Genomic DNA, 144,179 nt, shown 5'->3' on the forward strand with positions numbered 1-144,179 from the left:
CAAAACTAATTACTTTGAAACTTGCTTTTATTTTTACCTATTGAGAAAAAGGTTTTCTGTGAGCAGGCTGAGGACCAACGTACCCGACGCCGCACGAGGATCCGCGGGTTTCGGACCCCACAGCCACACCGATAGGAGATCCGGAGGATTCTTGATCTACATCGACAGCAGACTGAGATCCGACGACACTCGACACATTGGATCTCAGATCTCCAGTTTGCTCTTTCTCCACTGCCGATGTACCACATCCTGCATCCAGGAGGGATCACCTGCTATTAGCGACTTCGACGACTGCTACTAGGATAGTATATCTCCCTGCATCTGTTACATATACACATCGCACCACTTTATCACAGCCGACAGTTGTTCCCCTATCACAGCCGACATTTGTTCCCCTTTTGTAGCCATTATCTGGAGTACCAGAGCTACATACGCACATACACATACACGACACTTATCACACACAGCACCGTATTTTCAGTTTCCAGTTTTTAGCTTTTCATTCAGCACTTTTATTTTGGATAGCTGGACCTCATCAGTTGTATCACAGTTTGTCTCATAAGCCAGTTTTGGTCTTTAGAAGACGTTAATATAACTTTCTTTCTTTCTCTCTCTTCATGGTACCTAAGGAAGTGGAGGTCCTTCTGTTTAAGAACTTTTAAATGCACCCCAAGAGCTTCTGGCCAATTAAATGATTTGGATTAGCTACTCATCAAACTCTTCTTCCAAGTGCTCAATTTGTGGAATTGAGTATGTGAAGGTTAAGACAACGAGGTGAGCAAAAGGATCAACTAGAAAGTGATTTTAAGAAGCAAAGGGTGTTTTACCCTTCTACACAAGAATTAAAACTATATAACCCTTCAAATGAATGGTAGTAAGTTAACAAATGTAGTTGTATGCCTTCCTCTCTCTTTAAAGATTAAAGTGGAATTATTGTAAGGACTATAACATGTGAAGGGATAGGTGACTCTACTACAATATGTGAAGATGGTAGGTAAGCCTAGTACAGCTCTCATCCTCCATGCATTCTTACTTTCCTTGGCACCCCTTCAAATTCAAGGCCTTACCGTAATGTGTGTGTGTGTGTGTGTGTGTGTGTGTGTGTGTGTGTGTGTGTGTGTGTGTACATATCATCAAAGTAGAGTATGGCACAATACATTGCTTTAATGTCATCATGCCTTGCTTTGATAATATTATCAAAGGTCGCACCCCCCAAAACCATGGCCTATTGATAGTCTTTCAAAATCAAACATCACACCGCCCAAACCCACATATTGTCAAAAGAGCCTTTTGAAAAAAAGAACCTAAACCAAATAGCCAACTAACTTTTGTGATGCTCCCTTTATCTTAGACAAAAGTACTAAGGGCTCATGAATGCAACTGGCAGTTGACTAGACTACCTAGGGGTCAATAAAGACATCTCATGCATTTGAGACTTACCAATTCTCAATGCTCCACATTTAGGGCACATTTAGTAACCTCCAACCAAAAGCGCAACCCCTCCAAAGCAAAAGAGAGTCCCTTCTCTTTGTGCTTTGGAATGAAGACTTTGTCAAGGATTGCAAACACCACTTTGCACTAGTGTTTATTTCGACACGATCATCAAGGAGATGGCTTAAGCGCATGATTATTCAAGCATGTAAGAAGTTGCCAAGGAAAACAAGCCCCAAAACAATTGAGCCATATGATATAGGGCAATGTTCACCCCTACGAGAGAGAGAGAGAGAGAGAGAGAGAGAGAGAGAGAGAGAGAAAAGAAATGATATGATATATTAGCATCTACAAAAGGACAAAATGACCTATGAGACCATGAGTTACAATCATGTGTATGATGGTACAACTGTCTGGGCAAAATATGTAGCACAAAGCAAAATAAGAAAGGAAACTAACTATGGCTATGTGTAAACATAGAGGTCTATCTAGTAACAATGAGCTCAATATGGTACAATCTCATGTGGGTATGGAAGGCCTAGCTCTAGCCCGAGCAATAATCCCCTATATCTACCTATGAAAGTGTCGTCGGTGTCTGTGTCGAGGCCTAGGACATATGGATTGACTAAGTTGAATGGCTCAATCAATCAATACTCCTTGTCTCTGTGTGGACTGTGGCGGTGGGAGAGGCTCTCGTGTAGACTGTGGTTGTAACTATATTGAAGTCTTCTGAGTCTCCTTTACAAAGAAGTCTGTGAGCTGCCTCTGCGAAGGGCCTCGGTGTCCTGGAGCAGCTATACTCTTGAGGCGCATGTCACGAAGAAGAAAGAGGCCAAGGCATCGTTGATCGGTAAAATCCATGACTTTGGATAGTGGTCCAAATCCATCTCTAAAGAGACGATGGAAACAACCATGGACCTCATAATACGTTGGGCAGCAGCATATATAATGCTCCTCTGTCTCTCGCTCTAATTGGCATATCTAGCATATGCGCTCCTTTGGTGGGATGGATGTATATCTACTCATCATAATCTCTAGATGATGTGAGGAGGTGCGCAACTGGCCAATAGTACATCTGATCCCATGGGAAAGGTGGGTGTCCATGTATCTCGAGCGAACAATAAATCCATCCTCAGTAGTGTGAAAGAAATGCTCGCGGTAGAAAGCCATCTTTGTCCCTAGCTCCTACCTTGGCATCAACCATGTTCGCCTGATATCCAACTAGGTAAGATCCACCCTGATGATCTTACGAATCTCTAACCTGCTCAGATCAAGAGATGGTGCATCAAGGCAGTATTGAATATCTATACTTCATAAAGTAGTGTGGATGTGACCAATGTATCGAAGGGCCATAGCTTGGTGTGGAGTTCTTGGAATTGCACATGTGAGCACATCCTCTCCAAACCACCTAGTGCTGTGTATCTGCGAGTCGGTCTAGTGTCTGCTGCCTCTCGCATAGAAAAGGTGGGCCATGTGAATAAGACTCCCATGTATGTGTAAGAATCCACGTAGTCCAGTTCCTCAGATCCATTTGTGAATTTAGGCGCTAATCTCCTAAACCACAGTGGTGTAGTATTAAATACCATCACCTTGGTTTTACCAAGGTTCACTGAAAGCCCACTGTCCCAAGTATAGGAGTGTAATGCATCCAAGTGTCTCTATAGACCCTCTGGAGAGTCAGCTATCAATACAGTGTCATCTGCATACAATAGGAGAGGTATCCAAATGCCAGCTAATGGAGCTCCTCTATCTCCCTCCTGTGAAATGTAATCAACAATCCCATCAAAGTACATGCCAAATAATGTCGGAGAGAGGGGGCATCCCTGCTTCACCCTAATGGTGGAGTAAATAGGTGCCGAAAGGCCCTCAGGTGTCCGAACTTTGCCCACAACTCTCTCATACAGTGGCAAAATACCTCAACTGAGCTCTTTTGGGACTCCCATGGCATGCAGTCTATGTATCAGCATGTCTCTCAGTACTGTGTCAAAGGCTTTGCAGAAGTCCACAAAGCAGCAGTAGGTCCGTCGATCATGGGCCCTTTCCTCCTCAATGATCGCTCTGAGTGTGAGGATGTGATCCAATGTGGAGAAGCCTCTCCTAAAGCCAACCTGTCCCTATGCTCTAAGACCCCACATCTCTACCCACCTGCTTAACTCATGCTCAAGGATGGAAGCATATAACTTAGCCAATGTATGCCCAACCATGATAATCCGATAGTTACCAGGTAGAGTAGGGTCCCCTGACTTGAGGATAGGCACAATAGTGTTCGTGCTCCAGCTTTCTGGTAGGCCTTCACACATGGCTCTGTTAAACATGTAAGCTAGGAATCTTGCCACCAAATCTCTAGCATGGATCAAGTGCTCGGCTACTAATCCATCATGATCTGGTGTCTTTCCTCTGCTAAGTCTGTCAATGGCCTCTCAAACCCTACTTTCTGTAAAGAAAGTGGTGGTCTCTAGGAAAGGCTCAAGTGGGTCAAGAAGAGGTGGCTGACCGTCCACAGTATAAAAACTAGCCGCATACTTCTCCCATACAACGGTGGACGTAATAGGTGTGGTCGGCGGGCAATGCTCTCTGAAAAGCCTCCAAGCCTCTCTAGAGTCTTGGCTCAAGGATAACTGATATAGGTCTCGCTCCAGCTAGGCCAAGAATGTTCTCTTCTTCCATAGTGTGAGGCATCTAAAGAGTATCTGTGCATGTTTGTAGGTAGTGGACCCCATTGCTATCTCTCTCTATAGCTGTGCTCTGGTCTCACGGCACTCATCATCATACCAACTGTTCCGGGGTGTCACCCCGGTGGAGGCTCTCTGTGTGGGTCGTGAGTGGGGGAAGGCTACACCTGCAGTGATGTGTAGGGCCTCACTAAACTACTGAGCCAGCTCCTGTAATGGAACGTCAGGGTCTGCATCATGTAACAATCTAAGGATCTCCGCCTCATAGGTATCCTTTGCCTCTCTGGAAAAGAGGTATCTCGGGTGTCAATGAGTTGTATGATGGGTCTGCGTGTCAATGAATTGGAGGTCGATGGTGAATGATGGGTAGACATGATCCACTGCAACTCCGAGAAGGTGTGGGGATACTAAGAGGTCCTGGATGTGAGATATCAACATCGGTGGGGCAAGAACATAGTCTACTATCCTGGCACCGTGTCGGTGAGGATAACATGTGAAGGTACCAAATAGGGGGTATCTAGCCAAGCCATTGAGAATGGCCAACCTGTGTGATGTGCCCATCTCCACAAGGTATCTTCCATATTCGGTGAGTTCCCCCATATCCTGAGATGTCCTCTCTAGCTGTAGCTCTGACACATCCTGCTCCTGTAGCATCTCCTCAAATGCATCAAAGAAAGACACCTGATGGGAGGTTGTCCTGGCATTAAAGTCTCCTACTAAGATAACCTCTCCCTCCGTCGAGAACTCCCAAATATCCTCATTCAAAGCCACATATGGTGATTGTCCCTTGGGTGGGGCATATCAGAACATCATAGGGGGAAAATAACATATAGCAACATACAAAGTGTGTTCCTCACCACGCACTCTCACCCACATGTATCTGGCCTGCTCATCTCTGTGGACTACCTGGATCATCTGTTGTAGCTCCTCCCTGAATAATACTGCCACTCCTCCCAACCCGCGATTACTGTGGTCTGTGTGTGTCTCCTTGCAAGCTGACTCCCACCTATAGCATGTCACCCGTGAAAGTGTAGTATGTGGTCCCTGACGTGTCTCTGAGTACAACACTATATCTCTCCCTCTGAATGCCTCCTCAAAAGCTCCCACATCCAATCAAAGGGCTCCATTACAATTCCAAACTGCCACTTCAAGGCTCGTCCCATAGGTCTCACGCCATCATTTGTGGCGCCTCTCCATGACTACCACTCTCCCTCCTCTGTAGAAGGCAAGTTTGCCCTCCTCCCTGGCTGCCTTAATTTTTGGCATGCACTCCCTCATGTGGGCTAGTTGGGTTGATGTGAGATCGTCACCCGAAAACACACCGGTCCCCTTCGATGTACAACATTGAGCTAGGAAGTCTCTCCTAGCCTCCATGGTGGGGAAGCGGAGAATGAGTACACGCTCTTTTGAGCTCTCCCTTTCTGCGTTTTTCTTGCCCACTCTCCAAGCGAAGACATGCGTGTCTTTCTTAATATTCATTAACGTGTGTAGCACCTTGGTGTCCTCATCCACTTTTTCATGCATCTTTAGCCCTGTCACTCGAACATGGAGTGCTCTCATTTTCATTTTTTGTTCCTCCTCCAATGTGTCATTGATTATGGTTGTTGTAGGTGCGTGCTAGGTGTTTCCCCTTCTTTGCAATTTGAATCCATTGCTCCGCCTCCTCTACTTGCTATTGGGTTTTCTTGAGAACATCTGCCAAACATTGAGGTGATGGGGCCAATGAGGTTGCACTCTCCGAAAGCGTTCACTTCTACCGCTGATAGAGTTTTATTTATGAAGTAAATCTTGTGGTAGATATTATGCCTTGAAGCTCACAAACAAACCAGATTGATCAATAAGCTCTCTTCGAATTGTTTCTTCACTGGTTCCAAACTCAAACCTAATTCTATTACATAGCAACCCTATAATTCCCTACATTACCTCAAGATAAATTTTTTTCTAAGCACAAGTCAAGCGAGGGGCTTTTCATGTACTCCCAAGTAGAGTGAGAGGCTTTTCATTCACCATCTGTCATTCACCATGAAAGATCCAAGAGCATCCATTTTGATGACACACTATTGGCACCGTTACCCTAGTATGTGTATAGGGACCCAGTCTTGATCACCATAGCCAATCAAGTCACACTTACGATGGGGATGGAGGTCAATAGAGAGACCAATTGTATCCATGATTTCTAGGATGGTCAAATGTAAGGCATTGGTTCCACATGCAATCATCAGAGCTGAGCTAGCAACCACCTTCATTGTAATAGAGGCCCTCAACTGATCAATCACATATGTACACAGCTTATGGGATCTACCTAGTCATAGATATGCATGATTGACTCTTGAGTCCTTTCTAAAGCTTGCTAGAGAGGGGGATCTTTCTGTTGGTAGACATAGATGTCATCCTGGTTTGAGTTACATAACTTAACAATGGACAAGTTACCCCTCTTTCGATACTCCCTTGATGTACCATCTTCCTGATCTGCTCAGAGATAGGTAGGTTTATCAAGATGGATCTCACCCAGCTAGACACTGGGAGAACATGGTTGGCACCACTAGAAGAACTAGGGAGAAAGAAGGCTTTCTATAAAGAGCATCTTCTCCCTACTCAGATTATGGATTTATTGTCCACCCGAAATACATGGACACCCATATCTCACAAGGGATCAGGTGTACTATTGGTCAGCTGTGTACCTCTTCACACCAGTTAGAGATTGAGACTACCACATACAAATGCATACCACCAAAGGAGTGCATATGCCAGATATGTCAGCTAGAGCCAAAGACAATATATATTTGCCACTGCCCAGCATACTACAAGATCTGAGGCTGTTTCCACCGTCTATTTAAATATGGGTTTGGACCACTATCTAGAGTCATGGATTTCACTACTTTCCTCTTACTATTCTGGTTGAACTTTCACCTTGATCGGGGACTTCCCACCAACAATATAAACTATCACCAACAAAAAACCTATGATTTATGAGACATGCTCTTGATAATAGAAATCACTGTTACTGATCTTACTCTGTAGAGCTGCTTATGAAAAGGGGTGATACAATTCTCATACTCCACTTGGGAGAACTTGGCATAGTTTCGTCATTTAGATGCAAAACAGCCCACAACTGCTGTCATACTACATTTTTATGCATTGAGAACATACATATTCCATACACCACAGTTGAGATGTCTCGGCAGATCTTCCAATTCCAAGACAGCTCCCTTCTTGCTGCCACAGTAAGTTACGTGTATTGACCTGAGGGAATGCAGCAGGTTAGGGCTATAAGCTCTGTATAAAGCCTGCAAGGCTCCACAAACTGAACCTAGAAGAAATGAATGAAAGCCCCCAAGATCGGCAGCTTTTCTTTACAGAAGAATACAACAAGATGACATTGGCAAGAACATCCAACAGTGCAAAACTCTAGAACAGTCACTGAAGACATTGCCAAGAGTATCCAACAGTACATAAGTGGCACAGAGTTGCTGAACTTTGAAAGGTCCTTCCAAACTGACACATCATTTGTAGACCATTTTGCTCATTGCTGGATGCCAGACAGTGTCGGTTGCTTGCCCACATTCCTCAATCCACGATTTGCATTCTATGAATTGTAATGAAAGTCAATTGGCAATCGTCAATCATGTCTAAAGCTCCAAAGAGACCTGTTCGAACATCCCAATAAGGAAATCCTACACACCAAAAGTTTTCACAATGAGAGAGGGAGGCTATGGCAAATAAGCTTTCTGAGAACAGCAGAAGCTCTTACTTATCTCTTAACCACTCTTAGCTGGTTCCTTATTATGCTTGAAGGGCCCTTTTCAATCAAACCAAAAGCAGTCACAATTTTCTTACCACTTGTGCTTTTCATCATCTGGATGTGATTGAATAAGCCACCTCGAAAAAAAACATGTGATTTCATGGTCCAGAACTCCCCATTGAAGCAAATAGACCTCCCACTCATTTTTCAGTTGGAGAATGCTTACCAAATTTGGATTTGCCTCTGAATCAAGAAACAACATCCAAAAGCCTCAAGCCGTCAGCTGTAGAAACTTGCCAAACCATTGTGCTTGACATCAGCATCCTAAAAACTACAGCTGACATGCAGTCTTTATTCATATCGACCTTCTTACCAGACAAGTAGCCTGTTTTATAGCATCTGCCACCAGCAAAGGTTGAGGTGCCATGAGAAGGTCATCAGCCAGATAATTCGGTTACAGTGAAGATTACACTCACATAAGAAGCAGTCTTATCAAGCCCTGAGATTGTACCCGTATTCTGGCCAGCAATAGAGCCATATCAAAGGCTTTCACACTTTCCATGTGAAGGAACAATGTGTAACTGGCAGCTCCCACACACTACAGCCTCTCAGATTTGTTTCAAACATCTATCAATTTTGGCAGTCACAAAAAGATGCCTCCCATTTCTTTAAGTTTTTTGTCAATATCTTTTTGCACCATTTCACAGCGGTTCAACAGCTCCGAAAAGCAATCCTCATCATAATGACTCACTTTTGAAGGAGCCGGGAGAAAATTAATACAATTTCTGCTGGGATATCTTGAATGCCAGTCATCATTAGGAAGGCTACCATCATGTGCCATGACCAGAGAATGCTGCTCTACTTTACCTGCTTCAGCTGATTCCTGGTCTACCTTCCTACAGTAATCATCCACCAGGTTTTGAAGAGCAATTTCTTCATCAATAGGGTGCTCAATCATGCTAATAAAACTCCTCACATCTCTGTCAGATGTGACTGATTCTGGCTGTGCTTGAAAGATATCCAGTATAACATCCTCAGAGGTACGAATTTGCTCTAAAAGTGACACTTCAGCATCCTTTTGTACTGCTGAAAGACCATTGTTCTTCATGATATAGCCCAGATCTGCTTCTCTTTCAAGTAGTGCAGCCTCTTGCTGCTCCATTTCGAGAATGTCGTTCAAATTCAGTGTCATGTGATCAGTAAAACCACTCTCCATCCTAATATCTGGCAGTCCATCAGGAACAGATTCTTCTCTTGCAAATACATAAACAACTGTGGGTGGTTCAGCCTTCAAAAGTGCTAGTCTCATAATATAGAAATGTTGAAAAATAAGACTCCAGTTGGGAAGTAATACACAGTTGCCATCTGTCTGCTTCAAAATGCAGCCCTTCTGTAGTATATCATGTACCATTTGTAGAGTCAGTAAGTCTCCTGGCCTACTTCCAAGTAGCTGATTCACATATCTATGCAAAGATTTCTCCAATGCTATCCTTTGGGATTTTAAACTATTGCTTCCTGCATTTGTGCCCCTGGACATCAGCTGGAATTGGGGAAGCTGAGAGATCCCAAGAGCTTCAAGGACAGGCTGCAGACTCGTAGACTCATTCCAACCAGGATTGGGTAACAAGGAACCCCCACTCAATGAATCTTCCTCCAGTATCTCCCAAAGTTCATTAGGAGGCCATTGAAGATTGAAACTGCTAGCTGTATCACTAATTTCTTTAGCCGATTTCATCAAAGCTTCATTGAATATTTGAATACACAGGTCAGGAGTCACTTGTGTTGGTTCCATGCACGACAAGACTTTGATCAGTGGCTTCAAATGCTCCAGCACAAGATCTTGGATATGCAAAGAGCGTAGATTTGGTTGTTTGGGTGCCCTTGAAGAAAGCCAAGAAAGACCCTCTCTCAGAAATTTCTCAGAAAAGAATCGACCCATTCCAGCACTTCCCTCCAAAGATATGCTACAGCTTTGGGAAAATTTGGCTTCATCTTCCTCTGAGATCGGCAGAACAGTCCAAGCACCTATCTTGGTCTTGTCCAGATCATTGATGCCAAGCAGAATCGCAACAGCTTCTATATCATCTGAGAGCACACTAGGATTTTGAAATGCTGTTTTCATAAATACTGAAAGATCTGAGCATAGTACGAGCAGTGGTAATTGAACACCAGACTGCAGCATGTTTACAAATTCATGAAGCCGTGTGCGTTCTTCATTCAAAGGGCTACCTTCACGTAGCATAAATATGAGACCATTTGCACCTTGACCAACTTCATTGACCTCTACACTTTGGCGACTGCATTGAACATCCTTTGCAATGTAGAAAAACAGGCAGTTGCACATTTGACTTTGGTCAGGGACACACACCAATTCTTGACAAATAATTGTAGATGGCAACCCCTCGGCATTTTCCCTATCAAATGGCCTGTGTTGTAAAAGTTTAGCTCGTAACCACTCACTGGCAATGTTCCTTTCACAGTGCTTGCTTTCAATGGCATTTTCAGATTCCTGCAAACCAGAGCACATAAGAATTTTCCAGCAAATAATCTTGCTTGCCATATTCTTCCATTTCAATATTGGTGCCACAATCTGAGAGACATCTAGCCCCACCCACATATTTTCAAGCTTAGATATCCGACTGCTTTCTATCTGTTTGATGTCCAGATTAAAAGTTGACCCAGGAGCGATTGAGGTATCCTCTGCATCAACAGGGCCCTGTGTTGTGAAGACAGACACAATGAAGTTCCTTAAAAAGTGAGATCAAGTATTACAAACAAAAAGGCAAATAAGAAAAATGAAATATATTCCATAAGCAAGGAAGAACATGTCAAGCAACTCACAACTTTGTTTCTTTGCACAGGAAGCCCCAAGTGAAAAGAACCCAGTGCATTGTCCAGCTTCTGCAGCATCCACCGTCTTTCTTCTGCTTTCACAGCAGCCCTTAACTTCCATCTCCTGCAACAACATTCATGCATATTCAAGAAATTTGGTAAAAGAGGAACAAGAATTCCCCGAAATTCCCAAGGAAAAGATCTTCACCTCAAGATAAGACAGAGTTTCCCACGATTGGCTTCTTTTTCAAGAGCAGCCCATTTTTGGGCTGCTTCTTGAGGGTCCACCTCCACTGATTGTTTATGTTCTTTCACTACATTTGCATACTCTGACTTCACATCTTCAAAGCGCAGCCGCTTATCACTTGGTGCCAACATATCTTCATTTGTCCCAATAAAAAGCACATTCTCTTGGTCAAGGAGCTGAATGCTCTGTTTTTTGCGCTTCCCCATCAAGTACGATTCATTTTGCTTATCTTGTTCAACACTTTCAAGAGTCCGGGTTAAAGATGAAGTCTGTTGTTTATCAAAGGATGAACAGCTGTCTTGGTGTTTCCCCTGCAAAAACCACTCCCCTTGCTTGTTGTGGTGAATACCTTGAAACATTAAATGTTCCACTTCATTGTCAGGTTTGATATGATCTGTAGATGCAATATTAGGCATCTGCAACTCTCCTCTTTCATAAACCTCCCCCTTTAGCAGAGAGTGCGGTACAACTACATCACCCTCATTCTGCTGTTCATCCTCTACATAGTCAGGCATTTCTTCATCACCAGGTGTAGCTACTGTGGCATAGGAATTGGCCTCCCTTCTGAATGAAGCAACCCTGTCAAGAGTAGCTACTTTCTTGAATGAAGCAACCCTATCAACCACAGGTATTGTTGACATTTTCTCATGGCCTGATGTAAGGACATCATCTCTTATTATTTGTGACCTTTTCTCTTCCACTATCTTGGACCGTCTAGCCTGGAAATCCTGACCTCTGTTCAAGAAAGGGCCTTCTTTCACTATGTACAGTTCTTCATAATTCTTCAAGGAAAATCCATGATATTCAGCCAGGGCAACAGTGTCTTCACCCTGCAGACAAAAGACAGCATATTAGCATGCATCATTATTTCCATACAAAGGCTAAACCACTATGAGTGCCCTTTCTAATCATATCCTCACCTCTTGCCCCACCACCTCCCTCTGGCGTAAAGAGGAAAAAGAAACAAATAGCAATCTGGAACAACACATTTCCAAGGTTGGCTACTTCACCCAATACATGCCAACAGAAGACTTGAAACTGTAAAAGCCTGTACATTTTACTGTGCAAATTGAAATACTCCAGGTTTTGGATACCCAGATCTATAGCCAACAGCTTAATATGACAAGGGAAGTGTTGATTTTGTTCAGAGATTTAAATAATGGTAACACAGGCAACTTGAACAAAGCAACAACCTAGATATATATGCTGAAGAAGTCTACTGGTGTTACACAACTTAGATACCTTATGCAGTTTTGCATACATCATTGCTTGAAATTTCAAACATCAAAGGCATAGCTCCACATTGTTTGCAGACTAAGAAAACAATTAAGTGTATTGATAATGTTAAAACAGAAAAACCTATTGATTCAGTTACGCCATCTCACACTTGTCATATTGCATTTTATGTCCTGTAGATAGGACACTCCATCAATGGATCTATGATCCGGAGTGATTTGTTGGCCAAGCTAGAAGCAACCGATAGTTTTCGATGTGAGGTTTTTCCCTGAAGCCCTAAACCGGACTACAACACGTGGGTTAGTCACGGTGAGATACAACAAAGATGGTTTTGTGCCTTACAACAGGCAAGATCTAGACATTCTAGCAACCAATTTTCCCGTGTTTTCTAGAAGAGTGTTCCCAGGTTTTCCACAATAGCTAGCAAAGTTTCTCTTGGAACCACAAGTATCTATCTTTGGGTTTTACAGTTGAGTTTGTTGGGATAAAGGGCAACGCCCATGTCCGCCCGTAAGGGCTAGGTTGTACATAGTACATATACCTATCTAAAATCATTATTGAGGTACACACTTCAGTACCACAACCGTCTCTTCTTTCTCTCAACTTGCATCTCTACACAAAAGCTCCATTGCAGCTAACTCAACAAAGTGGTATCAGAGCTTGGTTCAAGCAATCAAGAGCTTGGCATTTCTTCAGGTGCAGGAGCTTGAAGTTGAAGAAGAGTTCACTGTGAAGAGTCTACAGACAGGGCAGCAAGGTTTGAAGCTTCTTCTTGAAGCTTGAAGCTTCCCTCTTCATTTGAGCTTGTCGGTAGCCATTATTGGCCACTTGGGGACCCACCCCATCATCTCCAACACTTGGACCAGCATTCCAACCTCTTCAGGGCTGAAGGCGTCATCAGTGTGGGTATGGAGATCTCCATTTCAGCATGCTCAGTACCTACAACAGCTGCTCCTTTTCATTTGGCATCATGGTTGGGATCCAAACTTTGCATCTAATGCTTAGCATTGAGCATTGAATTGTAGTATTACACTTGGGGCTGATATACATTCAGCTTCAGGTCTAAAATACACAGAATTCAAATCTGTAATAAACAAGGTAGCAACTATTTCTTAAGTGAATAATGCTTATGATTCGCCTATGTGATGACTATCTGATGCCCATTTGGTGCTACATGACTTGTAGATGTTATGTCCATCATTAGAGATCATTTTGGGGCTATTAGAGTCATCATTTTGCTTGGTTTTCACAAATATTTGGATGCTGGAATAAAAGGGCTGAATGACATTTTGACTGTGTATGCATTATGTCTTGCTTCTAGACTTGGTCTCAAACATTCTAAACCAAGTATTCATGCTTACGGTTGATGTTACATGCTTGGATTTTATTCCGGAATGCATTTGAGCAATGAATAATGCTCATTTTTAGATCAGCTTTATCTACATGCCTATTGCTGTACATTCAAGACAGTTTCTTGCATGTTCAGGACAGCATACCTCACTATCAGGAAATTTGATATGTTTCTATGCAACAACATTATGATTATGTTTTGAGCAGCTTTGCATGATCTTTGGAGCTCAATCTCAATCAGTCTAAGAGGTTTTTTCAGTTCTGAATTTTCAGGAAAGATTTTTCCTAAATGTCAAGACTACACTTCTGAATTGCAAGACAGCCACTTGAATTGTCAAGAATTTCAGGACTGCACTCCTGAATTGTAAGACAACCACCTGTATTGTCAAGAATTTCAGAATTGTACTCTCTTTTTGTCAGGATATTGGTATGTTTACTATCATTGAATGCTTTTGAAACATTTTGGGCAATGAATTGATGTATGTTCTTGCTACTACATACTTGGGGATATTCCTAACATACTACTGAGTGGATTTTGAAGTTTCCATTGCTTGGCATTAGCTGCCATTTACTGTCATACAGTTATTTGGCTATGAATCATGGCTAGCAACAGTAACAATCATCTTATCCATATCAAGAAGCTTGAAGGAACACACAACTTTGCAATTTGGCAAAAGTAGTGCTATAATATCCTTTGCAGAAGAAGCAAGCAAAGCCGATTAGAGTAAAGGGAATAAAACCACCTGATGTAGAGCAAGAGGACTGGGATGAGCTGAATGAACTTGCACGCTCGACCATTGAGCTATCGATTTCTGATGCCTTGCTGTTTAATATTAAAGGGTTAGATTCTGCTTATAACATTTGGAAGCAACTTGAAGAATTGTATGCCCAGAAGAGTATTGCAAGAAAAGTCTACTTGCTGAAGAAACTCATGGATTTGCGTATGAAAGAGGGTACTGCAATGTCTACTCACCTTAGTGAGTTTAACTCCATTTTCAGCCAGTTTGCCACTTTGAAGTTCAATATTGATTATGAGTTCAAAGCTATGTTTTTCCTTTGCACTCTGCCAGAGAGCTGGGATACCTTCAAGACTACTATGAGCACTTCTAATGCTATGATTTTGTACGCTGATGTAGAGAGTGCTCTACTCATGGAAGAAATGAATTGGCAAAACAATGCATCCAATAAGTCCTCCAATGCTTTGCTTAGTAGAGGCAAATCACAACAGAAAGGCAAATCTGATAGCAAGGGATCATGTAATAAGGATGTTGAATGCCATCATTGTGGCAAGAAGGGTCAATGTAAATGTGACTAATATAAATGGAAGAAAGAGAAAAGGGAAGGGCAAGAAAACAGATGATAGCAAGGAAGAGAAGAAAGAGAGTCAACCTGCTAAGAAAAGTAGTGTAAAGATCGAAGAGGTGAATGTAGTTAGCCACGAGAGCGACAGTGGGAATGATGTACTCTTTGTCTCTTCATGTTTCAGTGCACATGCTTTGATAGCCGATGCGGATGATGATATGCACACTTGGATTTTGCATTCAGGTGCCTCTTTTCATGTCACCCCTCACCGTGAGTGGTTTACAAACTATACAAAAGGTCAACATGGTGTTGTCCATCTTGGGAACAATTATGCATGTGACATTGCAAGCATTGGCAATATGCAACTACAGTATGCTCAAAAAGAATTTGATTAGTACTAGACAGCTAGATAACAATGGATTTCATACCACCTTTGGTGATGGGAAATGGAAGATCTGCAGAGGATCTAGGGTTATTGCCAGAGGCTCAAAGATCAATACATTGTATCCTCTCCATGTATCTAGTGTGCGTAACCATATTGTTGCCATGACCGAGCAACCAAGTGTTTCCTTGTGGTATGATCGGTTGGGACACATGAGTCAAAGAAAAATGAAAGTACTTTCTCAATTTGGGTTACTTGTCTTGTCTTCATTATGCTAATTTTGAGCATTGTGATCATTGTGTTTATAGTAGCATGCGTAGACATCTCATAAAAAATCTCTTTCACTAAAATCTTTGCTTCTAGAGTTAGTATATTCCGATGTATGTCAGATGCCAAGGTTATCTCTAGGAGGAAAGAAATACTTTGTCACATTTGTTGATGATGCTACTCGAAAGGTATGGGTTTACCCTATTCGTAGCAAGGACGAAATGCTTGACAAGTTTCACAAATTCCTGGCATTGATTGATACCCAGACTGATCAGACACTTCAATGTCTTCGCTCTGACATCGGTGGAGAGTATGTGTCCAAAGCCTTTCAAGCATTTTGTGACAGCAAGCAAATAAAGAGGGAGCTCACTCCCCCTCATAATCCACCCCAAAATGAAGTTCCAAAGCACATGAATCGGACCATACAGGATAAGGTCCGTACGATACTGTCTCATACTGAACTACCCCATGGCTTTTGGATAGAGACTATTATGACAACGGTTCATCTAATTAACAGGTCATCGAACAGGTCTTTGTTAAGATAAAGGTTCGGTTTTAACCCCCTCGTGTATAGTACATGTGAATACACCCTTACATGTCGCAAGTATAAATAAAATTTATTCTTTGTGTACCAACAAATTGTCAGTACACTCTTATCGATTTCGTACTCACTCTGCTCACTGACTCTTAAGCCGTCACATTCTCTCTCGCTCATGCTTGCTCAACCTCCATCTCTCTCAATTGTGCTCTTCACTCTGCTCCCCGCTCAACAACTGGTATCAGAGCTTAAGGTTCTGTGCACACTTCCCAACGTCTTACCAATCAAACACAAACAGCACGCAGGCGACCTTCAACAAGCAAGTGACAGGTAGACTCGATTGGTAACAAACATGCAGACAGGCAAGCAAAAGGAAGGCGACTTTCTGCAGCGCAGACAACCAAAGCGACGGTTCTAGCAGACGAACATCACGGTTCCTGTAGGCGGGTGACTGGGCGACGGCTTCAATGCAACACGGAGGCATCAACTAACCAGGGGATCACGTCAGTCGTCACGCAATGGTCAACAACCTCCCGTCAGTCTTCTAAAATCAAAATTTCTTTTGATTTTTCAATTACTTGCCTTAGCGGTTGTTCACATGCCGAAAACACAAATCTCAGATCTGTGAAGATTCGAGCCAAAAATTTAGAGCTTTTTCTAGATTTGATATCATTCATGCTTGTCAGTGATTTTCGAGTCAGAAATTGCAGATATTGCGCGCGGTGACCTCAATTAAATTCGGGATTTTGCCAAATTTGTCAAAATTTTACACTTTTGAGTAAAATTTCCTAACATTGAATCCCAAAAAATTTGGGACTTTTCATGAATTGGCAAAGTTTTGCTCAGTTGCGTCAGATTGACTGACATTTATGCAATTTTGGACTTGAAATTTTGAGGGTTTGCACAGAATTTGGTAAATTTCAGCATCTTTTGCCCGTGTGGTGACTAGTTCATGTACAAACAACAAAAACTTATTTCTGGTTGAGAAAGAACAGTTGTGTATTTTGCTAATTCAACTCTGCTTCCGCAAATTACTGCATTTACTCATGTGTTTGTGATAAAATGGCTGTAACTTCTTCCAGTTCAGACATTCAGGTTTGATGGTCATGGCTTTGACCATTGGAAAGACCGTATGCAGGGCATTTTGTTCCTAAAGGATTGTGAGGATGCTTTGCAGGAAGATAAACCCGCACTAATGTCTGATTCAGATTGGGCCAGAGTAAATAAAAAGGTTATGGCTTACATAAAGACGGGTGTAACCGATGACATTCTGACAGACATTAAGCGTTTAGATACAGGTTATGCAATATGGGAGAAGCTGAAAACTACTTATGAGATCACCATACCTGTTAATCAGGTGCATTAAATGCGCAAGCTGGTGAATATGCGACTGGATGAGTCAAATCCTGCAACCGAGCACTTGAGTGCATTTACAAGGATTCTCAATCAGCTCAAAGATGCAAATTTGGACTTTGATAATAAGTTAAGGGCGATCTTTTTGATCGTCACATTGCCTGACTCGTGGGAAACCTTGATGGTTTCACTCAACAATAACCCCAATCTCTCATATGATGGGGTGAGGGGTTCTATCTTGAATGAAGAAATTAGACGCATATCTAGTGGAGAAGGCAACAACTCAGCTTATGGTGTAAGAGGCAGGGCTGAAAAGAAAAATGCAAATGTAGGGCACAAAAACAGGAGCAAGAGCAAAGGAAAGGAAAAGAGTGATATTACTTGCTATCATTGTGGTCAGAAGGGCCATAAGAAACCTAATTGCAGGTATTACAAGAAGAAACAAGAGAGAAAGAAAAATGCAAGAGACAAATAGAAGAAGGAAGAAAAGACAGATGCATCAAAGACAACCAGAGGCAAAGAAAAGGCCAATGTGGCCTCTAGTGTGGTCATAGAGGAGCTTTCACATACAGAGGCTGATGTATTATGAGCAGCTGATTATGATGCCCTTGTATGTCACATGCATGATATGCAGATTACCAAGACTAATGTGATTCATGCACTTGTCAGTTGATGATGGTATCACTCACACTTGGATTGTAGACTCTGGTGCCTCTTTCCATGTGACTCCTTGCTTGGAGTGTTTTGCTATGTTCAATGCATGCAGTTATGGAAAGGTGTATCTTGGAAATAACCATGCTTGTAGTATTGATGGGATTGGTACAGTACACTTGTCTTTAGACAATGGTCAAAAGCTTGTGCTAAAAGATGTCAGATATGTGCCTGCCATTAAAAAGAGTTTACTATCTGTTGGTCAGCTTGACTTGCATGGCTAGAGGTTCACATTTGCAACTGCTCTCCAAACAGGTCCTTAAATAATGGCATCCTTGAGGAGGTTTCGTCTGGCAAATCGGCTTCATATGACCATTTACGCATATTTGTCTGTGATGCTTTTGTGCATGTTAGGGATAAGCTGAGGAACAAACTTGACCCAAAATCCACCAAAGGCATCTTCATGGACTATGGTAATGAGGGTGAATTTGGCTACATAGTGTGGTTACCTTAGTCCAAGAAAATTATTCGCAGCCGTAGTGTTGTGTTCAATGAGGCAAAATTGCTGAAAGTCACTTTAGCCTCTAATGAAGATCTGAAAAAGGTGAAGTTTCAGAGTTTGCAGCCACCTATTACTTCAGAATATGAGCCTCAAGGTGTTGTACCACAGGCTGAAACTGATGATCAGCCAGTTATCTTTGAGCCAGATGATGATGGACAGCAAATAGAAGCACAAGGAGGTCATGGACAGCAAGATAGGCTTGCTGATTATAAAAATGCAAGTGCTGGAAATGAAAATGAAGGTGTTGTACAGCATACTGAAAATGGCTTACAGCAGCCAATAAATGCTGAAAATAACATACCTCCAGATATAGACCCAATTCCTGAAAATGTTGATTATTGGGTACGCAGGTCTACACGCGTAAGAAGGCAACCACATAGGTTTGAACCCTCCTTGCATTATGTGATGCTTACAAATGAGGGTGAGCCTCTTACATACAAAGAGGCTAAGTCATGTGAGTTCAGCAGTAAGTGGGAGCTAGCTATGTAGGAAGAGATTAAATCTCTATATGCAAATGATAATGATACTTGGGAACTTGTGTCACTACCCAAGGGAAGGAAGCCACTTCCAAACAAATGGGTGTACAAAGTCAAGACAATTGGATGGGAAACCCAAGTACAAGGCAAGGCTAGTTGGCAAAGGTTATGCACAAAAGGAAGGGATTGACTTCCAAGAGGTCTTCTCACCTGTTGTGAAGATGACCACTTTACGTGTGCTTTTTGCTCTTACTGTTGTTTTGGATTTAGAGCTATATCAAATGGATGTAAAAACAGCTTTCTTGCATGGTGACATTGATGAGGAAATCTACATGAAACAGCCCGAGGGCTTTGTGTTCTTGGAAAAGAGCAGATAGTGTGTAAGCTAAAACACAGCCTGTATGGGCTGAAGCAAGCATCACGACAGTGGTACAAAAATTTTGATACTTTTATGCTATCTCATGAGTTTACACACAGGCATGCAAATCATTGCTTGTACATGAAAAAAGATACAGATGGCAACCCCATCATACTTATTTTGTATGTGGATGATATGTTGCTAGCTAGGAAAAGAAAGACTAGCTTGGATGCTCTCAAAAATCAGCTGAAATCAACTTTCTCCATGAAAGATTTGGGGAATGCAGAGCACATTTTGGGCATAAGGATTCATACAGATAGAATGCAGAAATTGTTGTTTTTATCTTAAGAAAAGTACATTGGAAAAGTACTAGACAGATTTAACATGGCTGAGGGGCTGTTTCTTGGTGTTCCAGGTTGCAAAACATTGTTGCACTAAGTACCATTGAAGCTGAATACATATCAGCTATTGAAGCTTCTAAGGAAGCTATCTAGTTGAGCAGACTTGCAGATGATCTCGGCATGTCCATGGGTACTACAGTTTTGGGATGTGATAGCCAAAGTGCTATGTATCTGGCTAAGAATGCATGTATCATTCACGCACAAAGCATATAGATGTGCCATATCACTTCATCAGACAGATTCTGAAAGATGGTCAAATCACATTGACCAAGATTAAAACACAAGACAACCTTGCAAATTTTCTCACTAAAAGTCTAAGCAAAGCTCAGGACGCGTATTGCATTTGACTAGTGGGGGTTGGTTAGCTAGAGGTTCACATCGAACCTTTAAGTGGGAGGTTGTTGGGATAAAGGCCCAATTTTGAACCCCCCTGTATATAGTACATGTGAATGCACCCTTACATGCCCTAAGTATACATACAATTTATTCTTTGTGTATCACCACATTGTTGGTACACTCTTATCAATTTCGTACTTTCACTCTGCTCACTGACTCTTAAGCCGCCACATTCTCTCTCGCTCACGCTTGCTCAACCTCCATCTCTCCGAATTGTGCCCTTCGCTCTACCCCCCACTTAACAATCTTTGGCAACAAGAGTCTCTCACGAAGAGTGGTCGGGCAAGCCACCTTCTTATGCTCATTTGTGAGTGTTTGGCTGCAAGGCTTTTGTGCATATACGGAAAGAAGAACGTAGCAAACTGGAACCAAAGTCCTATAAAGCATATTCCTAGGATACGGTCACGAGGGTGAGATGGGGTATAGACTTTGGGATCCCGAGAAAAGAAAGATAGTATGCAGCAATGACATCATCTTCTGTGAAGATTGCATGCATAAGCAGCCCGAGAAGACTGAGAAAATCAAGACGGTTGTTTTCAGGGAGGATATACCTTTTAGACAGCCATTTGTGCCCACTGGACAGCAGCGTATACTTGCTATAGATAACCCTTAAAAAGCAGGAAATGGTGCTAAAAATGACCAACAAGGTATTGCCCATGGAACACCACAGTTTCAGCCTAAAATCATGCAGTTAGTACAACCTAAACTCTCAAGACAGCATGCAAGAATTTCAAGACAGCAACTTGTACGTGCAGAATTGCAGGCCCATATTTCAGGATAGCAACATGTAAATGCAGATCTGCATGCCCAGCAGCCAACAAATGCAAAACTTCGCTGCGTAGGTCAACCTGACCTTCAAGACAGCCAAATAGGTTTATTCCTAGTGCGCAATATGCTGCAAATTATGTCATGTTTACGGATTGTGGTGAACCGTCATGCTTCAAAGAGGCAATAACTAGACCGGACAACAAGAAATGATTCAAGGCCATGCTGTCGAAAATGAAATCACTTCATAAGAATGGTACTTGGGACTTGGTGCAGCTACCTAAAGGGTAGAAAACTCTTCCATGCAAGTGGGTTTACAAGATGAAGGTCACTTGTAGTTTTTTGCCAAAGTATAAAGCACAGTTAGTTGCAAATGGATACAAGCAAGAACATGGAATTGACTTTGACGAGATCTTCTCTCCCATAGTCAAGATGACTACTCTAAGAACCATTTTTGGCTTGGTTGCAACTGAAGATATGGAGCTCATACAGATGGATGTAAAGACTACATTCTTACATGGTGACCTGCATGAGGAATATATATGTAGCAACCTGAATATTTTGTTTCTAAAGGCAAAGAGACGATGGTCTGTAAACTAAAACAGAGTTTGTATGGGCTGAAACAAGCATTGAGGGAATGGTATCATAAGTTTGATACTTTGATGCAGTCTCAAGGCTTTCAAAGAAGTCAAGTTGATCACTGCTTGTACATCAAGAAGGCAGCAAATGGCAGCGTGATTATCTTGGTTCTGTATGTTGATGACATGCTAATTGCTGGCAGGGATACTCATGCCTTGGATTCATTGAAGCAAAGTCTTCATGGCAGCTTTGACATGAAGGATCTTAGTGACACCAATCACATTCTTGGGATCCGGATACTCAAAGATAGATCAAAGGGGTTACTCTATCTATCTCAACAAGAGTATATATCTAAGATTTTGCAACGTTTCAATATGGAGGAGGGGAAAGCAATCAGAGTTCCATTGCCTCCATATGTGAAACTTGGTGCAAAGGACAGCCCTACATTTGATGATAAGAAAGTTGAAATGGCCAAGATTCTGTATGCTTCAGTTGTTGGCAATTTGATGTATGCTATGATTGCTACACGTCCTGACATTGCCTTTGCAGTGGGAGTGGTTAGAAGGTACATGGCAAACCCTGGCAAAAAGCATTGAGAAGAAATGAAAGATATTATGAGATACCTCAAGGGCATAAAGGATTTGTGCATCTACTTTGATAAGCAGAAGACATCTGTTGTTGGCTTTACAGATGCAGACTATGCTAGACATGCCGACTGCAAGAAGTTCACTACAGGGTATATATTTAACTTCACAGGGGGATCTGTCTCTTGGATATCCAAGCTGCAAAAGTATATTACACTGTCTACTACGGAGGCAGAGTATATGGTTGCCACTGAGGCATGCAAAGAAGCCTTATGGCTATCACGTTTAGTTGCGGAGCTTGGGATTACTAAGGTTCCTATTCTCCACTGTGATTGTTAGAGTGCTATCATGTTAGCACGGCATCCTGTCTTTCATGCAAAAAAAAAACACATATAGATGAAGTATCATTTCATCAGACAGATACTTGACAACAAGAGCATTGAGCTGGTCAAGGTGTACACTGATGATAACCGTCTCTTCAACTTTGTGCATACTTAGACTTAGTTTACTCTTTTCCTCAACCTTTGAGCACATTATCTTTAGGGGGGAGATTTTTGGGATAAAGGGCAGTGCCCGTGTCTCCCTATCAAGGCCAGGTTGTGCATAGTACATATACCTATCTAAAATCATTATTGATGTACACTCTTCAATACCACAAATCGTGTGTCTTAATCTCTTTTCTCTCTCAACCTTCATCTCTACACAAAAACTTCATTGCAGCTAACTCAACCGAGTTAGTGCTATGGTTGACAGAAGACTTGGTGCTATTGGCATATGAGTTCTTAGGGCCACTTGAGATGAGTAGCAAGAGTATTTAATGACAGGCTATCTACAAGATATTTGGTATAATCATGACGGACACAACATAAGCTATACTCACAACATACAACATAAAGGAAATGCACACCAAATGCAGCTCCCAACCCTTGAGCCAAACAAGCTCTCCTCCGAGCCTAGGAACTAGCAATGTGCTAGGTCACGACCATCTCCCCACAGTTGCTATCCCATACCACTAACCCACATCGTCCCAATGTGCAAATGCATAGGCCAATGGGCTGACTGTCAAAGAGTGGTGATAATACAATCATCTCCACAAATGGGCCTCGAGTCCTATAATAGGACTTGGCTGCCTTAACCATAAAGTTTTCCTAGTACATTTGCACTAGGTCACTTTATGATTATTGTGACCAATGTCCCTAGCACCCATTCAGATATCCGCTTCATCTCAAGGGGCCTTGCAAACACAATCCTCACTTTGATAGGGTCTAGCAATTAGTCCAAAATGGACCTGGTAGCCCAAGAAGCTTTGCCGTTCTAAATTCCCAAACGCAGTCCAAACGCAGTCTACTAAGAGGAAGATGGTAGAGAAGTGTTCCATTAGAAATGAATTGTTATTTAAACAAGGCAAATTGTGTGTGCCCAATGATGAGAATATCCATAAATAAAATTTGTATGAATGTTATGATGTGCCAAACATGGAACACCCTGGTATACATTGAACTTTGGCCTTGATTTTTTTATATTATTAAATAAGTAGAGATGTTACATCCTTCATAAGTTCTCGATAAAAAGTGGATTAGTATCTCCATGGACATTGTGGTAGGATTACCCCTTAGAAATTGAGGTCATGCTACAATTTGGGTGATGACCGACCGATTGACAAAACTAGCTCAATCCATTTCAACGAAGATAATGGTTAAAAGCCATGAATTGCCTAGTCTCTTTATTCAACATTAATGTAGACTATATGACTTAACGGTTTGCTCTAAGAAATTGTCAGTGAGACTATGATTCTTATTTCACTAGCTAATTTTGGAAAACAATCTTCTAGAAATTGGAGACTCAATTGTCCATGATTGTCCTTAGAATATCTTGAGACCATTGGAATTTGATGGACAAAACAAGAGGACAAATCATACCATGGAGGATATGATGCTCTCTGGTAGACAATCTAATTAGGAGCACTGTCTTCCTCAAACTGAGTTTTCTTATAACATCGCTCTTGTTATAGCCCATTTATGCTAATGTATGGTTATGAGCTGAACCCACCAATTGTCATGGAGCTCAAAGAAGTAAAAATGCAAACTTGCACGATATACAAGAGATCTTGATGATTGCAACCAAAAGCATTAGAACAATCCAAGATCGTGCGACATTTTATGCTAGTTTTATGCTAGCCAAAATTATACCCGATGCCACTTTTCCATTGTACTTTTAGATTTTTGTTTATTATTTTTGTATCTCTCTTCATAAACTTTTCCTCTTGTTTGTCCTCTTGTTTGTACATGGATGCCTCACACTTATTGTAAAAGAGCACTTGTTGCATAACTCTCATGTAGGGGCACATTGGAGTGTGTGGAGATACACTAACATAGAAACTCAAACAAAATCATACGACATAGCACAAACTCATAATAGAACACAATTAGGGTTACCGTAACTCAAAGACCATGAACAATGAGAATAAGAAACTAAATGAATCTGAATAGAATACAATGCCCATGCAGCAAACACACTATGCCATGAAGGAATACTAACCTATAAAATTCATTGTCTCGAGGATAGGGGCAGAGAGTATGAGTTGGAGAGTGTCATATTCTTGACCGATCCCAAAACACAGCAAGGCAGCCTCCGTAGGTGTCTGACAACAGAGCAAACACAGATTTCAGCAGCTTGGTCATTGATAGAGCGGCAAAGGAGGGAGAAAATCTGCAAATGCAGCTAGAAAAGATAGTGTGGCAGCTGTACAAGGGCTGATCAGCACAAAACCCAGAACAGGAGAGTGTGCAGCAGACTAAGTGGCAGCAAGCTGGTCAAAATGCAGCCTGCACTGCAGTCACAACAGTTCTTGGCAGGTCTCACAAGCCAAAAGGTGAGAAACAGCAATAAACACAGCCTTCTGCAGAGGCTGAATGCAAGCGACACCAGATAGAGAGTGGAAAGCGGCAGGGCTGACCGAAACAATAGCTGGAAACTAGGAAGATTGCATAGGAATGCTAAGAAACAAGTGCCTGTGGATGGACAGCTCCAACTAGATATCCTCTGCGAACAATGTGTGGACATCAAAGCTTCAGCACCTGCAATTTGCAAAAACAAGATTGATTGAGTGGGAGAGCAACCTATCTATATATAGAAAGTTTGGGTCCTCCCAAATTAGGATTTGCATGTGGGACACTAAAACTCTCCAAAACCACATCTCTTTTAAATAAAAAGGTTAAATTTATTAATTAATTTGAGTTTTCGGTTGGTTAATGAACAACAGAGTGGACCTTGCTGCATGATCATCTATATACTTGCATACTCCCTTTACATACACATTCTATTTATGTTTCTTCTGCACTCGGAAATGCATCCCTTGTATTTATAAGCCCCTTCTCAACTAAAACACCGTGCATTGTATAGCATGCTTTACCCTTTTACACATTGAGCATAGATCCTAGATAGCTGTTAGCACTCATGTTTGTCATGCCTTGTCATCTCTTACCTATGGACCTTAGTCTAAGTCAAACAAGGACTTTAGGAGCTCTAACATGTCTATCACTTGTTTTGATGGAGGAGGTAGCTCCTTCTAGAGCAGCCATTTCATTGCCTTTCAGTTCATTTTCTTCTTCAATCGAGATGTTCTATGCATTTCCCAAGAAGTCTCTACATTCGTTGATCTCAAATTGTCACCACTAGTTTGCCACCACCCTCCCCATCTTATTCCTTTTCTTCAACACCCTTGCAAGTAGTTGGGTTATTTTCTTGTTGGCATGCATGTGAGCCAACCATAGCTTTCTTCATTCGACACTCACAAAACAAAATTTGGGGATACAAAATTACAAGAAAATACAATAGAAGCCTTTTAAAAAAAAACCACTTGGACTCCCCTAGAAAGATAACCATCCCCTCTATAGTCTTGATAGATTCCCATGCAACCAATGTGTACCTATTGACCAATGCCTTAGCTACTTTGGGGTTGGACCTCGTGGGATACAATAGAGATAACTCCTCATCACCTCTGTAAGCTTGGTAGACAATTGGTGGCCAACATGCACCCTTTGTCCAATGCTATGGCTGCTTTGGGGTGAGACACCTTGGGCAAGCTATGCTTTGCGGATCCTCTCAACTCGAGTTTTTAGGTTGAGAAGGGTTGTTAAGAAACTCGCCTTTAACTCATTAAACATCTCCAAAACTCAAGTATTAAATGCACCTAAAATTTAAATGCATCTAGAGTGTCTTTACAGCCATTGCCCATGAACATTATTGTTGTTGTCACAAAGACCTAAAATTTTAATGTTTTTCTTAGCATTTGATTTAGAATTAATCAAATGTGCAAATATGACTTGCACATGTGATGTGCAGGTTAGTTATATCACAATGTGAGACTTCGGACCCCAAGATATTAGCCGGTACCAAAGCCAACAGTTGTAACAAGTTGAATTTGACAAGTACTCGGTAGTACATGGTGTCAAAAATTGGCCTAGATCACTTTATTAGCCATAAGTATCAATGGCAACACTAGGGACTTGGCAACTAATTAATTAATGTCAATCCAAGGGCTAATGAGTGCTCAGGAATACTTGGATGATAAATTGGCCTAGTCAACTTAATTGTAAGCTTATTAGATTATTTCTCTAAGCAAGAAATAATTAATAAATTAATTTTTAGTATTAATGTTCTGAAAATTAATTTAATAATGCTAAAAATGGATTAGAAAAGCTACTACTTGGCAAAACTTGCCCATGCAACTAAAGAGAAGGTTGTTGGAGACTCAAAAGAGCTCATTCCAACTAGATGCAGGTTCAACCAGAGAAAGGGGAGGTCAACATAGCTACAATAGGGTATTCTAGGCCAATTGCAGCTAGGACAAGACCTATAAGGACTAATGAATTGCCCAAGAGGGCCTACAGCTGAGGCCACTGCCGGCAACATATTGGGCAAGCGACGTCCTATTTTTGGCTTCCAAACAGCAAACAATAGTAGCAAATGCAATTGGGATTTAATCAATTTCTTAAAATAAAACTCTGAAATTTCTCTCTACTATATTCTCTCTCATCCTCCAATCATTTCTCATTTCCTCTCAAATTCTAGTCACTGGAGATGGAGATTTTGCAAAAACTATTATGTGAATCCTAATTTGTAGCAAAAATTAGAGCTTGGCATCCACCTTGGGAAGTGTGCTCAGATTTGCAAGCTTGGCACTTGAATTTTAAAATTTAAAATTCAAAAATTTCAAGAGATTCAAGAGGCCAACCTACCAATAGTGATTTGGGGCTAGATTTGTCACCCAAGGAGCATAGTGAAGGCCAATACCCCGAGCAAACACAAGGACAAATTGTTTGGAAAGGCTTGTTGGTAATTTGCGATAGCAAAGAGGCATTTGGAGAGCAAAGAAGGTTCAAGGTATCTTAGTATACTCATCCAATTTGCAATAGAAGATACAAAAAATACCACAAGGGGTGCTAGTAATGTTGCATTTTCATTGTATGTGAATTCCATTATTGTTGTAATTAGTGTAAAATCAGGTCATTGCAACCCTTTCTTTGAAAGGAAGGATAGTCTCATTGTTCCATTGCCAGGATACCATCAACTCCCTTGAATTGGTGGGCTCGAGACATCTTATTGGAGGTCAAAAGTGTTGTCTAGAAGTTTTGACCATGTGTCCCAAACTTATGGAAAATTCCCATATTCTCCAATATGGTGTTGCATGGATTTTTGGATAAATTCTATAAATATTACACCTTAGAATCAAAGCAAAGATTCGTTGACATGTATCAAAGCAAAGACTCTTTGACATAAATGAAGGAATTTAAGCTTAGGAATATATCAAGCCTCTCTATTTGAGATCTCATTGAGGCATAGTAGGTCTATTTATCAAGCTTATATCAAACCTCTCCTTGAGATATCTTTAATGTACAAATTATCCATGTGTTCAAGCTTATATCAACCTCTTCTCTCTAAAATCTATTTAAAATAGAGATTGAACTTTTGGGCTAGATAGTTTTCAACTTGACCTTGTGGGGAAAAGATTTCTTCTGAGTCTCTCTTTGATGAGGCAAAGCTTGGCCATGTGCTCCTTGTGTCAACCCTCTCAATGATGAGGCATAGTATGGCTATTCATCAAGCTTATATCAACCCTCTTCTTGAGATATCTTTAAGTCACAAAATCACCATGTGCTCAAACTTATATCAACCCTCTCTCTTTTATATCTCTTTAAAATAGAGCTTGAACTTTTGGGCTAGATAGTTTTCAACTTGACCTTATGGGAAAGAGAGTTCTTCTCACTCTCTCTTTGATGAGGGATAGCTCAGCCTCTTACTCCACCCTCTCTCAATGAGATCTCTTTGAGGTAGAGCTTGGCCATATGCTCAAGCTTATAGCAATCCTCTTGAAGTTATGCTTGAGATAAACAAGAAATACAAAGGGAGCCAAACCACGAGCATTTATATTATCATCCATGGTCGAATATTTCAATTAAAAATAGTGTTCATTTTGTACATGGATAATGGAAGTCAATCATATAGACCCATAGTGTAGGAATACATTACTTCGCTAATATATGATTCAAGCCAAAAAGCAAATACAAAGGAATTAATATTGTGAGCATTTGTATCTGAAATTGTACTCAATTGAGCAACTACAACAAGGATTTCATCTTATAATGAGATGGAATCAAGCAATGATGATGCATCTAATTCTGAAAATGCATATAATGTAGGGGAAAATGCAATGCCGGATCCTAGAACAAGCTCACAACATGAACAACAAGAACAAAATATGGGTGTTGACCAAGAAGCAACTCCTTCTATGCCACAAGATGTTGGTGACCAACAAGGTAAAGAATATGATCACCAGTTTAAGGCTCGGTTGAGAACAACAAGAAACATCTTTACCTAGATGGCAAAGGATCCACAGTTTGAGAGATTTTTGAATTCTCCCTAGAAGGACAAGGACGAGAAAAAAATGTCATCCTCAAGGGCTTTGGGACAGTTGCCGTCTCAAGATGCACCAAAGGTTGGTAATGAGCAAAAGCAATTAGTGCTAGTTGAGCAAGATACGCAAATGCAAGGCCATCTTGCTAGTGCCAATGCAATGGGTCTTGGATAGCAACGCATACATGCAAGTATGGGGAAGTCAGGATACTTTGGTGGTGGTACTATATTTCATGCTATGGTCGGTCAAGGACCACATACAAGATGTTGAAATATTTGTTTGAGCATATGAAAGGGTGGTGCCTTCTTTTGTATGCAAATGTAATATGAATTTGTCTTTATAGTGTGGAGAGATGAGGATGATGAGTGGAAGGATAAGGATCTATGATAGCAAGTCAAACTTAACCCCATGCAATGTATCCAATGTACACATGAGCCTATTTCAAAAGGCAAGCTAATGCAATGATTGGATGTGATTTTCCTTGCTTCTCAAACTTGTGGCCTACATTATTTAAGAACCTCCATGAAAATTTATATTTTTCAATTGGTATCAAAGCTATATCCTTGAGACTTGTGAGATAGAGAGGCATCCATAGCTACGCGTGCTTGGAGAAGCTCAAGACAAGGGAAAAGATGTTGCCCAAAGAAGCTCAAAGATCGAGGTCTGCAAGAGGTTTTCCTAAGCAAGGTATAGCTCTCCGTTGAGCTTATTTTTCTAGTCCGGGTAAAAGGTTTACATCCTCAAAAGAAGAAAGAAGGGCAACCATCGAAGCATCCTTATCTGGTTATCTAAGTTTTTTAAATTGCCTGCCAAGCAAGGGGTCAACCTAAACCCCCAGCTTAACGGGCTTGCTTAAGGGCCCTGCTTGAGCAACTTGCCTATCAACAAGAAAAGGGCCTACTTATCAATCAAGCAGTGGACCTACTCTCCATACCAAAGACAAAGAGTTGAAGAGAAGAGAGAAGCTTGAAGTTCTAACTTTGTAGCTTACTGCCGAGGATGATCTACACCGAAACAATCAAGTTGCACTACATAAAAGGCTTGACCAATGACTGATACAGCACCCTGCCTGCAACGGTTTTTTTTCTTTTCTTATCCATTTTCTTCTAAACCTTATGAAAACTAAGGTCAAAGGCTTAATACTCTCACTCTTTTCACACTTGTTCTCTCTCTAAACAAGTTAGTTTAAAAGCCCTGTTCACATTGGTTTTTTCAAAGTGATCACTTGCAATGATTGATCACGTAGATTGCTATCTTGCACCATCCTAAATAATGTAAATTGCATTCGTATAAAACCAGTCCATTAAATATTATTCATGCATATCTAGCATTTTGGGAATCTCGTTTTGTAATGAGTCAGACACTGCCAAGCATTGCTATAAACTTGATAAGACCTATCCGTAAAAATAATAGCCTTAAATTCCAATATTTCCTATGGCATTGAAAATTTTGAGTGTGGGAAAAAATATCACACTTAGGCAACTATTGAAAGAAAAGGAACTTATAGAGTAAGTTGATGTATCAACAAGCAAGGACATTGTGTTCTTTACAAAGAAAAAACCCAAAGAATGCTACCACTGCAGAAGAAGAGAACACATCAGCACCGAATGCAAATTGAAGCATCTATCTAAATGCAATCACTGTAAGAAGATTGTGTGGACACCGTGAAGAAGCATGTAAATTTAAAAGACAGTCAAATTTCATGGAAGAAAACAACCGAGACATAAAGGCATAAAGACACAATTTCTAAAGACTGCAGACAAGAAAACAAAGAGTTGAAGAGTAATAACTTGACCACCCACTACCAGTAGCCATAGGATGCACCTAGTAAGGAGGAGCAATCAATCCTTGTAAAATCCATCATGTAACCACCTAACCACCTTGCAATAGCCAAATAAGGCACCAAGGAAGGTGTGGTGCCTTCTTTGTATGCAAATGTAATATGGACTAGTCTTTAGAGTGTGGAGCGATAAGCATGATAAGTTGAAAGAATAAGAATCTGAGATGGAAAGGTAAACTTGACCCAATGCCATGTATCCAATGTATGCATAAGCCTATTTAAAGAGGCAACAACCAATGCATGATATGCAAAACCTAATGTATTCGACTATGGCTGGTGAAATGCACAACCCCATGTATTGTAGCATTGGCATAATGCATGGGGCACAAAGTTGTATGTATGGTGATGCATCTATACCCCTCGGTGCTTATTGCAGCAGCTAATAACTTGACTCCCAAAGGAGCAACAAAGAACTACAATCAAGATTGAAAAGGAGCGAAATTTGAGGCCTTCAGTGGTGCACAAGATAGGCTGAAAGCTTTGGCTTTCATTCAGCAATTTGATGCAGCCTATTTGGGAGGCAACTTCACCAAATCCTCCATGATTTGAAAGGTAGTCACTTTCTTCAAGGAAAATACATTGCAGGAGTGGTCCATACTTTTAATGGAAGGTAGAGCACCAACAACATGGGTAAAATTTAAGCAAAAGTTTGCTTCAAATTGGCTGATAAGTACTTTTTGAGGTAGACATTATGATAGCTTGGAATAAGCTAGATGCAACTCAATGAAAGAATTCGGAGCAATATAATAAGAAGTTATGGGATGCATTGCTGCCAATGACTTCTTACCATCTAATTCCCCTTGATGAGCAAGTTAAGAAGTATATTTGTGGAATGCCAAATGGAATCGAGGATTTTTGTATAAAATCCACCATGTCTAGCATGTCACAGCTTGTAGAAAGAGCTAGTATAGCCAATACTTTGGTATATGGAAAAGATTTGAATTCCCAAGACAGTAATGAGAAGGCAAATAAGAAATTTTCAAAGGCTGAGAAAAGGACAGATCTGAAAATCAAGCTAAAAGGAAGTAAAAACAAGGGCTAGAAAACTGTTGCACAATGTAGGGAATTCAGGGCTGCAAACAAATATTTTGTTTGTGAAGAGGAGGATCACATACCAAAGGACTATCCCAATAGGCAACAAGCTGAAAATTCTGAAAATCAAGGATATCTAAAAGGAAAAAAGCCCAAAACATCCCTTGGTCTGATGCCCGAGGTAGTTACAACATAGAACCGGGAAACACCCGAAATGCCACTTAGGAGGACCCAAAATGCCGAAACATAAGGAGATAGGCCCAAAACGTGTTTCCCTAGCCGAACCACATAGCATTTTGGCTTTGGGAAACATTTCGGATTCACCCATTTTTCCACATCCAAAACAATCTTTTTCTTTTGTTTTTTAAAATGTGGCTAACTTAAGGATTAATGTCTAAGGTGTTTCATTCTTCATTTTTTATGTTTTGTATCAGTTGGTTTTAATGCTATCATTTTTAATATTTCTCTTTTCTTTTAATGTTATCATTTTTTTAATGTTTCACCTTTATTCTTTGAGTCAACAAGGCTTCGAGGCACCAAACAGTCCACATGTGTGTGATTTGTTCTAACTTCAAGAAGATCATGGCTTGTTTCTCTCTCTCTCTCTCTCTCTCTCTCTCTCTCTCTCTCTCTCTCTCTCTCAGACCCCGGCCTCGGCACCCATATCACCCCACCGCCACTAGCCCTGCCCATACCCGACTTTTTCGCCACCTCCCACCACCGCCCATCACGCATCCGCAACCACAATGAGGCCGGATGCCCACATCCCCTGAGCAAGCCCCGGAACCGTGAGGAAGGGATGGGCTCGAACAAGACATCCCCATCACCAAGCAGCCGCACAAGGGGGGAGAAGAATGAGAAATACTCAGCGATTTGGAGCAGCATTGACAAGGTGACAGACTACCACACAAGGAAAGGCATGGAGGCCTACGAGATGTATGCAAGGCGCATGACCAAGACATTAGCAACATCAAGGAAATCATGGCAGCAATGTGCGCAGAAACTACACACCAAATCAAGGAGGAAATAAGCACGAAAGTGCAAGAATGGAAGAACGAAATCTACGCCGAGATCACATCACACTTCACCTCCTAGAAGGTGGACATTGAAACGTCCCTCCAGGAGAGAAACAGGGTGATCGAAGAACTGAGGCACGAGCTCGATGAATATAGAAACCAGCTGGACCTACTCAAGGAGGAAGGAGAAATCACCGAAACAACGCCCACCAAGGTGCAGTCCGAGATCAACGAGTTGAAGACACAAGTAACAAAGGAGCTCAACACGTGGGCGAATATAGTAAAACAAGCACAAGCCGAAGTGGCCGAGAACTCCAAATGGATTGAGGTAGCCAAGAAGTCGCCAACAAAGGAGTAGTTTGTGAACGCAGCACTGGAGGAGGAGAAAAGGAGAAAGCTTAGAGCGCTCCACATCCGGGTGGTCGGATGGAAGGAAGGGGATAGCCCCCTGGCACATGCCCAACAGATATGTGGAAAGCTGGGAGTAGAGGACCCTCAAATAGTGGAGAATGCATGGCGTGTAGGGAAAGACCTCACCAAGGGAAGGCCTCTTATCCTCAAATTTGCCAACTTAGAATCCAGACGAGCCTTCCTCTCTAAAAGGACATCTCTAAAAGGGGAAAAAGTCTACCTGGAGGATGACCTCACACCCGCACAAGTGGCACACCGTAAAGAATGCATGCCACTGATCCTGGAGGCTTGCAGAGCGGGAAAATGGGCAGTATACAGAGATGGTCGGGTCATCATCACAGATAAGCGCCAATGACGGGGCGCGGCCTATGAGACCCACCTGAGTTTTGCAGTGTGAAACTGCAACGGAGCTATGAAGACAGATGCAGGATTATTCCAGGAGACCTTCACCGGCAAGGACATCGTCCTCTACACAGAAACCCACCAAAGCCTAGGCACCTCCTTACCAGAAGTGAGGGGATATAGATGGGAGACGGCATGCCGCCCTAGAGCCCCAACAAAAGGAGGGACCCGAGGGTCCGGAGGGGTGGCTGTGTTGTACAAGGAGGAGCTACAGCCCATGGTGCAAGTCATGCGGAAAGATGAGGAAGCCCGGTTCATGTGGATTCGGATACACACAGATCGCCCCCGAGACATATACATGGCGGTGTGCTATTTCCCACCAGCACACTCCCCATACGCACCACAGAAGGGCGAGTCACCATACCTACCACTGTACGAAGATATCATGCACTACTCCAACTTGGGGGATGTCATGTTGGCTGGAGACTTCAACGCACGCACAGCACAAAGGCAGATCCCCTTCTTCGAGAGCGAAGACCACATGTACAAAGAGATTGCACCGGAGGAGATAGGACTCAACCGGGCGTCACAGGACACAGCTGAGTGCACCGAATATGGCGAACACCTACTGGCGTTAGGGAGGGCACACGGACTGGCCATCCTCAACGGCCTCAACAGATGGCCCGGGTCGGATGCCCTCACATGCTTCCCACACAAGCACGCGGCCAAACTGCATCGGACAGGGGGCACATGGAGCACCCACACAAAAACTGGGAGCAAGCACAGTGGACTATATCCTCGGCCCTCTATCACTTATCCCCGACGTCCAGTCCTTTAAAATATCACCTCGCCCACTCGCAATGGCTGCCGACCATGCATACCTACAATTTGACATAACCTGCAAGTATGACCTAACCCCCCCCAACAAGCAACCCCCCAAGATTCCCCAGGTACCACTTTACCAGGCTAACTGCGAGCGCATACTCCGACCATCTCTATTGGAGCCTGCAAGAAATGAACCCCCACAGCACAGTTGGCAGGCACACTACACACCTCAGCTGCCGAATACTTCCCCCACACATCCCCCTCCCCCCACCCCACCCCTCCGAACAAGAATGTCCCACAGAATAGCTGGTACGACGCAGAGTGCAGGGAAACCCGGCTCCGTCTTCAACCGGACGAAGCACGGGGAGTACACACGCATAAACACGCACGCTTGATCTTCCGTCGCCTAGTGCGACGGAAGAAACGAGCCTACCTCTCCAAAGTGGAACACGAATTCTACCAGCTACTCTTAGGACAGGACAGCAAAGAGGTATGGAAGGCATTTCAAGAACCCCGAGCCCAGACGCCCATCACCTCCCCGGACACTTGGCACGCATATGCAACCTCACTATACCAAGTACCCAAGCAGCCCCAGCTACCTTGGCCCCCAGGGAGCAGACCCGGATCATCCACATTCTTCAGCACGGGGCGGGTTCGGGACGCCATTGACAGACTCCAAAATGGCCGTGCCCAAGACCACGAAGGTTTGATAGCAAAGCATTTGACCCATGCTAGAGACATACTGGCACCTCTCCTAGCACACATGTTCAACAGAACCCTATGCGAAGGCTTCCCAGCCAGTTGGTCAGCCAACACCATAATACCTATCCTGAAGGCCGGAGACCCCATGGTTCCCACGAACTACCGAACATTCATGGTTGGCCATGTACTAGCCAAGCTCTATGGATCCATACTGGACCACGAGCTGAGCAAGTGGGCAGAGCAACACCAACACCAAGCAGCAGGACAAGCAGGGTTTAGGAGGGGGTTCTACACCCTTGACCATATCCTCACACTGAGAGCCATCATAGAGGAGGACAGAGCACATGGAAGACGGGTGTACTGCTGCTTCGTGGACTTCCGCAAGGCCTTTGACACAGTCCCACGAGCGAGGCTCACGCAGAGACTACAGGAACTGGAGATACCAACCGAAATACGATGGGGGATACTGGCACTATACGAATCGGTAACGGGCCGAGTTCGAGCACTGGGAGGGCTGTCAAAGGAGATCACCAACACCATCGGAGTCAAGCAGGGATGCCCACTCTCGCCCACCCTATTTGGCCTCTACATTGATGAGATCTCAGAGTACATAGATAGATTGGGCGAGGAGGGATCGAGCCTGGGAGGGACACTAATACCTATCTTACTATATGCAGACGACATAGTCCTCATCTCGAGCACACCCGAAGGGCTGCAGCGCCAACTGGACGCACTACAGGCCTTCTGCCAAGACAGACCTAACTGTGAACCTGGGGAAAACCAAGGTCATGGTGTTCAACACGTCAACCCAATGGCTTCGACGGTCGGTACCCCCCTTCACATACGGTGGAGAAATCGTGGACGTGGTCCAAAGATACGTCTATCTGGGGATTACATTCTCTGGACCGAGATTTACCCTGAGAAAAGCCGCAGAAGATAGACTAACCCGAGGCTATGCAGCCCTCGAGTCAATGGAGAACCAATGTGCCCGCATACAGTTCCAAGAACCCGGAACAAAGCTCTGGCTTTTTGACACCTTGGTCACACCAGCCCTCCTGTACGGGGCTCCCATATGGGGGTCCAATCTCTACCACACGCGGAGGGCCCCACAGGATCAGCCACTGCCTAAGGAGGAGGCCACCTATGAGGGATGGGACCAGATGGAGAGACCCCTAATACTTATGATCTCACGGATGATCCGAAGCAAGCCCTCCGTACCACACGAGATCATCCGCGCAGAGCTGGGGCACCGCCCCTCATGGCTGAGGCCCTCTTCCAGACCGTGACCTTCTTGCACCGAATATGGGACCTGCCCCGGCACCGGTACCCCAGACTCGCCCTAAAGTCATCCAAACAGCTAGCAACACAAGGGGAAACTGAGTGCTGGTATGCCCGAACAGAGACTTGGCTACGGCTCCATGGCCTGCACATGGACCACCTCCCCCCACTACAATATAGCCTAGACTGCCCACACCTGGAACTCAGCCGAGAGGAGGTAAATCGCATCACCAGAATGGATATCATCCAGACAGACACCGCCAGGACATGGGTGACCCCCACATCGGAACTAGGAACCAAGAAGGCTTTCTACCAAGAACACTTCCTGCATATCTGTTAGCAGCCATGTTTGTCATGCCTTGTCATCTCCTGCCTGTGAGCCTCAGTCTGAGTCAGACGAGGACATTAGGAGCTCTGACATGTCTGTCATGTGTTATGATGGGGGAGGCTAGTCACTCTTGACTGGCTGTCTTAGGTTGTCTATTTCTTTTTGGCCTCTTTTAGTGGGCAGCCACTGGCTGCCCGGCCACTTTTTGGTCACTGTTGTGGGGCGCCCATTTTAGGGGACTTTTAGGGTTTGCGCCCATTTTAGGGTTAGGGTTAGGGTTTGTCCGTTGCCTATATATTGGCAGTCCCCCCTCCCCACTTAGTCAGTTGTCTTCTTGCAGATTCCGACACTCCTTCTCCCCCGTGGTGGTGCTGCCATCGTCATCAGCCTGATCTGGTGCCCTCACTGACGCTGTGGGCTGCGTGCAGGGACTGATCAGTCCATTTCAGTGTATTCAGCATTCATTTCAGTCAGTGCAGATTTCTCTTCCTTATTTTCTGCTTTCTCTCTCTCTCTCCCTCCGTGTTCGTATTTCCTCTTCCGTTGCGCACTCTCACATGGTATCATCGCCAAACTGAGAGTACACGGAGCTGAGTTTTACGCGGGAGAACACCCACAACTCTGCGTTTGCTGGTCAAGACGTCTCCAACAGCTGAGGCGTCATCCTCTGCATCATCTCCTTGATCAGGGCGGCCTGTTTTGGTGTCAACAAATTTGCGTTTGCTGCTGGCGCCTTCTCCAGTGGCTGCCACGTCATCACCACCCTCTTCTTGCCTGCGTTTTCAGCCTGGGCGGCCCTCCTCCAGCTGGGCGACACCTTTCCAGCCTGTGCCTTGCTGTTCTGGCTGTTGTTCCATCGTCCGGCGGCTCTTTTCCTGCTGGCGACTTCTTCCCAGGCTGCGTTTTCAGGCAGGCGGCTGTTTTTCTGTGGTGATTGCATCATCAGCATTTGCGTTTGACATCATCCTTGCGTTCTGTGCAAGGCGGCCAGCTCAGGAGCTTCTGGTGTTTGTGTTTCAACACCGGCAACCTTCCCTTGTTGTGTTTTAGTGTTTGCAGATTGGAAGATGTCTTCTCATCAGTTTACAAGTTTTGATGACTCAGATGATGAGCTTTTGTCTCGACATTCATCTGAACGGAGGCGTGATTTCTATCGCGAGGATCGTCATATGGAGTCTCTTCCTCGTTCCCGTCCCCCTTCTATTCATGTATCTCAGCGATCCCCTTCCAGTGGGCCGAAGATGCAGCCTTTGGTACCCCCTCTACAGGTACTCTTACTTCCTCAGCTGCCCAAAGAGGACCGGTCGGATGGCTCCAACTTTTCTCTATGGTGCTGCAAGGTGGAGTGTCTCTTGGACTCCTTCGATCTTTGGGAGCTTGTTTCTGTTCCTACTCCCCGGCCTATGGTGGATCCCTCAGATGGGACATCTATGGATCGTGCAGCCTTATGGGATCGGCTCAATTCTAGAGCCCGATCTCTCCTCTTTCTGAGTTTGCAAGATTCTGTCCTTGTTCATGTTCACAGGTTGAAGACTGCAGCGGACGTGTGGCAGAAGCTAGCGTCTCTCTATCAGCAGAAGACGTTTGCCCACCGGATATCTCTTGAAAAGAAGTTGCGGATACTCGCTATTGATGATAGTCCTTCCATGAAGGACCACATCCACAGATTACAGGATATGAGGGATGAGCTTGCATCCCTCGGTCGGACGATATCTTCTGAAGACATGGCTATGATTCTTTTGACTCAGCTGCCATCGCCTCGGTTTGATGTCTTCTACACCAGCCTACTTACATCGAGGACCCGTGAGAAGCTTCTATGGGAGGAGCTATCCCCGCTTGTCTTGGAGCATGACGAGCGACTCAGAGAGGTCAGTGCTAGTGGATCCGACTCCACTAGAGCCTTTGTTGCAGGTTCGAGAGGACAGAAGAAGAAGAAGAAGTCAAAGGCTAAGAAGAAGGACAGTTCTTCAGGCTCTGACTCAGATTCAGAGAGACCGAAGTGCCCACACTGTGGGAAAGGGACACATCCCGAGGAGAAATGCTGGAAGAAGTACCCTCACCTTCGTCCGGGAGCAAAGGGTGGATCTACATCGGAGCCTTCTTCTACCTCTACACCCGCTGTTACCCATGAGTCAGTGTTCCTTCATATCCATGCTTTGGAGGAGGATCCTTCTTCCGTGGCTGCAGTGTCTTCTGCGCAGCCTTGGTTAGTGGACAGTGGTGCTTCGAGTCATATGACTCCCCGAGGTGATTTGTTACAGGATCTCCGTCCATCAGAGGGTTCAGTCACTGTTGGTGACCTTTTATCGGTGCCTATTAGTGGTGTTGGCACATTGCCTTTGTTTACAGACCGACCTACGAGCTTCCTTTCACAGGCCCTACATGTTCCGGACTTGGGCCTTCCCCTCCTCTCAGTTTATGGCCTTACGAGGCTTGGCACACGAGTGATCTTCACCGAGCATGCCGTTGTTATTGAGGATTCTTTTACAGGAGCTGTCTTATCTACAGGTTGGCAAGAGAGCGGGCTTTACAGCCTCCATTCCCCTTCTTTGATGCAGGGTCCTCCGAGGCAGTCTATTGCTACACCCGTTCCCGCTTGTGCACTTTCTATTCCACAGGTTCCTTCCCATCCCCCACCTTCTCCTCCGGTGGTTCCCTCGTACCCCCCATCCCTTTCAGAAGGGGATGATCTCGGTGATGCGGCTGTGGATTCCCTGGCCCCTAGTGTTTTAGAGGGGGCTTTCCAGGATCGTGAGGAGCTCCTTCAGCGGCAGTCTACTTCGACGGACTTCATCGACATTGGCATTCCTCTTGCCATCCCCGGATCCATTTCTTCTTCGGCCTTCAGCCACATCCAGGATCTGAGAGGGGGTGTTAGCAGTCATGTTTGTCATGCCTTGTCATCTCCTGCCTGTGAGCCTCAGTCTGAGTCAGACGAGGACATTAGGAGCTCTGACATGTCTGTCATGTGTTATGATGGGGGAGGCTAGTCACTCTTGACTGGTTGTCTTAGGTTGTGTATTTCTTTTTGGCCTCTTTTAGTGGGCAGCCACTGGCTGCCCGGCCACTTTTTGGTCACTGTTGTGGGGCGCCCATTTTAGGGCACTTTTAGGGTTTGCGCCCATTTTAGGGTTAGGGTTAGGGTTTGTCTGTTGCCTATATATTGGCAGCCCCCCTCCCCACTTAGTCAGTTGTCTTCTTGCAGATTCCGGCACTCCTTCTCCCCCGTGGTGGTGCTGCCATCGTCATCAGCCTGATCTGGTGCCCTCACTGACGCTGTGAGCTGCGTGCAGGGACTGATCAGTCCATTTCAGTGTATTCAGCATTCATTTCAGTCAGTGCAGATTTCTCTTCCTTATTTTCTGCTCTCTCTCTCTCTCCCTCCGTGTTCGTATTTCCTCTTCCATTGCGCACTCTCACAATATCTCCCCAGACGGCTTCATCACCCGCCCAAGCTACATGGACACACACCTGTCTCACGGGGTCAGAAGTGCCATCGGACAGATCCGCACGTCCTCACACCAACTACGGGTCGAAACGGGCAGATACGGGGCCAGCCCCCTCCCCCCACAAGACCGAATATGTCAGCTCTGCCATCTCGAGCCAGAGACAGAGGAACACTATATCTGTAGATGCCCAGTGTACTACGAAATCCGCGGACGCTTCCACTGCCTATTCAGCGAAGGATTCGGACCACTCTCCAAGGTGATGGAATTCAAAGACCAGAGATGCCTAGGGCTCTTTCTACTGGAAATACGACGCCACAGAGACCACCTCCTACGAACCACGGAGCAAAGACAAGGAGCCACCAACCAACGCACACTCAACGACTTCTACCAAATACCAGCTACCCTCCCCACCACCGATGCCCCACCAGCCCAACCGGCCTCCCGGCCCCCGGGGACCACCTTAGAAATAGCCACAGCGAGAGGTAAAGCCCGGCGATCACGCCCCGCCGGCCCCCGTCCCCGCAAAAGACACTGGTCGAAGATACAAGGGATACTACGCCGCCATCGGAGGGCCCTGCCCCGCCGCTTTAGCCTCTCCATGCTGGACCGACCCATGCGGGACATCTTAGGATGAACACCTCAAGAGCAGTTCCACACCGCACTGGGAGTATCTCTAGATTGTATCTAGTCCAGATATCATTTTTGTACCTACTCAATTTAGTTCAACATAGCATAAATGTTAGCTTCACTGGGACTTTTGAAATCTCCCAGACATTTGTATGCAACATTTTGGTCTCATAGGCCAACTTGGTCTGTTGTAGACGTTAATATAACTTTCTTTCTTTCTTTCTTTCTCTCTTTGCTTGACAGAGCCATGAGAGATATCTTGAGATAAGAGTGCTTCTTGAGCAGTTCCACACTGTATACAACTTAGACATCATTTCGTACTCATCAACTATGTATTGCTCATTGTTTATTTTCCATTTAGATAGTCGCAGCATTAGATGTCAACTATTTTGGGACATCATAAATTTCCTTGAATTTTCAATTGTAGCATTTTGGTCTCATAGGCTGATTTGGCCTTTTGTAGATGTTAATGTATCTTTCTTTCTTTCTTTCTTTCTCTCATAATGGGTAAGTTATATTATATCAAATCACAAAAGGTGTATGAAAGCCAAATGACACGAAAGATACAAAAAGTCAGCCAAGAAGCAGAAGATATTGTCGTATACCAAGGAACTAAACCATAGTAGCAATGGAACGGGAATGGGAACGGAAATGCGGGGTCCTAAGGGAATGAGAACGAAGCCCCATGGGGGAAACGGGAACGTAAGGGAAACGACTTATACTATATATATGATTTATATATTTTAAACTATTCATTTATATATTTCATAAAATCTCTTTGAAAAACACATGCACAATTTGCAAAACATGATAGTCTTTTTCATAGATGAAAGGATGGTTACATTGAAATGGCACATAACTTATAAGATCCAAAAAAAAATGATAATCTAGGATTATACTACATAAAAGAGACAAGAAGAATCAAGTAACAAGTATAGTTGATAAAATATGGCAACTTGGAATTTGAAAGTATCTCAAAGTAACCATTGGATCATACATGGCTGCCACTAGAAGCAAGACTATCCAAAAGACTATCATCCACATTGTCTAAGAAAGCCATATCATCATCAAAATCAGCATTTGCAAGTTCCAAAGCATCTTGATCATCGGTCATATGTATAGGCATAGGTGTCTCCCCATCCTCATCATCAGAGGACTCTTCTTCATCAAGAGCTATAAACTTTTCTGCCTTGAGGGAAGCCACATCTGCAAGCAAGTGCAAGTTTGCACTGACAAATATCAGGTCATTCACTTGTTTTGTCCGAAACCTATTCCGCTTTTTAGATGCAACATGCCCAAATACACTCCATAGTTGCTCAATGGGAGAGGAGCTTGCGCCTTGAGACAAAATCCACACTACCAATGTTTGAAGATCAAGTGTACGTGCCCCATAATCTTCCCACCACAAGGCAGCCCCAATCTTAAACTGATCTATTTGTGCATCAGCTGACCCAAGCCTTCCTAACTTGTTTCTATAAAAACCAAGCTAATCTTTCACCAATCTTCTCTTAGTATCAATGGGAACCAACCTAGAAAGTACTATGTCCCAACCCTGCATTACCTCTTCATCCTTCTCTTGAGTACACCCTTGGGACTCTAGATCTAACACGTATGTTGTAGCATGCATAGGTGAGTGATAAGCATTCCATCTTGCCTCACATAAATCTCGGACTTCTCGATACTTTGTATCATCCAAACCAAGCTGTCCTAGCTTCTCAATCATTCGATCTACCCCCCCCCCCCCCCATAGACTTTTCCAATGCATGGCTCTCCTCCATTTGCAATTCGCATCAAGCGCATGATTGGCTTCATGACAATATTGATGCTTTTCAATTCATTCTAAAATGCATGATCTTGTATGATGTTCCCCACTACTATACCATCCCTTGATCTAGAAGTAGCTTACCACCAATTGCTTCAAGGGTAAGCTTACCTTCTCAAGTCTCTTTATCATAAGAAAGTTATAGCCAAAGCACATCTCAAAGTACTTTAAGAGATCTTCTTTAGGTCATCTCCTGCGGAACTCACTAAGAATGAATTGATGGCTTTGGATGAAACTGATTATATGCTTGCCCTTTTGGATCAAGGGATCAATCCATGACAAGCTACCAATGTCTTTCAACAAATTGCTCAAACAATGAGCAAAGCATGGGCTGAATGTGATGTGCAGATATCTCTCCTCAAGTCTCATACCTGCTGCCCTATTTGTTGCCTCACCATCAACAATAAACTGGATTACATTTTCAGCCCCAACTTTTTCAACACCTTCCGCCCATTCCTCCACAAGCTAATCTGCACTTTTTCCTGTACTTGAGGCATCATGTGAGAAAATGAATTGCATCTTTCCTTGGGAATAAGCAACCATCCCATGGATGGACCGTTTTCGAGTATTACTCCACCCATCTGCTGTCAAAGAGACATCATTCTTCACTCAACTTTTTTGCACAATTGCCAAAGCACATTCAATTGCATCCTTTTCCTTTTGCAACAAAGTGGTACGCAATGTCTCATATGATGCAGGCTTATAGGTTGGACCATACTTAGCAATCTCTTGGACCATCTCAAGGATGTAGGGAAATCTTATAACATTGAATGCAACCTGATCATGGTAGAAAAACCTTACCACAGTTGCATCCACCCTGTCCTTTTTACGAGGATCCCAAGCTATTCCCAAGGTTTGTTGCTTGCTGCATTTTCCATCATGGGATTGTGAGGATGCAAAAGTTTCAAGTTCCCCATGCATGGCACCATCAACCATGACTATATCATCAGCTTGTCCACGGAAAAAAGATGCATCAACAGCTTGCTTTTTCCTTGCACATGCTTTGTCTACTTCACTTAGGTACTTTGCCAAGAGCTGCCTTTACATTTCGAGTGTGGTATTTGGGCAGAAATTTATTTGGGCTCCAATGTCAACACGACATAAGTATTGCTTCACACGATTGGATCCTCCTGTTTTCAATTGCTCGTACCCTTTGCATTTCCATTTCTTTGCACCTCCCTTTGATGCATAATGGTCCACTTTCTCAACCTCGTCCCACCAACTAGGTTGAGATCGCTTATTGTCCGAACGCTTTGATCTCGAGGAAGCCATGACTTCTACAAATTCAAGAATCAAAAGCATTAGTCGACCCTCCATGAGACTCAACCTGTTTTAAGAGAGAGAAAGAGACTACTGTGAAAACAAAGCTGTTTAAAAGAGTAGAGTAGAGTAGTTTATTATTGTCCACGGAAGGCCAAATTATGACCCATGGGATCTTTCCAAATATACAATGATTCTCCTCCCCCAACATGGTTCTCTCGAAAGCGTAACATGCGGGTCATGAGGGCCCCTAACTTTGATATAGGAGTAGTGGTCAAAAACTGCTGAAGTGGCCCCTGTAAAGGGATATCAAAGTCAGCCCGCCATATGTGTGCATATGTTGGGCATGTCATAATCATGTGCTCCTCTAATTCTACACTCTGTAGTCCACACAGCTTGCATAACCTCATCTCTCTTGTCTATCCACTCCATGCACCTGTCTCAATCAATAAAGTGTATGATCGAGTTCGAAGTCGTGCAATACTCCGTCTAAATACCACTGAGAGCGGATTGGCTATGTATGGTTGCGTGTGTGCCTTTGCCTGCATGTAGGATTCCCAACATGAAGGATAGATATGCATATTATAATAAGCAAGTTTGCCATTTGCTCCCTTGCTTTGATGTTTTGCTTGATACGCTCGTCAGAGGTCTGATTGAAATATGTCCATGCATATATCTTCAAACCCAATATCTAGATATCTATCCCCTCTCCACCCTTTAAACCATTTTTGCATATCCAACACCCATCTTGTTGAAAGCACTTTACTTTTCCACGTTTTCTGTAGGTGTGTGCTAGCATCCCATGCCCGTTTGGGGAGCCTATTGTCGTCCATTTGATGTACTCGGGTGGCATATCTCAATGCTAGGATCATAGCATCTACCTCAATAATACAAAGAGAGAGAGAGAGAGAGACAGAGAGAGAGAGCTGTAATTAGTAAACGAAAAGGCTGATAGCTATAAACAGTAAAATCTGAGACTCTAAGCTTGTTTTGAGAGAGAGAAAAAGTGTGTGTGTTGTAAAAACAAAGCTAAGATATAGAGAGAAAATGAAATGATATGATATGATATATTAACATCTACAAAAGGCCAAAATGACCTATGAGACCATGAGTTACAATCATGTGTATGATGGTACAACTGTCTGGGCAAAATATGAGCACAAAGCAAAATAAGAAAGGAAACTAACTATGCCTATGTGTAAACATAGAGCTCTATCTAGTAACAATGAGCTCAATATGGTACAATCTCATGTGGATATGGAGGGTCTAGCTCTAGCCCGAGCAAATAATCCCCTGCATCTGCCTATGAAGGTGTCGTCAGTGTCTGTGTCGAGGCCTAGAACATCTGGATCGGCTAAGCTAAATGGCTCGATCAATCAATACTCCTTGTCTCTGTGTGGATTGTGGCGGTGGGAGAGGCTCTCGTGTAGACTGTGGCTGTAACTGTATTGAAGTCTTCTGAGTCTCCTTTGCAAAGAAGTATGTGAGCTGCCTCTGCAAAGGGCCTTGGTGTCCTGGAGCAGCTATACTCCTGAGGCACATGTCACGAAGCCATCGTATCTCAAGAAGAAAGAGGCCAAGGCATCGTTGATCGGTAAAATCCATGACTTTGGATAGTGTTCCAAATCCGTCTCTAAAGAGACAGTGGAAACAACCACGTACCTCATAATATGCTGGGCAGCGGCATATATAATGCTCCTCTGTCTCTAGCTCCAATTGGCATATCTAGCATATGCACTCCTCTGGTGGGATGGATCTATATCTGCCGATCTCAATCTCTAGCTAATGTGAGGAGGTGCGCAACTGGCCAATAGTACATCTGATCCCATGGGAAAGGTGGGTGTCCATGTATCTCGGGCGAACAATGAATCCATCGTCAGTAGTGTGAAGGAAATACTCGCACTAGAAAGCCATCTTTGTCACTAGCTCTTGCCCTAGCATCAGCCATATCCAACTAATATCCACTTGGGTAAGATCCATCCTGATGATCTTGCGAATCTCTAACCTGCTCAGATCAAGAGATAGTGCATCAAGGGAGTACTGGAAGGGGGGTAACTTGTCCATGCTAAAGCCATGCAGCTCAAACCAAGCCGACATCTATGCATACCAACATGAAGTATCACCGTCTCTAGCAAGTTGCCTGGAGGACTCAAGGGCCAACCATGCATATCTGTGTCTAGGTATCCCATAGGCTATGTATGTATGTGACCGATCGGGTGAGGGCTTCTACCACAATCGGTGTAGCTGCTAGCTCAGCTCTGATGATCTCATGTGGCACTGAGGCCTTACATCTGATCATCCTGGATATCATAGACACTAAGGGTTTCTCCATCGACCTCCATCCATCATAAGTGCGCCCTGATCTGCTACAATGGTCAAAACTGGGCCCCCATATCTGTACTCCATAAAGTAGTGTGGATGTGACCAGTGTATCGAAGAGCCATAGCTTGGTGCGGGGTTCTTGGAATTGCACCTATGAGCACAAGAGACTGCAGTCCAACGGGCAGTTTTCTCTTACGTAGAGGTTGAAACAAATGCATGCGAGTCACAGCACACAGTGTCCTGCTCCCGACAGTCCGACTGTTTGCATGCCAATCGCCACAATCTGAACACCTCGTGGGTCACTTTCAGCAGTCCCAACAGCACCTGTCACTTTTTCAACCTTCCCCTTTGGGGAATGGCAGCATCCATGTTCCCCTAGCCGTTTCCCTTTCACAAGCATTCCCCGTAGCATTCCCCACGTTCCCCCGACTATTCACCCTTCACATGCGTTCCCTATTCCTTTGGCATTTTTTTGGTGTGGAACCCATTCCCCGTTCCCAAGGGGGTGGAACGGCATTCCCTTGCTACTATGAACTAAACTCTCTCTCTTTTTTTTTTCGTAAAATGAACTAAACTCTCTCTCTCTCTCTCTCAACTTCGACGTTGGAAAAGCTTTGTTTTTTAATATGAACCTTATATTCTCTCTCAGACTTGGATCGGTCTCTTCTCCAAAGGGGACATTCTTCTAACAATCTTTGGCCGTCTCTCTCTAGCGAGAGGACCTCAACCAAGCAACATTCATTGGATGCTCCGGATAAAGGATTAGAGTAGTGGCTCACTTCAAGAGGAAGTGGCATATTAACCCAAAGCTACCTACCTATGTGGTTGATGGATGGAGATATTGAGCTTACTAAAGAAGACCTCTACAAAGATTACAATGGGATCTAGAAGAGTGGGTATGGAGAGATCCATTCCTCGATAGACCTTGTGATGTGTCCTTCTACAGCCTCCCCCCATTGGCACAAAGAGGAAAACACTTTTGGACGAGGCTACATGATAGCTTCGGACATATGAAGATCTCTCTCTTCCTACGGCTTGTAGCTCACAAGAGCCTGGCAGTTGGCACGTAGCTTGGATATGGCAAGGATCTAGTAGAATGTGCAAGATACAGCGATCCAACAGAGAGACAGAGACATTGCCTATGCGACTACCCTAAAGCCCATGAGGTTTGGAGGAGAGCCCTCAAGATAGTATTTCATGGCCCAACAACAGAGACCATGGTGGCTACCTAGGGGGTTGTAGCATGGATCATAGACAAAGGCCTAGCACGAGGCTATGAGCATGTTCAAGGGAGCTAATCTTTTCTCATCATTCGACAGCATCTAAGTAGGATTCTCGCTCCAAATTACTCACAAGCCCAGTGGGCTAAAGGACGCTACCAAAATGGAAGTTGATTGCCAGCTCCTGGTATATTTGGACTGCAAGATGCAAACAAGATATTGACCTTTTGGATGTATCCACAACAAAGACTCTATCAAACTACCCCTCATATGGTTTGGCATTACAGCCCACTAGATTGGTTGTTCACACAACCATTGTATTTGTGATGTACTTAGTTACTCTTCACCAAGTTCCTTGTACTTCGTATTTTACCTCACGTTATTCACTGACGTGTTACTAATAGAAATTTCTTTTTAAACAAAAAAACAAAACTTCTATTCTAAGTTTTAACTTCTAAGCACCTAGGTTTAAGCTTCCTCCCCTCCCCCCCCCCCAATGACATGGTGTTTTCGTTTTTTCCTAAGCTGAAGAGACTATACCTACCCAATACCCATGGGCAAACCTCACTGCTAGAAGACCCTTCGTGAGAAGGTCTGCAAGGTTATCATCAGTGTGCACCTTGACCACCTCAATGCTCTTGTTGTCAAGTACCTCTCTGATGAAATGATACTTCACCTATATGTGTTTTGTTTTTGCATGAAAGACAAGGTTCCGTGCTAGCATGATAGCACTCTAACTATCACAGTGGAGAACAAGACTCTCAGTAATGCCCAAGCTCCGCAACTAAGCGTGACAGCTATAAGGCTTCTTTGCATGCCTCAGTTGCAGCCATATACTCTTCCTCCGTAGTAGACAGTGCAACACACTTTTGCAGCTTGGATATCCAAGAGACAGATCCCCCTGTAAAGTTAAACACATACCCTGTAGTGAACTTCCTACAGTCCGCATATCCAACATAGTTTGCATCCATAAGCCAATGACAAATATCTTCTACTTACCAAAGCAAATGCACAAATCCTTTGTGCCCTTGAGGTATCTCATAATACCTTTTACTACTTTCCAATGCTTTTTGCCAGGGTTTGCCATGTACATGCTAACCATTCCTACTGCAAAAGGCAATGTCAAGACGTACAGCAACCATCAACCTGCCAACGGCTGAAGCATACGGAATCTTGGCCGTTTCAACCTTCTCATCATCAGATGTAGAGCTGCCCTCTGCACCGAGTTTCACATATAGAGGCAATGGAACTCCGATTGCTTTTTCCCCCTCCATACTGAAACGCTACAAAATCTTAGATACATACTCCTGTTGAGATAGATAGAGAAACCCCTTCAATCTATCTTTGAGTATCCGCATCCCAAGAATGTGATTGGCATCACCAAGATCCTTCGTGTCAAAGCTGCCATGAAGACTTTGCTTCAATGAGTCCAAGGCATGAGTATCCCTGCCAGCAATCAGCATGTCATCAACATACAAAACCAAGATAATCAGGCTGCCATCTACCGCCTTCTTAGTATACAAGCAATGATCAACTTGACTTCTCTGAAAGCCCTAAGACTACATGAAAGTACCAAAATTATGATACTATTTCCTCAGTGCTTCTTTCAGCCTATACAAACTCTGTTTCAGTTTAGAGACCATTTTCTCTTTGCCTTTAGCAATAAAACCCTCAGACTGTTGCATATATATGTCCTCATGCAAGTCACCATGTAAGAATGCAATCTTTACATCCATCTGTATAAGCTCCATATCCTCAGCTGCAACCAAGCCCAAAATTGTTCTTAGAGTAGTCATCTTGACTACGGGAGAGAAGATCTCGTCAAAGTCAATTCCATGTTCTTGCTTGTATCTCTTTGCAACTAACCGTACTTTGTACTTTGGCGAAAAACTAGAAGTGATCTTCATCTTGTAAACCCACTTGCATGGAAGAGTTATTTGCCCTTTAGGCAACTGCACCAAGTCCCAAGTACCACTCTTATCAAGTGATTCCATTTTTGACAACATGGCTTTAAACCACTTCTTGCTGTCCGATCTAGTCATTGCTTCCTTGAAGCATGACGGCTCACCACAATCCGTCAACATGACATAATCTGCAACATACTGCGCACTAGAAATAAACCTATTTGGCTGTCTTGAAGGTCGGGTTGACCTATGCAGTGAAAGTTTTGCATTTGTTGGCTGCTAAGCCTGCAAATCCACATTTACAAGTTGATGTCTTGAAATACGGGTCTGTAATTCTACATGCAGATATGATTGTCTTGAAATATGGGCCTACAATTCTGCACGTACAGGTTGCTGTTCTGAAATTCCTACATGTTGTCCTGATAGTTCAGGCTGTCTTAACTGCCAGTTTTTAGACTAAAACTATGGTGTATCATGGGCAATGCCTTGTTTATTTTCAGCACTATTTCCTGCATTTTGAGGGTCATTTACAGAAGGTATATGCTGCCGTCCAGTGGGGACAAATGGCTCTCTAAAATGTATATCTCCCTAAAAACAACCCTTTTGAATTCCTCAGTCTTCTCGGCTTGCTTATGCATGCAATCTCCACGGAAGACGGCATCATTGCTGCATACTATCTTTCTTTTCTCGGGATCCCAAAGTCGATACCCCATCTCACCCTCGTCACCGTATCCCAAGAATATGCATTTACAAGACTTTGGTTCCAGTTTGTTGTATTCTTGTTTCCATATGTGTAGAAAAGCCTCGCAGCCAAACACTCGCAAATGAGCATAAGAAGGTGGCTTGCCCAACCACTCTTCATGAGGGACTCTTCCCCCCAAAGACCTGTTTAGTGACCTGTTAATTAGATGAATAGCTGTCATAATAGCTTGTGTCCAAAGCCATGGGGTAATGCAACATGAGATAGCATCGTATGGACCTTATCCTGTATGGTCCGATTCATATGCTCTGGAACTCCATTTTGGGGTGGATTCTAAGGGGCAATGAGTTCCCTCTTTATCCCTTTGGTGTAACAAAATGCCTGAAAGGCATTGGACACATACTCCCTACTGTTGTCAAAGCGAAGACGCTAAAGTATCTGATCAGTCTAGGTATCAACCAATCCCAAGAATTTTTGAAACTTGTCAAGCACTTCGTCCTTGCTACGAATAGGGTAAACCCATACCTTCCCAGTAGCATCATCGACAAATGTGACAACGTATTTCTTTCCTCCTAGTGATAACCTTGGCATTTGACATACATCAGAATGTACTAACTCTAGAGGCAAAGATTTCAATGAAATAGACTTTTTATGAGATATCTCTACATGCTTACCATAAACACAATGATCACAGTGCTTAAAATTAGCATAATGAAGACAAGACAAGTAGCCCAAATGAAAAGTAATTTCATTTCTGTTTGACTCATGTGTCCCAACCGTCCATGCCACAAGGAAACACTTGGTTTCTCGGTCACCGCAACAACATGGTTACGCACACTAGATACATGGAGAGGATACAAAGTCTCGATCTTTGAGCCTCTGGCAATAACCCTACATCCTCTGCAGATCTTCCATTTCCCATCGCCAAAGATGGTATGAAATGCATCGTAATCTAGCTATCCAATACTAATCAAGTTCCTCTTAAGCTGAGATATATGCCTTACATTCTGAAGAGTGAAAATAGATCCATGCTCAAACTGCAGTTGCCTACTGCTAATGCCAGAAATATCACATGCATGATTGTCCCCAAGATGGACAACACCATCACGACCTCTTGTATAGTCTGTAAACCACTCACGGTGAGGGGTGACATGAAAAGAGACACCTGGATGTAAAATTCAAGTGTGCATGTCATCATCCGTATCCGCTATCAAAGCATGTGCATTGAAACATGAAGAGACAAAGAGTACATCATTCCCACTATCGCTCTCATGGCTAACTACATTCACCTCTTCGATCTTTACACTGCTTTTCTTAGTAGGCTGACTCTCTTTCTTCTCTTCCTTGCTATCATCTGTCTTCTTGCCCTTCCCTTGCTCTTTCTTCCATTTATAGTAGTCACATTTACAATGACCCTTCTTGCCACAATGATAGCACTCAACATCCTTATTACATAATCCCTTACTATCAGATTTGCCTTTCTACTATGATCTGCCTCTAGTAAGCAAAGCATTGGAGGACTTACTGGATGCCTTGTTTTGCCAATTCATTTCTTCCATGAGTAGAGCACTCTCTACATCAGCATACAAAATCAGAGCATTAGAAATGCTCATAGCAGTCTTGAAGGTATCCCAGCTCTCTAGAAGAGTGCAAAGGAAGAACATAGCTTTGAACTCATCATCAATATTGAACTTCAAAGCGGCAAACTGGCTGAAAATGGAGTTAAACTCACTAAGGTGAGTAGACATTGCAGTATCCTCTTTCATACGCAAATCCATGAGTTTCTTCAGCAAGTAGACGTTGCTTGCAGCACTCTTTTGGGCATACAATTCTTCAAGTCACTTCCAAATGTCATAAGCACAATCCAACCCTTCAATGTTAAACAGCAAGGCATTAGAAATCGATAGCGCAATGGTCGAGCGTGCAAGCTCATTCAGCTCATCCCAGTCCTCTTGCTCTACATCAGGTGGTTTTATTCCCTTTACTTTAATCGGCTTTGCTTGCTTATTTTGCAACAAGATATTATAGCACTGCTTTTGCCAAATTGCAAAGTTATGTGTTCCTTCAAGCTTTTTGATATGGATAAGATGATTGTCACTGCTACTAGCCATAATTCACAGCCAAATAGCTATATGACAGTAAATGGCAGCTAATGCCAAGCAATGGAAGCTTCAAAATCCACTCAGTAGTATATTAGGAATATCCCCAAGTATGTAGCAGCAAGAACATACATCCATAGTTGCACTCGTACGTAGTACGAACTGGTTCGTACTATACGGTTCGTACCGTATGAAATCGTACCAAACAACAAGCACTTTTTTACTCTCTCTTTTTTCTTTTTTCTTTTTTCTTTTTTTTCGTGGTTGTTGGTGGTGGTGGTGGTTTGGGTTGTTGACCGTTGTTGTTGTGGTGGTGGTGGTGATTTTTTAGCCTTGATCGATCAACCAAGAAAGGGGGTGGAAGTTTGATTAGACTCCTCATACATGTTTTGTTATGATTTATCCTAGAGCCGAAGGCCATACATAAGGTATTCAAGCAGTTCCAAACATTTCTAATTGATGTCCCATCATTTTTCACAATATGTTAGTGTCATCAATAAATAAATTCAGCACCATTTGAGAATCATCAAGTAGCTTAATCCTATTGATTTTACCGTTGTTCACAACTCATTTTGCACCACCCAACCCAAAGCATTAGTACACATTGCTAATAAAACTAGGCCAAAGGATAGCTTAGCCTAATGTACCTTCTGAGAGTACACGAATTAGTGAATGTACCATCGGTAGCTGCTTTAGCCTTAGCAATGCCAAACAAAACCATAACAAAATTCATAAAAATTTTACCAAAACTTTGGTGGTTTGTTTGGTAACTGTTGGTCTCACATGTCATTTTCGCCTCTTGTAGACGTTAATAAAGCATCTCATGTCATTTCATCTCTCTCTCTCTCTCTCTCTCTCTCTCTCTCTCTCTCTCTCTCTCTCTCTCAAGCATACATGCCTCTTATTTGTATGATCATTCATGTATGATGTATCCACTTCTATGTATGTACTTGTAAGTTGTAGTGCATGTTACGCATGTGGCATATGCCATAGAGGTTTTGGCGTATTACCCTCAAGTATTCATCTTATATACTCCAATAGCATTGCTATTTAGACTCTTAACATCTGTTCTATCATCTATAGTTCAAAATAATGAAGTTATTTTTTTTTTCGTACTAATATCGTATCGTACCTTATAAAATCTTAAGGTACCTTAGTACAGTATTTTATCATACCGTATTTTTCGTACCTGACAACTATGCATACATCAATTCATTGCCCAAAATATCTGAGAAGTATTCAATGACCCTAAACATACCAATTTTCTGACAAAAAGAGAGTGCAGTCCTGAAATTCTTGACAATACAGGTGGTTGTCCTACAATTCAAGAGTGCAGTCTTGTAATTCCTGACAATTCAAATGGTTGTCTTGCAATTCAAGAGTGCAGTCTTGACATTCAAGAAAAATCTGTCCTGAAAATTCAACACTGAAATAAAGTCTCTGACTGACTAAGATTGAGCTCCAAAGATCATGCAAAGCTGCTCAAAATATCATTGTAATGTTCTTGCATAGAAACATATCAAATTTCCTGACAGTGAGGTATGTTGTCCTGAATATGCAATGAAATGTCCTGAATCTACAGCAATAGACCTGTAGGTAAGGCTGATCCAAAAAGAAGCTTTAATCACTGCTCAAATGCACTCGGAATCAAATCCAAGCATGTAACATCAACCATAAGCATGAATACATGGTTTAGAATGCACGAGACCAAGTCTAGAAGTAAGACATAATGCATACGCAATCAAAATGTCATTCAGTCCTATTATTCCAATAGCCAAATATGTCTACAAAACGTGCCAAATCCTTGCCAAGTTTAGCTCAAAATGGCCTCAAGACAATGCCATCTGGTTCCCGAAGCATCCAGCATCAAGATACATCCAAATAGCTATCATATGAGCATGAATATCAAGAGAGCAGGTGTCACCCTGTTTATTACAGATCTGCATACTGTGTATTTCAGACCTGAAGTTGAATGTATATCAGCCCTAAGTGTAATACTACACTTCAATGCTCAATGTTAAGCATTAGATACAAAGTCTGGAGCATAACCATGATGCTAAATGAAGAGGAGCAGCTCCTATAGGTCCTAAGCATGCTGAAACCCAAACCTGCACACCCACGCTGATAACGCCTACAGCTCTAAAGAGATTAGAATGATGTTTCAAGTGTTGGAGATGATGGAGAGGATCTCCAAGTGGCCAATGATGGCTACCAACAAGCTCAAATGAAGAGGGAAGCTTCAAGCTTCAAGAAAAAGCTTCAAACCTTACTACCCTACCTACAAACTCTTCATAGTGAACTCTTCTTCAACTTCAAGCTCCTCCACTTGAAGAAATGCCAAGCTCGTGATTGCCTGAGCCAAGCTCTGATACCACTTTGATGAGTCAGTGTGGCAATGGAGCTTCTGTGTAGAGATGCAAGTTGAGAGAGAAAAGAGATAGAGACACACAATTGTTTGCTGATTGGTTGTGACAGCAACGTGCTTTTGGATTAGTAGAGGAGATTGTGAAATCTTAGTCGTACTCCATCCAATAGCAATACAAGTTAATGAAATACTACAAGGGGGGCTAGTTTTGGGGTCAACATGGTATCCAATATCCAAGACTATTATGGTAATAAGTACATTTGAGTATATCTTCATTTATTAATTGTTGTAATTAAGTGTTTGATCAAGTTGCATCACCCTCTCGAAGAAGGCTAGTTTCATGTCTACATTTATGCCAAAAACTTTGATAATACTTTGGCTACAAGTAGGGGCAACTAGTTGATGGGTGGATCCCATCAAGTTGCCGCCAACTTCAACCCAAAGAAACCTTCTACCCCAGCAGCAACTCATGAGTTGCCTTCAAAGTTGTGCAAAAAGAAGGATGAAAAGTGCAAAGCGACTCAAAGCAAAGATCGCTCTAAAATTCATTGCTTTACTTGCCATCAGATAGGGCACTTCCATGGTGATAGGAGAACGTCCTCAAAATAAGAAAATGAAGTCTACTTCTTGTCTCAACAGCCTGTAGATGCTATCTCATGCTGTTGATTGGTCTTCTCCTACCCTTGGCAGCCTCAGAAGGTCCTCTAGTGGCTGCAAATCAAACCAAATGCCTCTCCTCTCTCTCTCTTTCAGACTGAATTTATAAAAATGCCTCACTCCAACCTCTAAAGACGTTTTTCAGTCTTGCATGGGTATTTTTGACAAGTGGCAGCCTTCCCAAATGATTTTTCCAATATTTTTCATAATTAAATATGAAATTTTAGTCTTTAAATACTAAAAATTAATCTAATAATTATTTTGATGCCCTGAAAAATAATCTGATTGGCTAATAATTAAATTGGATAGGTAACTTCCATTCCCGAGTGTCTATGTGCCATCTTTGACCATCAAATTGGCATTAGGTACCATTAAACGCCACTTCTCTAGTGTCACCAACTGACACTTATGACCAAATGGATAACCTAGGCCAACAACTAGCATCAAATACCACCAAGTACCTGTGCGGCATAACTTATGACAACTTTTGCCTTTGACATCCCGTGATTTTCTCGAGTCTTAGGCTCGTCAATTTACTCTAACCCCAATTACACCTCACATATGCAACATTTACTTGACCATGTGATTAAAAATTAATCCACATATTAAGTGAGGTTTCAAAAATACATGTCCTCATGACAACCCTCCCCCTTGAAATCCTTGCAATTGTTCTCGATTGCACTGCCAAATGCATCAAAAGCAAAGTACTACATTGAAATTTTCCATAGGACATCATAGTCGACACAACACTGCGCACTGTTGTTCAATCATTCCATATGCCCAACATATGCTGAAAATTACCAACCAACATAACATAGCATAAGACTCACAAAGAATCTCAAAAACATTGCCAGATTATCATGTGACATGTCCATTTCTCATTAGCTCAACTCATCTGGCAAAACCAACCCATAGCATAGCATAAACCATGGCTAAAACATCAATGGCATCATAACATATGTTGTTGTCCATGAAACTAGATGTAAACCATTGAAAATTGATCACTTACTTATCTGAGAACTGATCACAAACTGTTACAAAAGTGACCCCCAAACTAATCACAAACTCATTCTAAAAATTGACTAACAATCAATGCAAAAACCGATACACAACTTATCCAAAAAGTGACACGGCTCTCAAGCTGATCAAAAACTAAGCTAAATATCATTGAATATTAATGATCGTATGCTGAAAACCAACATTCGATAATCGGCCCCTGACGATCATTCATTGATGCTACACCAAGCATAACCAATGTCATACCAAGCGTAACTGATTATACACCGAGCATAATAGATGCAAATGTATAATTTCAAAGCTGCAATGAAAAACACGCTGATCTGCATACATCTCACAGTAACAAGTACACTCAGCAATGACCTCATGGCAAACATACTGTCAATGCAGTATCTTGGAGAGATACTAAATATATCGGAGATCCACTACATACGAGAGTTGTCCATAACTGGAGGAGTGGAAGTGCTACCTCCCCCTTGCGTATCAGGTAATACTCCTGACCCTTCCTCTGCTAAACCTGACGGAGCCCGAACTAAAGTCGGCTCTAACTGAAAGGCATCTAGGTAAATCTGTAATAACTAAGGATGGTCTGCCACGTCATCCTCTTTCATCTATTTGGCATCCATTGGTGAATAATTCTGAAATATCACCAAGTATCTCCTGGAAACTTTACCTTTGACCTTTCTTTCCTTATGTGCCAAAAACTTCTCAGGTACCAAAATCTCATCTAGCTCCTCAACCTCAGCTTGAATTTCAACAGACATATCCTCTAGCACATCACCATGAAAAGGTCTAAGCAAGCTCACATGAAAGACATTGTGTATCTGCCAGTGTAGAGGCAATTTCAGCCTATCGCATGCATTACTGATTCTCTCCAACACTTGAAATGGCCCATAGTATCTCATAGACAGCTTTGGATACAATCACTCTTTGCCCTTCATCTTTTTCAACCATGCCTTTTCAAATCGCAACAATACATAATCGCTCTCTTCCAAGTGCAAAGCACACCTATGACAATCAACTGCTCTCTTTTGCTTATCTTGTGATCTTTGAAGAGCATATTTAACCTGTCGCAGGGCGTGCGACAGGTCCACAGACGACAGGCGACTGCAATTGACATGGGCCGGTGGGTGTGACAGACAACAGCTGATGAGGACCAATGGGCAGCGAACAGCGCATAACGGGGCAGCAGTCGCATGACAGTGGTACGTGGCGGGTAGGCGCAGGCGACGTCCCGTCGGCGACTTACATGGAGTCAACGAACCTATCACACGTTTTTTTTTTTCAAAATCGTTTTTATTTTAACAGAAAAAAAATTCAACTTCTACCCCCTTTCCTGACGAGGTTTCGCACGCCAAGCACTAAAGGCCAAATCTGTGCTAACTTGGCCCGAAAATTTGGGGCTTTTCTCGAATTTGGGGATTCTGATGCAAAGCAAGGACATCTGTCTCAAAATTGCATGAATTTTGTGACATTTTGTCCCCGACATTTGGGGCTTTTCATGTACATGCGAAAATTTGGCTGAAATTTACCCATTTTCTCAACATTGATGCACATTGGACCCCGTGCAATTTGCAGCTTTTGCCGTTTGGGTAAAATATGTGCAGCATTTGGTCATTTTATGTACATGCAGGTTGAATTCCACACAATTTTGGACATCAACACTTGGTAAAATTTGGGGGTTTTGATGAAATTTCTCTATTTTGGAAAAATTGGCATGTTCTATACATGACAGAGAAAATGCAAATTTGTGCTTGATCTTTTGATCACAAAATTTTGGGGCTTTTGACCGTTCGTGTCAAATTTTCTGCCCGTGGGTACATGTACAACAGAAATTGCAGCTGAAATTTTGGGATTTCTCATGTAATGTGATGCATATGCGCTTGGAACCGCTGTAATCAGTTGTGCTATGCTGTAGCACATGGTTTGGTGCTTCTGAAAATTTATTTACAGATCTGAAATTTGTGCTTCTATGTGGTCATTTATTGTTGGTTGGTATTTGTTTATACCTTGGTCACTTGGATGACAGTTTTAGGCCTGCATCTGCTAGTTTTTTTGTCACATTTGGGCTGAAAATCATTGCTGGCAGCAATGACAGCAGTAATCTGATGCACATAAAGAAGCTTGAAGGCGCACATAACTTTGCAATTTGGCAAAAGCAGTGCTACAATATACTGTTGCACAAGAAGCAAGCAAAGCCAATCAAAACCAAAGGGGCAAAGCCCGCGGACATGGAATAGGATGATTGGCATGAGTTAAATGAGCTTGCATGCTCAACCATAGAGCTATCGATTTCTGATGCCTTGATGTTTAATATTGAAGGTTTGGATTCTGCATATGCTATATGGACTAGACTGGAAGAACTGTATGCACAAAAGAGTAGTGCAAGCAAAGTGTATTGGCTGAAAAAGCTTATGCATTTTCGTATGAAAGAGGGTACAGCAATGTCTACCCACTTGAGTGAGTTTAACTCCATTTTTAGTCAGCTGGTTGCCTTGAAGTTCATGATTGACGAGGAATTTAAGGCTACTTTCTTGCTTTGCACTCTACCAGAGAGTTGAGATACATTCAGGACTGCTATGAGCAATTCTAATGTGATCCTTTTGAATGCTAATGTAGAGAGTGCTCTACTTATGGAAGAGATGAATCGGCAGAACAATGCATCCAGTAAGTCTTCCAGTGCTTTGCATACTAGGGACAGATCACAACAAAAGGGAAAATATGATAGCAAGGGACGCATTAAATCACGTGGCAAAGATATTGAATGTCATCACTGTGGCAACAAGGGTCACTTTAAATGTGACTGCTACAAATGGAAGAAAGAGAAAGGAAAAGGCAAAAAGACAAATGATAGCAAGGAAGAGAAGAAGGACAGTTAGCCTAAGAAGAGCAGTGTAAAAACTAAAGAGGTGAATGTAGTCACTCATGACAGTGATAGTGGGAGTGATGCACTCTTTGTCTCTTCACACTTTGGTGCACATGCTTTACTTGCAGATACAGATGATGACATGCATACCTGGATTCTCGATCCAGGTGCTTCCTTTCATGTCACCCCTCATAGTGAGTGGTTCTCCGCCTATACAAGGGGTAGACATGGTGTTGTCCATCTTGGAGACAACTATGCATGTGACATTTCAAGTATTGGCAGTGTGCAATTACAGTTTCAACATGGCTTTGTCTTTATACTTCAACATGTACGGCATGTACCTCAACTCAAGAAGAGCTTGATTAGCACAGGGCAGCTAGATGATGATGGTTTTCATGCCACCTTTGGTGATGGAAAATGGAAGATCTATAAGGGATCTAGGGTTATTGCTAGAGGTTGCAAGAGTGATACTTTGTATCCACTTCATGTATCTAGTGTGCGTGACCATGTTGTTGCCGTGACTGAGTGGCCAAGAGTTTCTTTGTGGCATGGCCGGTTGGGACACATGAGTCAAACAGAAATGAAAGTGCTTTCTCGTTTTGATTACTTGCCTTGTCTTTGTTATGCTGATTTTGAGCATTGTGATCGTTGTATTTATGGCAAACATGCACAAACGTCTCACAAAAAGTCTCTTTCTTTGGAATCTCTCCTCTAGAGTTAGTACATTCGGCGGTATGTCAAATGCCAAGATTATCTTTAGGGGAAAATAAATATTTTGTCACCTTTGTCGATGATGCTACACGAAAGGTATGGGTTTACCCTATTTGTAGCAAGGATGAAGTACTTGACAAGTTTTAAATTTTCTTGGCATTGGCTGAAAATCAGAACAGATAAGTATCTTCGCTTTGACAATGGTGGGGAATATGTGTCCAAGGCCTTTCAAGCATTTTGTAACAACAAAGGGATAAAGAGGGAGCTCACTACCCCTCATAATCCGCCCCAAAATCGAGTTGCAGAGCGTATGAATCGAACCATACAAGATAAGATCCATACGATGTTGTCTCATGCTGCATTACCTAACAGTTTTTGGGCAGAGGCTGTTATGACAACTGTTCACTTAATTAATCGGTCACCAAACAAGTCTTTTTGGGGGACGGGGCGCGGGGGGGGGGGGGGGGGGGGGGGGGAGCAGGCGTTCCCCAAGAAGCGTGGTCGGACAAGCCACCTTCATATGCTTATCTGAAAGTGTTTGGTTGCGAGACTTTCGTGCACATTCGTAAAGAAAAACGTAGCAAACTTGAGCCAAAGTCCTGTAAATGCATTTTCCTAGGATATGGTGACGAGGGTGAAATTGGGTATAGACAATGGGATACCGAGAAAAGGAAAGTAATACGCAGCAATAACGTTATCTTCCGGGAAGATCACATGCACAAACAGCTCGAAAAGACTGAGGAGGTCCGTACGGTTGTATTCTTTTGGACAGCAAAATGTGCCCGCTGTACAGAGTAAATATCTGTTGTAAATGAACCTGTAAATGCAAAAAATGATGCTGGAAATGATCAGCCAGCTATTCATGAAAATGAGCCACTACATATACAGGAACAACCAAGACAGCATGCTGAAAATGAAAAGTTGCAAGAACAGCCAGCAAACAATGACCATTGGGTTAGGAGATCGTCTAGGCCTACTAGACAACCTAACAGATTTGTTCCAAGTGCAAATAATGTGGCTGATTATGTTATGTTGACAGACTGTGGTGAACCGTCTTGCTTCAAGGAAGCAATGGACAGACAGGATAGCAAAAAATGGTATAAAGCCATGTTGTCAAAGATGGAATCTCATGAAAAAAATGGCACTTGGAACTTGGTGCAGTTGCCTAAAGGCTAGAAACCCTTCCATGCAAATGGGTTTACAAGATAAAGGTCACTTCTGGTTTCTCACCAAAGTACAAAGCAAGATTGGTTGCAAAGGGATACAAGCAGAAGCATGGAATTGACTTTGATGAGATTTTCTCTCCTATAGTCAAGATGACTACATTGGGAACCATTTTGGGCTTGGTTGCAGTTGAGGATATGAAGCTCATACAGATGCATGTAAAGACTGTGTTTTTACGTGGTGATCTGCATAAAAACATATATATGCAACAGCCTAAAGGGTTTGTTGAACAAGGGAAAGAAAAGATGGTATGTAAACTCAAAAGGAGTTTGTACGGGCTGAAACAAGCACCAAGAGAATGGTATCATAAGTTTGATACATTCATACACTCCCAAGGCTTTCATAGAAGTCAAGTGGATCACTGCTTGTACACCAAGAAGACAGCAGATGGCAGCCTGATTATCTTGGTTTTGTATGTTGATGACATGTTGATTGCTAGCAGGGATACTCATGCCTTGGATTCATTGAAGTAAAGTCTGTTGGGATATAAAGGCCCGGTAACCTCCGTGTATAGCACATGCACATTGTACATGTAAATGCACCTTTTACGTACCCCGAGTATAAATACATTTTATTCTTTGTGTACCAACACATTTTTTGGTTGGTACATTCTCATCGTCTCGTGCTTTCACTCTGCTCACACTCTTTCAAGCCGTCACACTCACTCGTTCACTCCTGCTCGAGCAGCATCCCTATCACTTCCAACAACTGGTGTTAGAGCCAAAGGTCCCACACGCTTCCCAAAATTGACAAGTCTGGTCTGACCTGACAAGAGCTGGGCGCAGCTGTCAAGTTGACGTGAAGGACCAGGCAGAACCAGGATCAATGGAGGTGCTAAGTGTGTAGCTGACGACAGGCAACAAAAACGTGATAGCTGGGCTAACTGCAGACGAGCGTCGAACTGCAAACAAGCGTTGACTGCACGACAGTCAGGTGACTTCTCCGTGCGGTGTGCGACTGGGAACCAGGCGACTGGCAAGCAACCTCTGCGCGCAATAGGCAAGTGACGTGACGTGATGGGGGTCAACGCTGGCAGGCGACCTCTACGGGCGGTTCGCGACTAGACAAGCGGGCAACGTCTGAGGGTAACGTGATGTGACGGGGGTCAAGGAACCACCCCTCCCCAAGTCATTTCCTTTGTTTTTTCTTTAAATCAAATGTTTCTCTAATCCCCTCATTACCACTTGCCAATGACGGGAGTTCACACGCCATAAGCACAGATCACAGATCTACGAGGATTCCAGCCAAAAATTTAGGGCTTTTTCCAAATTTGACATAATTCATACCTCAATGACTTTTGAGTCAAAAATTGCAGACATTGAGAGCGGTGACCTCAATTAATTTGGGGATTTTTCCAAATTAGTCAAAATTTTGCCCCTTTGAGCAAAATTTCTTGACATTAGATCCCAGAAATTTAGGGCTTTTCATGTATTGGCAAAGCTTTACTCAGCCAGGTCAGATTGACTGACATTCATGCAATTTTGGACTTGAAATTTTAGGGATTTGCGCAGAATTGTGGTAAATTTCTGCATCTTTTGCCCGTGCAGTGGCTGGTTAATGTACAAACAGCAGAGATTTATTTCTAGTTGAAGGAAAACAGCAGGGTATTTTGTTTGTTCAGCTTGTGCTTCCGCAGATTAGTGCATTTACTCTTGTATTCGTGATAAAATGGCTGCAACTTCTTCAAGTTTAGACATCAAGAGTTTGATGGAGATTAAACGGTTTGATGGTCATGGATTTGATCTTTGGAAAGACCAAATGCAAGGCATTTTGTTCCAGAAGGATTGTGAGGATGCTTTGCAGGAAGATAAACCCACATTAATGTCTCATGCAGATTGGGCCAAACTGAATAAAAAGGTTGCGGCTTGCATAAAGATGGATGTCACTAATGACATTCTGACAGACATTAAGGGTTTAGACACAAGTTATGCAATATGGGAGAAGCTGAAAACTACTTATGACATCACCACACCTGTTAATCAAGTGCATTTAATGCACAAGTTGGTGAATATGCAACTGGACTCAGCTGAGCACTTGAGTGCATTTATAGGGATTCTAAACCAGCTCAAAGATGCAAACTTGGACTTTGATGATAAGTTGAGGGCGATCTTTTTTATCTTTTTGAGAAAGAAGAATGCAAGAGATAAAAAGGAGGAGGAACAAAAGACAAATGCATTGGAGACAACCAAAGGCAAAGAGAAGGCCAATGTGGCCTCAAGCGTGGTCATAGAAGAGCTTTCAAATACAGAGGCTGATGTATTATGTGCAGTTGATTAAGATGCCCTTGTTTGTCACATGCAAGATATGCAGATTACCAAGGCTGATGTGATTGATGCACTCTTGTCAGTTGATGATGGTATCACTCAGACTTGGATTGTAGACTTTGGTACCTCTTTCCATGTAACTCCTTGCTTGGAGTGTTTTGCTATGTTCAATGCAGGCAGTTATGGAAAGGTGTATCTTGGAAATAACCATGCTTGTAGCATTGATGGGATTGGCACAGTACACTTGTCTTTAGACAATGGTCAAAAGCTTGTGTTGAAAGATGTCAGATATGTGCCTGGCATTAAAAAGAGTTTACTATCTCTTGGTCAGCTTGACTTGCATGGCTACACCACACTGTTTGGTGGTGGTTTGTGGAAAGTGAAAAAGGGTTTCATGCTGATTGCAAAAGGAACCAAGAAGGGCACTTTGTATTGTTTGCACTGTAAAGCCTTCAATGGCAAGTTTCTTGCAGTTGCTGAAATTTACAGCCAGTTGAAGTTATGGCATAAGAGATTAGGCCACATGAGCCAAAAAGAACTTGATGTCCTTACCTCTCTGAAGAGGGTTGATGGAAAAGGCTCTAAACTTGATTTTTGTAATGAGTGTCAGTTTGGAAAGCAAATTAAAAATTTCTTCTACTTTGGTGTCTCACGTAAGTCCAATGTCTTGGACTTCATGCATTCTGATGTATGTAGTATGCCCATGAAATCGATGGGTGGTGCTGCATATTTTGTCTCCTTTATTGATGATTGTTCCAAGAAGATTTGGGTGTATTTGCTGAAAAAGAAAAGTGAAGCGTTTGCTGTTTTTAAAACTTTTCATGCATTTGTGACCATTCAGACAGGTAGAAACCTAAAATTTTTGAGAACTGATAATGGAGGTGAGTTCACATCGAATGAATTCAAGTCCTTTTGTGACTTTCATGGTATTAAGAGGGAGCTTACAGCTCCTTACAGCCCTTCTTCATATGGGGTGGCTGAAAGATATAACAGGACTTTATGTGAAAGAGTGCGGTGCATGCTATCCACTGCTAATCTCCCTCATGCATTTTGGGGAGAGGCACTCAAAACCGCGGTTCACATTTGCAACCGCTCTCCAAACAGGTCCTTAAATAATGGCATCCCTAAGGAGGTTTGGTCTGGCAAATCGGCCTCATATGACCATTTACGCATATTTGGCTGTGATGCTTTTGTGCATGTTAGGGATGAGCTGAGGAACAAACTTGACCCAAAATCCACCAAAGGCATCTTCATGGGCTATGATGATGAGGGTGAATTTGGCTACATAGTGTGGTTACCTCAGTCCAAGAAAATTATTCGCAGCCATAATGTTGTGTTCAATGAGGCAAAATTGCTGAAAGCCACTTTAGCCTCTAATGAAGATCTGAAAAAGGTGAAGTTTCAGAGTTTGCAGCCACCTATTACTTCTGAAAATGAGCCTCAAGGTGCTGTACCACAGGCTGAAACTGATGATCAGCCGGTTATCTTTGAGCCAGATGATGATGGACAGCAAATAGAAGCACAAGGAGGTCATGGACAGCAAGATAGGCTTGCTGATTATGAAAATGCAGGTGCTGGAAATGAAAATGAAGGTGCTGTACAGCATGAACAGCATGCTGAAAATGGCTTACAGCAGCCAATAAATGCTGAAAATAATATACCTCCAAATGTAGACCCAATTCGTGAAAATGTTGATTATTGGGTAAGCAGGTCTACACGCGTAAGAAGGCAACCACATAGGTTTGACCCCTCCTTGCATTATGTGATGCTTACAGATGAGGGTGAGCCTCTTACATACAAAGAGGATAAGTCATGTGAGTTCAGCAGTAAGTGGGAGCTAGCTATGCAGGAAGAGATTAAATCTCTATATGCAAATGATACTTGGGATCTTGTGTCACTACCCAAGGGAAGGAAGCCACTTCCAAACAAATGGGTGTACAACGTCAAGACAATTGATGGGAAACCCAAGTACAAGGCAAGGCTAGTTGCCAAAGATTATGCACAAAAGAAAGGGATTGACTTCCAAGAGGTCTTCTCACCTGTTGTGAAGATAACCACTTTACGTGTGCTTTTTGCTCTTACTGTTGTTTTGGATTTAGAGCTGTATCAAATGAATGTAAAAACAGCTTTCTTGCATGGTGACATTGATGAGGAAATCTACATGAAACAGCCCGAGGGCTTTGTAGTTCCTGGAAAAGAGCAAATGGTGTGTAAACTAAAACGCAGCCTATATGGGCTGAAGCAAGTACCACGGCAGTGGTACAAAAAGTTTGACACTTTTATGCTATCTCATGAGTTTACACGCAGCCATGCAAATCATTGCTTGTACATGAAAAAGGATATAGATGGCAGCCCCATCATACTTGTTTTGTATGTGGATGATATGTTACTAGCTGGAAAAAGAAAGAGTAACTTGGATGCTCTCAAAAATCAGCTGAAATCAGCTTTCTCCATGAAAGATTTGGGACATACAGAGCATATTTTGGGCATGAGGATTCATAGAGATAGAATGCAGAAATTGTTGTTTTTATCTCAAGAAAAGTACATTGGAAAGGTACGGGAGAGGTTTAACATGGCTGAAGCTAAGCCTTTTGGGGTACCCTTACCTCCTTATCTCAAGCTTAGCAAAGCCAACAGCCCGAAAGATGACATGGAAGCAAATGCTATGAAGGGAGTTCCTTATGCATCAGCTTGTGGCTCTCTTATGTATGCTATGGTTGCTATTCGTCCAGACATTGCTCATGCAGTGGGAGTTGTTAGCAGGTTTATGTCAAATCCTGGCAAAGCACATTGGGAGACTATCAAGTGTATTCTTTGATACCTTAAGGGTACACAAAGAAAAAGTATTTGCTATGGGCAGGGTGCACTTAGTTTGCAGGGTTATTGTGATGCAGACATGGCAGGTGACTTAGACACTCGTAGGTCCACCAACGGGTATGTCTTTACAGTTGCTGGTGGGGTTGTTTCTTGGTGTTCTAGGTTGCAGAATATTGTTGCACTCAGTACCACTAAAGCTGAATACATATCAGCTACTGAAGCTTCTAAGGAAGCTATATGGTTGAGCAGACTTGTAGATGATCTCGGCATGTCTATGGGTACTGCAGTTTTGGGATGTGATAGCCAGAGTACTGTGTATCTGGCTAAGAATGCCATGTATCATTCACGCACAAAGCATATAGATGTGCGATATCACTTCATCAAACAGATTCTCGAAGATGGTCAAATCATATTGACCAAATTTAAAACACAAGATAACGCTGCAAATGTTCTCACTAAAGGTCTAAGCAAAGCTCAGCATGAGCATTGCATTCGACTAGTGGGAGTTGGTTAGCTAGAGGTTCATTTCGGACCTTTAAGTGGGAGGTTGTTGGAATATAAAGGCCTGGTAACCTCCGTGTATAGCACACGCACATTGTACATGCGAACGCACCTTTTACATGTCCTAAGTATAAATACATTTTATTCTTTGTGTACCAACAGATTTTTTGGTTGGTACACTCTCATTGTCTCGTGCTTTCACTCTGCTCACACTCTTTCAAGCCATCACATTCACTCGTTCACTCCTGCTCCTCACTGCATCCCTATCGCTTCCAACAAAGTTTTCATGGCAGCTTTGACATAAAGGATCTTGGTGATGCAAATCACATTCTTGGCATGCGAATACTCAGAGATAGATCAAAAGGCTTACTCTATCTATCTCAGCAGGAGTATATCTCCAAAGTTTTGCAGTGTTTCAATATGGAGGGGAGGGGGGGGGGGGGACAATTGGGGTTCCATTGCCTCCATATGTGAAACTTAGTGCAGAGGACAGCCCTACATGTGATGATGAGAAGGCTGAAATGGCCAAGATACCATATGCTTAAACTGTTAGCAGTTTCATGTATGCTATGGTTGCTACACATCCTGACATTGCCTTTGCAGTGGGAGTGGTTAGCAAATACATGGCAAACCCTAGAAGAAGCATTGGGATGTAGTGAAAGATATTATAAGATACCTCAAAGGCACAAAGAAGTTGTGCATCTGCTTTGGAAAGCAGAAAGCATCTGTCATTGGCTTTACGGATGCAAACTATGCTGGTCATGCGGACTGCAAGAAGTCCACTTCTGGATATGTGTTTACTTTCATAGGAGGAGCAGTCTCTTGGATCTCCAGGCTACAAAAGTGTGTTGCATTGTCTACTACAAAGGCAGAGTATGTGGCTGCCACTGAGGCATGCAAGGAGGCTTTATGGCTTTCACGTCTAGTGAAAGAGCTTGGCATCTCAGAGTTACTTGTTCTCCATTGCGATAGTCAGAGTGCTATCATGCGAGCACAAAATCTTGTCTTTCATGCAAAGACAAAACACATAAAAGTGAAGTACCACTTCATTAGAGATATACTTGACAGCAAGAGCATTGAGCTTATCAAAGTGCATACAAATGATAACCCTCCAGACCTTCTCACAAAGGGTCTTCCAACAGAGTGGTTTGCTCATTGTCAAACAAATAATGGAAGTTGGATTCAGGAATATTGCCTTTAGGTGGGAGATTGTTGGGAATAAAGGCCTTGTATCTTTAAATGTGCTCGGGTGTGAACACACCCTTAGCACTTGTACTTACATATATATATCTATATAAAAACCTAAAGAGACACTATCGTCATTGTACTTACAAACGTACTCACTCTCGACTTTGCTCTATCTCACTCTCTCTGTCTCTCACTGTGCGTAACGACTATCTATCCCGATCTCCGTGCCTAACCCGTCACTACATCAAACTCGTAGAAGGTACGAAATCTAGGCTGTGAGATAATGGGTTGGATAAAATCGGAATATTTGACGGGCAACTTGTTCAAAAAGAACATGACCTAATCGTCATCTGACTTCAAAGAGCTAGTAGTGGCAAACTCAGCTAGTAATCGCCGATATTCGGACAACTTGACTTTCAGATTATCCCCTTCCTTAATGGAAAACTCCTAGAGCTCAAAGTCAACGTTTATACGTTGAGTACGATCTCTCGCCGCATAGCAATCAATGAGACGGCTCCAACATTCAGATGCAAGAGGAAAATGTTGTAACTAGGAGTGAAACTCAAGAAGCAAACCCTACATTAGCTTGACAATGGCTGTGGCGTTGCGAGCTCGCCATTGATGGATGTAATCAGAATGGGCAAGGTGAGGATCAAGCATAGGTACAAGACCAACAACAAGGTCCCAAAGACCCTGAGACTCAAGCACTTGCTACATATAGTTCAACCAAGTAGTGAAATTCGACCAATTGAAATGAGAGTCGTCCATGAAGGCATTCTTGGCCAAGGCAACAGGAGTGGTTGTGCTCGGATAAGGTGGATATGTTGGATACTATGGGGAAAAAGAATACACTTGGAAATGGATCCTAGAGTGCCCACCAATATACAAGAAGTGGGCACAGTGGATCTAAATGTGTACATGGGATGACTGGGCATGGGCATTGTCACCGCATGAGGGCCCCATGGTGGAGGGATAGAGACACATTGAGCTTGGTGTGTGTGTAGTTGAGGGTAGTGAGAGGGATGCCCATCACACTTGTCCCAATCAAAAAAGATATGCCTACATGAGGAAAGGAAGAGGGAATTGTGTTAGAGGGTGACATTCCCCATAACGAAGCCCCGTAGTGCAAAATGGCTTGTGGAAAAGGGTAGATTACAGTGTTAAGAGATGAAATGCAAAACACCGTGATATAAAGTGGTAGGAAAGTGTGAATACAAAATAGAAAATGAGAATGCGGAGTGGAGATAAAAGGTCCACCTTTCAATGTGGTAGAAGAGGATGTGGAATATAAGCCGAGGTTTTGAAATGAATGTGATATGGCTTCAAGAGAAGAGAGTGGGATGGAAGGGAGAGAAGAAGAGTAATTGACTTGCTCAAAGGAAACAGAAGATGTAGGTATACCTAATGATGAATGTCTACTTCTTGAGCCCCCTCTATTAAGATTTACATACATTTGACCATCCGGATCCTACACACCAAAGGCAAAATAGGAGAGGGTTTTGATGCGAACGACCCAAAAGGGTTGTATGAACCTGACACGGGACCTAGCCAATATGATGAAGATGGATCGCCAATTGTCCCAAATGTCGTATGTTCTCCATGATCGTAAAGGTGGTCAACCTCACCAATTCGTCCAGAAGGAGTAGCAAAACTAGAAGAAGAGATGTCTTCAGCACTGTATTTGTTGTGTAAGTACTCCTCAAACTCCTCCTCTATGAGGTTGAAATCTGGAATATCTGGCATGGGTGTAAACATAGAGGATAATGGTGAGGGTGAATATGGAGTGTCATCTTCCTCAAGGAGTCCATAATGCCTCCTCAGGGCCTCTAGTGACCAAGAGACCTGATAAGACATCAAGGGGTCATGGGAAGAAGGTGTCTGTGACATTGTGATTCAATTACGCCTCATGCAAAGACTAGCACTCCACAATATCCGCAAGCTACTCTTTATCAAAGCACCAACTCTAATATCATGTAAAGAAGTGCGTGGGAGGCACCGCTAGAGTTTGCACTGAGGAAATACAAAGTGTACGACCACAACAGAAACACAACAAGATAAACACAAACACAGAAAGCAAAACTCAAACCCTAAACACAAAACTCAAAACTCAAATATAGAAACTCAAACACAAACAGAAGAAGGGATAGAAAGAACACAACTCTGAAGTGAATGAATGCTGTAAATGAATGTAAGAGTATACAGTGTGCCCAAGGGCAAAGCTATGTGTCGGAGAGTGACGTCCACCAAAGACAGATCCCCAAGTCTATGACCACTAGTCGAAGAGTAGGACGGAGAGGATGCAGCAAACGCAAGTGTTAGGAGGGCCTTGAGCACCAAATGCAAACAGCACAAGTGTAGAAGAGGGCTGGCAGTTGTCGCCTAGTGTGGAGGAGCTGCCACTTGATGCTGATTGGACACCAAACACAAGCTGAAGAGGGCTGACGTATGTAGTGTATGTTGTCGCCAAGTTGTGACAGCTCCAAATGCAAGCAAAGGAGGGTCAGAAAACTATCGCCAATACTGATGGAGGAGTGGTAGATGCAAAGAACGATGTGGCAGCAGTCGCTAGGGTTGGACAGCCATATGTGTGTGGCCTAATGGCTGAAATCTGCACTCAAGGGTGAGAAACCTACACAGACGAGGTTAAGACTGATGGGGACAGCCTATCTATTTATAGATGAGGATGGTGTTAGAGATTGTCATCCCCTGGATAGGCACTTTTCTCAGTTAGGGTCTGTACATATGCAGTTTTCCAGCTAGGCAGTCACTTGAGAGAGTTCCGGTGTGCGCAGCAGGTTTGCCGCATCAGCAATGCCACGTTAGCAGTGCCACATCATCAGCAGCCACACACGATGCAGTCGTACTACTGTACAATCGGCCAGTCTTTCTGCACAATTAAATGCAGCCGACCTAATTATTTCTTGGCATTTTATTCGGGCTATAAATAGCCTGCCACCAGCACCCTCTCGGTCTTGCAATTGCAGATTTATATACGGACTGCACCCATGTACATATCTACATTCCTTTGTATTCAGCATACTTTATACAACAGATCTTCATGTTCTTCTATCGCTTTCTCTCTCTCTTCTCTCCATGTTCACTCTACTCTCTCAATCTTGGTCCCACACTTCCGCACCACTGCACTCTGACATTGTATCAAAGCAATGAAGACAGCCTGACTAAGTGAAGAACCCATCTGCAGAGGAGATTTCAGTGTGACACAAGGCTGCCTTTCCAGCATTCGAGTGCAAGCGGGAGGGCTGCACATCGGAACAAGGCTGAGGCGAGCGTCAACGTGCGGGAAAGGATCAAAGTTGGTGAAGTTACTGTTGTTTGCTGCTGTTCCGAGAGGAGGAAGGCTGAGTTTTTGGCCTTCAAAAGCTGATTTTTACCTTTTCATTGCCTCCGGCAGGTAAAGAAGGAGCGGGACAAGCGAACCATAGCCCTAGCACGCTATATTTTCACATTCAGAGGGGGCTGTTTTTGTGTTTTGTGTAGGCATTGTAGGTGAAGATGTCTTTTAAGGCCAAGACAGAGTTTCAGGCGATCATGGACCCGAAAGGTGCCCGTCCTACTGGCTCTTCCATCAGATCAAAAGCTTGATGGCGAGAACTACCGCATATGGCAGGTCATGATGGTTACAATATTGGAGTCCTATGATTTGGCGAAGCTTGTTACGGAGGCTATCCATCGTCCTTCTTTGCGTGACAAGTCGAGACTCTCTTCCAGTGAGAAGGTGGAGTTGGCAAAGGCTCAAGCACATTGGGATAAACTCAATGCTCGTATTCACTCATTTTTATTTCTCTCATGTACTACTGCTGTTATCTCTCTTATCGAGCATTTGACGGTGGCTCGAGAGATATGGCTAAAGTTGGATCAGATGTATAATCGGATGACTATCATGAGACAAGTCTCTTTGGAAGTGCGGATGTGGACTATCAGTGTCAAGAAGTCATCATCCATGCTAGAGTATATCAACAAGCTAAGGCATCTTCAAATGCAAGTTCAAAACGCAGAGAAGGTGATCACTTCTCCAGACATAGCTATAACTCTCCTTTCACAGTTACCGCCTAGCTTCAGTGGTTTTTATTCTGCCTTGATTGCTTCAGGGCGGTCTGAGACTCTCCAATGGGGAAGAGTTGGTTCCTATGGTCTTGGACCAAGAAAAGCCACTGAAAGGAACCAATGCTTCGAAATCTAAAGCCTTGGTTGGTCAATCCTCTCAAAAGGAGTCTACTTGTCACATTTGCCGCAAAACAGGTCACTGGAAGAAGGATTGCCATGACAAGGAGAACAAGGTGAAGGAGAAGGAGGAGGAGGAGGAGAAATCTTCAAACGACTCCAGAGCGGTGGCTGCTCCCTCATCAGTTGCTTTCCTCCATTTAGAGGTGATTTAGGATTCAACCCTAACGACTTCTGATATTGCATTGACGGCCCCATTCACTCAAGAGTGGATTGTTGACAGTGGTGCCTCCCGGCACATGACTCCTTCAGCAAGTGTTGCTCATTTGCGGCCTTCCCATGGTCAGATTCTCATTGGTGATAGTTTGTCTATTCCTATTCAAGGATGGGGCAACATGCATCTTATTCTAGATGGACGTGGTGGTGCCCATGCATCAGAGGTATTTTATGTGCCGGCTTTGGGGTATCATCTTCTCTTGGTACACAAGATTTGTGCCCTCGGTCTTTGGTCGAATTTGATGTGGATTCTTTTCAAATTCTTTTCAAGCATCGAGACAAGTTCTTTCTTCAGGTTATGAGGAGAATGGAGTCTACAAGTTGCAATCTTCTTCTACCTTGACTTCTCTTCTTTTTACCTCTCAAACTCAATCCGACCTTTGGCATGCTCGGTTAGGCCACCTCAATTATGATTACCTTCAAAAGGCGGTGAGTCAACAGCTTTGTGTATCCTGCATCCGTGGGAAGCAGACTCGTGACGTTGTTCCCAGCAAGGCTTCAAGGTGGTCTTCAGCACCTTGGAACTTGTTTCTACTCATCTTTGTGGACCGATGAGAACGGAGTCCCTTAGATGGAGCTTGTATTTCATGCTAATTGTGGATGATTACATCAGGATGACATGGGCCTATTTCTTGAAGCTAAAGTCAGAGATCTTCTCTCACTTTACGGATTGGTTGCTCTTTGAAGAGAAACAATCGGACCGAAAGCTAAAGTCCTTACGATCGGATAAGGACGGAGAATTTGTTTCTAATGAGTTTGCTCATTTTTGTGCAGATCATGGTATTCACCAAGAGTTTGTAAATACCGACACCCCTCACGAGAGTGACATCTTGGATGCGGAAAAATCGCAGTGTGATCGAGATGCCAAGTGGCAGATACTATGATGGAGCATCATCAGACACCTCAGTCTCTATGGGCTGAGGCTATGCCTACTGCAGTCCACATCCTTAATCATTCCCCTACTTTCCATGTTGTTGGTATGACTCCTTATGAGGCATACTTTGGGTCAAAACCAGATGTTTCTTATTTCAGGGTCTTTGGGTGTGATGCCTATGTTCACATCCCGAAGACATAGCGTGACAATTTTGAAGTGGCTTCCAAAGGGCAAGTGTTTGTGGGCTATAGCTCGTAGTCTCAAGGCTACCAATTATATGACTCTGTTAAGCAGGATGTCTACATGAGCCATGACGTTCGGTTTATGGAGGTTTCAGCCCCAGAAGGGGATGAGAACCACCTTGCTCTTGGAGATCTCGGTGATAGCTGGGCCCCAACGACTGTTTCTATGGAGCTTGTGTCTCTTGAGGACCCTTCTTCGGATGAGGAGCCTAGTTCCCAATCACCGGATTCATCTATTGCTCCTACGTTGTCGATGGACCTTCTAGAAACTTCAACAGATGGAGAGCGTCGAGGAGAGATTGAGCCTCCTCCTCGTTGGGCCCGTGACACGCTCCGAGATTCAGGGATCGAGGAGGTCCTTGAGAAGTGGCAACACACGATGGACCGCACAAGCCACCGACACCTAGCACATTCTATGGAGCTTGTTTGCTCTAACTACTATTTGATGTCCAGTGTTATGCATTATAGAGAGCCTACCTTCCTGAAAGAAGGCTTTATAGTCTGCTCATTGGCGGAAAGCGATGAAAGCCGAGTTGGAGGCTATTGAACAAAATGGCCCTTGGTACCTTGTGCCCCGTCCCTCTCATAAGAAGATAATTGGTGTCAAATGGGTCTTCAAGACCAAGTACCATAGTAATGGCTCTTTAGACAAGCACAAGGCTCGTCTTGTTGCTAAGGGTTTTGCTCAGCGCCCAAGCATTGATTTCCATGATACTTTTTTCCCACTGCTCATATAGCAACGATATGTGTTGTTCTTGCCTTGGCTAGTCATAGGAGATGGCCCCGTCCTTCAATTGGATGTGAAGTCAGATTCTTGAACGGTGATTTGAAGGAGGAGATTTATGTAGAGCAGCCCTATGGCTTTGGTTCCTCAAATGGGAAGGTTTACAGGTTGAAGAAGGCCTTGTATGGCCTGAAGCAAGCTCCACGTGCTTGGAACGAGGAGATTGATTCATTTCTCCACGCAAAGTTCGAATATCGCCCCTCTAGGGCCGATCCGCAGCTTTATGTGCACTTCCGATGGTGGTCGTGTGTTGTTTGTTTTATATGTTAATGGCTTGATTGTTACAGGTGACCATCCCCAAAAGATCGAAGGGACGAAGGCAGCCTTACATCAGAAGTTCGAGATGATGGATTTAGGACTTCTCCATTTCTTTTTGGGCAAAGAGATTTATCAAACTCAAAGGGGGATTTTCATCTCTCAACAGAGATATGTACAAGAGCTCTTGGTGACTTTTGAGATGGAGGATTGTCGACCCATTTCTACTCCTATGGATCTGAACTGGAAGGCCACTTCATACTCAGATTCTCCTTTGGCGGATGCTACCCACGACCGTCAATTGATTGGATCATTGATTTGGCTCTTCAACACACGGGTTGATCTATGTTTTGTTGTAGGTCTCTCATGAGTGCACCTTAGCAAGTGCATTGGCAAGCTGCCCAGAGGATACTACGGTTTCTAAGGGGACCTCCAACCTAGGGATTTACTATCCAGCAGGTCCAGGTGCTTCCAATCTTGTCCTTGCAGGTTGGAGTGATTCGGATTGGGCTGGCAATATGGACCATAGGCGGTCTACTACAGGCTATTGTTTTACCTTGGGTACAGGTGTTATCTCTTGGAGTAGCAAGAAGCAACCCACGGTCGCCCTATCTTCGACTGAGGCAAAGTATCGGGCCCCGTCTTCTACCACATGTGAGACTGTGTGACTTCGAAGATTGTTAGAGAAGCTTGGCTACCCCTAGACTCGTCCTACTATTCTGCGATGCAACAATAAGAGTTGCATTGCCTTGGCAACGAATCCCGTATTTCATACCTAGACGAAGCACATAGAGATCCAGTACCACTTCATTAGGGAAAAGCTTCTAGATGAGACCATCGATGTGAAGAATTGTAAGACCAAGGACAATCTTGCAAATCTATTTACGAAGGCGCTTCCCCGGGCTCTACTTCACCGACATTCCAGATCCTTGAACCTTATGCCTCATCCAAGATCTGAGAGGGGATGTTAGAGATTGTTATCCCCTAGACAAGCAATGGTTGATTTTGTTTCTTCTGAACTTGATTGAACAACCTTGTGAACTGCAATGGTTGACACTCGATCTGATACAAAGTACGGAACTGCCAATGTGAGATATTTTTCTATTAAAAAAAAAAGAACTTATGTGGCAACTAGTTTAGAAGCAAAATAACCTGGTCATCATCTGACTTGGGGGATCTAGTGGTGGCAAATTCAGCAAGTAATTGCCAATATTCAGCCATTTTGACCTTTCAGTCACAGCTTGCACACAAAGGTTGCAAGTCATCACCAAAGAAGCAAAGGGTTTTATGACAAAACAGCTAACAATGGCGGGGGACGCACAAGGAGTGGTAAGAGAGAGAGACAGCCTGCTCTAAAACCAAATGTTGCAAAATGGATGCAGAGAGAAGTAGAGAGAGCACAAAAGCAAAGCAATAGGCAGAAACTCATCAGTAAACAAGTACAATGAGTAATGATAAAGGTGAGAAAACTAGGGTGGTAATAAACACAAACCATAGACAATCCTAGGTTGCCCCTAACCCTTTTCACATCAACACTCCCTCAGGTATTCAATATTTCTAACAGAACATTCATCATCATCATCATCATCATCATCCTGGGGGAATAAGATGCCAATGTGTGTCTATTCCAAGAACAGTAGCACCGTGCCATTCAATGGCCCCATAGTCCATTGATCATCATCAAGGTTAGAAGAAACTGGTGTATATGTAGTATGCCACTCACAAAAGCATCATGGCTTGATAAGGAAACCAAAGCTGTTAGTCAACAGTACAAAAAAATTGTTGGGGCACAAAATGTACATCATCCCAACGCACAAGGTGGAATTCATCAAACACAAGTAAGGTGTACAGGATAAGTCTAGTCATTGGCTTGGCTGAAGGTTGCAATTATAGACAAGGAAATCATCTGTAAGACTACAAACAGCATTGGAATCCAGGTGAAAGGACCGTAGAAATGGCTAGCAACTTGTGGAATTTCAAGCACAGTATTTACCAAAAACAGCCACATTATCTCTAGCGGGCATGAATAACTTCACAGCATCTTTCACGATAATGATTAGCATAACTGCCGGCAAACAGGCTAACTTTAATGTGCTTTTTTAGTCCCCCAGTAGGGCACTTATGATACGTGTAACTGCCTTTTTGTTCTACTGTAGACGCACCCTCATTGTAAATGTTAAAGTACTACAGCACTACAGTGAGTAAATCTAAGAATTTGCTAATATATTTTCGCATCCATCAGGTTGCATTTATGTGGTCATGTAAAAGTTGCACTTTCTATACTCTGATTATGGAATCAAAACCAAAAAATACCATAAAACACATGATTGAGTTTCTGGTTGACTTACCTCCATAGCTAGCCACTCCTCCACCTGCACAATTGGTATGCCTTGATTTTTTTGTAGTCCACTGTGCAATGATGCCATGGCTTGGCTCCGGAGCTGCGTACAAAGAATAAATTCACAACATCACTTTGGCTGAAAGAGTCCACATACCCTAAAGAATGGTTCCACTGTCATCTACACTTTTCCACCACACAGACAAGCTGGACAAAGAAGCTTTTAAAAATCACTTTTGTGAGCAGATGCACTACCTTGGCAAAATGAGCGTGCATAAGACAAGCTTGGAGGTAAGTCGCCTCTCTCGTGAGCCGGAAAAAGGCCAAGTAGTTACCTGACCTACAAGCTCTGATGCAAATACACAATAGAGGCACAGTTTCAACTAGGACTGTCTTCTTTTATGTATTATTCCAAAACTTGTTCAATTACTTGCACTGAGACAAGGCCACACATTGCTACCAACCTTGCCACTTTCCGGGCAAACTGAACCTCTGAAGCATTTCTCATGTCTGGAGTCATTTTTGCTAAGTCAAGTGACAGTTCTGCAGGCTCCACCTATAATGAAACAAATTAGGAAATTTATGGGAAACTGGATGTGAATAGTCCAAGATCAGCCAAGTCCACGAATGTACATACCAAGTAGCCAGGATGCTTGTCCAATTTTAGAAGTGCATAATAGCCCCTAAACTCAGCTTCATTTGCACAGGGATGTCCAGCTTTCCGAAAGTCATGATACATGTGGAACAAGTCAACAGATGTCTTATTCATCTGCTCTATGTTCAGATGTGCATCAAACCCCTCACTAAAACCTTCACCTTTTTTGTATTCACAAAGCTCGTGCATGGCAAGAATATGAAATCTTATCTGGCATGCAGTGACAGTTTGATAGTTAGAATACTCATACCCCTTTCCATGACTTTTGCAGAAATTTTGCAGCAAATGATAAAATAAAACGAACCATCTGCTCATGCATGGCAACAGCTTGTTGATTGAAGATGTGCTGCATCCTGAGGTCCATACGAATAGCTCTCATCCGATCCCAAAGAAAATTATGCAAGCTAAGTAGCTCTTCATCATAGCCTCTGCTCAAGAGGTGCAGCAAATACTCCATGGTCATAAGCAGAACAGCAAGCGGCCTTATTAATGTGGAGTCTTTTCCAGCTGTTCTACTATACTGCAAGTGATTAATCAAAATAACAAACAATTAGAAATGGCAGAAGGAAAAACTGTATGCTTTATTTCCGCCAAGCTTTGAGACTATACCACACTATAATTACAAGAAATACCAAACTTAGGCTGCCACTAGCATAATTTCTATATTCATATGGCAAAATTATATCAAACTCTTTAATCAGAGATTGCAATCTTTGAGACAGAGAATCATTCTACCTTCTTGACTGCAAGATCTTTACTTGTTTGATTCCGATCCCCATCAAGCCTTTCCAACCTATCCAAATCACCTTTTCTTTCTCGTTCTTGGCGCTCAGATTCTACATATAAAATAATACAGAATGACAAGAAGATACTAAGTGCCAAGAAAAGATATTCTAGTTTGAAATTCAAAAAACACATAATATGCAAGGCAACACACTGAAAGGTAACATACAATGAAACTTTTAAACCAGTACCTGGGCACATATCAGGGCAAACACCAAGGATAGCTTCTGCAGAACGCCAATCTTTTTCAGCTAACAGGTCTGTCCCTTCCACTTCTGCTGAATTATCAACTTCTCTAGCCGTTTGCACTTCCCCACTGAACAGTTTTTTAACTTCCAAGCTTTGTTTTTTTAAACCTTGTACCGCTGTATCTTGGTTTTGAGATATAGCAGGATAATCTGAGATTATATTGAACCTACGGGCACGATCTTCCTTGGCTATCTCGTTTCTGTAAATGCCATTGCAAAATTCCCATGATATAAATAGCAGCAGGGAAGGTGAACAAAAATCACAGGCTTTATCAAGCTTAAAGTTTACTGGTACTAAACAAACAGACAAGACATCAGAAGGAACCGTACCATTTTTCTGGTTTATTCACCAAATGTATTTACTAAGAGGATTAGCTTTTCAACCTGAATTCTGGTATGAGTTCCGCAGTTCTGATGCCAACTATATTCGACACAGAGTCTACAAGGATCCTTGGTGCCTCTAATTCAATAGCTTAGACAGGTTATGTAAAGTATCAAGTACAAAAGATTTGCCTGGTTCCAGCACCACTGTGTTGTGTGAGGATCCCTCCCAAAAACGTATGAACACATCTAGCATCCTGACAAGATGAAGGTCTCTATCACTCTGATGGATGTTGAGTTCTGATGGCAGTTGCCTAAGCAAAGTATAGAAGACTGACCCAGTTACTGTTTTATAAGCTGTTTATCACCTTGTCCTCCAGTTCCTCATAACTGCATGTAGCCGATTCATTACACTCTACTGCTGTTGCAGTCATCCTTTCCGGCCATCGTCATCTTCCTCCATCAGATTTCATTATCTTTTTCCATCAGTACAGTACCCTCACTGGCATGCCATTCAGACATGCAGGGGCAGCCTGTTTGCAGCCCTGCAGCCAATTCCTTACACTCTACTGCTGTCGCAGTCATCCTTTCCAGCAATCATCATCTTACTCCATCAGATTTCATTATCTTTTGCCATTGATCTAGTACCCTCACTGGCATGGCATTCAGACATGCAAGGGCTGACTGTTCACAGCCTTGTACCCTCCCTGTTCGCAGCCTTGTATTGTTAGCAATCATGTTTGTCATGCCTTGTTATCTCCTGCCTGTGAGTCTCAGTCTCAGTCAAACAAGGACTTTAGGAGCTCTGATATATCTATCACTTGTTTTGACGGAGGAGGTAGCCATTCTAGAGCACTCAGTTTATTGCATTTCAATGCATTTTCTTCTCCAGTCAGGATTTTATGTGCATTTCCCGGGCAGTTTTTGCATTCTTCAGCCTGCCTCACCTGTTGGACATTGTCCACCCTTTCCGGGATTTTTTTGAGCATTTCTGGCATTTTTACTAGCATTAAATGCTGATCAGCCATATTTTTGGACCCAGATTTCAGATCGGCCAGTTTTTGGGATATCCGGCTATTTATAGCCATTTCAAACTTGGCAGTCAGTTATATCATCATCTTCCCTCCTTCCTTGGTAGGTGCACTCTTTGACTCCATCATCTTCCTCCATATCCGGTGCTGCCGTCATCATCAGCCTGATCTAGTGCCCTCACTAACACTATGGGCTGCATGCACGGACTGATCAGTCCTCCTTTTGTATTCAGCATTTATTCCTTGTTCTGTACAAGTTTCTTTTCTTCTTTTCTTGCAGATTGTCCCTCTCTCTTCCTATGTGTTCAAGTTCCTTCTTCCATTGCACACTCGCACATGGTATCAAAGCACGGTATCATTGTCTAAGAGAGACATGGAGCTGACTTCTCGCATATGAGACCACCCCAAACTGCCAAGCAAGCTTGCCACATCCGCATTTTGCTGAAAACACATCTTTCTACTTGAAGGCATCCACTTTTCTTGTGCCAAGTACCCGTTTTGCTGCCCACTTCCTCTCCTATTGGAGTCAACAGGTTTCCTCAGTCAAGCGACAGTCTTCTGCTGCAAATGCAGTGTTCCTTGGTTAGGCAATAGCTCTCCTCAACAAATGCACATAGTCCTTGTGCAGGCAACAATCAATCTGCCCAGGCGAACCCTCTATATCGACTTCCTTGTGATCCTATAGCCGTTTCCTTCTATTTCAAGACTATCTACCACCAAAACGTAGATTTCTTGTGGGTGTCTTGCAAGATATCAAAGATGTCTTATTACTAGTTCTTTGCTGACTCAAGAGGAGGACATCTATGTTCCTTCCTTAGAGAGACGGAGAGATTTTCGTGCTAGTTCACACGACGACCGGAGATGCCGTTTCCTTCTATTTCGAGACTAACTACCACCAAAACGTAGATTTCTTGTGGGTGTCTTGCAAGATATCAAAGATGCAGCTGAGGATAGACTGATTTGAGGTTATGCAGCATTAGGAGCCATGGAGAACCAATGCACACATATACAATTCTGGGAACCTTGGATGAAGCTATGGCATTTTGACACATTGGTTATACCAACCTCTTATACAAAGCTCCTATTTGGGGACTAAGCCTCTATCATAAGAGGAGAGCTACAACAAAGCAATCACTACTAGATAGAGGGGAGGTCTACGATGTATGGGAGCAAATGGAGAAGCCCCTAGTAAAGATGATATCCCATATAATCAAAGAGTAAACCCTCAATGCCACATGAGATAATCATGGCAAAGAGGAAGCACCACCTATTATACCTAAGATCCTTTTCTAGGCTGTGATTTTTTTGCACAAGCTTTGAAGCCTCCCAAGGCAAAGATATTCTAGACTTGCTCTAGAGTAATCTAGGCAGCTAGCACTACACAGGGTAACCAATGCACACATATACAAAAACAAAGTAATCACTACCAGATAGAGGGGAGGTCTACAATGTATGGGAGCAAATGGAGAGGTCCCTAGTGAAGATGATGTCCCATATAATCAAGAGTAAGCCCTCAATGCCACATGAGATAGGCATGGCAAAGAGGAAGCACCACCTATTATACCTAAGACCCTTTTCTAGGCTGTGATTTTTTTGCACAAGCTTTGAAGCCTCCCAAGGCAAAGATACTCTAGACTTGTTCTAGAGTAATCTAGGCAACTAGCACTACACAAGGTAACATTGAGTGCTAGTATGCTCAGACATCACATGGTTGCAGTTGTGAAGAAATATCCTAACACAAAAACACAAATAATACCGTACGACAAAGCACAAACTGATAGAAGAACACAATTAGGGTTAGCGTAACTCAAAGACGATGAACACAGAGAATGAATGAAATGATATGACTATTGAATATACAATGCTTATGCAACAAACACACTATACAGTGAATGAATCTGACTTATGCTCGAGAAGTACACCCACATGTATCCCGAATGATCATCCACTATCAAAAAGAAGTACAGCGCACCGTTCAAGGCAACAATGGATGTGGGCCCACAAAGATTAACGTGAATCAATCTAAGAAGCGCCTCAACTCTATGTATAGACTGCTAAGGAAATGGGCTCTGATGTTGCTTCTTGAGCTGACATGCTCTACAAACATCTCGAGCTAGCTTCAAGTGAGTACCGAGCCGACAGCTAAGGGCTCCATGTTCCATAGCTTCCAAGCATTGGGCACATCTCAAGAGTCTATGAACAATGAGCGTCTTTGGCATTTCTACCTAGGGCATCTTGGCTATAACTCTCTTTATGAGTTATCTCACCGTGAGATGGTTCAAGAATATGAAGCCTGACAAATTGCTACCATATAAGCTAATGTCAAATTACTACCATATAACCTAATGTCAAAATACACAAAATATTGTTTATCTCAATTAATGTCAAATTCCATAGTAAAACATTTGGGCATCATGATTTCCTAATGTAAATCATGATTTTTCAAACTTGCTCCACTGTTGTAACTCTAGCATCCACTATTGTCTCTCTCCAGCTTGGAACATGTCGAGAGTGCATGCAATGATGGATATGGAAACTGTTAGAGAGGATCACAGCCAGGCAGGTACAGCCAGGCAGGTGCAGTCCAGTCGGACTGCTGCAGTCAGACCTGCAGCAGTCAGACTGCCACGTGGCAGTCCGACTGCCTGCAGCCATTTTATTCCTGGCTGCGCCCCTATTTTGGCGCCCCGTTCTAGGTGATTTTTCGCCTATTTATTGCTGACGTTTTCAGCAGTCTGGCCACTATTCTCTGTCGCAGATTACAGACCGGTGCCGTGCAGATTTCTGTCTCTGTTCACAGATTTCAGATAGCAGACAGTGCAGACTGCAGCAGACTTCGAGGTGGACAGCAGGTCGCATCGTCGAGGTGGAGACACGCAGTCCAGCGCACTGCGCCCGTGTATATCTTTGTATTCAGCATTCTTTATACAGCAGATCTTCAGTGTACACTGTCTCTTTCTCTCCCTTCTCTCTCTGCGTTCTCTCTCTCTCAGTCCTACGCTTCCGCACCGCTGCACTCTGACATGGTATCAGAGCAGTGTTTGAGGGCTGACTGAGCGCAGAATCAACCTGAAGAGGAGTTTCCATCGCGACACAAATTTGCGTTTTTTGCGTTTAAGGGCAGACAGGAGGGCTGCGCCTTGGAACAAGGCTGAAACGAGTGTGGGCGCACAGGAAAGGAGTACAGGTGGTGGATTTGCTGCTGTTTACTGCTGTTTGTCGCGGAGAAAGTTTGAGTTTTCAACCTAAAAGTGCAGGTTTTGCTTTTTCATCGCCTCCGGCGGGTGAAGAAGCTTCGGGACGCGGAAGAGCCTTAGCAGGCTGAGTTTACCCAGTCAGAGGGGGCTGCTTTTGCGTTTGAGAAGGCATTGCAAGTGAAGATGTCTACAGAGATGGACTTGGAGTTCCAGGCGATTATGGACCGGAAGGTGCCTGTCCTACCGGCTCTTCCTACAGATCAGAAGCTCGACGGCGACAACTACCGCATTTGGCGCGTTATGATGTTGGCCATTCTGGAGTCCTATGATTTGGCGGAGTTGGTACAGGAAGATATTGACCGGCCTTCGGTAAGAGATGAGTCCAAACTCTCTTCCGATGCTCGTGCGGAGTTGGCCAAGGCCCAGTCTCATTGGGACAAACTGAATGCCAGGATTCGATCCTTTCTCTTTCTATCATGCACTACAGCCGTGATCGCTCACATCGAGCACTTGACGGTGGCTCGTGAGATATGGCTGGAGCTTGATCAAATGTACAATCGGATGACCCTGATGAAGAGGGTTTCTTTGGAGGTACAGATGCGGACCTTGTCCGTCAATAAGTCTTCTTCGCTAAGGGAACACATTAACAAGCTAAGGCAGCTACAGATGCAGGTTCAGAATGCGGGGAAGCCGATCTCCTCCGAAGACATGGCGATCACACTATTGTCCCAGTTGCCGCCACGATTCGGTACATTTTACTCTGCCCTTATTGCTTCGGGGCGAGAGTCTACTCTTCGGTGGGAGGAGTTGGTTCCTATGGTCTTGGACCAAGAGGAACAGTTAAAGGGACAGAATGCTTCCAAGACGGAGGCGTTGACAGGTCAAGCCTCTCAGAAGAAGGGGAAGGACCAAAAGAAGAAGAAGGGGGATAACAAGTCCAAGAAGGACAAGGAGAAGGACAAGGACAAAGACTCCACATGCCATATTTGTGGAAAGACTGGCCATTGGAAGAAGGATTGCCCTGACAAAGACTCGAAGGACACCAAGAAGAAGGAAACCAAGGATTCTGGAGCGGTGGCTGCACCCTCATTAGCTGCATTTCTACATCTAGTTGTCATTGAGGACGCTTCACCGAATGCTTCTGATGCTGCGATGGCGGCTTCCCAATCTCGAGAGTGGATTATTGATAGTGGTGCCTCACGGCACATGACTCCTTCATCAGATGGTGTTGCCCAGCTGCGACCTTCGCGTGGGCAGGTTCTCATTGGAGACAGCTCTTCAGTTTCTATTGCAGGTCGGGGTAAGATGCAGCTTATTCCGGATGGACGAGGTGGCACCCATACTTCAGAGGTTTTGCATGTACCAGGATTGGGGTACCATCTCCTTTCAGTCCATAAGATTTGCTCTCTTGGTCTTCTGGTGGAGTTTGACAGTTCTACAGTGCGAGTCCTTGATCGTGAATCGAGGAAGGTTCTATCATCTGGATATGAGGAGAACGGCATTTACAAACTGAAGTCTTCCACTGCCCTCTCTACTCTTCTTCTTACCTCACAGTCACAGTCTGAATTATGGCATGCTAGGTTTGGTCACCTGAACTATGACTATCTTCGGAAGGCGTCACGGGGACAGCTTGTTCGAGGGTTGCTGGATATAGTGGTGAGCCAGCAGCCATGTGTCTCCTGCATAAGGGGGAAGCAGCATAGGGATGCCATTCCCCACACCGCTTCGCGGCGGTCTACTTCATCGATGGAGTTAGTATCTACGGATCTATGTGGCCCTATGAGGAATGAGTCCCTGCGTGGGAGCTCGTACTTCATGCTGATCGTGGATGACTATAGCAGGATGACATGGGCCTACTTTTTGGCACTAAAATCAGAAGCTTTCTCGCACTTCAAGGATTGGCTTCTCTTTGAGGAGAACCGATCAGGCCGGAAGTTGAAGACCTTGAGATCCGACAAGGGAGGTGAATTTGTCTCTAATGAATTTGCTCGGTTTTGTGCAGATAGAGGAATTCACCAGGAGTTTGCCAATACGAATACTCCCAAGAAAATGGTATTCTCGAACGGAAGAACCGCAGTATGATCGAGATGGCGCGCACCATGATGGAGCACCGACAGACCCCCCAGGTTCTGTGGGCCGAGGCTGTGGCTACTGCAGTCCACATTCTTAATCGATCCCCTACTTCGGCCGTGGAAGGGATGACTCCATTTGAGGCTTATTTTGGGACGAAGCCAGATGTTTCTTACTTTCGGGTCTTTGGGTGTGATGCCTATGTTCACATTCCCAAGGCTCACCGTGACAAATTTGAAGCGGCTTCCCGAAAACAGGTATTTGTGGGCTACAACTCCCAGTCCCAAGGCTACCGACTGTATGATCCCGTCAAGCGGGATGTATATACTAGCCGTGATGTGCGGTTTGTGGAGGTTCCGGCTTCTTCAACGGGTGAGGAGCACCCCGTTCTTGGAGATCCAAGGGAAAGTTTGGCTCCTTCTACAGTTCCAATGGAGCCTGTGCCGTTTGATTATGATTCTGTTTCTGACACAGAGTCTACTGTTCCACCGGACCCTACTGAGGAGTTATCTCCGGTGGACATTCCAGAGTCTTCTACTGATGGAGAACGACGAGGGGAGGTTCGGCCTCCTCCTCGCTGGGCCCGTGACACACTCCGTGATTCAGGGATCGAGGGGGTTCCTGAGGAGTGGGGACCGCAGGATGATCCGCGGCGGTCACGGAGGCACCAGGTGCATTCTTCGGAGCTTGTTTGCTCCAATTATTGTTTGATGTCCCGTGTTATGCAGGATCGCGTGCCCACCTCCGTGAAGGAGGCTTTACAGTCCGCCCCATGGAAGAAAGCTATGGAAGCTGAGTTGGAGGCTATTGAGAGGAATGGCACTTGGTCACTTGTGCCACGCCCCCCGAAGAAGAAGGTGATTGGAGTCAAGTGGGTCTTCAAGACCAAATATCTCAGTGATGGTACTTTGGATAAGCACAAGGCTCGCCTTGTTGCTAAGGGTTTTGCCCAGCGCCCAGGGATTGACTGTCATGACACCTTTGCCCCTACAGCTCGTATGGCAACCATTAGAGCTGTTCTTGCTTTGGCTGGCCATAGGAGATGGCCTGTTTATCAGCTGGATGTGAAGTCGGCCTTCCTGAATGGTGATTTGAAGGAGGAGATCTACGTTGAGCAGCCTCCTGGCTTTGGTTCTTCAGATGGGAAAGTCTACAGGTTGAAGAAGGCCCTGTATGGTCTCAAGCAGGCCCCGCGAGCTTGGAACGAGAAGATTGATTCGTTCCTCCAGTCTCAGTTGGGATATCGGCGCTCCAAGGCCGATCCGCAGCTGTATGTTCACACTTCCGAGGATGGTTGTGTGCTGTTTGTATTATATGTTGATGATTTGATTGTCACAGGTGATGATGCACAGCAGGTCCAGGAGACAAAGTCAACTTTACATCGGACGTTCGAGATGACGGATTTGGGGCTACTTCATTTCTTTTTAGGCCATGAGATTTATCAGTCTCAGAGGGGGATTTTTCTCTCCCAACAGAGATATGTACAGGAGCTCTTGGTGTCTTTTGAGATGGAAGATTGTCAGGCCCTCTCTACCCCTATGGATCCGAACTGGAAGGCCACTTCCCACTCAGCTTCTCCTTTGGCGGATGCTTTCCGCTATCGACAGTTGATAGGGTCTTTGATTTGGCTTCTCAACACCAGGGTTGATCTATGTTTTGCTGTTGGGCTCTTGGCAGGGTTCATGAGTGAACCTAAGACGGTGCATTGGCAGGCTGCTCAGAGGATACTTCGGTATCTGAGGGGGACGTCTGATTTGGGGATTCATTACCCCGCAGGGACAGATGGGTCAGATCTTGTACTTGCAGGTTGGAGCGACTCGGATTGGGCCGGTGACGTGGACCATAGGCGGTCTACAACAGGTTACTGCTTTACTTTGGGTGCAGGTGTTATTTCATGGAGTAGCAAGAAGCAGCCCACGGTAGCCCTTTCGTCTACTGAGGCGGAGTATCGGGCCGTGTCTTCCACCACATGCGAGGTTGTGTGGCTTCGGAGACTGTTGGAGGAGCTTGGGTGCCCCCAGACTCGTCCTACATTGTTGCGATGTGACAATGAGAGTTGCATTGCCTTGGCGAGGAATCCTGTTTTTCATGCCCGGACGAAGCACATTGAGATCCAGTACCACTTCATCCGAGAAAAGCTTTTGGATGAGACCATCACTGTGGAGTATTGCAAGACGGAGGACAATCTTGCGGATTTGTTTACGAAGGCGCTTCCTCAGGCTCTACTTCGGCAACATTCCAGATCCCTCAGGCTTCTGCCCTGCCCAGGCTCTGAGAGGGGGTGTTAGAGAGGATCACAGCCAGGCAGGTACAGCCAGGCAGGTGCAGTCCAGTCGGACTGCTGCAGTCGGACCTGCAGCAGTCGGACTGCCACGTGGCAGTCCGACTGCCTGCAGCCATTTTATTCCTGGCTGCACCCTATTTTGGCGCCCCGTTCTAGGTGATTTTTCGCCTATTTATTGCTGACGTTTTCAGCAGTCTGGCCACTATTCTCTGTCGCAGATTACAGACCGGTGCCGTGCAGATTTCTGTCTCTGTTCACAGATTTCAGACAGCAGACAGTGCAGACTGCAGCAGACTTCGAGGTGGACAGCAGGTCGCATCGTCGAGGTGGAGACACGCAGTCCAGCGCACTGCGCCCGTGTATATCTTTGTATTCAGCATTCTTTATACAGCAGATCTTCAGTGTACACTGTCTCTTTCTCTCCCTTCTCTCTCTGCGTTCTCTCTCTCTCAGTCCTACGCTTCCGCACCGCTGCACTCTGACAGAAACTCCTCCAGCAGGGATTTTCCCCAAACGCTTGTAGGCAGCTCCTATGCTGCCATAACAACTTGTAAGCAATCAAAGGCCTTATCCTTATGTGTTAATTGATTCAGTTGTGCCTCACTACAAGTAATCACTGAATCAGTCAAAGAGTCAAGGACCTCGACTATGGTCACTGTAAAACAAACCGCTCGCCCCAACCAACAAAGCTGTTGAACAGATAACAAGTTTGCTCCAAGCTAAGGGACATGGTATACATTGTCCAATGAAGCCAAATCCAGACCCTTGTCAATGGCAAAACTGACACAACCTTGAGCCTGGATCTTGACCGAGGAGTTATTTCCTACGCGGATCCACCCAACTGTGAGGGCTCGAGTACGAAAGATATCCTTTATAGAAGTCGAGTGATATGTAGCTCCACTGTCCACAATCCAAATAGGTGTTGATATGCTTGGCTGTAACAAGCAGGTCTCTACGATAACCTCATCCAAAGGCGGCTCACAAATGTACACAAGACTCATATCGGATGTCTCTACGAAGACAATGTGGGCCTCAGCAGACCAGTTAAACAAGCACTCTGGAGTTGAGAATGTTGTCGACTGAGATGGCTAATCGACACTCGTTGTTAAAATGGCTAGCCTTTTGACAATGTTGACAATACATATTCTTCTTAGATACATTTGATTTGAAGTTTGATTTGGTTTACCTTCCCTTGCTGCCCCTTTTGAGAATGAGCGACAAGAGCCCCCTCTGAGAGATTATTCTTATGAAATTGATCGAACAGTCGTACATAACGCAATAGCTGACATTCAAATTCATAGAATGTGGATAAATTGGACAGAGAAACTACTTACTGCACAAAATTAAAGTACTTATGTGGCAGCTTGTTAAGAAACAATGTGATCTAATCGTTAAAGGACTTAGAAGTCCCTATAGCGGAGAAATCAACAAGGAGATGCCGATACTCAACCAATTTGACTTTCAAATCATCCCCGTCAAAGATTTTGAAGTTTTGAAGCTCATGGTCAAGATTTATTCGACGAGTCCTATCTCGAGCCACATAGCGGTCAATCAAGTGTGTCCATCGCTCTGACGCTAAGTCAAAATGCTGAAGCTAAGAATGAAACTCGAGCAATAAGCCTTGCATCAGCTCAACAACAACAGAGGCATTCCTAGTCTTCCATGAGTGAACAACCTCATATGAAACAAGTGCGGGATCAGATTGGGGTTCCAACCCCTGCACAAGATCCCATAGGTTTTGTGAGTCAAGGACATGTCTCATCAAGTTCAACCAAGTTGTAAAGTTTAACCCGTTAAAACGAGTCTTGTCATTGAATGCATGCTTGGCAGAAGATGAGGTAGAACCATGAGGTGTCGCGAATCTGAGGTAAGATGGATGTGGAGGATAACATGGTGGTGGTGGTAGGGGTGGAGCAGATGTCTAAGAAGGAGAAGGGGGAAGAGATGGTAGACAGAAATAGAATATGAATGTCCAATGAGAGCCAATTGATACGGAGGCACTGGAACATGAATGTTTTCGTAAGGTGCAGGTGGAGACGAAGGCACTAGGACACATAAGCCCTGTCCAAATATCAGCTGGAACACAGTATAATGACCAAAGGGTCCACTAGGTAATGTCATGGAGGCAAACTGTGGTACCAACTGATCCACACTCGGAAGAGACTAGGGAGAATGCCCAAGCTGCAATGATTCTGAAAATGTGTGAGAAAAAGCTGGAACACCACTCAGCTGAGGAAGAGATGAGATCCTAATGAGCGACTATGCCTAAGTTTGAAGAACCACCCAGAGTGGTGAATAAAAACACATATGATCCTACATGAGAGACAACATGTAATGCATTTAATGAAAATTTGTTTGACTGTTGTTGTGCCATGTGGCAACTGTCCGATTGTACTGACGTGGCACCTACGCCTGCTAACATGGCTCCTCTGCACTGTCCGTACTCCCTACTGTCCAAGAAATTACCCTCTAACAAAAATTGTGTAAAAAACAAGCAAAAACTAAAAACATGGCAACAAAACAACAAAACAACAAACAACAGGTAGGCAAGGAATGCCAGACAGTCGCAGCCTGTAAATGCAGCAACTGGAGGTGCTGACATCCACAATCACTACAATAAACTCCCCTGTTGTATGGCACTAGATTGGATTGATGAAGATGGCAACTCGAGAGATGGAGGAGAAAATCGAAGTTGGAGTGTACATCTACCAAGTGGAGGACAAAAGGATGATAATGACCAGCCAACTAGGGGCTATAAATAGCCCAAAATCCTAAAATGTTGGCTAACGTGCACCTGAGAGAATGTAGTTGCAATATGCTAATGTGAAGGAAAAAATCTTGACAGGGATGAACAATGTCATGTAGGTGATGGTGAATTAGAAAATGCAATAAGTACTTGGGAAATACACATAGAAACCTGACTGGTGTTGGTAGTCCAAATAACTTATGCATGAGTCTAGCTAGGTTATTTAGGCATTTTATTATGGTTATTATGGGAGAAATGAAAACGGAAAAAACCGGAGTTTCAGAGTTTCGACCAAATTTTGAAAACAGAAAAGCGGCATTTCGAATTGTACACTAAAATAAATATGATATTATATAGATATGTAAATATATCAATGCCTACAACAAAATGTATCCAAATTTCATACAAAACTTTGAGTCTTTATGTCATATGATTGAAATCATGATTCATTAAATACGTCACAACTTCCAAGTGAAGATTCAGGAGTCAAGACTCAATGGTTGAAACTTAAGACAGCTTAATACAATTAAGACTCAGTTTTCAAAACTTAAGACAACAAAATGAATTATAATCATCTATGATGTGAAGAGCAATGAAGACTAACATCAAAAACAATGGAACAAGATGCATAATAAATAAAATCAAGATACAATGATACATGTAACTATATCATGTAAATAATCTATCAAAACTCCAAAGTCCAATGAGCATTGTATACTAGACTACTAGTCTATAAACTCTAATAACTACTAAGTAATAAGTATCAATATCAATGAACAACTGACAACTATAGTCTACAATACTAAACCAACTCCTATGTATCATGAGTCATGACTCATCCGAACTCTGAGAATCCGTGCATCATCTCCTCATTCGACTCCAAGAACCCTAATCGAGAAATTCATAAAGCAACCTTAGCCTCGGCCTCTGACTCTACCTGTGATATACGACCACGTGTGGCCCTCACTCTAGTGATTCTAACCCTCCTCTATACACAAGTCTTGTGCATCGGTGCCGATAGCTCCTCATAAAGCATAGAGTAGATATCTCGCTTCTCCTATGGTATCTCCGAGATGTCACACACTATCTTCATATCAATCTTGTCAACATTCACATGTAAAGGTGAACAACACAAAGATATGAGATAAGATTCAACATGTTTAATGTTCATACATATCACAATTTACAATCCAACTTCCAAGCAATATCAAGTATCAAGGTTAAAAAGTTAATTATACATAATACTGATCATTACCAATTTACATGTGAAGGCTCAAGGGACAGAAATCCTCTTAAGAAGCTCGAGATTGCAATGGCAAAATACCAAACGCTCCAACTCGACAGTTGTGAGCTTGTTTCTCTTTTTTATTTGAAAGAGGACCCATGTACTCTAATTCCTCTCAACACGCCCTGAATTACAATCTTGCAAGAGAACACGAAAGGCAATGCATTTCTTTCAAATTTAAGAGATTAAGTAATTGGCAATTGCTCAATGACAAGCTACAAAATCAACATTTAAGTAGGCAATAGATTATAAAACCTATTACCTAGGTTGCATAATGCATTAGATTATCAAGATTCAAAATATAAAAGTCACCAATCACATACCAAAGTAAGAGCACAATACCAATTTCTCCCACCAAGAGACAAGCTGAAGTTGTGTTTCTTGAAGTCTAGGCCAAAATGAACAAAATGATTGCGGAATGCCAGCAAATCATTCTCTACTCTCCTTATCATATCTATATCATCCCCTGTGAGGTGCCTCGTGTACTCCATGTAGCCCTTCTCTAACTTCTCGCTAGTGTACTACTTGTTGTGCCAAAGGGAATGCAAGATATATGCGACAGTATGGATTGGTTTATGAAACCAATTATCAATCCCATCGTGCATTCCACACTGCACAAATCTCATCATCCCTTGAGGGTGAAGAATAATGGATCATAGATAAAATAAGTTAAAGCTTAGAAGTTAGAATAATGATCAATCATCAATGAGTCATTAACACTAAATAATTACATATGTAAAAGTTAAACAATAACTTACTTGTCTTGGGACAAAAAGCTGTTGCAAAACAAGGCCTTAACAATTTTATCCACATACTCGTATAAAAGGCTTACTCCTCTCCATATCAATAATATGCAATACAATATAGATAGGAGTGAGACTTTTCACCAATGTCTCTACATCAACTCACCAACTCTCATTTAAAATATTGCGTCTAAAGCCAACAGTCTTTGGAGACTCTTTTTCACTCTATGTGAGTCATTCTTGGCATACAATGATTCATATCAAATTTGGACATATTAACCTCTCTAATACAATAAACCCATAAGCAAATCTAGTGGCAAAGGGCTTCAATAGCTCAAGTGTGATATTGGCTTTAAACATGCTTGTGACGAATAGCCTCTTCTTTACACATCTTACCATGTTTGTTGCCATCTTGAAAATGTCATCCTTCCAAGATATTTGCCCAACATCTTCAATAAACAAGTTAAGGCAATGGGATGCACATGGTGTCCATACTATGCTAGCAAACTTATCCTCAAGCATATGTCCCATAGACACACAATTGCTTCCATTATCTGTCACCATCTACACCACATTTTGGACTCCTACGTCCATGATGATCTGTCACATGTGCTCTCAAATAAAAGCTCCTGTGATTGTAAGACCTAAGACATGATAGCACTTGCTAGAATCGAGACAGAGTACTATGCAAACTACGTGCAAAAAGTGTTGGAGCGCGCGAGTAGCGGAAGCGTGAAGATTTGCAGCAGAGGAAGTGAAGAGGTGAGTGAGAGTGAGAGTAAGAGTGACGAACAGATTTGGGTGTACCAACAATGTGTTGGTACACAAAGAATAAAATGTATTTATACTTGGGGCCCGTAAGGGTGCATTCACATGTACAACATAACAATACACGTGTAAAATACACGGAGGTGAATAAAGGACCTTTACATCCCAACAACCTCCCACTTAAAGGTCCGGAGTGAACCTTTAACCAACTCCCACTAGTCGTATGCAATGCTCATGCTGAGCCTTGCCTAGACTTTTAGTGAGAACATCTGCAGGGTTGTCCTGTGTTTTGATCTTGGTCAATGTGATTAGACCATCCTCCAGAATCTGTCTGATAAAGTGATATCGCACATCAATATGCTTTGTACGTGAATGATACATGGCATTTTTAGCCAGATACACAGCACTCTGGCTATCACATCCCAACACTGAAGTACTCACAGACATGCCGAGATCCTCTGCAAGTCTGCTCAACCATATAGCTTCCTTAGAAGCTTCAGTAGCTGATATGTATTCAGCTTCAGTAGTACTCAGTGCTACAATGTTCTGCAACCTGGAGCACCAAGAGACGGCCCCTCCAGTAACTGTAAAGACATACCCGCTAGTGGACCTGCGAGTGTCTAAGTCACCTGCCATGTCTGCATCACAATAACCCTGCAAATTAAGTGCACCCTACCCATAGCAAATACACTTTCTTTGTGTACCCTTCAGATATCTAAGAATACTCTTGACAGCCTCCCAATGTGGTTTGCCAGGATTTGACATAAACCTGCTAACAACTCCCACTGCATGAGCAATGTTTGTACGAGTAGCCACCATAGCATACATAAGAGAGCCACAAGCTGATGCATAAGGGACTCCCTTCATAGCATTGGCTTCCATGTCATCTTTTGGGCTGTTGGCTTTACTAAGCTTAAGGTATGGAGGTAAGGGTACTCCGAGAGGCTTAGCTTCAGCCATGTTAAATCTGTCCAGTACCTTTTCAATGTACTTTTCTTGAGATAAAAACAGCAATTTCTGCGTTCTATCTCTACGAATCCTCATGCCCAATATATGCTCTGCATTTCCCAAATCTTTCATGGAAAAAGCTGATTTCAGCTGATCTTTGAGAGCATCCAAGCTAGTCTTTCTCTTCCCAGCTAGCAACTATGATTGGGCTACCATCTGTATCCTTTTTCATATACAAACAATGATCTGCATGGCTGTGCGTAAACCCATGAGAGAGCATAAAAGTGTCAAACTTTTTGTACCACTGCCGTGGTGCTTGTTTCAGCCCATATAAGCTGCGTTTTAGTTTACACACCAACTGCTCTTTTCCAGGAACTACAAAACCCTCAGGTTGTTTCATGTAGATCTCCTCATCAATGTCACCATGCAGAAAAGTTGTTTTCACATCCATTTGGTACAGCTCTAAATCCAATACAGCAGTGAGAGCAAAAAGCACACGTAGTGTGGTCATCTTCACGACAGGTGAGAAGACCTCCTGGAAGTCAATCCCTTCCTTCTGTGCATACCCTTTGGCAACCAATCTTGCCTTGTACTTGGGTTTCCCATCAACTCTCTTTACTTTGTAAACCCATTTGTTTGGAAGAGGCTTTCTTCCTTTGGGCAACGACACAAGATCCCAAGTATCATTAGCATACAGAGATTTAATCTCTTCCTGCATAGCTAGCTCCCACTTATTGCTGAATTTGCATGACTTAGCCTCTTTATATGTCAGAGGCTCACCCTCATCAGTAAGCATCACATAATGCAAAGAGGGGTCATACCTATGTGGTTGCCTTCTTAGGCGTGTAGACCTGCGTATCCAATGATCTACATTCTCAGGAATCGGATCTACATCTGGAGGCATGTTATTTTCAGCATTTATTGGCTGCTGTAAGCCATTTTCAGCATGCTGTTCATGCTGTACAGCACCTTCATTTTCATTTCCAGCACCTGCATTTTCATAATCAGCAAGTCTATCTTGCTGTCCATAACCTCGCTGTGCTTCTATTTGCTGTCCATCATCATCTGGCTCAAAGATAACCGGCTGATTATCAATTTCAGCCTGTGGTACAGCACCATGAGGCTCATCATTTGAAGTAATAGGTGGCTGCAAATTCTGAAATTTGACCTTTTTCATGTCTTCATCAGAGGCTAAAGTACCTTTCAGCAACTTTGCCTCATTAAACACAACATTACGGCTGCGAACAATTTTCTTGGACTGAGGTAGCCACACTCTATAGCCAAATTCACCCTCATCACCATAGCCCATGAAAATGCCTTTGGTGGATTTCGGGTCAAGTTTATTCCTCAGCTCATTTCTAACATGCACAAAAGCATCACAGCCAAATATTCATAAATGGTCATATGAGGCCGGTTTGCCAGACCAAACCTCCTCAAGAATGCCATTATTTAGGGACCTATTTGGAGAGCGGTTGCAAATGTGAACCGCGGTTTTAAGCGCCTCTCCCCAAAATTCATGAGGGAGATTAGCACTGGACAGCATGCACCGCACTCTCTCACATAGTCCTATTGTACAAAATCCCAAATTTCCAAGTCCAAATGTGCGCAAATGTCAGCCAAACTGACTCAGCTGGGCAAAATTACATCAATAAATGAAAAGCCCCAATTTTTCTTGGTCCAATGCCAAGAAATTTCACTCGGATGAGCAAAATTCCAACAAATTTTGAAAAATCCCCAAATTAATTGAGGTCAATGCGCACAATGTCTGCAATTTCTGACACAGATGTCACTGTCAAGCATAAATAGCATCAAATCTGGGAAAAGCCCCAAATTTCCAGGTTCAAATTTGACCAAATCTGAGAATTGTGCTTGCGCGCGCGAACTCCCGTCAGTGGCAAAGAGGTTGCTTGCAGTAAACCTTAGAAAAAATTTTACAAATTTTCTGGAAGAAAAAAATGTGTCGAATCACCCCGTCACCAGCCGTTGACTGTCGCGCTGCCCGTCAGATGCCACGCAGCCTTGCGTGAGCTGTCGCCTGCAGTCGTTGACCTGCGCCTGATGCCACGCAGCCTGTCGCTGCAGTTTCGTGACCTGTGCAGCCTGCGCCTGATGCTCGTGACCTGTTCGACTGCCGCCTGATCAAAAATGACCTGTCCTGGCTGCTCGTGACCTGTTTGACTGCCGCCTGATCAAAAAACGACCTGTCCCTGCCTGCCAGGTCAAAAACGACCTGTCGCCTGTCTATCAGGCTGTCGCTTGCACAAAACGTGACCTGCAACACTGTCGCCTGACTGTCCAGCACGAACACGTGCCTGGAAACAATGACGACCTGACCTGTATGAGTGACGACTTACTGATTTCTCGCGAGCGAAGAGCTGGTGATGTCTCATGCAGACTTCGAGGAGCGCGAGCACCTGAATCTCAGCTCTGATACCAGTTGTTGGAGCGCGCAGGTAGCGGAAGCGTGAAGATTTGCAACAGAGGAAGTGAACAGGTGAGTGAGAGTGAGAGTAAGAGTGACGAACAGATTTGGGTGTACCAACAATGTGTTGGTACACAAAGAATAAAATGTATTTATACTTAGGGCCCGTAAGGGTGCATTCACATGTACAACATAACAATACACGTGTAAAATACACGGAGGTGAATAAAGGACCTTTACATCCCAACAAAAAGAAGAGTGAGTTGAAGAAGTAAATGCACAACACAATCCGTATTTGATACAATGACAAGTGTACCACTTTAGATTTAGATAATATATAAAGTACAAGAGCGTAAGGGTGCGTTTACACCCAAACACTGTAAAAGATACAATAAGCCTTTATTTCCAACAACCTCCATATACCATACAAACTCTTATTGAGTTTACATACCATCATACAAACTCTTATTGAGTTTACATACCATGTGCTCTTTCCCTTGTGCAGTAAAACCCTTAGACTACTGCATATAGATCTCCTCATGTAGGTCCCTATGTAAGAAAGCGGTTTTCACATCCATCTGTATGAGCTCCATATCTTCAGATCCAACTAAGCCCAAGATGGTTCACAGCGTAGTCATTTTGACTAAATGAGAAGATTTCATCAAAATCAATTCCATGTTCTTACTTGTACCATTTAGCAACCAAGGGTGCCTTGTACTTTAGCAAGGAACCAGAAGTGACTTTCATTTTGTAAACACGTTTGCATGGTAGCACTTTCTACCCTTTAGGCAAATGCACCAAATCCTAAGTGTCATTTTTCATTAGAGATTCCATCTCTAACAACATTGCCTTATGCCATTTCTTGCTATCTTTTCTATCCATTGCTTCTTGGAAGCATGACAACTCACCACAATCTATCAACATGACATAATCAGTCACATAGTTAACACCAAGAATAAACCTATTTCGCTATCTTTGCACTCTGGTCGAACCCAATGGTCAAGATTTGCTGACTGTTCAACCTGCAAATCTGCATTAACAGCTTGTTGTTCTTTAGGTTCAACATGCTATACAACTGGTTCTGGTTGTTCCAAAGGCATCTGTTCTTACTGAATTTATGGTACATTATGAAGAAGATTTTGCTTATCATTTTCAGTATTATTCCCTACATTTTCAAGAACATTTATAGCAAGTATTTACTGTTGTTTAGCGGGCATTATTTGCTGTCCAATCGGTACATTCCCCCGAAATACAACCCTGCTAACCTCCTCTGTCTTTCGAGTTGTTTGTGCATGCGATCTTCCCGGAAGATAACATCATTGCTGCACACTACTTTTCTTTTCTCAAATCCCATAATCAATACCATCTCACCGTCGTCACCATATCCTAGGAAAATACATTTATAAGACTTTAGCTCAAGTTTGTTCTTCCTTGCAAATGTGCACAAACGCCTCGCAGCCAAATACTCTCAAGTGAGTATATGAAGGTGGCTTTCCCAACCACGCCTCGCAGCCAAATACTCTCAAGTGAGTATATGAAGGTGGCTTTCCCGACCACACTTCTTTTTCCCTAGAGATAATCCTAGCATTTGACATACATCTGAATGCACCAACTCTAAGAGTGAAGACTTTAGAGAAAGAGATTTCTTATGTGACGTTTGAGCAAGTTTACCATAAATACAATGATCACACTGTTCAAAATCAGTATACCTCAAAGATGGAAAATAACCCAAGCGAGAAAGCACTTTCATTCTAGTTTGACTCACGTGTTTTAACCGACTATACCACAAAGCAACACTTGGCTGCTTGGTTATGGCGACCACATAGTCACGCACACTAGATACATGCAAAGGATACAAAGTATCACTTTTAAAGCCCTTGGCAACAATACGAGAGCCCTTACAAATTTTCAATTTGCTATCCCCAAAGGTGGTGTGATAGCCTTCATCATCTAGCTGCCTTGTGCTTATCAAGCTCTTCTTGAGTACATGTCTTACGCTATGCAAAACAAACACAGAGCCATGCTGAAATTCCAGTTTCGCACTGCCAATGCTTGCAATTTTACATGCATAGTTATCCCCCAAGTAGACAACACCACGTGCACCACCATTGTAGACTGTAGTCAAAAAACCACTCATGATGTGGTGTGGCATGAAAGAACGCACCTGAATCAAGTATCCAAGTGTACATGTCATCCTGAGAATCTACAATCAATGCATGTGCACTCAAAGAAGTAGCAAGAAGTGCATCATCGTCGCCATCATTCTCATGAGTAACTACATTGACTTGCTCTATTTTCACATTGCTCTTCTTAGCAAGTTGGCTGTCCTTTTTCTCAACCTTATTGTCTTTAGTGCTTTTGTTTTTGCCTTTCTCTTTCTTCAATTGAAAACAGTCCCATTTGTAGTGCCCTTTTTTGCCACACTGATGGCACTCCACATTTTTGCCACAAGACTTGTTGTGTGCTCTATTTTCAGAACTAGCCTTTTGCTGAAATTTGCCTCTAGTGTGCAATGCATTAGAAGACTTGTTTGCTGAATTATTTTGCTTGTTGAGTTCTTCCATTAGCAAAGAACTCTCCACATCATAATATAACAGCTGAGCATTCGAGTTACTTAAAGCCGTCTTGAAAGTATCCCAACTTTCAAGCAAAGTGCATAGCAAGAAAGTAGCCTTGAACTCATCATCAATATGGAAATCCAAAGCAATTAGCTGACTGAAAATTGAGTTAAGCTCGTTCAAATGTACAGACATGGCTATACCTTCTTTCATGCGAAAGTCCATTAATTTTTTCAGCCAATAAACCTTGCTAGCTGCACTTTTCTGAGCATATAATTCTTCAAGCCTTTGCCACATTGCATATGCTGAATTCAACTTCTCAATGTTAAAGAGCAAGTTGTCTAACAATACTGAGAGCTCAATGGTAGAGTGCGCAAGCTCATCCAAGTCATCCCACTCATCTTGTTCCATGTCTGTTGGTCTTATTCCCTTTGTTTTGATGGGCTTCACCTGTTTCTTCTGCACCAAGACATTGTAGCATTGTTTTTGCCATATTGCAAAATTATGTACACCCTCAAGCTTCTTGATGTGCAAAAGATTGCTACTGTCACTATTTTCAACCATAATTTGTAGTACTAAATTAACTAAAAAAGTCACCAAATGCACGCCCAAATGTCACACAAGTAACCACGATACACTGCAAGTACCAACCAGCAATGAAAATCCAGCGATTGCAGAAATCTCAGATATGCAAATAGATTTTCAGAATCAAAGAGTGTCTCTTGCTGCACTCCTCAAGCAATTACTGACACATTTAGAGACCAAGGCACCAATTACATGTGAAATCCCCAAAATTTCACTACAATTTCTGCTCCAACAGCATTCCCGAGCACAATTTGCCAATTTTGGTCAAAAGCCCCAAATTTTCAAAAGGAAATCCATCCAAATGGCATCAATACATGTACCCAAGTGCATATACAAGATAGTTGTTGCACAAATTGAAGGAATTTGGCAATGCCCCAATTTTCCCGGGTCCAGAGTGCACAAATTTCAATGAGATTGAAGAAATTCCACTAAAATATGAAAAGCCCCACAATTTCTCGAGCAAATGTGCAATTTCTAAGTCAGATTGTCTTGTCCTGCATTGAAGTCCCCAACTCCAAGAAAAGACCCAATTTTCTTGGTCAAAATTGCACACTGTGCTTGTGCATATGAATGCCCGACAAAGGGAAGAAGGGAATAATGGTAAAAATTAAAGAATAAATGGGGGAAAAGAAAACGGACCTGTCCTGGCATTGACCAAGACATGTCTCCTGTCGGGTGGTCGGACCTGCTTTCATGTCGCCCGCCTAGCTCGACTAGTCAACCAGGTCTGTTTGACCTACATCAGATCTGCTTTCGTGTCATCCACCTAGCGCCTAACCAACCAACCAGGTTCATCTCCTACGCTGCGTGTTGACCTACACCTATCGCATATGCCGGACCAGGTTCATCTCCCACCGATCCTGCACGTTGCGTGTTGACCAGTCAGATAACTACTAGAAGATGGCAACAAGATCCTTTTTGTACTTGGACCCGATACATATATCGACGCACTTCTTTTTTATGGGCCACTCGCACCTCCAACTTGGCTAGCGCCACTAGGCCCACTAGCCTCTCCTTGCCCCACTTGTGCTTCGTTAGCCCGATGTGGTGTTGGATGAGAGGATTCATCCGCTTCTAGCTCAATACCCATACGCTTTCGGCGCCAAAGATGGAAACTTACCATTACTTCTGTCAGCACATTTGCGCAAGGACCGATATCTTTGTTGGGAACGCATGCCAAATGGTCTTTCACGCATGTTATGCTCTCCGATTTCTCCAATCCACAATAGTTGCACCACCACTTCTTTGATCCACCGGAGCCCTCATATCCCTTGATTGGAGTGAGTGCCTCCAAAATGGATCTAGCACCATGATTAGCTAATGGGAATTTGGAATTTGGAAAGAGGATAAGTTATAAGAACTTAGAAGAAGATTAAAGAAGAAGAGGGAGGAGGAGAAGGATGGAACTTGGAAGAAGAATAAAGAAGAAGAAGGATGGAAGAAGGAACTTGGAAGGAGAAGAACTTAGAACTTAGAAGAAGAAGAAGAAGAAGAAGAAGAAGGACGACGACGACGACAACGAGCGAGCGAGCGAGCTACAAGAGGTAGAGAGCTAGAGTGCAGGAGACGAACGTGCCGAAGACTGGGCAAAAATGCGAAACAAAGCCCATTTTTTCCCTAGAAAACCTGCTGCCCATTTTTCCACACGAAGCTGAAGCAATGTTTCCCCGTTTCTGTTTGGGCCGAAACAGCCGTTCCATTTTGGCTACCCGAAACGCTATTTTGAGGTACTATGTCTGGTGCCCTCATTGACCCTATGAGCTGCGTGCATAGGCTGATCAGTCCTCTTCTTGCATTTGGCATTCTTCCCTTGTTCTATGCAAATCTCCCTCTCTCTCTCTCTCTCTCTCTCTCTCTCTCTCTCTCTCTCCATGCACTCGCAAGAGACATCATCTAAAGATACAAAGAGGATACTACACCACCACCACCGAGGGACCCTATCTCGCCACTTCAGCCTCTCTATGCTAGATAGACCCATGAGAGACATCTTGGGATGAGTGCCTCATAAGCACTTCCACTTTGTATTTAGCTTAGACATCATTTTGTACTCATCAACTATGTATTGTTCCGTGGGTTTTTTTCTCCATTTAATTAGTCATAGCATTAGATGACATCTTTCTTGGGAATGGGAAATTCCCAAACTTCTCAGATGTAACATTTTGGTCTCAGGCCAATTTGGCCTTTTGTAGACCTTAATATTACTTTCTTTCTTTCTTTCTTCTCTTTTTGTTCCTATTCCTTCTTCCATTGCGCATTCTTACATGCCCTTTAGCGTTTACCTTCGAGATCCTACTGCTGGATGATTGCGTCACTCCCCCTTCATTATGCAGATTCCCTACAAGTGTTGCCGCCTGATTCATACAGGACAGTGCAATTGTCTTCAAAGCTTCGACTCCATTGTATCAGTTTGATTCACTTAGTATGATTCAATGACTCATCATTCTTCTTCTTCTATGTTTTTTGAGTTTCTCTTTTCTCTCAGTGTTTGCCATAGACACTCTGTGTTGCCCCCTGCAAACCCTACTCTCTCTCTAATTTGCTCTCTCTGATTTGCCTTCACAACAGTCATATTTTGACATGGTATCAGGGCATACATGTTATTTTGACATGGTATCAAAGCCAAGGACGCTCCGAGAGCTAAAAAGATCCTTTGCATCGAAGACAGCAAAGATGGGTTGTATGAGCAACAACATCTTCTAATTACCCCATTTCCACTACATCAAGAGTTACCCTTATCTTCTTCTCCCTCCCACCCTCCCTTTTACAGGTTGCCACTCTAATGCTATGGCTTCTCCTGACGGATAATCCACGAAGTGCTGTTACTGTAGCAAGAACGCACCATCGAAGACTATTCAATTTGATCTGTGCTCCCCACACCACCAAAGTATATGCATCTACCTCCAAGCACTTATTGTGCCACATCTCCCTTCTAGGCCACAAAGGTCATTCTGTATTGGCCATCGAAGCCTTTGCTTCACCCTTCAACATTCACTTTCCGTATTGTACCACGGGAGAACTGTGTTTCACTCCCTTCCTTGTGTAGATTCCCTACAGGTGTTACAATCCGATTTCTCAAAGCTTCAGCTCCATTGTATCAACATGATTCACTAGCATGATTCAATGATTCATCATTCACTTTCTTCTTCTGTGTTTTGTGAGTTCCTCTTTTCTCTTAATATTTGCCGTACACGCTATGTTTTCCCCCACAAACCCTACTATCTCTTTGGTTTGCTTTCACAGCAGTCATATTCTAACATGGTATCAATATATACCGTTTATTCTCACACGGCATGGGTGGAGATACTTCTAACTACCCTAGAGAAACTAGACCATACCTTATTACAAACGAGAAGCTTCAGCTAATCATTGCTCACAAAGCAAAGAAGATAGAAGAGCTGATCTGCACCCTTCATTATATCATTGCTTGATTCTTTCAAGTTGCCAATGCGTGATTCTATCTTTACAGTGCCAAATCTAGAGCTTGCATCATTACACTTTTTCCTTGCCTTAGCATTCTTCCAATTCTTATCATGCTTGGCACTCTCTCTTTTGGCCTAGATGAGGTTATGTTAGACATTTATTTCCTAGACAGTTGGTGGACAGCGGAGTACGGCAGTGCCACGTCAACAGCCGCGTCAGCAAACTGCGCAGGTGCCACGTGGCAGCCTGCAATTGGACAGTTTTACTGCACAATCGGCCAGTTTACTGGAGTCGCCTGCATTTAATGCAGCCGACCTGGTGCAGTTATTTCCTATTTTTTGGCTATTTATAGCCGGTTTGTGGCACACTCCAACAGTCATTCATTTTCAGATTCTGATCTTGAGATCTGTTGGCTGAGACAGACTGTGCTCGGGCTGATAGAGATCGAGGTCATCAAGTCGGAGACATACGCAGATATTTCCTCTATCCCCTTGTAGATTTCTACACTCTTATACAGCATACTACACTGCAGATTTTCTGTGTTTATATTGTCTCCTTTTCTCTCTCCTCTCTGTGTTCACTCTCTCTCAGTCTATGTCCTACGCTTCCGCATCGCTGCACTCTGACATGGTATCAGAGCGGTGAAGATGGACTGACTGAGGGCTGAACCTATCTGAAGAGGAGATTTCAGCACGACACAAGGCTGCATTTCTAGGATTCAAGGGCGAGCGGGAGGGCTGCGCATCGGATCAAGGCTGAAGCGAGCGTGGGCATGTGGGAAAGGAGTCTAATCGGTGAATTTGCTGCAAGTTATTGCTGTTCGAAGGGGAGGAAGGCTGCGTTTGAGGGCTTCCATTGCAAATTTTACTTTTTCATCGCCTTCGGCGAGTGAAGAAGGTTTGGGCAGCGAAGGAACCAACCCTAGAAGGCTACGTTTACACAATCAGAGGGGGCTGATTTTGTATTTGTACAGGTATTGCAGGTTAACATGTCTACAGAGACTGATTTGGAGTTCCAGGCGATAATGGACAAGAAGGTGCCTGTCCTACTAGTTCTTCCATCGGATCAAAAGCTTGATGGTGACAATTACCGCATCTGGCAAGTGATGATGTTGGCCATTTTGGAGTCTTATGATTTGGCGGAACTGGTGATGGAGGAGATTAATAGGCCCTCGATGAGGGATGAGTCCAAACTCTCTTCCAATGCTGCACAGAGTTGACCAAGGCCCAGTCTCATTGGGACAAATTGAATGCCAGGATTCAATCTTTTCAGTTTCTATCTTGCACCACAGCCGTGATAGCTTACATCGAGCACTTAACGGTGGATCGTGAGATATGGCTGGAACTCGATCAGATGTACAACCGGATGACCCTGATGAAGAGGGTTTCTTTGGAGGTGCAGATGCGGACCTTGTTCGTGAATAAGTCTTCTTCGCTTCAAGAACACATCAACAAGCTTCGGCAGCTTCAAATGCAGATTCAAAATGCGGGGAACCCTATTTCCTCCGAAGACATGGCGATCACATTACTGTCCCAATTGCCACCACGATTCGGTACCTTTTACTCCGCTCTTATTGCTTCAGGGCGAGAGTCGACTCTTTGGTGGGAAGAGTTGGTTCCTATGGTCTTGGTCCAAGAGAAACAATTGAAGGAACAGAATGCTTCCAAATCGGAGGCTTTGGTTGGTCAATCCTCTCAGAAGAAGGGGTAGGACCAAAAGAAGGAGGGGGACAACAAATCCAAGAAGGACAAGGCGAAGGAATCGACTTGCCATATTTGTGGTAGGACCAGTCATTGGAAGAAGGATTGCCCCGACAAAGACAATAAGGACACCAAGAAGAAGGACACGAAGGATTCTGGAGCAGTGGCTGCACCCTCATCAATTGCTTTTCCACACTTGGCAGTCATTGAGGACTCTACATCAAAGACTTCTGATGCTGTGATGACAACTCCCCAGGCTCGAGAGTGGATTGTGGACAGTGGTGCCTCACAGCACATGACTCCTTCCGATGGTGTTGCCCATTTGCAACCTTCGCATGGGCAAATTCTCATTAAAGATAGCTCTTTTGTGTCTATTGCCGCGCGAGGTGAGATGCAGCTTATTCCAGATGGATGTGGTGGTACCCACACTTCCGAGGTGTTGCATGTGCTAGGCTTGGAATATCATTTGCTTTCGGTCCATAAGATTTGTGCTCTTGGTCTCTTGGTGGAGTTTGACAGTGATACTGTTCGAGTCGTTGATCGTGGATCGAGGAAGGTTCTCTCTGCAAGATATGAGGAGGATAGCATCTACAAGTTGAAGTCTTCCCCAGCTCTTACCTCTCTTCTTCTTACTTCTCAAACACAGTCCAAGCTTTGGCATGCTCGGTTTGGCCACCTGAACTACGAGTACCTTCAGAAGGCGTCACGAGGGTCGTTTGTTTGAGGATTGCTGGAGATAGTGGTGAGCCATCAGCCATGTGTCTCCTACATTCATGGAAAACTGCATCGGGCAATTCCCAACAAAGCTTCTAGGCAGTCTACTTTACTCATGGAGCTTGTATCTATCTACGGATCTTTGTGGCCCGATGAGGACCGAGTCCCTAAAGGAGAGCTTGTACTTCATGTTGATCGTAGATGACTACAGCAGAATGACATGGGCCTATTTCTTGACTTTGAAGTCGAAGGCTTTCTCTCACTTCAAGAATTAGCTTTTCTTTGAGGAGAACCGTTCTGGCCGGTGACTGCAGACCTTGCGTTCAGACAAGGGAGGTGAATTTATGTCTATTGAGTTTGCTCGTTTTTGTGCAAATGGGGGCATTCGCCAGGAGTTTGCTAACACAACACTCCCCAAGAGAATGGCATTTTGGAGCGGAAGAACCGAAGTGTGATCGAGATGGCGCACACCATAATGAAGCACCGACAGACACCTCAATTTCTGTGGGCCGAGGCAGTGGCTACGGCAGTTCACATCCTCAATCGATCTCCCACTTCGGCCGTTGACAAAATGACACCTTTTGAGGCTTACTTCGGGACTAAGCCTAATTTCTCTTATTTCAGGCTCTTTGGATGTGACGCTTATGTGCACATTCCGAAGATGCAGCGTGATAAGTTCGAGGCGGCTTCCCGACGTCAAAGTTTTTGTTGGCTACAGCTCCCAGTCCCAAGGTTATCGTTTGTTTGATCCCATCAAGCGGGATGTCTACACGAGCAGAGATGTGCGGTTCATGGAAGTTCCGGCCAACAAGGGGGGTGAGGAGCACCCTGTTCTTGGAGATCCAGGGGAGAGTTGGGCTCCCAAGCCAATTCCTTTGGAGCCAAAGTCTTTTGATAGAGATTATTCTTCTGATTCCGAGTCTTCACTTCCACTTGCCACCCCCGAGGAGATTCCACCGGTGGATGTTCCTGAGTCTTCAACAGATGGAGAGCAACGAGAGGTTCGTCCTCCTCCTCGTTGGGCCCATGACACACTCCAAGATTCAGGGATCGAGGGGATCCCTAAGGAGTGGGAACTGCAGAATGGACCGCGGAGGTCACGAAGGAACCAGGCACATTCTTCGGAGCTTGTTTGCTCCAACTATTGTTTGTTGACCCGTGTTATGCAGGATCGTGAGCCCACTTCAATGAAGGAGGCTTTGCAATCTGATCATTGGCGGACGGCTATGGAAGCCGAGTTGGAGGCTATTGAGAGGAATGGCACTTGGTCTCTTGTGCCTCGTCCCTCTCACAAGAAGGTGATTGGTGTCAAGCGGGTCTTCAAGACCAAGTACCTTAGCAATGGTTCTTTGGACAAGCACAAGGCTCGCCTTGTTACTAAAGGTTTTGCATAGCACCCCAGCATTGATTTTCATGATACTTTTGCCCCCACTACTCATATGGCGACTATTCGAGCTGTTATTGCCTTGGCTGGCCATAGGAGATGGCATGTCTATCAGTTGGATGTGAAGTCGGCCTTTCTGAATGGTGACTTGCAGGAGGAGATCTATGTTGAGTAGTCTCCTGGCTTTGGATCCTCAGATGGGAAAGTTTACAAGTTAAAGAAGGCCTTGTATGGTCTCAAGCAAGCTCCGCGTGCATGGAACGAGAAGATTGACTCGTTTCTTCAGTCGAAGTCGGGATATCAGTGCTCCACAGCCGATCCATAACTTTATGTGCATGCTTCCGAGGTTGGTCGTGTGTTGTTTGTGTTGTATGTTGATGATTTGATTCTAACAGGGGATCATGCACAGAAGGTCCGAGAGACCAAGACAGCTTTACATCAGACATTCGAGATGACGGATTTGGGGCTTCTTCGTTTCTTCTTGGGTCACGAGATCTATAAATCTCAGAGGGGGATTTTCATCTCTCAGCAGAGGTACCTTCAGGAGCTCTTGGTGACTTTTGAGATGGAGACTTATCGGCCCATTACTACTCCTCGACGTATAAAGATTGTCTCATTGCCTTCAAAAATCAGAAAAGAAGCTTGTGGCAGGAGGTGTTGAGGGCAGTCCATAGGAGGTACCCAAATCCTGAGGGTCAGCGATCTCGGATGATTGGGGACGTACAAAAGTGAGGGATATGCTTCACAACAAAATATCCCACCTCATGACACGGGCCAGGGACTCACTGCGGAGGCTGGAGGAGGGGCGTGGAGCCTACAGCCAACACCTATGTGCCACCGCGTAGAGTGGAAGAGAAGAAAGCAGCTGAGAAAGTGAAGAGTTGCCAGCACGCAGAGGCGAGACGGATCCAAATGGAAACAATGGGATCGTCGCATTACGAATCGGGCGGCAAAGAGTCGTGGGAGGCAGAGTTTGTAAGTATATTTTGATTTCTAGTTTTTTTAAATTTATATTTCTTTCAATTCTTTATATATTTTATTCTAATATATTGTGATGTCTAATTGTTTGTATATCTCTAAATGTTTTGCAGACTACCATCGTTGGTAGGACACCTACCCCTAGAGAGGTAGGTTACCATCGAGGCCATAACCACGCAGCGACATGGCTTCACTTTTATGAGAAGGGTCTCATCAACTGAGGACCAATACAACCGGGCCATGAGGATTCGACAGCCAGAGGACGTATGTTTTTCTTACTTTCCTATTAAAAGTATAACTAATTATAACTTTTTTTCCACCTTGTCTATGGATCTGAATTGGAAGGCCACTTCACACTCAGATTCTCCCGTGATGGATGCTTCACGTTACCGTCAGCTGATTGGATCCTTGATTTGGCTTCTCAACACTCGTGTTGATCTTTGTTTTGCTGTGGGTCTGTTAGCAGGGTTCATGACTGGACCCAAACAGGTGCATTGGTAGGCTGCCCTGAGGATTCTTCGGTATTTGAGGGGGACCTCTGACTTAGGGATTTCTTATCCCGCAGGTATAGATGCTTCCGATTTGGTTCTTGCAGGTTGGAGTCACTCGGATTCGGTTGGCAATGTGGACCACCGATAGTCTCCTACAGGCTACTGTTTTACCTTGGGTACCAATGTTATCTCTTGGAGTAGCAAGAAGCAGCCCACAATCGCCCTTTCTTCTACTAAGGCGGAGCATCGGGTTGCGTCTTTCACCACATGTGAGGTTGTGTGGCTTTGGAGATTGTTGAAGGAGCTTGGCTGTCCCCAGACTCGTCCTACTCTTTTGCGGTGCAACAATGAGAGTTACATTGCCTTGGTACGGAATCCTGTATTCCATGCCCGGACGAAACACATTGAGATCCAGTATCACTTTATTCAGGAGAAGCTTCTGGATGGACCATTGATGTGGAGTATTGCAAGACGGAGGATAATCTTGCATATTTCTTTACGAAAGCGCTTTCCCAAGTTCTTCTTCCGCAGCATTCTAGATCCCTCAGTCTCTTGACCCGTCCAGGATTTGAGAGGGGGTGTTAGACAATCATTTCCTGGACAATTGGTGGACAGCAAAGTACAGCAGTGCCACGTCAGCAACCACGTCAACAGAATGCGCACGTACCACGTGGCAGCCAGCAGTCGGACAGTTTTACTACACAATCGGCCAGTTTACTGCTTTTCTATTTTTTGGCTATTTATAGCCAATTTGTGGCACACTCCAGTAGTCATTCATTTTCAGATTCTAATCTTGAGATCTGTTGGCTGAGACAGACTATACTCGGGCTAACGGAGATCGAGGTCATCAAGTCGGAGACATACGCAAATATTTCCTCTGCCCCCTTGTATATTTCTGCACTCTTATACAGCATACTACACTACAGATTTTCTGCATTTATACTCTCCTCTCTCCTCTCTGTGTTCACTCTCTCTCAGTCTATGTCCTACGCTTCCGCATCGCTACACTCTGACAGGTTAGCCATTGCTTCTCAATACCGAAAGCTTTGTGGCTTGCTTTCTCAGCCTATGCATACCCAACAAACTTGTTAATCCCCGTCATATGGAGATTATTCCTATTGCTATGAGTGGAGATTCAAAGCAAATACCAAATATAGGTTTCATCTCAAGGACTTACCGTGCTTTGCTTTGGGAGCTTTGATTCAAAGTTTATCCTCCATGCTAGTTATCTTAAAATGGTCAAGTTTAGGCGATCATGTCCTCTCGAGCTCCACTTCTCTACTTGTGCATTCAAGTGTATTTGTTGGCCCATGTGTGGAGTAATTGTGTATGACACACACAGAGAGAGAGAGAGAGAGAAGGAGAGATGAAGCACAATGATACTCAAACAAATTTTAAAATGTACTCTATGAATTAATGAAAGTACAATGATTAAATGTTCGTGTTGAATAATGACCACACACATGTGCTAAGAATGAACGAAATGGGTTTTCATAGAATTTTAGTAAACCCCACAACTAAGTGTCTTAACCTCATAGCAAACCCTAGTCCTCACTATGCTAAGTATCCTAAGTGCCCAAACTATCCCAAGTAATAGTTTAGGCTAGCCAAAAGGCCCAAACTAAGAAACAAAGGACATCATTACAAAGCTCTTGAGATGGCCCAACAAAACCCCCTCCATGTTATGGACGCACTAATCTAGGAAAACATAATGAACCCTAGAATATGTGGTCATGGTAGCAAAAATTCATCCATAGGGATATAGCAACCCATGACTGTACACAGAATGACAAATCAAGTGAAAAAGCTATCAAGTGCAACACTTGCTAAAGAGCTTCATTGCCAACAAATTAAGAATAGTAGGACTCTACATTTGCATTTGTTAAAAAGTTCTATATATCCTAAACCTAGTTCTAATTCTTCTAGCATCTAGTTGGATATACAGATTTCGTGGATCAAAGATATGTTGGGCTCCTTGCTGGAGTTACACCACCAAAGAGAGCACCTATTACGAACCCAGCAATAGAGACACGGAGCTACACACTAGTATGCACTCACAGAGTCCTATAGAGCATCAACTACTTCCTCCACCACAGAGCTCTCATTGGTCCGTCAATCAACAGCCCCGCCTATCATAAGTAGTGCAACAATGGAAGCATCGACAAGTGTTGAAATAAACTACTGAACACAAGACAGAAAAGAAAGAAAATGATGCCAGGGTAAAAGGGATGTTGTTCAGGATATGCTGGACAGTAAGAACAGTGAATACAGAGTTCTGCAGACTGCAATTTTGCATATGAATCATTGAGTTATGGTCACAGAAAATGCTTTCCTAAAAGGGATGTTGTTCTGGATATGCTGGACAGTAAGAAAAATAAATACAGAGTTCTGCAGACTGCAATTCTGCACATGAATCATTGAGTTATGGTCACAGAAAATGCATTTCTAAAAGGGATGTTGTTCTGGATATGCTGGACAGTAAGAACAATATTGATAAAGAAATACCAAGAGAGGCGCTGGTTTTCGGGGCCAATCTGGTGTTGAGCGAGGGAGTGAGGTCTCTGTTTGTGTGTGTGTGTGGAAAAGACCAGGTGTTAATTGAAGGAACTACTACAAAATAAGATAACTCAAAGATGTGCTTGGGAAATGGAATCCATAAACCAAACATAAGAATGATGCGTACAACGTGAGTCACTAGCTGTATGGGCATCGACACTGGCTCCTCTATCCAATGGAAGACCACCTAAAGAATAATGATGACTAATGGAAGGAGGAGCCACATAATAAATAGGCATAAAATAGGCCTAAAATGGCAGTTGGTTAATGCTGGCCAACTAGCATAAAATGCCACAAATACCACACAAAAATCACTAAAATAATGCAACATACAGACTTAAAAGCCCAACCCAGCTAGCATGCATAGACTCACACATGGGCTGACAATCCTGCTAACACCACCACGAAGGACCATCTTAGACACAACCACAGAGAGATGCAGAGCCTGTTGCCCACATCCAACTAATCCACCCCCTTGCAAGAGGCATCATCTACAAATATAGAAGATACTACACCATCATAGGGGGACCCTACCTCGCCACTTTAGCCTCTCTATGCTAGACATACCCATGAGAGATATCCTATGGTGAGAGTATTTCCTAAGCAATTCCATATCATTTTGCACTCATCAACTATGTATTGTTCACTGTTTATTTCCCATTTAGATAGCTGTAGCATTAGATGTCAGTTATTTTGGGACATGGAAAATTCCCTAACTTTTCAAGTGTAACATTTTGATCTCATAGGCCGATTTGGCCTTTTGGAGATGGTAGCATAGCTTTCTTTCTTTCTTTCTTTCATGTCATTGTCTTTTAGTCTTGTCCATAAACTTCCGCATTCACTACAATCTAACAATGTTGAACTGTTAATTGATTAGGCTACTAATCATATGTGCTCCAATTATCACTGTTGAACCTCTTTATTCTATTTTCGTTTAGTCCTATGGCAGCCCAACTACTCTAGTTGGAGTGCTGGTATGAAGGACTCCACCCCAAAGAAAAAAAAAAGGAAAAGACCTCCACAAGTACATGTATACACATTTAGACACATGCTTGTACTAGAAAGTGTTCCCCTAGAAATAAACTAAATTAGCAATTACCTTATATCATATGGATGAGAAACATTGTGAACATCAGCATTGGCCTTAAACTGCTGAATAGCTGATGTCAAAAGCCTTGAATTCTGGTTCTGAGCTGATGAAGACCTCGCTCGTGCATCCCAAGACACAACAGGCAAAGACCTTGGTGTTGAATGTGCTTGAAGAAGAGTAGAAGACTTTAAAGCTAGTGATTCCTTTGTATCCTTGCTTGAATGCCTCGAATTAGACCTGCTGGGATGGGCGTCCAACCAAGTAGGCCCTTGCCTGGGAGGATGATAAACCCCTGGCTGTTCCAGAGGTGTGTAACCATCGCCATTTGGGAATTGTGGTTCGAAATCACGTTGTCCAGGTTCGAAATCACGTTGTCCAGCCCCAGAAAATGCATAAGAGGGATTGCTCTGGAGAGCCAACAGGCTGGGCCCTTGAATGATAGGACCAGCAGGAAGGGGAGGTGATTTAGGCCTTGCATCCTTATTAGCCTGATGAATCTTGGTAGGGGATGGCTTTCTGGTGTTGTTACCACTGTCAGGAGGGGAGGGCCATGGGTTTTGTCCTTGCCCTGTCTGCCTGGGCCCAAGATCGTATACTGACCTGTGCTTCTCTGTTGGAGGAGTTAATGACGAGCTCTTTGATGATGCATCTACAGTCCCAAATGATGCATCAGGAGGGGAGGACCATGGGTTTTGTCCTTGCCCTGTCTGCCTGGGCCCAAGATCGTGTACTGACCTGTGCTTCTCTGTCGGAGGAGTTAATGATGAGCTCTTTGATGATGCATCTGCAGTCCCAAATGTAGCTGGGGAGCTGTTGGGGGGTGCATCTGCAGTGCCGAATGTATTCGATGAGGGATCGCCGCGACCAGGTTTCTGGAAAGGCATCACTGAACAATTGTTATTTCTTCACTGACGGTCTGGATGATGTGATGATGATGAGAAGAACTCCACAGGCATCATCTCCGTCGAGCGAGACGCATTAGCTTCTCCTCTCTCACTCTCCTCTCTCGCGTTTTTTGGGAGCCGTCCAAGAGCCTGTATGTAATTTCAAATGAGCTCAGCACCTCCCTCTCGCTCCCTCTCTCTCTCTCTCTCTCTCTCTCCCTCTCAAGCAAAAAACCATATACGCCTTTAAGGCATTTGGGCATCGATCCTGCCAAGTTAAATCTGACTTATTAAATAGGGGGGTGTGTGTGTGTGTGATACCATACCGCACAAAATAAGTTAAAGAAAACACGAAGTGTCCAACTAGGTTGACCCGTGCAGCTAAGTAAAGGAGTATGAAGTTCCGTCAGCCAATCATCCATCTTGTCTTGCTTCTCTGAACACCTCTATATGTCGCATCCTCATTTTTTATCTCTTGTTTATTTGCATTCACCTTTGCTTTAGCCTTAGGTTTTATGGAATATGATTTTGAGGCATCTTGAGATTCTCTCTCTCTCTCTCTCTCTCTCTCTCTCTCTCTCTCTCTCTCTACATAATGGAGTGTGCGTGATATAGGATGCATGGACCAAACTTATTTCCCTTTAGTTTTTACATGTTGTTGGAGACACGATTCATTATTGTATATTAATTTTGGTCTCTAGTAAACATTAGCAAATCAATCTCTCTCTCTCTCTCTCTCTCTCTCTCTCTCTCTCTCTCTCTCTCTCTCTATATATATATATATATATATATATATATATATATATATATATATATATATATATATATATATATATATATATATATATATATGTGTGTGTGTGTGTGTGTGTGTGTGTGTGTGTGTGTGTGTGCACGCATGCTAGCCAAGCTTTATGGATCGATACTAGAGCATGAGGTGAGAATATCTACAAAAGAGAAGCGCCAACATCAGGCAAGTGGTGGATAGGCAAGGTTTAGGAGGGGTTGCTCCACTTTTGATTATATCCTCACACCCTGAGCCATCATCGAGGAGAGCAAGGCACAAGTGAGGCAGGTATACTGCTGCTTTGTGGATTTCCATAAGGCCTTTGACACAATACCATATGCTAGGCTCATGCAAAGATTACAAGACAATAGATATGAGTTGGGGGGTACTAGCATTGTACGCATCTATTATAGGATGGGTACAAGCACTAGGAGGGTTGTTAGAGTAGATCAACAGCACCATTAGAGTGAAACAAGGATGCCCACTCTCACCTACTCTATTCAACCTCTATATTGATGAGATATCATACTACATTGATAGATTAGGAGGGGAGGAAGTTGTCCTAGGGGGGCATTGATATCCATATAACTATATGATATTGATGCCATAGTCCTCATCTACAACACATTGGAGGGATTGTAGCACCACATAGATGCACTGTGTGCCTTCTATCACATCGGGATGAGTGGGATCTCACAATGGACCTTCGGAAAACCAAGCTATGGTGTTTAACACTTCCTCCCTGTGGATTCAATGATCAATACCCCATTTGACATATGTAAAGGAGATGGTGGAGGTGGTCTAGAGATGTGTTTACTTGGGGATTACATTTTTAGGGTCAATATTAACTTTGAGGAGACCAACAGAGGAGAGATTGACATGAGGGTTCAAGAGCCTTGGATGAAGCTCTAGCTCTTCGACACTTTGGTCACACCATCACTTCCAAATGGGACTCCCGTATGGGGATTGAGCCTCTACCACACAACGAGAGCCACATAGGATTAGCCACTACCTAGAGGAGGAGATATATGAGGGGTGGGAGCAGATGGAGAGACCCTTAATACAAATGATTTCACAAATTATTTGGAGTAAACCCTCCATACCACATGAGATTATCAGAGTAGTGATGGGAGCACCACCCTTAGTGGCAAATGCCCTCTTCTTGATAGTGACTTTCATGCATAGGCCTTGGATGTTGCTGAGACAGAGAGCTCGCACTAGCGTCGTCTAGACAACTAGCATTACGAGGGGATACTGAGTGTTGATATGCTTGGACAAAGGCATGGTTATGGCTACATGGATCACCTCCCACCACTACAATACAGCTTGGATTGCCCCCACTTGAATCTCAGCCAAGAGGACCTGAACCATATCATCGCGATGGACATTATTCAGATACATACAACCAGGACATGGGTAACATCTACTAAGGATCTAAGGATGAAGATAGCTTTCTACTTTAAGCCTCTTCTTTACATATCCCATGATGGCTTTGTTGTCCGCTTGAGATACATGGATGCACACTTGTCTCATGGTGTATGATGCGCCATTGGACAGCTCCATACATCCTCACACCAACTCCGGATCGAGACAAGTAGATATAGTGCAGACTTCCTCTCCTAAGAAGAAAAGATTTGCTAGAGCTGTCAGCTCAATTCGGAGACAAAGGAGCATTGCTTATGTAGATGCTTAGTGTACTGTGAGATTCAAGGGCACTTCCATTGCCTGTTCAATGAGGGATTTGGGTCATTATCTAGGGTGATGGACTTCTCGGATCGAAGATGTATCAAGCTCTTCTTACTAGAGCTATGCCACCATAGCTATAGAGAGCACCTCTTACGAACCCAAGAGCAAAGACATGGAGCTGGTATCCAACGTAGACTCACAGAATTCTACAAAGCATCAACTACTCCCTCCATTACAAAGCCCTCATTAGACTAAATGGCAATCCTACCACAAGGGATCACCCTAGACACTATCACAGAGAGATGCAAAGCCCATTGCCTATGCCCAACTAGTCCATGCCCTCACAAGAGGCATCATCTACAAATACAAAGAATTCTATACCATCATGAGAGGACCATACCTCACCGCCTCAATCTCTCTATCTAAATAGACCCATAAGAGATACATTGGGATGAGAGTGCCTCTTGAGCAGTTCCATATTGTATCTAGCTTAGACATCATTATGTACTCATCAATTGTGTATTGTTTATAGTTTGTTTTTCATTTAGTTAGTCATGGCATTAGATGATAGCTATTTTGGGACTTGGGAAATTCTTTGACTTTTCATATGTAACATTTTGGTCTCACATGTTGTTTGATGGCCCACTAAGAGGCCACCATTATTTGCCCTTCATGACCAATTGCTTAGCTTGCTCCTCCCCAACAACTAGCAAAGGTTTTAACTAGCCACAAGCCCTCTCCCAAAGAAAGGCTTGCATGCATGCACCTGTTCTTTTCACCTCATATTTGTCAAACGGATGCCACCATGCAGCACTCAACATGACAACATAAATGGGGGAGGGATATCAATAAATAGGAGGAAGGGTCTTCTCCAAGGTTTTTCAACTTAGTTGTGAGTTTAGTGTCTGTGCAAGAGCAAGAGAGAGAGAGAGAGAGAGAGAGAGAGAGAGAGAGAGAGAGAGAGAGAGAGAGAGAGAGAGAGAGAGAGAGGAAATTGGAGGTGAAGGCACTGGCATTTTTGCCAACTATGCCACTGCTACTCCCATCATCTCATCATCATCATTATCCCTATCATCACCCATCATCACCATTATCACAATCATTGCATCATCTCTGACACAAATCTTCACATATTCTCACTATCTCTTCACCACTATTTTAGCTTTAGCCCTTATTACTAAGGCCTACCACATTCATGCATGTACAACCTTACAATTATCCCCCCCCCCACTCCCCCCCCCCCCCCCCCCGACTTTTCCTTTGTCAACATTATTATCGTTGCTCTCTTTTTTAGTTACTATTACCATCTCCACTCAAATTTTAAAGGTATACTATTCCATCTCATTATCTTCGTAGTCTTTCTTATTCGTCAAACCACTCAAGATCAATCAAGAACTCACCAAGTATCACTAGTTTCAAAGTTCAAGGAGTATACATGATGGCACCCAAGAGAGGAGAGTCCAAACAAACTTGTAAAGGCTAACATATGCTCCCTTTTATAGAACTACGATGGAGCCACCCTCAAGTAAAAATTTATAGGTGCTATAAAACCTAGTAAATATATTTTTAAAGTATGCAAGCTCACACCATCTCTTTGCCAAGGAGTGAAGAATGCTTTTGGTTTAATGAAGGTTAAGAATAATATTACAATGGCAATATTATGTAGAAATATTTGCCTAAGGTCATAAATTTAGCCCACAAGTACATATTTGTGAAGGGAGGTGAGCCCTGAAGTGGAAGCATGAACGGGAGCAAGAGCTGTGGTGCAAGGAGCAAGAGAAAGAGAGAGAGACACACACAATATGGGAACTCCAACAACCACAATGTGTGACCGACCTTCCCTTTATTCAAGTGTCACTAAAAGAATAAAGAATGAAGTGACAGTGATGGGTGCCCACTGCCTGTAGTGTGTAGGTGTGGGTACTATTAGTGTAGTAATGCACACGGGCGGCTAGCCGAAGGCGCCTTTACCCCCAACAACCTCCCACTTAAAGGCGAATCTGCCTCAATGAGGAGTGAGAAGAAAAAAAGAAAAAAGACAGTACAACATGTACATAGATACAACATGTACATAGATACAAGAGGATGAGGAAAGACGTCATCTCATCAAGTGCCCATAAACTTCCTAAGGAAGGCAAACCGCTTTGTAGAGAGGCTTTTCCTGAGCAAGTCTGTAGGATTCTGGTCAGTTGAGATCTTAACAAGGTCAATAGACTTGTCCTCAACAACCCCACAAATGGAGTGATACCTCACCTCAATGTGTTTTATCTTCGCATGGAAGGCCGGATTCTTGGCTAGCTGGATAGCATTCATAGAATCCAAATGCAGTGTAGGGATAGCATCTGCAATACCAAGGTCAGCAACCAAACGACCCAACCAAATGGCCTCCTTGTTAGCCTTAGTGGTTGCAATATACTCGGCCTCTGTAATAAGTAGAAAGAGCAATACATTTTTGCACCCTAGACATCCATGAAACAACACCTCTAGCAAAAGTGAACACATAGCCAAAGGTGGACTTCTTACTATCTGCATGACTTGAATAGTCAGAGTCAGTGTATCCCACAACTAATGTATCCTTGGCTGCCACCATAGCATATGCATATATCAGTAGTGCCCTTCAAGTACCTCATGATACCCTTTACAACATCCCAATGCCTCTTGCTAGGTGTAGCCATATAATGTGCCACAACACCAACTACAAAAGCAATATATGGATAGGTGGCTATCATGGCATACATAAGATTGCCCATTGCAGATACATAGGAAATCTTGGCCATCTCGGCCCTTTGCTCATCTGTCCATGGACAATCGGCCTATGATACATTCACATGAAAAGGCAATGGATAGCTAATAGGCTTTACATCTTGCATGCGGAAGCGCTCAAGGACTTTATGAATGTACTCTCTTTGTGATAGATATAGTAGTCCTTGATGCCTATCATGCATAATGCGCATACCAAGAATATGAGAGGCATGTCCTAGATCTTTCATCTCAAAGCTCTTCTTGAGGTGAGATTTAAGAGCATCTAGCTCATCATGAGCTTTCCCTGCCAAAAGCATGTCATCCACATAGAGTACCAAAATCAATAAAGATCCATAACGGGCTTTCTTTATGCACAAGCACGGATCCATAGCATTATGGTTGTAGCCTTATGACTGCATAAATGCATTGAACTTATGATACCATTCCCTAGGTGCCTACTTCAAGCCATAAAGACTTTTCCTCAATCTGCACACTAGGTGTTTCTTGCCAGGCTCTACAAAGCCCTTAGACTGCTCCATGTAAATCTCATCATGCAAGTCCCCATGTAAGAAAGTCATCTTGACATCCAACTGATACATGTCCAAGTCAAGCTGTATAAACCAAAGCCAATACCGAGCGTAGGGTGGTCATCTTAACCATAGGAGAGAAGACCTCATCAAAGTCAACACCATGTCCCTGCTTGAAACCCTTTGCTACCAAATTGGCCTTATATGCTGGCCTGGGGTGTCCATGGGTACTTTTCAACTTGTACACCCACTTGCAAGGCAAAGCTATCTTGCCACCAAGCAAGGAAACCGAATTCCACATACTATTCTTATGCAATGAGTTAATTTCAGACTGCATAGGTCTCTTCCAAGAGTGATTGTCACCCCTACGCATAGCCGCATCATTCATAGGTGATAGGCTCTCCTACATTTGTAACCAATACATAATTTATGGAGGGCTTATAGCGGTTATAAGGTCGTATATCTCTAGTAGAACACCTCAATGTAAGCTGTGCTGCATGTCCAATATCCTATCTAACATCCTATCTAACATCATGTCTAACTGTTGGGGTAAGGGCGCCTCCGCCGTGCCGCCCCGTGTATTACTACACTGACAGTACCCGCCACTCCACACTGCAGGTGGCGGGCGCCCGTCACGTCACTTTATTCTTTACATTCATTTTAGTGACTAGTAAATAAAGGAAGGCCTGGTCACACATTGTGACTGTTGGAGTTCCCATTTCTTGTCTCTCTCTTTCTTGCTCTTGCTCTCCCGCCATAGCTCGCGTGCAAGCTTCGATCCTTCTCACCTTTCAATTGGTATCATAGCTTGGCTTCCTCTTGCACGAGCTCGACTCGGTGCTTCTCTACCTTCGCATCGACTCTCTTCACGCATTGGGTCTCCATCCCAGCAGCCACAGCCGATCTCCCGAGCTTCCGACACTCCCCGACTTTCTGAGCTCCCTCACGGCATTGTTGGGCTTCTTCAGGGCCTTGCCCTTGAGGTATTGCATTAGAGTTTGAAGGGTTTTACTTCAGTTCTCAGTTTTAAACAGTGTTGGAAACAAGGCAGCCACACTTGGCATTGGCATTTGATGCTTATACTCTACTCCGGTTACCGTGTTTGATGCTCGTATGCGGCCTACATGATGCCTAGTGCCTTGGGAATGTACGCACATGATTATGCCATGATTTTGGCCTGAAATATTGGCTGAAATTTCTCAGTTTTGACAGTCAAACTTGGCTGTAATAACAGTGGGCTGAAGGTACTTTGGATGCTTTGTCACTTACCTATTGGTACCGGATGTATGCTTTGGGATTTGCCATCATGTATCTGACATTTGGGGACGACTTTGAGCTCATGTTTGAATCTATGGAATGTATTTGAGCTACGCATAAGCTCCATCTTGGTTGGTATTCACTAGCATTTGGACCGACTTGGCATGCTCTTGGATCGCTTATGCCTCATGTCTATGCTTGACTGTTAGGCTTCATACATTACATGCTTAGGTTCGTGATATATGCCGCTTGGTTCGTTTATGCTTTACGAACATTGGGAGCTTTGCCTTGGATGTATTTGAGCATTTCCGACTCAGTTTGATCATTTACTTGGTTGCTATCGGATGTCATTGAGTTGACATAGATCTTATTTTGGGATTATGTATTGCTCGGTTGCTTCCATCAGTTGCTTCATGTATGTCATGCTCTTGGGATGCGTATGATGTATTGACTTGGTCACTTGTCACTGGTACTTTGTAATGGGTTGCTTGAGCCCTTGAGCTCGTTTGTATGCCTTTTGTGCCAGTGGGAGCATCTTGCATGCTTACTTGACCTTGAGCAGGGACTACATGCTATTGGAGTAGTTACATGTATTGGAGCAGCCTATGTCATTGAGCAGTTACAGATGTATTGAGACTTTGGGATTATACTCCGACAATTGGATGTTGCATTGAGTATATGTATTGGTTCACAGGATGCTTATGAGCTGAGTCTCAGTTTTGGATCCGCTTTCTTTTGAGCAGACACCTATTTGTGTCAGGTTTTGGCAGTTGCAAGTACATTTTGCCTAGATTGTCTGGGGGTGTGCCTCTTACTGGTAGATGCTATTTGACATCTCTCGGTGCTATGCTCATGTATTTTCACTGTCATTTGGCTTTGCTTTGTCCTCTTTATGCCAGCTTTGGACCTAGCATTGTTTAGTTGACATTAGATCCAGTTTTGGGACAGTTTGATCTCATTATTGCAGTTTTGAAATTTATTACAGCAAACATTTATTGGTGGACTGAGCAGTATTTTTTATGCTGAAATATCCTGATTTGGTGTACCGCATCTAGTACTAAGTGGGCAGCATCTTTTGGCACACTTTTCTCGCCATTTGGAGCTCATTTCAGTGGATTTTGGGCTTTTTCTGCAGTAAAACAGCAAGTAGTTTTACATTGTCTGTGCATTTCCAACCTGTATTATGGCGTCCTCTTCGACTGATAATGCCATATTTAACATCACAAAGTTGGATGGTACCAACTACTCTTATTGGAAGAGTCAAATTTGGCAAGTCTTGGTGCAGAAATCTCAGATTAAGCCACTTCGGTTGAGTGGGGAGCAACCTGAAACTATGGACAATGACGACTGGCTTGAACTTGATGAGCTATGCAAGTCCACGATTGTATTGTCTCTCACTGAACAGGTACATTATAATGTATTTGAGGAAGCACAGAGTGCATGGGATCTATGGAATAAGATCAAGAATCTTTATGATAAGAAAAGTCCGGCGAGCCAGATGTACTGGTTGAAGCAGCTTATGGATCTGCGCATAAAGGATAATGCGACTATGTTTGCTCACTTGAGCCAGTTCCATGCTATACTGAAGAACCTAACTTCGCAGGATATCACCTTTGGAGAGAAAGTAACTCCTCTTTTCTTGCTTGGGACTCTGAATGAGTCATGGGATGTATTCCGCACTGCCCTATGTGCCTCTAGTGCTACTCTGAAATTGAATGATGTTGAGAGTGCTCTTTTGCAGGAAGAGGTTAATCGCAAAAACTTGGATGCCTCTCGTATTTCACATGCTTTGACAGTTAGAGGCAGGAATGACATGAATGATCGTGGTCATGGCCGTGGCCGTGACTCGCAGAAGGGTCGGTCTAAATCTCGTGGAAAGTCGCGTAGTAAGTTGCGTGGGCGCAACGCTAATGTCACTTGTCATCATTGTGGGAAAAAGGGCCATATCAGACCACAGTGTCATGAGTTGCGCAATGAGAAGCACAAGGATAAGGGGAAAGAGAAAGTGTAGGAGAAGTCCTCTAATCGCAACATAGTACCTGCGAAGTCCAGCGTCAAGATTGAGGAAATTAACGTCACGGAGACTGAGGATTCCGATGGTGGTGATGAGTTCATACTTGCAGCTAGTTCTTCTGATGCCTCACACTTGACTGAGACACCTAGTATGTATGCACAGTGCTGGTTATTGGATTCAGGTGCATCCTTCCATGTGACGCCTTACCATGAGTGGTTTCACTCTTACCGTACTGTATCTGGATCAGTCAAACTTGGAGATGACAGGTCTCTTGATATTGTGGGATGTGAAGATATTCAGTTGCAGTTTTTCACTGGCAGTTCCTTTTTGCTTAGGGATGTACGTCATGTACCTGCGCTTACGCGCAGTCTTATGTCTACAGGACAGTTGGATGATGCAGGGTTTCATGTCTGTTTTGGGGATTCTACCTGGAAGATTACCAAAGGCAGACTTGTGCTTGCTAGAGGCGCCAAGGCTGGCAGCCTCTATCCTCTTGTTGTATCTGGGTCTTCTGTAGACCATGTTTTGGCAGTGGGTTCTATCCCACATGTATCACTTTGGCATGCCCGTTTGGGGCATATGTCTTTAAAGGGAATGAAAATGTTATCAGGTTTGCAGTATCTTCCGCCTTTGGACTATGCACGTTTTGACTCGTGTGATCATTGTCTTTATGGTAAGCAGAATAGGTCTACACATAAGAAATCAGGTAGGCCATGCATGAGTGAGCCCTTGGCTTTGGTGCATTCAGATGTTTGTGGGCCCATGCCGTGTATGTCTATGGGTGGCGTGAAGTACTTTGTTACCTTCATTGATGATTTTTCTAGGAAAGTGTGGGCTTCTCCCATAAAGCAAAAGTCTGATGTCTTGGCAGTCTTTCAACGTTGGCTTGCTCTTGTTGAGAACCAGACTGGGTATAGGCTGAAATGCCTTAGGACTGACAATGGGGGAGAATATGTCTCACATGCTTTTGAGCAGTTTTGTGATGACAAGGGTATTAAGCGTTAGTTGACTGCCCCTTACACCCCACCCCAAAATGGTTTGGCTAAGCGCATGAACAGGACTATTCAGGAGCGTGTCCGCTCTATGCTTAGCCATGCAGGCCTACCACAGAGCTTTTGGGCTGAGGCAGTTAGTACGGCAGTGCATGTCATAAACCGATCGTCTTCAAGTGGATTAAATTTCCAGGTTGTAGAGGAAGTTTGGGCTGGTAAGCCACCCTCTTATACGCATCTCCGTGTCTTTGGATGCGAGGGATTCTGCCATGTGCCCAAGGACAAGAGGAGTAAGTTGGATCCAAAGAGCATTAAATGCATCTTTCTTGGTTATGGTGATTCAGGAGAGATGGGCTATCGCCTATGGGATCCGCAGGCGCGGAAAATAGTACACAGCCATGATGTAGTCTTCCATGAAGATAAGATGCACAGGCAGCCTGAGAAGGTGGTTGAGATCCACAGAGTGATCTTTCAGGAGGAGCCTAGAGCTCCTGCACAGCCAGTTGGAGAGCCTACAGCTGCAGCAGATACTCATGGTTAGGGTGTTGGCCAGGCAACTGGGCAAGTAGCAGAGCTTGCAGTGAGACGATCTGCTAGAGACAGACGTCCACCTGATAGATTTCAGCCCTCTATGCATTATGTTTTGGTTACAGATGCAGGAGAGCCTTTCACTTATGATGAGGCTATGCGCAGGGGTGATAGTCACTCCTGGGAGAGGGCTATGTAGTCTGAGATAGACCCCTTGCATAAGAATGACACTTGGGATTTGGTTTCCTTGCCTACGGGCAAGAAGGCTTTGTCATGCAAGTGGGTGTACAAGCTAAAAAGTACCCCTGGACACCCCAAGCCGGCATACAAGGCTAGACTGGTAGCAAAGGGTTTTAAGCAGAAGCATGGTGTAGACTTTGATGAAGTCTTTTCTCCTGTGGTTAAGATGACCACCCTGCACTTGGTCTTGGCTTTGGTTGCTCAGCTTGACTTAGATCTATATCAGATGGATGTCAAGACGACTTTCTTACATGGGGACTTGCATGATGAGATCTATATGGAGTAGCCTAAGGGCTTTGCAGAATCTGGCAGGGAGCACCTAGTGTGCAAGTTGAAGAAAAGTCTTTATGGCTTGAAGCAGGCACCTAGGGAATGGTATCATAAGTTTGATGCCTTTATGCAGTCACAGGGCTACAGCACGAGTGCTATGGATCCGTGCCTTTACACGAAGAAAGGCCGTGATGGTTCATTGCTTATTTTGGTACTCTATGTGGATGATATGCTGATAGCAGGGAAAGCTCATGATGAGCTAGATGCTCTTAAATCTCAGCTGAAGAAGAGCTTTGAGATGAAGGATTTGGGACATGCCTCTCACATACTTGGTATGCACATTAGACGCGACAGGCATCAAGGACTCCTCTACTTGTCACAGAGGGAGTATATTCATAAGGTCCTTGAGCGCTTCCGCATGCAGGACGTAAAGCCTATTGGATGTCCATTGCCTTCTTATGTGAAGGTATCACAGGCCGATTGTCCGCAGATAGATGAGCAGAGGGCCGAGATGGCTCAGATCCCTTATGCTTCAGCCATGGGCAGTTTGATGTATGCCATGATAGCCACTCGTCCAGATATTGCCTTTGCAGTTGGTGTTGTGGCACGCTATATGGCTACACCTAGCAGGAAACATTGGGATGCCGTGAAGGGTATCATGAGGTACCTGAAGGGCACAATAGATATGTGTATTTGCTATGGCAGCCAGGATACACGGGTCATGGGGTACACTGACTCCGATTATGCAGGACATGCAGATAGTATGAAGTCCACTTCTGGCTATGTATTCACCTATGCTGGAGGTGCTGTCTCTTGGATGTCCAGGGTTCAGAAGTGTACGGCTTTGTCTACCCCAATGAGGCCGAGTATGTTGCAGCCATTGAGGCTTGCAAGGAGGCCATATGGCTAGGCCGTCTAGTTGCTAACCTTGGGATTGATGCTATACCTACACTGCATTCGGATTCTATGAGTGCCATTCAGTTGGCTAAGAATCCGGTCTTCCATGCGAACACGAAACACATTGAGGTGAGGTATCACTTCATACGTGGTGTCGTGGAGGACAAGTCTGTTGACCTTGTCAAGATCTCCACTGACGAGAATCCTGCAGATCTGCTCACAAAAAGCCTCACTATTGAGCGCTTTGCCTTCCTCAGGAGATTGATGGGCGTTGGATGAGATGTTGCCTTTTCCTCATCCCTATGTACAGTTGTACTACCCTTTTCTCTCTCACTAGGGTAGATTCACCTTTAAGTGGGAGGTTGTTGGGGTAAAGGTGCCTCCGCCGTGCCGCTCCGTGTATTACTACACTGACAGTACCTACCACTGCACACTGAAGGTGGCGGGCGCCCATCACGTCACTTTATTCTTTACATTCATTTTAGTGACTAGTAAATAAAGGAAGGCCCGGTCACACATTGTAACTGTTGAAGTTCCCATTTCTTGTCTCTCTCTTTCTTGCTCTTGCTCTGCCGCCATAGCTCGCATGCAAGCTTCGATCCTTCTCACCTTTCACTAACATCCTCGCCATGAGGATCAACTGGTGCAGGCTATTGTCTAGCTAGTTGTGCGGGAGCAGGGGGCTCCTCTTGAAAGATAATCCTGCGTATCTCAACAATTTTCTTAGGCTACATATGCATTCTATCCTCATGCAGATAACTTTCTACGCGCGCTTGTGGATCCCAAAGACTATATCCCATCTCACCTGCATCTCCATAGCCAAGGAAAATGCATTTCACACTTTTAGGATCTAGCTTATTGTGTTTATCATTGGACACATGGCAAAAGGCCTCACATCCAAAGACATGCAAATGAGCATATGAGGGAGGCTTTCCTGTCCATACCTCTTTTGCAACCTGGAAGTCAATACCACTGCAAGGTAACCTGTTAATGAGATGCACGACAGTAGAGACTGCCTCAATCCAAAAATATTGTGGTAAACCTGCTTGGCTAAGCATACTGCTCCAGACCCTCTCCTAGATAGTCCTATTCATACGCTCATCCATACCATTCTGGGGAGGGGTGTAAGGGGTAGTCAACTAATGCTTAAGACTCTACTCATCACAAAACTACTCAAAAGCACGTGAGACATACTCACCCCTATTATCTGTCCTTAGGCATTTCAACCTAATGGTTCTCGGCTAAAGCAAGCCAACATTGAAATACTACCAAGACATTAGACTTCTACTTTATGGGATAAGCCCAAACCTTACATGAAAAGTCATCAATAAATGTAACGAAGTACTTCACACCCCCTAGTGATTGACAAGGCATGGTCCACAAACATCAGAATGCACAAGAGCCAATGGCTCACCTATGCATGACAAACCAGACTTCTTATGCGAATTCCTAGTCTTCTTGCCATATAAACAATGATCACATGACTCAAAATGTGAGTAGTCAAAAGGTGGGATATACTGCAAAGCACGAAGCATTTTCATTCCTTTAAGAGACATATGTCCCAAACGAGCATGCCAAAGAGATACATGTGGGATAGAATCCACTGTCAAAACATGATCAAGAGTAGAACTAGATACAACCAAGCGGTAGAGGCTACTAGACTTAGCAACTCTTACAAGAACAAGCCTGCCACGAGTTATCTTCCATACATAATCACCAAAGTATATATGATAACCTGCATCATCAAGCTGCCCAGCAGACGTAAGGCTTTTAGTCAATGCAGGTACATGACATACATTATGTAGAATAAAAGTGCTACCAAAGGGAAACTGTAGAGTGGCATCACCAATGCCAACAATAGCAAGAGACTGATCATCACCTAAGCGCACAATACCAGATATACTATGATAGGTATGAAACCATTCACGATAGGGGGTCACATGAAAAGATGCACTCGAATCTAAGAGCCAAAATTGTACATGAATAGACTGAGCCTCGGTCAGCTAAGAGGCATCACGTGAAGAGGCTGCTAAGATGTAGTCACGATCGGTCGAACTCCTCGGGCTACATGACATTTATCTCCTCAATCTTTACGATTTTCCTTTGGGTCATGGTTATTTGGTGTGTTTTCTCCAACTGGAATGCAGCCATGGCCTCCTTTTCGGCTTCCAGCTTTGCTGCTGCTATTTTCTTTTCTTCCCTGGCTTTTTCCAATTGCGATAGCAATTGTTTTACGTATTCATTGCATTCCTTAGCTGGCAGCTCTGTCGTGCGTATGGAGGTGGTAGAGGCTTCCACCTTTTGCCTCTTTGGATCTTGCTTGGACTCAACATCAGTGGTCTCTTGGTCCTTGTCACTGGAGTACCTTCTCCGGTCCCTTGGGTCATCTCATTATTTACAAGGTACTGCACCAAGGCTAAGACATTACTGGGTCTACTTTTGGCGTGGAGCCCTCGGTGGTTGTGACTATGGGCGTGGTTGGCACTAGGAGGTTAGGAATGGGCATGATTGTTTCCTTGCCCTTGCCTTCTTTTGGAGGAGGAGGCATGATTTCCAGCATAGAGGTGCTCGAGCTTGGCCCTTCCTCTCTCGGTGAGCTCATGGTGTTTAGTTCATCTCTCCTGCTATGTTGCTCTATAGATCGACACATAGCTAGAGCCATATCCTCATCCTCCTTTCTTTTCAACTCTACCTCTTCTTCAGCTGCCTTCATTTTCTCTCCTCCTTGGACCTTCTTGATTCTTTTCTCAACTTTTTTGCCTCTTCTTCTTCTTACTTTTTCCTATTTTCTTCAGTCTTTTTGGACTCCCAGCGAGCCCTTTGCAAATTTGTTTTTTCTATTTTCCTCCTTTCTTTTCCTATCATTCCTTGTAAAGCCTTCCTCCTTTGCTCCTTGCGCCTCTATTGACTAGTCTACAGCTCTCCTTCCCCTTTATCATCAGTCTCTGTCTCTTAACTTGTTTGCTGCTACTCTTATTGCGAGAGGAGGTGATCTTAATGGTGTCTCTCCAAATCCTTATTCTTCTCCTTCTCTCCACCCTTGCCCCAAGGCTTCTTTGACGATAGCCGTAAGGACCCCACCAAATCCAATGGTTGAGCCCTTAGAAGATGAGGCTTTCCTTTTGGCCTTGGTAGCTGGGAACTCTCCTCTTGCTGGCCCTCCTCGTATTGCCAGGGCCTTAGCCAATGTCTAAATGGTCTTTCTCACGAAACCATTAAGATTTGCCTCAACCAGTGCTTGTGATGCGATGCTCTCTAGCAGAGGGACATTAATGTGGCTCATGATGGTGTTGTACATCTGACTAGAGAACAATGCGTGCACCATTCTTGCTTGGAGTTGAATCTTAGGGTCGGGGATATCTGCCAAGCTGATGTTGTCATTGGTATGGACCTTTATCTTGTCCACTCCCAGCATGGCGTACACATCTCGCTTTGGCTTCCATTCTGCCTTATTGGCCAATCCCAAGGCCCTTTCCACCAAGTCTGGGGTTAGCTCCAATCTGTGCTTGGCAAGTCTCTTCCCCCTCTCGCACGATGACGATGCCATGGTTCCTGTTAAAAGTTCTTAGAAATTATGCATAATAGGTATAATCGACTCCTTGGCTCATTGCTTCCATGTATTTCTGCAATTGGAATTGGTCTATGATCTACCTCATGGCACATTCCTCGATGACTATGTCCTCTAGGTTGAAGACATGCTGAAACTTAAACTGGTTAAAGGCCAGTGTTTCCACCGAAAGGCCGTATTTTGCCTGCTCTTCTTCTAAGAAAGGAAATTTACCAACCTTTTCCTGGCCTGCCATGATGGGTGCCTGTCATGAAGCCACATTTACCATTAGTGTTTTTCAAACTAATTACAAGCAGAAGGAGACGACTACATACTTGCTAAACTGACATGTAGAAGTAGAATTTTCCTTCAATTAGTCTATTGATGTCAAATTTTATTGAGATTTTCCTCCATCACAAGTTGTTTCATCCTTCCATTCCTATTATTAGGCATTGATTGAGGTTTCTAATGTGTGATTTTTCTTTATTGTTTTCCTTATGTGTTTGGTTTGATTCCCCTTTCCCCTCTGAAATGAGAATAATCCTTCCTAGGATTAAAGGGTTATGTCATGTATCCACTCAAGTGTCCTCTTGCAATTCTGTCGTGTGCCTCTGTGAGTATGTCATGCATTTCATGCTCACACATGCATCTGTGCAGCAATCTATCTTGTCCCAATCTATAGAGTTGGCTTACTATCAACAACTGATACGGTTGGATCTTTAGGATGAGTCGCCTAAGTCGGGACTTTTCTATTGGTCGTTTAGGTAGTTCGTGCTCAAGTACTTGAACTATGTCATCTATCCAATACGGCATCATGTCAGCTTTAAACAAATCTCTTTCATTGGATAAGCTGAATAGATGTGCATCTAGCAATTCATCTACAATACCTTGTCCAGCAATTTCTTATGTGGGGATGTGAGACGTATGGTCAGCCATGTAGTATTGCTTCCCTTTACGTACCACCACAGAGAAGTCAATTTCTAAAAGTAAAAGTAGCCATCGAGCGATGGGTCTATAGCGCAAGGTTTATTAACAAGATATAACAAGGCTTGATGGTCAACAAAGAAGGTAAAAAGCATGGCCAAAAGATAATGCTGAAATTTCTTCATAGTAAGTACCATGTATAGTGGCAAGCACAAGCTCTACCGCCAAGACCCACAGATCGCTTATCGTTCAAGCATTTCAAGCGAGCACTAATGGCTATCTCTCACATAGCCGATGCGCTATCCCCCTCTACAAGTGTAGTGAGCTTACCTTGATGCTCGATTGAGTTGCATCCTCTCTCAAGCACTCTAATAGCTCCACGATTCGTGATGCAAGCTCAAGTATCCTTAAGCCTCTTTCTCCAAGCTCCATCCTTCATAGCCACGCATGAGACGAGAGAAGATAAGAGAAGAGAAGAAGAAGAGAGGAGATGATCGAGAGCTTCACCTCCAAGATCCCTCACTCTCACAAGCTTACTCCCTCACTTCCTCACACTCTCTCCCTCAAGCACTCACAAGCAAGAAAGAGAAGAGAAGGAGAGAAGAAGAAGAGCCCACTTTGCCACACACCAAAGAACGAGCTCTTGTTCATCTTTTGAACTTTATATAAAAATCCCTAAATTCCATTTGGGCGCTCATCCCCTTTTTACATGGCCGACCATATAGGTCCTTTTTTCCATTGTTCTCCCATCTTCCTAGCTTCCTTCCTATTGCCCATCTATATTTACAATTTGCACAGGTCAGAGCCCGATGCTCTTAAAATAAATCACGGTGCGCCTTGCGCTCTTTTACAAAAGTATTGACTTGTGTTTTTTCTTGAGCGTCTCTCCTTGATTTAGAACTTTTTCACACTTCTTGTGTTTCCCAATTTTTCTTGGCGTGCCTTCATTCTCCATTCGCTTTTTCCATAGCTTTGTCTTCTGCTTTAGATTTTCTCGATTTTCCACCTTGTTTATTTGAGAGTTAACACAAAACCCTCTCTCTCCGTTGTTGAGTACAGTATAGTCGACACCTTTCAAAGATTGCTCGGAGTATGTCTAAGTGTTCCCTCCAAGTAGAGTAAACACACAAGTCGTCCACAAAGACCTCTAAGTCCTTCCTAAGAATATCCTTGAATATAGTGCACATAAGCCATTGAAAGGTAGTTGGTGCATTAGTCAACCTGAATGGCATGATTATGTAGGCAAAGATGCCCCATGTAGTGGCAAATGCGATCTTATGCCTATCATTAGGATGTACTTGTACCTGATTGTATCCAGAGAAGCCATCCAAAAAATTGTAGGCCTCTTTTCTAGCCACTCTCTCAAGCATGTGCTCGATGTATGGCAATGGATAGTTATCTCTCTTCGTAGCAGCGTTTACCTTCTTGTAATTGATGCACACTCTAATATTTTCATTATTCTTCAATACGATGACTATGGGCAAAACCTAGTTCATGTGCTCAATTTCGTAGATAAATCTTGCTGTCATTAGCTTGTCAATTTTTTCCTTGACGACGTGCGCGTGCTTTGGATTCATGGGATACAGTCACTATTTGATTGGCATTGCGTCAAGTGTCATGGGTATGTTGTGAGTCACTATGCTTGGGTTTACCCCTTTGAGATCTTCTAGGGACTAAGCAAGGACGTCTACATACTCTCGTAAGAGAGCAACGAGACTTGCTTCCTCTTCCTCAATCAAGTCATCGGCTATAAGGACAGGTAGGGTGTTTTCCCTTCCCTGGCTAAATTGGCCTCCTTGACCTTGGTGGGTCCTTCCATTGGTTCTCTTGCTTACCCCTATCATTTGGCCCCCAACAAGATCACTACCCTATCTCATTTTTTGAATTTTGTGAATTGCTTTGGTAGCTCTTCCGATTTTCGCTACTCTTCTGCCTGTGTATCCTTAGACAGCTTCCGTCATTCCTCCCTTAACCGTCGACACCTTAGGTGGATGCATAGGTCCCTCTTAGTGCATCTAGGCTTGGAAGGTCGAGGCACCTCAGGATCACTATATGAGCTAACTTTCGACTCAGAATCAAATACTCTGCCCTCACTAGAAGAGGGAGTTTCTCCTGGTGGTCGTAGCTCGGAAGGTGAATCCGTTCTCAACAATGGTGTGACACTTAGTTGGGCTAGGCTTGCCTTCTCATACTCAATTGCACCTATGTGCTCTAGCTAGGTTCGATCGTAATCCATGCGTACGACTCCTCTCTTTAATCTAAAGGCATTCTGCTTGCGTGGTTTGGATTCAACTCATATTTGTTCGATTACACATTCCCTAGTGTTGCATTCTATCGTGTCTATTTCCCCTTCACTCTCATCACTGAAGGAACAACATTCTTCATATTCATTGATGTCAAAGCTATCTTTGTCTGATTGCTTATCATCTCCCAATTCTTGATATGTCTCTTCTTGTTGGTTGGGAATGAAGGCCCAATTGCACATAAAGTTTAAATTGTGCATCTTAGACCATCACCACTTAGGCTCGTATAAGAGATCTTGGAGTGGCTTGAGATTCATTGTTTTGCCAGATTGCCAGCCAACTTGTCAGTCAAATATCCTAGGATCTCAAGGAGCTCTCGTCTATTGTTCGGGACTTGGAATGTGACAGGGTTGAGTCTTCCACAAAGGCTTCTAGCCATTATGCAGACTGGTATTGAGGGTGTGTCCTTGGGCTTGCCAATTGTCTTGATGGTTTGTTTGTACTCCTCGTTGTTCGAGAACGACATGTCAATGGTAGCAATAATATGCATCCATTCTCGCTCATCCTTAGGACACGGGACATACTTGGTTAAGGGTCTGTAGGATTTCCTAATTTGGTTGTCACCCTTCAGCATGGTGGAGATGGCATCTAGGTCAATTGGTACAGTCTTCCAACAAGTGTCCATCTCTACCCTTATAGCCTCTGTTCGATTGCCTATGAAGATGAGACCATTGCCCCAGTTTTCTATGACTCTCGCATTGCACATCCAAGGTTAGCCTAGCAGGATGTTGTAGTCCACTCCCTTCATGACTACAAGTCAACAGAGAATTGGACTCCTGTGATCTTCACTGGCCAATTCTTTAACACATCGAATGGTTTCACCTTCATTCCGTTAGCCAGTGTGATGTTGAATCCACTAGTCTCGACTGACGGGTTACCCCAAGTTTGGAGTATTGCATGGCTTAGCACACTAACTCCTTCTCTTTGTCTACAATTCCCTTTCTTGTGACATCTCCAAGAGCTAAGATGACCGACAGGATTGCATGCATCTATGTGCCTTCCTAGAAAGCATTGATCTGTAAGGACTTAGGCACGAAGTGTAGTGTCACTTGTGTCGTACTCATACAAGTTTGCAGGAGAAGCTTACTCATTTGATTCTTTGACCCATTTTTTTTGTTGGGGGTAAAGGCACCTCTGCCTAGCCGCCCGTGTATTACTACACTGACAGTCACCGCCACTGCACACTGCAGGTGGCGGGCGTCCGTCACCGTTACTTTATTCTTTATTCTTTTAGTGACAATTTGAATAAAGGAAGGCCCGGTCACACATTGTGACTATTGGAGTTTTCATTTCTAGTCTCTCCCTTTCTTGCTCTTACTCTCTCGCCATAGCTCTCGAGTCCAACCTTCGATCCGTCGCTCCCTTTCAACTAGTATCAGAGCTTTGCTTTCCGACTCTTGAGCTTGGTTCATGGCATTCTCGGCATCCCATCGACTCCCTACTTGCAGTGGGTCTCCTTCGTGGCAGCCATATCTGACTCCTTCGAGCTCCCATCACTCCCGGGCTTCTCGAGCACCTTCACGGCATTGTTGGGCACCTTCAGGGCATTACATCAGAGGTATTTGATCATTTTCTTCAAGCTTTACTTCAATTCTCAGGTCTCACGGGCTGTAAACAAGTCGTGGGCAGCTATAGCTCACACCTCTTGGAGCGTTCTTCACTTAGATCTTGCTTCCAGCCTATCAAGGCTTGCTGAGGCTTGGTGTAGGCCTTCGTTGGCCCTCATTTGTGCCCCCTTTAGGTCCCATTGTTGACACATGGGACAACAGACACCCCCAACCAGCTCACGTTTCAAAATCTGGCCCAAAAATCACTCTTTTTGTCATATCTCGGGCACTTGGAACCCGATTTAGGCAAGGTAAGAGTCTAAGTTGGGGTTTTGGCACACTCCGGACATGATGGTGATGTCGGATTGCCAAATTTTGATGACAAAATCTTCTGCAACAGATTTTAGGTCTGAGACTGCATCTATTTGTATGCCTATGCTTGTTTGGGCATGACCACATAACCAGTTTGATGCCTATTGCATCCCGATTGATTGGGGGATTGAAGCTACATGTAATGCTATGATTTTGGTCTGGTTTTGGGGCTGGAAATACACAGTTTATAATAGTAAATGCATGTTGAATACTCTTGGGCTGAAGCTATCTTTCATGCTTTGACATATGCCTATTGGTTTTGGATGTATGTCTTGGGTTATGTTATGATGTATTGATCATCGAGGGACGACTTTGAGCTTGTCATTGAATCTGGATGCTTTTGGAAGCTTGAGCTTATTTCAGCCCGCACTTATTGACATTAGTATATGCTTTGACAGTGATACTTCTTGGGTTTATGCATACCCGTTGCCTACGGCTTGATGCTCATGTCATGGTTGATTACCCTATGCATACGCTGAGCTTGAGTGCTCATTGAAGCTCCACCTTGGATGCATTTTGGATTATCTGGAGTAGTCTTGGATGTTACTTGGCTTGTCAGAGTTTGGATTGGGATGTATTTGATGTCTTACATGCTTATGGATGCTACATACGGATGCTCTACCGCCTACATGTTCGGGATGTACTATTGATGTATTGTCTTGGACTTATGTCATTGGCACTGTGTCTTGCCTTGGCTTGAGCTCTTGAGCTATGACTTTTGTGCCAATGGGAGCATTCTTGAATGCTTATCAGACATTGAGCAGGCGGTACTTTTATGCATTGAGCCATTACATGCCATTGAGCTTACAGACACTTGAGACTTTGGGACTTCTTACCTTTTGGGATGATACATCATATGTCTTGGTTCACTGTATGCTTATGAGCTAAGTCTTAGTTTTGGATTCGTATCTTTGTGAATTGACACCTACTTGTGTCAAGTTTTGGTAGTGGCAAGAACACTTTGCCCCGTTGACTGGGGGTGTGCCTACTCCACTGGTACATGTTTGTATGACATACTTGGGTATTGGATTCATGCTTATCAACCAACATATGCTTATGCTATGCCTGCATGATGCCGTCTTTGGTCTTGGCAGTATCTGATTGCCTTGGGATCCGATTTTGGCACTGTTAGCTCTCTTTTACTGAAATCTGAAATTTATTATAGCAAGCATATATATATGGACTCACATGGACTTTTCATGCTGAAACACTCTGAAATAATGCACTTTCATTAGTACTTGGTTGGTAGCAGCTTTGGTTTCACTTTCTTTTCCATTTTTTCTCGATTTTGGTGATTTTTTGGTCATTTTCTGCAGTAAACAGCAAGCAGTTTTGAATTGTCTACAGTCTTCCAGCTTGCATTATGGCGAGTTCGTCCATTGATCATGCTATTTTCAACATCACTAAGCTTGATGGTACAAATTACTCTTATTGGAAGAGCCAGATTTGGCAGGTGTTGGTGTAGAAATCACAGATCAAACCTTTGAGGTTAAGCGGGCATCCGCCTGCAACTATGCCAGATGAGGAATGGCTTGAGCTTGATGAGTTATGCAAGTCCACCATTGTATTGTCTCTCACAGAACAGGTTCACTACAATGTATTTGAAGAAGAACAGAGTGCATGGCAGTTGTGGGATAAAATCAAGAATCTCTATGATAAGAAAAGTCCAGCGAGTCAAATGTATTTGCTGAAGCAGCTTGTGGATTTGCACATGAAGGAGAATGTGACTATGTCTACTCACTTGAGCCAGTTCCATGCTATACTCAAGAACTTGACTTCGCAGGACATCACTTTTGTAGAGGATGTCACTCCTCTTTTCTTGCTTAGTACTCTTAATGAGTCATGGGATGTATTCTGTACTGCATTATGTGCCTGTCAAGATTGTGGGAGAGAAGGAAGGAGTCTTACTTGTAGCTTTCTTGCTTGTACAATGGGGGAATACACACAGAGGTGGAGGCTAAAAACAGTTTTCCTCTTCTTAGTTGTGTAAGCCAAAAGAACACTCATACAAAGAAATAAAAGAACCCTATATATGGGTCTCAAACCAAACTCAACTAACTAAGGTGGCATACTAACCAAGCCACGAACTAGAGTAGATAAGGATAGCTGTCATCTAGCTATTATTCATGGGCGGTATACCAACCGCGTCTACAACTGACAAGTCGGTGACATAAATACACAACGGTCACCCTGGCGTATCACGAGTGGAGCTCGATATCTCAACACTCCCCCTCGAGTTCAATCCCAATTCCTGCACACCAAGCAGGTCTCTGAACTTGCGCAACTTCTCTGTGCCCAATGCCTTCATGAATATGTCAGCTACCTGATCCTCTGTGCTGACATAAACTAGATCAATAAGACCTAGTAAAACCCTCTCTCGCACATAGTGATAATGCACCTCAATGTGCTTTGTTCTAGCATGATAGACTAGGTTATTTGCTAAGTGTATACTACTCATGTTGTCACAATAAATGACAACTGGCCCATCTGTAGACTGATACATATCATAAAGTAGCTTATGCAACCAAGCTACCTCACATGCAGCCATTGCTGCACCCCTGTACTCAGCCTCTGTGCTCGACAAGGCAACTGTAGGCTGTTTCTTGCTGCTCCAAGTGACTGCAGCACTCCCAAAAGAGAACACATATCCACTGGTAGATTGTCTATCAGAAATACTACCAGCCCAATCAGCATCAGTGTATCCATGCAACTGTATCTGAACCCCAGTCTCATAAAATAGTCCATACTGCAATGTGGACTTCACATACCTGAGTATGCGTCTAGCCGCATCCAAATGCGATTTCCTTGGAGCCTGCATAAACTGACTTACCAATCCAACAGCATAGCTCAAATCTGGCCTGGTAATAGTCATATAAATCAAGCTTCCTACTATGCGTCTGTACATAGTAGGGTCTTCCAGAAGCTCACCTGCATCTGCGCTCAGCTTCACATTCTGCTCCAAAGGAACTGAAATAGGCTTACAGCCTGTCATCCCATATTTGGACAGCATGTTCAATCCATACTGCCTCTGCAAGAGCTGTATCCCACTTGGTGATCTAATCACCTCAATGCCCAAGAAATAACGCAGCTCTCCCAAATCCTTCATCTCAAACTTCTGCTTCAATAGCATTTTCACATGAAGGATATCTTCATCACTGTCACCTATCATAATCAAATCATCAACATAAATGACAAGCAACATAATACCTTTCTCTGTTTTTCTCACATAAAGTGAGAAATCTGCCTTGGAAATCTGAAAGCCAATAGTGACAAGATACTGTCCTATCTTGTCAGACCATGCTCTAGGTGCTTGCTTCAAGCCATACAAGGCTTTCTTCAACCTGCAAACAAACTCAGGATGAGCAGCATGCACATAACCTGGTGGTTGCTCCATATAGACCTCTCCTCGCAAATCACCATGCAAGAAGGCATTCTTTACATCCATCTGATGTAAAGACCATCCCTTTGATGCAGCCATAGCAATGACTGCTCTTACGGTTGCCATCCTTGCAACCGGACTGAATGTTTCTTCATAGTCAATGCCATATGTTTGTGCATACCCCTTGACTACTAATCTTGCATTGTATCTGTTCACAGAACCATCTGCATTGTGCTTCACCTTATAAACCCACTTACAGCCAATTGCATTCTTACCTTTAGGCAAAGGTACCAACTCCCATGTAGCATTTGCTTCCAAGGCATCCATTTCTTCATCCATGGCTTTCTCCCATTTTTCTTTTCCCATGGCTTGCTCAAAAGAAGTGGGTTCTGATTCCTGTATCACTTTGACCATATATGCATAGTGAATGGCTGTAAATCCATCATATTTCAGCCTATCCACAGGATACCTAGCTCTGGTAGACCTACGCAAAGTAGGCTCACTTCCAGGTGCTCTCAAAACATCCCTGGTCTTCCTTACTCCAGGTGTAACAATAGAAGGAATACCCAACTCATCATCAATGCTCTGTTCTGAGCCACTGGATTCACCATCCACATAAGAGTGACCTGCATTCACATCAAACATGGGCTGATTAACCTTCTCTTTTTCTTTTCGTGATACCTGCATACCACTATCTGCATTGCTTTGAGAAGATTCTCCTGATCTCAATATGCCTGTCCATGGCGAAGGATGTGAACCACTACTAGAGGACGCTCCAGGTCCACTAATATTTTGTGACTGCTGCTGTGAATTCTGTGCAGCATTACCATTTTGTGCATCTACATCATCAATCACATTTACTGGTTTATACCAGCTACTCATTTCATCAAAAACAACATCTCTGCTCACTATAAACTTACGAGTAGAAGGGTTATAGCATCTATACGCTTTTTGCTGCAGAGAGTAACCAATAAAGATGCACTTCTCAGCTTTTGGATCCAACTTGGATCTCAACTCATCTGGCACATGTACATAGGCAATGCAACCAAAAATTTTCAAATGAGAAATATCTGGTTTCCTACCAGTATACCTCTCCTCTGGAGTCATCCCATGTATTGCTGCACTGGGAGTCCTGTTCATTATGTAGTTTGCTGTAGCAACTGCTTCAGCCCAATAAAAATCTGGCAAGTCTTTTTCATTGAGCATGGCACGAGATACCTCTCCAATATGCCTGTTTTTCCTTTCTGCAATTCCATTTTGTTGTGGGGTATGACTGTATGAATATTGCTGCTTTATGCCATGCTCCTGCAGGAACCTTGCAAACTCATTTGAGAGGTACTCTCCCCCTCCATCTGACCTTAGGCATTTTATCTGCAGGCCTGTTTCTTTTTCAACCATAGCTTTAAGAGTTTTGAAATGCCCAAAAACTTCACTTTTCTTTTTCATAAAATACACCCAAACTTTTCTGCTATAGTCATCAATAAAAGTGACAAAATAATGACAGCCTCCAAGAGATGCAGCTTTAGTAGTCCACACATCAGAGTGGATTAATTCCAATGGCTTCTCACTCTCTTAAACATGTCTAGAAAATGGTTTCCTTGCCTGTTTTCCAAACTGACAGGCTTCACATATCTTATGCATTTCTGCAACCTTGAATTTGGGCAATCTTGCAACAATATTTTGGGCCTGCATTGATTTAAGTTGCTGTACATTAACATGACCAATGCGTTTATGCCAAATATCAATATCTGCAACTACACTGGTCCCATGTGCAAACATTGCTGCACTCAATTCAGACATGTCTGCATCCAATGTAAACATTCTGCCCTTCTTCTTTCCTTTTGCTATCAAACGACCTTTATTTTTCATATCCTCAACAAAGTATCCATGAGGATTAAATCTGACCTGCAATCCCTGCTCAACCATTTGACCAACAGAAACCAGATTCTTGGTGATATTCGGGACATGAAATACATCGGACATGTATTTCTTTTTCCCATCCTGCATAGACAAATGAATTTTTCCAATCTGCACAATAGGATGTGCAGTATCATCACCAGTCTGCACAAATCCTGGTTTTTCCATTTTCCTTGCATCCTCCATCCATTCTGCATGACCTGTCATGTGGTTTGATGCACCTGAGTCAACATACCATACATCATTGCTTTCTTCTGCACTTGTAACAGAATTTTTCATGTGCTGCACCATGAACAAATGCTCATTTCTGTCATCACCCTGTCTACTAGAAGATGCATAGTTCTCCTGTTGCAGTTTTCCATTCATGATGTCATTCTGCTTTTTATAGCAGTCTTTAGCCATATGACCCATTTTGCCACAGTAGTAGCATTCAACATTACTGTTTGCATTTTGGCCTCTTTGCCATCCACCACGACCTCTTTGGCTCCCCCTGCCTCTAGAGTTACCACGTCCTCCTCCATAGGACTGGTTTTCTTGAGTTTGCTGCATATTCTGATTTCTACCACGGCCTTCATATCGGCCTCCTCTACCTCTGCCTCTACCTCTTCCAGCATTTGAGTAGAAGACAACTTCTTTTGAAGTTCCTCCTGAAGAAGATGAACCACCATTTCTCTGCTCCTCAGAAATTAGAAGAGCAATCAACTCCTCAAAATCAGGAAATCTTTCATGAACTAAAATGGATGTCCGAAACTGTGCATAATCCTTTCCTAGACCATTCAAGGTCACAAAAACTAAATCATCATCTTCCACTGGCGACCCAATGGAAGCAAGTGCATCTGCAATCTTCTTCACCTTCATGTGGTAGTCATTGATGCTCATATTTTCTCTTTGCACATTATGCAACTCTTGCTTGAGCTGCATTTTCTTGGCTTGAGTATTTGTGCTGTACATTTTTGACAAAGTATCCCATGCCTCCTTTGGCGTACTTGCATCCTGAATATGCACAATCATAGAGTCTGAAATACTGATAGACAGCCAGTACATAACTTTCCTGGCTCTCTCATGCCATGCTTTGAATGCCTGCATTTGCTGTTGATTGGGAACATCAGGAAGAACTGGTTCTTCTTCATTTCCTGCAACAAATTCCCAATATCCTTTTCCCATAAGGAAATTCGTCATTCTAAACTTCCATGCTTGGAAGTTGTTCTTGTCAAGCTTTTCAGTTACAATCTGTGAAAGAGAATCAGACGCCATTACATAATCTTGCAAAAAATTCTGTCACTGCAGAGAACACAGCTTCAGCCTCACAAGGGCAAATCTGCAAAACTGATGAAAGTGGTATTTAACCACATAGTCACTTCCTAGTGACGATTTTGCATCAACAGGCAACAGGGATGATTCTGTAACTCCCAATGTCTATGCGCACAAGCATACGATGCAATTTCTATAGTAACTTTTAACCGACCTGTAGAACAGTGGCTGCACAGCATAAAACTGGGCCTTTTCCTGAGTGTGTGCAGAAAACTTCCGCCTCCAAAACAAGCCCCGAAATGGCCTCAAATAAAAAAACAGGGTCGCCAAGGGCTAAAGCCCTATCCCGCAGCATATACTGCCCTTTTGCTTCACCGCGAAGGGCGTCTCAACCTGAGACAATGCACTCTTGCAATTTTCGGCTATGCTACCTGCAGAGATCTGCTCCCAAAACAGAAAAAGAAAGCAACACTGCTCCTCTTACCAGAACACCGCGAGCTTGGCTTACTTTCTTGAGTTCCTTACCACGAACAAGGCTCTGATACCATGTCAAGATTGTGGGAGAGAAGGAAGGAGTCTCACTTATAGCTTTCTTGCTTGCACAGTGGGGGAATACACACAGAGGTGGAGGCTGAAAACAGTTTTCCTCTTCTTAGTTGTGTAAGCCAAAAGAACACTCATACAAAGAAATAGAAGAACCCTATATATGGGTCTCAAACCAAACTCAACTAACTAAGGTGGCATACTAACCAAGCCACGAACTAGAGTAGATAAGGATAGCTGTCATCTAGCTATTATTCATGGGCGGTGTACCAACCGTATCTACAACTGACAAGTCGGTGACATAAATACACAACGGTCACCCTGGCGTATCACGAGTGGAGCTCGATATCTCAACAGTGCCTCTACTGCTACCTTGAAATTATCTGATGTTGAGAGTGCTCTTCTGTAAGAAGAGGTTAACCATAAGAATTTGAATGCCTCTTGTGTGTCGCATGCTATGACAGTTAGAGGCAAGAATGATGGATATGGAAAGCATGGGAGTGGTAGTGGCCATGGACGGGATTCTCAAAAATCTCGGTCCAAGTCTCATGGGAAGTCACGTAGCGAATCTCGTGGCAGGAATGCAGATGTTACTTGTCACCATTGTGGGAAAAAGGGCCATATTAGGCCACAATGCCATGAACTGCACAATGAAAGGTGCAAAGATAAGGGGAAAGACAAAGTTCACGATAAGTCTTCTGATCGCAGCGTAGTGCCTGCAAAGTCCAGTGTTAAAATTGAAGAGATCAATGTTATGCAGCCTGAGGATGTTGATGATGATGATTATATCCTTGCAGCTTCTTCTACTGCTTCGCAGATGACAGAGATATACTCTATATATGCACAGTGTTGGTTCTTGGACTCATGTGCGTCCTTTCATGTAACACCTTACCGAGAGTGGTTTCATTCATACCGTACTGTTTCGGGTATTGTGCGCTTGGGTGATGACAACTCTCTTGATATTGTGGGCATTGGTGATGTTAGGCTGCAGTTTCGTTCTGACAGTAGTTTTGTTATGCAGGATGTACGTCATGTATTTGTTTTGACATGCAGTCTCATGTCAACTGGACAGCTTGATGATGCAGGTTATCATGTATCTTTTGGAGACTCTGCATGGAAGATCACTTGTGGCAGACTTGTGATTGCGAGAGGTGCCAAGGCTGGCAGTCTCTACCCCTTGATTGTATCAGCTTCTTCCCTTGATCATGTTTTGTATGTGGGTTCTATCCCATATGTATCTCTTTGGCATGCCTGTTTTGGTCATATGTCTTTGAAGGGAATGAAAATGCTTTCTGGTTTGCAATACTTACCACCCCTTGATTATGCATATTCTGATTCATGTGAGCATTGTCTTTATGGCAGGCAGACTAGGTTTATGCATAAGAAGTCTGGTGGGCCACGCATGAGTGAGCCCTTGGCATTGGTACATTTGGATGTCTGTGGGCCCATGCCTTGTCAGTCTATGGGTGGTGCAAAGTATTTTGTTACGTTCATAGATGATTTTTCACGAAAAGTTTGGGCTTATCCCATTAAGCTGAAATCCGATGTCTTGGCTGTGTTTCAAAGATGGCTTGCATTGGTTGAGAACAAGTCTGGGTATAGGCTAAAAGGCCTAAGGACAGATAATGGGGTTGAGTATGTCTCACGTGCTTTTGAGCAGTTATGTGATGAGAGGGGTATTAAGCATTAGTTGACCGCCCCCTACACCCCCCCTAGAATGGTTTGGCTGAGCGGATAAATAGAAACATCCATGAGCGTGTACGCAATATGCTTAGCCATGTAGGCCTACCACAGAGCTTTTGGGCTGAGGCAATTAGTACAGCTGTGCATGTCATAAACAGATCACCTTCTAGTGGTTTGGATTTCCAAGTTGCAGAGGAGGTATGGATTGGAAAACCGCCCTCTTATGCGCATCTCCGTGTCTTTGGATGTGAGGCATTTTGCCATGTGCCCAGGGACAAGAGAAGTAAGCTGGATCCCAAGAGTGTCAAATACATTTTCCTTGGTTATGGGGATGCAGGTGAGATGGGTTACCGTCTCTAGGATCCGCATGCACGAAAAGTCATCCGTAGTCATGATGTAGTCTTCCATGAAGACAATATGTATAGGCAGCCTGAGAGAGTTGTTGAGATTCGCAGGGTCATATTTCAGGAGGAGCTGAGAGCTCTCACACAGCTAGTTGGATAGCCTACAACTGTAGTAGATGCTCATGGTTAGGGCATTGGACATGCAGTTGGACAGGCAGCAGAGCCTGTCGTGAGATGGTCTACTAGAGACAGACGTCCACTAGATAGATTTCAGCCCTCGATGCATTATGTCTTGGTTACAGATGCAGAAGAGCCTTTCACTTATGATTAGGCTATGCGCAGGGGTGACAGTCACTCCTGGGAGAGGGCTATGCAGTTTTAGATAGATTCCTTGCATAAGAATGACACTTGGGATTTGGTTTCCTTGCCTACGGGCAAGAAGGCTTTGTCATGCAAGTGGGTGTAAAAGCTAAAAAGTACCCCTGGACACCCCAAGTCGGCATACAAGGCTAGATTGGTAGCAAAGGGTTTTAAGCAGGAGCATGGTGAGGACTTTGATGAGGCCTTTTCTCCTGTGGTTAAGATGACCACCTTGCACTTAGTCTTGGCTTTGGTTGCTCAGATTGACTTGGATTTATACCAGATGGATGTCAAGACGACTTTCTTACATGGGGACTTGCATGATGAGATTTATATGGAGCAACCTAAGGGCTTTGCGCAGAACCTGGCAGGGAGCACCTAGTGTGCAAATTGAAGAAAAGTCTTTATGGCTTGAAACAGGCACCTAGGGAGAGGTATCATAAGTTTGATGCCTTTATACAGTCATAGGGCTACAGCAGGAGTGCTATGGATCCGTGTCTTTATAGAAGAAAGCTCATGATGGTTCTTTATTGATTTTGATACTCTATGTGGATGATATGTTGATAGCAGGGAAAGCTCATGATGAGCTAGATGCTCTTAAGACTCAGCTCAAGTAGAGCTTTGAGATGGAAGATCTGGGACAGGCCACTCACATACTTGGTATGTGCATTACACGTGACAGGCATCAGGGACTCCTCTACTTGTCACAAAGGGAGTACATTCATAAAGTCCTTGAGCGCTTCCGCATGCAGGACGTAAAGCCTATTGGTTGTCCATTGCCTTCTTATGTGAAGGTATTACAGGCTGATTGTCCGCAGACAGAAGAGCAGAAGAATAAGATGGCCAAAGATTCCCTATGCATCTGTAGTGGGCAGTCCTATGTATGCCATGATAGCCACTCGTCCAGATATTGCCTTTGCAGTTGGTGTTGTGGCATGCTATATGGCTACACCTGGCAAGAAGCATTGGGATGCCATGAAGGGTATCATGAGATACTTGAAGGGCACTGCAAATATGTGCATATGCTATGGCAGCCAGGATACAGGAGTCATGGGGTACACTGACTCTGATTATGCAGAACATGCAGATAGTAGGAAGTCCACTTCCGGCTATGTATTCATGTATGTTGGAGGTGTTGTTTCTTGGATGTCCAGGGTGCAGAAATGCACAGCCCTTTCTACTACAGAGGCCGAGTATATTGCAACCACCAGTAAGGCTTGCAAGGAGGCCATTTGGTTGGGTCGTTTAGTTGCTGACCTTGGCATTGATGCTATCCCTACACTGCATTTGAATTCTTATATGAGTGCTATTCAGTTAGCCAAGAATCCCCGATCTTCCATGCAAAGACAAAACACATTGAGGTGAGGTATCACTTCATACGTGGGGTCATTCAGGACAAGTTTGTTGATGTTGTCAAGATCTTGACTGAC

At 43.5% G+C, this 144,179-nt stretch overlaps 2 protein-coding genes across 2 annotated transcripts; one reads left to right on the forward strand and one right to left on the reverse strand.

Moving 5' to 3' along the window:
• Window positions 1–8,473: 8,473 nt before the first annotated feature.
• Window positions 8,474–112,865, reverse strand: SAC3B (SAC3/GANP/Nin1/mts3/eIF-3 p25 family). The gene is made up of 11 exons (XM_087698030.1): window positions 111,765–112,865; window positions 78,408–78,664; window positions 78,169–78,269; window positions 77,738–77,953; window positions 77,416–77,643; window positions 77,243–77,334; window positions 77,034–77,127; window positions 76,789–76,881; window positions 10,886–11,754; window positions 10,687–10,801; window positions 8,474–10,561 (listed from the first exon to the last, which is right to left on the reverse strand). Exons 1-11 carry the CDS (start codon window positions 112,637–112,639, stop codon window positions 8,489–8,491), a joined length of 5,013 nt encoding a protein of 1,670 aa, XP_087554156.1. The 5' UTR covers window positions 112,640–112,865; the 3' UTR covers window positions 8,474–8,488.
• LOC148022417 (uncharacterized) lies at window positions 36,832–41,293 on the forward strand. The gene is made up of 3 exons (XM_087698073.1): window positions 36,832–36,877; window positions 40,248–40,834; window positions 41,252–41,293. The coding sequence occupies exons 1-3, from the start codon at window positions 36,832–36,834 to the stop codon at window positions 41,291–41,293; spliced, it is 675 nt and encodes a 224-aa protein (XP_087554199.1).
• Window positions 112,866–144,179: the final 31,314 nt, after the last annotated feature.

The sequence above is a fragment of the Lygodium microphyllum genome, chromosome 17 (genome assembly GCF_053477565.2).
Source record: "Lygodium microphyllum isolate KBCC chromosome 17, Lygodium_microphyllum_v1.1.10, whole genome shotgun sequence".
NCBI lineage: Eukaryota > Viridiplantae > Streptophyta > Polypodiopsida > Schizaeales > Lygodiaceae > Lygodium > Lygodium microphyllum.

Bases quoted from the DNA above. Each gene is read 5' to 3' on its own strand.
- LOC148022417 (XM_087698073.1), top strand. From the start codon at position 36,832: ATGTTTGTCATGCCTTGTCATCTCCTGCCTGTGAGCCTCAGTCTGA. The intron at 36,878-40,247 runs GTCAGACGAGGA...ATATCTCCCCAG, and splicing joins GCCTGTGAGCCTCAGTCTGA to ACGGCTTCATCACCCGCCCA. The intron at 40,835-41,251 runs GCCCTGCCCCGC...TTTTCCATTTAG, and splicing joins TACTACGCCGCCATCGGAGG to ATAGTCGCAGCATTAGATGT.
- SAC3B (XM_087698030.1), bottom strand. From the start codon at position 112,639: ATGCCTTTCCAGAAACCTGGTCGCGGCGATCCCTCATCGAATACATTC. The intron at 77,954-78,168 runs GTAGAATGATTC...AATCACTTGCAG, and splicing joins AAGATCTTGCAGTCAAGAAG to TATAGTAGAACAGCTGGAAA. The intron at 76,882-77,033 runs GTAGTGCATCTG...CTTTGTACGCAG, and splicing joins TGCACGCTCATTTTGCCAAG to CTCCGGAGCCAAGCCATGGC.